Below are 144,179 nucleotides of genomic sequence, written 5' to 3'. Positions count from 1 at the left end.
TCCCTCCTAATGGTATCTGGACTATAGATTACTGAGTGTGCGGACTCACACTCACACATCATATTTCTGCTTTCTGCCAGCAGTACCAGGGTCGACAGTCGAAGACAGAGGCCACCTAGGGACTCGGGACTTGGCGGCTCCGGTGTTCTTCAGGCCGTTGGTGGTGGAAGCGGTGTGGGACGCGGCTTCTCTCTCGTCGGGCGTCTTCTATCTTCGAGTCTGCCCACACTTCACCTGGTGTTTATTGACTGTGAAATTAAGACACGTTTCGTTGTGTAATATCACAACATTAAATTGTTACCTTTTGGCTTACTCATTGTCCATTCATTTGCGCCCCCTGTTGTGGGTCCGTGCTACGACACCTTCCCAACAATAAAACTGAAGTTATTGTACTTGGCCCCACAAATCTTAGAAACATGGTGTCTAACCATATCCTTACTCTGGATGGCATTACCCTGACCTCTAGTAATACTGTGAGAAATCTTGGAGTCATTTTTGATCAGGATATGTCATTCAAAGCGCATATTAAACAAATATGTAGGACTGCTTTTTTTGCATTTACGCAATATCTCTAAAATTAGAAAGGTCTTGTCTCAGAGTGATGCTGAAAAACTAATTCATGCATTTATTTCCTCTAGGCTGGACTATTGTAATTCATTATTATCAGGTTGTCCTAAATGTTCCCTGAAAAGCCTTCAGTTAATTCAAAATGCTGCAGCTAGAGTACTAACGGGGACTAGAAGGAGAGAGCATATCTCACCCATATTGGCCTCTCTTCATTGGCTTCCTGTTAATTCTAGAATAGAATTTAAAATTCTTCTTCTTACTTATAAGGTTTTGAATAATCAGGTCCCATCTTATCTTAGGGACCTCGTAGTACCATATCACCCCAATAGAGCGCTTCGCTCTCAGACTGCAGGCTTACTTGTAGTTCCTAGGGTTTGTAAGAGTAGAATGGGAGGCAGAGCCTTCAGCTTTCAGGCTCCTCTCCTGTGGAACCAGCTCCCAATTCAGATCAGGGAGACAGACACCCTCTCTACTTTTAAGATTAGGCTTAAAACTTTCCTTTTTGCTAAAGCTTATAGTTAGGGCTGGATCAGGTGACCCTGAACCATCCCTTAGTTATGCTGCTATAGACGTAGACTGCTGGGGGTTCCCATGATGCACTGTTTCTTTCTCTTTTTGCTCTGTATGCACCACTCTGCATTTAATCATTAGTGATCGATCTCTGCTCCCCTCCACAGCATGTCTTTTTCCTGGTTCTCTCCCTCAGCCCCAACCTGTCCCAGCAGAAGACTGCCCCTCCCTGAGCCTGGTTCTGCTGGAGGTTTCTTCCTGTTAAAAGGGAGTTTTTCCTTCCCACTGTAGCCAAGTGCTTGCTCACAGGGGGTCGTTTTGACCGTTGGGGTTTTACATAATTATTGTATGGCCTTGCCTTACAATATAAAGCGCCTTGGGGCAACTGTTTGTTGTGATTTGGCGCTATATAAAAAAAAAACTGATTGATTGATTGAAATGACCATTAAAAAAAAAATTAATCATGAGGTTTATGTCACAGAAATCCTACTTTACAATCACACTGCAGTCATTGTTAAATTATTTCCTGTTGCATTTATAATAAACATTTGTTTATTTACAGTGTCTGTTTTTCTGGTTGAAATAAGATAGAAATAATCTACCAGACTTTAAAAAAAAATGTACAAATTTCCATGTTATTTTGTCTAAAAATAAATGTCCGAGGTTCCTTATGTTAAACAAGAAATTATCTAATCTGAAATAACAGGTGGTTTTAATTTACAGAGGAAAGGTTTCTAAAGAACCATTTATTGATTTATTTAGCTATTTTAATTACAAGTGTTCTAAACTTTTTTTTAACAGTAATCAGAAATTCTGAGGTAACAAACAACAACAAAAAACATTTCCAAGGATTTTTCTTCAGAAAACTGCTCTATAAATGAGCAGTCATGTGACATGATTCTGTTTTGTAGAGATCAGTGGTTTCTGCCACTAGTCTTCCGTGTTTTGGCCCGACGCATCGTTCCTACTGGACAACGCGAGGCTACGTCACAGCTCAGAGCGTCAAAAGTTGGATTGGGTTGAACTTTGACCGCGTCAGCCTGCCGACAAGCGGCAATGCGTACTCCTGTCAGAAGCATCACTTTAGCTTGGCTTTTGATGCAACGCTTCTGACGCCTCTAAAAACCGATGCGTCTTATTGAAAGTAATGCTTTTTTAGACCGATTTTGACGCTTTCAGTGTGAAAGGCCTATTATGAAGCTTTCAGTGTGAAAGGCCCATAAGGCTGTTGATGGTTCCCTTAAGAATACGATCGCAGACATGGGGGCACATATCATCTTGAGACCCAGCAATGTGTTTTTGTCCTCTGTAGAGACAAGAGTTTCACAGCTTTATTTCAAAATAATTATTCACACAGCATTCAATTCTGTTGTCCGCTGCAAAGGACAAGCCATAGATAATCAATCAATGTTTCTGACAATGATTCTTCTGGGCAGGTTGTAGTCAGGAGGCTGCCCAAGCAGCCATGTGGTAGCATGGTCCAAGCAGAGGGTCGCCCCTTTGAATCTGGTCTGCTTGAGGTTTCTCAAGCAGATCATCAGAGGGAGTTTTTCTTACCACTGTCACCTGTGTGCTTACTAGTTAGTAAGGTTAGAACTTGTGTGAAGCGCCTTGAGGCAGCTTCGTTGTGATGTGGTGCTATATAAATGAAATAAATTGAACTGAACTGAGGACAATCTAGGAAACAACCTCCAAAATCACATTTGTTAACATGTTTTGTTAAAAGCTGACAAACATTTTCATTTCATGGAAGGGGTCCGGGGGGGTGGCAATACAATTGAAATCACAATGTTTAGCATATGTTACATATGAGATTTTTCATTTGCATTGGTCTTTGGACATTAAAGAACACTGGTTAACTAACAAAACACTAAACAAACATACAGTGAAGAAAATAAGTATTTGAACACCCTGCGATTTTGCAAGTTCTCCCACTTAGAAATCATGGAGGGGTCTGAAATTTTCATCTTAGGTGCATGTCCACTGTGAGAGACATAATCTAAAAAAAAAAAATTCTGGAAATCACAATGTATGATTTTTTTTTAATAATTTATTTGTATGTTACTGCTGAAAATAAGTATTTGAACACCTGTGAAAATCAATGTTAATATTTGGTACAGCAGCCTTTGTTTGCAATTACAGAGGTCAAACATTTCCTGTAGTTCTTGACCAGGTTTTCACACACTGCAGCAGGGATTTTGGTTCACTCCTCCATATAGATCTTCTCCAAATCTTTCAGGTTTGGAGTTTCAGCTCCCTCCAAAGATTTTCTATTGAGTTCAGGTCTGGAGACTGGCCAGGCCACTCCAGGACCTTGAAATGCTTCTTACGGAGCCTCTCCTTAGTTGCCCTGGCTGTGTGTTTGGGGTCATTGTCATGCTGGAAGACCCAGCCATGACCCATCTTCAATGCTCTTACTGAGGGAAGGAGGTTGTTTGCCAAAATCTCGCAATACATGACCCCATCCATCCTCCCTTCAATACGGTGCAGTCGTCCTGTCCCCTTTGCAGAAGAGCACCCCCAGAGTATGATGTTTTCACCCCCATGCTTCACAGTTGGGATGGTTTTCTTGGGGTTGTTCTCATCCTCTTAACATGGTAAGTGGAGTTGATTCCAAAAAGCTCTATTCTGGTCTCATCTGACCACATGACCTTCTCCCATGCCTCCTCTGGATCATCCAGATGGTCACTCTTGAACTTCAGATGGACCTGGACATGTGCTGGCTTGAGCAGGGGCACCTTGCTGCCCTGCAGGATTTTAAACCATGACAGCATCATGTGTTACTAATGTAATCTTTGTGACTGTGGTCCCAGCTCTCTTCAGGTCACTGACCAGGTCCTCCTGTGTAGTTCTGAGCTTTCTCAGAATCATCCTTACCCCACAAAGTGAGCTCTTGCTTGGAATCCCAGACCAAGGGAGACTGAGTCATCTTGTGTTTCTTCTACTTTCTAATAAATAATCATAACAGTTGTTGTCTTCTACCAAGCTGCTTGCCTGTTGTCCTGTAGTCCATCCCAGCCTTGTGCAGGTCTACAGTTTTGTCCCTGGTGTCCTTAGACAAGTTCAAACAGGTGCAATTAATACAGGTAAAGAGTGCAGAATAAGAGGGCTTCTTAAAGAAAAATTAACAGGTCTGTGTGAGCCAGAATTCTTGCTGATTGGTAGGTGTTCAAATACTTATTTGCAGCAGTAACATACAAATAAATAAATTTAAAAAATCATAAATTGTGATTTCCGGATTTTTTTTTATTTTTTTTATTTTAGATTATGTCTGTCACAGTGGACATGCACCTAAGATGAAAATTTCAGACCCCTCCATGATTTCTAAGTGGGGGAACTTGCAAAACCGCAGGGTGTTCAAATACTTATTTTCTTCACTGTATTTGTAAAAGGTCAAACATCCCTTGTGTGTTCTGACCCTGACAGGATGGAAATAGATTTTGTTCTGTCTGACTTTAGCTGAATTTTAGAGGTTTCTTTGAAGGTCACACTTGGTCTAAAAGCAGCAGTCTGAGAAGTATGGAAAGTCTTTTCCTTCAACAGTTTCTTCATTGATGTCGGTGATGTAATTGGCTTACACAATGTTTCCAGGGACTTTAGCCCCTACAAAATTCAGTGGAACAAATACTTCCCCATTCTCAGAGTAATGCTTAATCGCTGTGTATGCTATGGTTGTGTACCTCTCAGAACTTATTCATAGTTTATGCTGTGTCCAGCTGCATGAAACAACTGCACCAAATCTTTCGAGCGGTACCCTGATGTACTGCAACTCTAATTACCTACCCCAAGGAGGTTATGTTTTCGGTCGTGTCTGTTTGTTTTTTGGTTGGTTGGTTGGTTGGTTGGATTGTTAGCAGGATTACTCAAAAAATCCCTAACGGAGTTCAATGAAATTTTTATCAGGGGTGTATCTTGGCCTAACTTAGAAGTCATTAAATTTTGGTAATGATCCGGAACATGATCCGGATCCAGTAATTTTTTTTAAGGATTCTTTATCATTGCAGGATAGGGCCAATTTCAACATTTTTGCATCTAACTTCATGAAGATGGGTCACAAAGGCTGAACAAAAATTAAGTTACGACACAACAGTAATTTAGCATTTGTTTCCCCTCATTGAATAAACTTATTAGAAAATAAAAAAACTTGTGTAGTTCATGCCATTTCTCTTTATAAATACATTTGCTGAAGATCTAAGGGTTTAACCCTCTGGGGCTGATGCCGTCATATACAACGGCTGAGACCAAACTTTACTAAATTATAAATAACTTTTTAATGATATGAGCTAGAAACATACTTTTTTTTTTGCTGAAAAGTTAACTCCGCGGACTTTCGAGCCACCGTCCACCATCTTTGTACTCCTCATAGAAGCTGTGTGATGACGTGAGCAATGTGAGTGTCCAATCAGAATTGGTTCACCATCACATGGTTTTCCAAAATCCAGTCATAGGGCAGATTCACCTCACATGACAAACCAAAGATTGTTTTTAGGACTCAACAAAAATATAAACGCAACACTTTTGGTTTTGCTCCCATTTTGTATGAGATGAACTCAAAGATCTAAAACTTTTTCCACATACACAATATCACCATTTCCCTCAAATATTGTTCACAAACCAGTCTAAATCTGTGATAGTGAGCACTTCTCCTTTGCTGAGATAATCCATCCCACCTCACAGGTGTGCCATATCAAGATGCTGATTAGACACCATGATTAGTGCACAGGTGTGCCTTAGACTGTCCACAATAAAAGGCCACTCTGAAAGGTGCAGTTTTGTTTTATTGGGGGGGGATACCAGTCAGTATCTGATGTGACCACCATTTGCCTCATGCAGTGCAACACATCTCTTTTGCATAGAGTTGATCAGGTTGTCAGTTGTGGCCTGTGGAATGTTGGTCCACTCCTCTTCAATGGCTGTGCGAAGTTGCTGGATATTGGTAGGAACTGGTACACGCTGTCGTATACGCCGGTCCAGAGCATCCCAAACATGCTCAATGGGTGACATGTCGGGTGAGTACGCCGGCCATGCAAGAACTGAGACATTTTCAGCTTCCAAGAATTGTGTACAGATCCTTGCAACATGGGGCTGTGCATTATCCTGCTGCAACATGAGGTGATGTTCTTGGATGTATGGCACAACAATGGACCTCAGGATCGCGTCACGGTATCTCTGTGCATTCAAAATGCCATCAATAAAATGCACCTGTGTTCTTCGTCCATAACAGACTCCTGCCCATACTATAACCCCACCGCCACCATGGGCCACTCGATCCACAACATTGACATCAGAAAACCGCTCACCCACACGACGCCACACACGCTGTCTGCCATCTGCCCTGAACAGTGTGAACCGGGATTCATCCATGAAGAGAACACCTCTCCAATGTGCCAAACACCAGCGAATGTGAGCATTTGCCCAATCAAGTCGGTTACGACGACGAACTGGAGTCAGGTCGAGACTGTTGGGAAGGTGTCGTAGCATGGACCCACAACAGGGGGCGCAAATGAACGGACAATGAGTAAGCCAAAAGGTAACAATTTAATGTTGTGATAATACACAACGAAAGGTGTCGTAATTTTCACAGTCAATAAACACCAGGTGACGTGTGGGCAGGCTCGAAGATAGAAGACGCCCGACGAGAGAGAAGCCGCGTCCCACACGGCTTCCACCACCAACGGTCTGAAGAACACCGGAGCCGCCAAGTCCCGAGTCCCCAGGTGGCCTCTGTCTTCGGCTGTCGACCCTGGTACTGCTGGCAGAAAGCAGAAATATGATGTGTGAGTGTGAGTCCGCACACTCAGTAATTCACAGTCCAGACACCGTTAGGAGGGAGCACCTCCACCTCCAAATCGCACACACTCGTGCAGCTCCTGATCAACCACTTATCTGGGATGGGGTGTGAGGTGAAGCCGTCACTGTCACACCAAACGCCAATCCTCCAGACAAGGCAACACTTCAGGAAAACGGCTGCAACAGAAGTTCAGATTGTTACACAATGTGTCAGTCAGCAGAGAAATTACCTTGGTACTGGTAGTCGATTTCTCGGCGGGGAGGTGGAGTTGCAGTCCGGCTTATATAGTGGTGTAGATGAGTGACAGCTGGAGTGATGAGTGACAGCTGTCACTTCCTCTGGGTCTGGCGCCCTCTCGTGCTTGGAGCCCGCACTCCAAGCAGGGCGCCCTCTGGTGGTAGTGGGCCAGCAGTACCTCCTCTTCAGCGGCCCACACAAAGGACCCCCCCCCCTCAACGGGCGCCTCCTGGCGCCCGACCTGGCTTGTCCGGGTGTCGTCTATAGAAATCGGCCAGGAGGGCCGGGTCCAGGATGAAGCTCCTCTTCACCCAGGAGCGTTCCTCAGGTCCATACCCCTCCCAGTCCACTAGATATTGGAACCCCCGGCCCTTACGACGGACGTCCAGGAGCCTGCGGACCGTCCAAGCAGGCTCCCTGTCGATGAGCCGGGCAGGAGGCGGCGTAGGTCCAGGTGCACAGAGGGGTGAGGTGTGGTGTGGCTTGATACGGGACACGTGGAAGACAGGGTGGATCCGCAGTGAAGCTGAGAGTCGGAGCTTCACTGCGGCCGGGTTGATGATCTTGAGGATCGTGAATGGTCCGATGTATCTGTCCTTTAACTTGGGAGAGTCCACACAGAGTGGGATGTCCTTTGTTGACAGCCACACCTCCTGCCCGGGCTGGTATGTGGGGGCCGGGGAACGTCGGCGGTCCGCATGGGTCTTGGCCCTCGTCCGGGCCTTTAACAGGGCAGAGCGGGCAGTCCGCCACACCCGGCGGCACCTCCTGAGGTGGGCCTGGACCGAGGGCACACCGACCTCTCCCTCCACCAGCGGGAACAATGGGGGCTGGAACCCCAAACATGCCTCAAAGGGGAGAGGCCGGTAGCAGACGAGACTTGGCTGTTATGGGCATACTCGATCCAGGCCAGATGGTGACTCCAGGCCGCCGAGTGCCCGGAGGTGACGCAGCGAAGGGCCTGTTCCAACTCCTGGTTAGCCCGCTCTGCCTGGCCGTTGGTCTGGGGGTGGTTCCCGGACGAGAGACTCACGGTGGCCCCCAGCTCCTTACAGAAACTCTTCCACACCTGCGAAGAGAACTGGGGACCACGATCTGATACAATGTCCGATGGTATCCCATGCAGCCGCATGACGTGGTGGACCAGGAGGTCTGCCGTCTCCTGGGCTGTCGGGAGCTTCGGGAGGGCCACGAAGTGGGCCGCCTTGGAGAACCGGTCCACTATCGTGAGAATAATGGTGTTGCCCTGGGACGGCGGGAGGCCCGTGATGAAGTCCAGGCCGATGTGAGACCAGGGGCGATGAGGCACTGGCAGGGGTTGGAGGAGTCCCGTCGTCCTCCGATGGTCTGCCTTGCCCCTGGCGCAGATGGTACAGGCCTGGACGTAGTCCCGGACGTCGGTTTCCAGGGACGCCCACCAGAAGCGCTGCTGGACTACTGCCACGGTCCTACGCACTCCAGGATGACAGGAGAGCTTGGACCCGTGACAGAAGTCCAATACGGCAGCTCTTGCCTCTGGTGGGACGTACAGTCTGTTCTTGGGGCCAGTCCCCGGGTCCGGGCTCCTTGTCAGGGCCTCCCGGACGGTCTTCTCCACGTCCCAGGTGAGGGTGGCCACGACAGTGGACTCGGGGATGATGGTCTCGGTGGGGTTCGACAGCCCCGCTTTGGCTTCTTCTTCGTGCACCCGGGACAATGCATCTGGTTTTTGGTTCTTGGTCCCGGGGCGATACGTGATCTGGAAGTCAAAGCGCCCGAAGAACAGAGACCAGCGGGCTTGCCTGGGGTTCAGCCGCTTGGCGGTCCGGATGTACTCCAGGTTCCGATGGTCTGTGAAAACCGTGAAGGGCAACGATGCCCCCTCCAGCAGGTGTCTCCACTCCTCAAGAGCCTCCTTCACCGCAAGAAGTTCCCGATTGCCGACGTCATAGTTCCGTTCAGCTGGGGTCAACCTGCGGGAATAAAAGGCACAAGGATGGAGGACTTTATCAGCCTCCACGCTCTGGGACAGCATGGCTCCTATCCCTGAGTCAGAGGCGTCCACTTCTACTATGTACTGGCGATCAGGATCAGGCTGCACCAGAACTGGTGCAGTCGAGAACCGGCGTTTCAACTCCTGGAACGCGGCTTCGCACCGATCCGACCAGGCGAAGGGGACCTTGGTGGAGGTCAGGGCAGTCAGGGGGCTAACTACCTGACTGTAACCTTTAATGAACCTCCTGTAGAAATTTGCAAAGCCTAGGAACTGCTGTAGTTTCCTGCGGCTTGTTGGTTGGGGCCAATCTCTCACCGCCGCAACCTTAGCCGGATCAGGGGCGACGGAGTTGGAGGAGATGATGAACCCCAGGAAGGACAAAGAAGTGCGGTGGAACTCGCACTTCTCGCCCTTCACAAACAGCCGGTTCTCCAACAACCGCTGTAGGACCTGACGTACATGCTGGACATGGGTCTCAGGGTCCGGGGAAAAGATGAGTATATCGTCCAGATATACGAAGACGAACCGATGCAGGAAGTCCCGCAAGACGTCATTTACCAAAGCTTGGAACGTCGCGGGGGCGTTAGTGAGGCCGAACGGCATGACCAGGTACTCAAAATGACCTAACGGGGTGTTGAATGCCGTCTTCCATTCGTCTCCCTTCCGGATCCGAACCAGGTGGTACGCGTTTCTAAGATCCAATTTAGTGAAAATTTGGGCTCCATGCAGGGGCGTGAACACTGAATCCAACAGAGGTAACGGGTATCGGTTGCGAACCGTGATCTCGTTCAGCTCTCTGTAATCAATGCATGGACGGAGTCCGCCGTCTTTCTTGCCCACAAAAAAGAAACCAGCACCCATCGGGGAGGTGGAGTTTCGGATCAGCCCGGCAGCTAAGGAGTCCCGGATGTAGGTCTCCATTGATTCGCGTTCCGGACGTGAGAGGTTGTACAACCTACTGGACGGGTACTCAGCGCCCGGGACCAAATCGATGGCACAATCATACGGTCGGTGCGGGGGAAGAGTGAGTGCCAGATCTTTGCTGAAAACGTCAGCAAGATCGTGGTACTCCTTTGGCACCGCCGATAGATTGGGGGGAACTTTGACCTCCTCATTAGCCGTAGTGCCGGGAGGAACCGAGGATCCTAAGCACTCCCGGTGGCAGGTTTCGCTCCACTGCGTCACAACCCCAGACGGCCAATCTATCCGGGGATTGTGCTTCACCATCCATGGAAAGCCCAAAATCACTCGGGAGGTAGAAGGTGTTACATGGAACACTATCTCCTCCCTGTGATTCCCAGACACAACCAAAGTCACTGGTTGTGTCTGATGTGTGATTAATGGAAGCAGGGTGCCATCTAGTGCTCGCACCTGCAATGGTGCCGGCAGAGCCACCAGAGGGAGCCCTACTTCCTTTACCCATCTGCTGTCCAGCAGATTCCCTTCAGACCCCGTGTCTATCAGTGCTGGGGCATGAAGGGTTAAATCCCCACAAAGGATTGTTACTGGGATTCGTGCAGATTTGCGGGGTTTTCCCGCGTGCGTGTTATGACCCACACTTAACCCAGTTTCTAAGGACGGGCGTTGTAGTTTGACCGTTTTAGGGCAGTCCTTCTGCATGTGCTCGCCAGAGCCGCAGACAAAACACTCCCCGCGGGCCAGCCTCCTTTGTCTGATGTTTGATTTTAATTTGGCCCTACTCGTGTCCCTAGCCTCCTCAGCAGGGGGAGCTGTAGCCACACGGAGCTCTCTGGCAGTGAAGCGTGGGGACGACGTCACCTTGTCGGAACCGGAAGGGGGAGGGACGACTCGTGCCCGGTCACGCCTCCCAGCCTGCTCCCGACGATGCTCGCTTAAACGGTTGTCTAAGCGTATAACCAAATCGATCAGCCCGTCAAGTTCCCGCGGTTCCTCCTTGGCCAGTAGGTGCTCCTTAAGGACCGGGGACAGTCCATTTACAAAGGCGGCGCGGAGCGCAACGTTATTCCAGCCGGACCTCGCTGCCGCGATGCGGAAGTCGACTGCATACTCGGCTGCGCTACGACGCCCCTGTCTCATCGACAGCAGCACGTTCGAAGCGGTCTCGCCTCTGTTGGGATGATCAAACACTTGTTTGAATTCCCGTACAAACCCAGTATAAGACGTTAGGAGCCGTGAATTCTGCTCCCAAAGCGCCGTAGCCCATGCGCGTGCCTTTCCTCGAAGCAAATTAATAACATAAGCCACCCGGCTAGTGTCTGATGCGTACATGACGGGGCGCTGTGAAAAGACGAGCGAACATTGCATGAGGAAATCCGCGCACGTCTCGACACAGCCCCCGTACGGTTCCGGGGGGCTTATGTATGCTTCAGGGGACGGTGGGGGGGTTCGTTGAATGACCAGTGGAACGTCTGATACAGGCCCAGGACCAGCCAGAGGAGTGGCTGCAGCAGCGCCCTGATCGCGCGCTTCCACCCTGGCGGTGAGAGCCTCCACCCTCCGATTAAGTAGGACACTCTGCTCGGTCACTAATTCTAACCGGGCCTTGAAGGCGGTTAAGATTTGCTTCAGCTCACTCAACCCGCCTCCCGCTGACGCCTGCGCTCCTGGCTCTTCCATTGGCCGTTCAAGCTTGAGTTGACGCCCCTCGGAGTCCATGACGATGGCCGAGAAATCCTGTTGGGAAGGTGTCGTAGCACGGACCCACAACAGGGGGCGCAAATGAACGGACAATGAGTAAGCCAAAAGGTAACAATTTAATGTTGTGATAATACACAACGAAAGGTGTCGTAATTTTCACAGTCAATAAACATCAGGTGAGGTGTGGGCAGGCTCGAAGATAGAAGACGCCCGACGAGAGAGAAGCCGCGTCCCACACGGCTTCCACCACCAACGGTCTGAAGAACACCGGAGCCGCCAAGTCCCGAGTCCCCAGGTGGCCTCTGTCTTCGGCTGTCGACCCTGGTACTGCTGGCAGAAAGCAGAAATATGATGTGTGAGTGTGAGTCCGCACACTCAGTAATTCACAGTCCAGACACCGTTAGGAGGGAGCACCTCCACCTCCAAATCGCACACACTCGTGCAGCTCCTGATCAACCACTTATCTGGGATGGGGTGTGAGGTGAAGCTGTCACTGTCACACCAAACGCCAATCCTCCAGACAAGGCAACACTTCAGGAAAACGGCTGCAACAGAAGTTCAGATTGTTACACAATGTGTCAGTCAGCAGAGAAATTACCTTGGTACTGGCAGTCGATTTCTCGGCGGGGAGGTGGAGTTGCAGTCCGGCTTATATAGTGGTGTAGATGAGTGACAGCTGGAGTGATGAGTGACAGCTGTCACTTCCTCTGGGTCTGGCGCCCTCTGGTGGTAGTGGGCCAGCAGTACCTCCTCTTCAGCGGCCCACACAACAGAGACCCCGATGAGGACGACGAGCATGCAGATGAGCTTCCCTGAGACGGTTTCTGACAGTTTGTGCAGAAATTCTTTGGTTATGCAAACCGATTGTTTCAGCTGGTCTCAGACGATCTTGGAGGTGAACATGCTGGATGTGGAGGTCCTGGGCTGGTGTGGTTACACATGGTCTGCGGTTGTGAGGCTGGTTGGATGTACTGCCAAATTCTCTGAAACGCCTTTGGAGACAGCTTATGGTAGAGAAATGAACATTCAATACACGAGCAACAGCTCTGGTTGACATTCCTGCTGTCAGCATGCCAATTGCACGCTCCCTCAAATCTTGCGACATCTGCAGCATTGTGCTGTGTGATAAAACTGCACCTTTCAGAGTGGCCTTTTATTGTGGGCAGTCTAAGGCACACCTGTGCATTAATCATGGTGTCTAATCAGCATCTTGATATGGCACACCTGTGAGGTGGGATGGATTATCTCAGCAAAGGAGAAGTGCTCACTATCACAGATTTAGACTGGTTTGTGAACAAGATTTGAGGGAAATGGTGATATTGCGTATGTGGAAAAAGTTTTAGATCTTTGAGTTCATCTCATACAAAATGGGAGCAAAAACAAAAGTGTTGTGTTTATATTTTTGTTGAGTGTAGTTTGCTGTGTGTTTTGAATAAATGAGTGTGGAAAATTATTTCCGCTTTACTTTTTCCTTTCTTATTTCTGATTGTAAACCTTTATTACACTTGTAAAACACAACTATAGCATACATATTTTGAAAGTACAGGTTGTCCTGAAAAAAGAGACATAAAACTTGATTGTGGGATGCAGGGAGAAAGGGTAACAGCAATCATAAAACATTTATGCCAGGCGAGTGAACTGTCCAAAAAAATGCTCTCAGACCCCAGAGGGTTAACCACTGAATCTGAAACATGACGGTAGATGCATGAAACGACGTGGAAAAAGTCTCTTTGCCAAAGGGAATTCCATATGATGTCAGTGACCCTATGGCCTTGGCGGAGGTTTGCGCTCTCCGAGTGCTTCTAGTTCCAAACTGTTTTGTTGCTAGAAACACAATATCTTAAGCAATGCTGACTCGCTTGGTGTTGAAGGTTTCATTGCATGTATCTTCAGGTTCACCATAACTGTCTCCTATGCAATGGAGCAGGTGAAGGGTGTGCATGTTGGGTGCATGAAGGGTGCATGTTGCTGGTCTATCCCACCAGCAATGTTATGGCCAAGACTGGAAAGTTTGTTGTCTGTGGAGAACTTGTTCCCCGTGCAGTTTTCCCCACAAAATCTGCATCTGCACAAACCTATTCTTCCAGGCAACTGAAAAATCTGTAACCAACACCCAGGCGGTAGAACACATCTCAACCAATTGGTTCCAATCTGTCACATCTTGCTTGTTTATTTGTTTTTGGCTGGCTGTGTCCGTTAATCTGCACACATGTAAGAATGGTCACTTTCACTTTGAAAAATATTATCCATATGCTACTTACTGCAATCCATACAAACAATCGTACAGTCAATGAAAACGTCTTCCCCACACACTGAACAAACCTTCCACTCTGGATTATGGGTTGTGGCCTTTCTGATGTCTACCTTGATCTTCAAGGCAACCCAGTAAAGCCAACTAAGTATCTTGGTGTCCACATTGTTTACTTCCACTTTTTATCACAGTATTTCTTGTTACATCATCAGCTATGGCTTTCTGGAGATGCTGAAGGTCTGTTTCAGATGTCATTTGAGGACAAATAAGCAGGAGGCTCAGTTGGATTTATGGAAGGGACAAAAAATGCCGTTCCTTGTTACAGGTCGTCAAGTTTAGTTTTCACATTCTGACACCTGGAAATATTTTCTTCTATGTACTAAGCGTGGAGGTCCCATTTTTTGTCCTCAATATTTTCTGGATCTGCTCACCTCACATATCATCATTGCCCTCTCTATCTTCCCATATCCTCTGTACTTATGGAAGCACATCATGTCTCTTTCACAAATCCCCTTAATTGCCCACATGTGACCCCCGAGTCACACTAACTGTCAGAATGCTCGTAGCACGGGCCGAGGAGGAGGATTAGCAGCAATCTTCCATTCCAGCTTATTAATTAATCAAAAACCCAGACAGAGCTTTAATTCATTTGAAAGCTTGTCTCTTAGTCTTGTCCATCCAAATTGGAAGTCCCAAAAACCAGTTTTATTTGTTATTATCTATCGTCCACCTGGTCGTTACTGTGAGTTTCTCTGTGAATTTTCAGACCTTTTGTCTGACTTAGTGCTTAGCTCAGATAAGATAATTATAGTGGGCGATTTTAACATCCACACAGATGCTGAGAATGACAGCCTCAACACTGCATTTAATCTATTATTAGACTCTATTGGCTTTGCTCAAAAAGTAAATGAGTCCACCCACCACTTTAATCATATCTTAGATCTTGTTCTGACTGTTGTGTGGGCCGCTGAAGAGGAGGTACTGCTGGCCCACCACCACCAGAGGGCGCCCTGCCTGGAGTGCGGGCTCCAGGCACCAGAGGGCGCTGCCGCCGACGAGAGCAGCCAGGGTGACAGCTGTCACCCATTACTGGACACAGCTGACTGCACTCAGCACGGAGGTATATCAGCAGGACAGCGTCTCCACCTCAGTGCCGAGATATCGCCTTGAGTTTAAGGTAATCACCTCTGCAGCATATTCTGTGTTTTTGACGATACTTGATAAACCTTTCAGGACAGCGGACTATTGGAGACCAAGTGTTTGGATAAGTACTCCCCTTTCCTGCTTCAGTGTAACAAGAGGTGGAGGCGGCTTCGCCCCTCTCCATCTACTGGGTGCGGTCGCATCCCTACCTGTGTGTTTGTGCTCTTTTCCGCCAGCAGTACCGGATCCGACGAGCGAAGGCAGTGGCCACCTGGGAATTCGGGACTTGGCGGTTCCAGTACTTCTGGGTTTCGGTGGCAGAGGAGATCTGGGTGGTTCCAGTTCGACTAGGACGGACGTCTCCTACCTTCGGGCCTGCCCACACGACACCAGCAGATTTCGGCTTACACCTCCAAATTGTTAATTGTTGTATTAGTTGTGCTCATCTCACAACAGTAAAACTTGTTCTTTACCTTTCTCCATTGTCCGTTCATTGCGCCCCCTGTTGTGGGTCCGTGTACCTACACTTTCACAACACTGACTTATGGTATGGAAATAGAAGACTTAACAGTATTCCCTGAAAACTCCCTTCTGTCTGATCATTTCTTAATAACATTTACATTTACTCTGATGGACTACCCAGCAGTGGGGAATAAGTTTCATTACACTAGAAGTCTTTCAGAAAGCGCTGTAACTAGGTTTAAGGATATGATTCCTTCTTTATGTTCTCTAATGCCATATACCAACACAGTGCAGAGTAGCTACCTAAACTCTGTAAGGGAGATAGAGTATCTCGTCAATAGTTTTACATCCTCATTGAAGACAACTTTGGATGCTGTAGCTCCTCTGAAAAAGAGAGCTTTAAATCAGAAGTGCCTGACTCCGTGGTATAACTCACAAACTCGCAGCTTAAAGCAGATAACCCGTAAGTTGGAGAGGAAATGGCGTCTCACTAATTTAGAAGATCTTCACTTAGCCTGGAAAAAGAGTCTGTTGCTCTATAAAAAAGCCCTCCGTAAAGCTAGGACATCTTTCTACTCATCACTAATTGAAGAAAATAAGAACAACCCCAGGTTTCTTTTCAGCACTGTAGCCAGGCTGACAAAGAGTCAGAGCTCTATTGAGCTGAGTATTCCATTAACTTTAACTAGTAATGACTTCATGACTTTCTTTGCTAACAAAATTTTAACTATTAGAGAAAAAATTACTCATAACCATCCCAAAGACGTATCGTTATCTTTGGCTGCTTTCAGTGATGCCGGTATTTGGTTAGACTCTTTCTCTCCAATTGTTCTGTCTGAGTTATTTTCATTAGTTACTTCATCCAAACCATCAACATGTTTATTAGACCCCATTCCTACCAGGCTGCTCAAGGAAGCCCTACCATTATTTAATGCTTCGATCTTAAATATGATCAATCTATCTTTGTTAGTTGGCTATGTACCACAGGCTTTTAAGGTGGCAGTAATTAAACCATTACTTAAAAAGCCATCACTTGACCCAGCTATCTTAGCTAATTATAGGCCAATCTCCAACCTTCCTTTTCTCTCAAAAATTCTTGAAAGGGTAGTTGTAAAACAGCTAACTGATCATCTGCAGAGGAATGGTCTATTTGAAGAGTTTCAGTCAGGTTTTAGAATTCATCATAGTACAGAAACAGCATTAGTGAAGGTTACAAATGATCTTCTTATGGCCTCGGACAGTGGACTCGTCTCTGTGCTTGTTCTGTTGGACCTCAGTGCTGCTTTTGATACTGTTGACCATAAAATTTTATTACAGAGATTAGAGCATGCCATAGGTATTAAAGGCACTGCGCTGCGGTGGTTTGAATCATATTTGTCTAATAGATTACAATTTGTTCATGTAAATGGGGAATCTTCTTCACAGACTAAAGTTAATTATGGAGTTCCACAAGGTTCTGTGCTAGGACCAATTTTATTCACTTTATACATGCTTCCCTTAGGCAGTATTATTAGACGGTATTGCTTAAATTTTCATTGTTACGCAGATGATACCCAGCTTTATCTATCCATGAAGCCAGAGGACACACACCAATTAGCTAAACTGCAGGATTGTCTTACAGACATAAAGACATGGATGACCTCTAATTTCCTGCTTTTAAACTCAGATAAAACTGAAGTTATTGTACTTGGCCCCACAAATCTTAGAAACATGGTGTCTAACCAGATCCTTACTCTGGATGGCATTACCCTGACCTCTAGTAATACTGTGAGAAATCTTGGAGTCATTTTTGATCAGGATATGTCATTCAAAGCGCATATTAAACAAATATGTAGGACTTCTTTTTTGCATTTACGCAATATCTCTAAAATCAGAATGGTCTTGTCTCAGAGTGATGCTGAAAAACTAATTCATGCATTTATTTCCTCTAGGCTGGACTATTGTAATTCATTATTATCAGGTTGTCCTAAAAGTTCCCTAAAAAGCCTTCAGTTAATTCAAAATGCTGCAGCTAGAGTACTGACGGGGACTAGAAGGAGAGAGCATATCTCACCCATATTGGCCTCTCTTCATTGGCTTCCTGTTAATTCTAGAATAGAATTTAAAATTCTTCTTCTTACTTATAAGGTTTTGAATAATCAGGTCCCATCTTATCTTAGGGACCTCGTAGTACCATATCACCCCAATAGAGCGCTTCGCTCTCAGACTGCAGGCTTACTTGTAGTTCCTAGGGTTTGTAAGAGTAGAATGGGAGGCAGAGCCTTCAGCTTTCAGGCTCCTCTCCTGTGGAACCAGCTCCCAATTCAGATCAGGGAGACAGACACCCTCTCTACTTTTAAGATTAGGCTTAAACTTTCCTTTTTGCTAAAGCTTATAGTTAGGGCTGGATCAGGTGACCCTGAACCATCCCTTAGTTATGCTGCTATAGACGTAGACTGCTGGGGGGTTCCCATGATGCACTGTTTCTTTCTCTTTTTGCTCTGTATGCACCACTCTGCATTTAATCATTAGTGATCGATCTCTGCTCCCCTCCACAGCATGTCTTTTTCCTGGTTCTCTCCCTCAGCCCCAACCAGTCCCAGCAGAAGACTGCCCCTCCCTGAGCCTGGTTCTGCTGGAGGTTTCTTCCTGTTAAAAGGGAGTTTTTCCTTCCCACTGTAGCCAAGTGCTTGCTCACAGGGGGTCGTTTTGACCGTTGGGGTTTTACATAATTATTGTATGGCCTTGCCTTACAATATAAAGCGCCTTGGGGCAACTGTTTGTTGTGATTTGGCGCTATATAAAAAAATTGATTGATTGATTGATTGATTGATCAGGGGCGTGCTGGGAACATTTTTCAGTCTGGGAGTTTCATATCCAACCGGCCCACAAACCACCAGCGCACAGAGATAATAAGAGTTCTGCTGTGACATTTAAATCCAGCATTTATGTGCTGACTGACTGTGAAAATTGGGTGGCTTATAATAGAAAGTAAAAGTTAGTTAGTTAAAACAAGAACGGTATTGTTAACTCACCAGTGCACCACCTAAGGCTGTGTGATTTTTGGCCCTTTTTCAGCTGATTTTTCACTCGTGCGAGAATTTTTTTGGATCGCGCGAGTTTCAGCTTAATCGTGCGTCCTGCATCCTGCAGTCTACATGGAGTAACGAGCTGCGTTTAACATCTCACAACCACCTCCCGAACGGGAATCATATGGTCGGATAAAAATCAAACCTGTTTGATATTTTGGTCAGCCATCGTGACTCGTGAGGGTTCTGCGCTGTTGAAGCAGTGCTGCAAGCGTCTACGTGCTGATTACCTCGCGCACTGTGCGTGTGCAAATACCAGAGAGAGGAAACAGTGATCTCATGTAAAGTCTTGTATTGTTTTTTTTTTTGTTTGTTTTTTAATTGCGTTCCCTCGCAATAACCTAATATATTAAAGTTCATGCCTATCAGTGCGCACAGTGAGTGGAATCAGGCGGGGAGAGACTGAACGTATATGCGCGCGCGCACACACACAGCAGACAACAACAGGATTTACGACAGATGAGCACAGCTGTAAGACTCCGTATGAAATATAGTTTATTTATACAACAGTGTAAGTACCAACACCTGTTATGAATGTTTATGTTTTCTTTTTTTACCGTCCTCTCGTGAATCATGTTGCTGTCTGCTGTGCGCGCGCACATATGCATTCAGGTTCCCCCACCTGATTTCACTCACTCTGTGCGTGCTGATCAGCATGAAATAAATAATTTAAAAAGAAAAAAAAGCTTCTGTTACGTTTTGCTTTTGGAAACACCAGTCCGACGTGTGGTTTTTGAACGTACAATGTGAGCAGTCAGATCTCATCAGAGCATCGGGCCGTACAGTGTGAGAACATGAATCGTGCGCTCTGAACTTTTAAACCCTGCGGTTTTGTCGCAGAATTTGAGCTGGAGCCAAGTACAATGATTGAAAATATCGTACAGTGTATCAAATCAAATCAAATCAATTTTATTTATATAGCGCCAAATCACAACAAACAGTTGCCCCAAGGCGCTTTATATTGTAAGGCAAAGCCATACAATAATTACAGAAAAACCCCAACTGTCAAAACGACCCCCTGTGAGCAAGCACTTGGCGATAGTGGCAAGGAAAAACTCCCTTTTAACAGGAAGAAACCTCCAGGAGAACCAGGCTCAAGGAGGGGCAGTCTTCTGCTGGGACTGGTTGTATGCCCGGCTTAAGTCAGTGAAGTCTGTAAGTAGCTGGAAGAGGTGGTACTGTACTACAAATGTTGATACGGCTGACATCCTATTTACCATTTCCCTCTTCGCTCTGTCTTCTTGAAAAAATATCTGTGAGCTTTGCACACTTGGCAGCATCTTCCTCCAAAGCTTTTCTTTTTCTTAATCTAGCTTTTTCAGCTCCACCTGGCTTTTTTCTGTCCATCTTTTCACTCACGGGTAGCGCAAGTCCCATCTGAGCGCACAGGGCTTGATTGGACTGAACTAACTGTAATGAATGCATAGGGGTGTTAAACATGTAATGGTATGTCCCTACCTGGAAAAGATAACAGCGTTGCAAAAGATGCAGTCTTAAGTTATTTTCTTGTGAATTTTCGTGATTGTAAAACATTTATAACACTTAATGTCTTCTCTTTAAGATACAGCAGCCCAAGTGTCTTGCTGTGTAGCCTAACAGTGGTGGTCATATATGTATGCATATATTAACACCCCCTCACAACGGCCCCAGGTTGGACCAGCCCACCGGGAAAACTCCCGACTCTCCCGATTACCCAACACGCGGTATGTCATGATGATGAAACCTAGCAAAATTCAATGAATTGTTACACAGCTTGTAAATGTGTAACAATTCGGCCTCACAAGCTGAATGTCTATTAAAAGACTGTGTGTGAGTTTATTTGGTAAGTTCCTTGTGAGTACACAATATAATTGTAAATATATTAAAAATACATGCATGACACAAGAAAGTGAAAACAGTTATGTCCATTGTGGTCCATTTAAGAATCAAATGACAAAATAGAAGCAATAATAAAAGAAAATAACAATATTAATAATACAGATAATAATAATAAAAATAATGATAATATTAACAGTGTATATATGATAACAAGAACCTAAACAATTTATAAATACATTAAGACAGTAAATTAACATGAAATACACTCAACAAAAATATAAACGCAACACTTTTGGTTTTGTTCCCATTTTGTATGAGATGAACTCAAAGATCTAAAACTTTTTCCACATACACAATATCACCATTTCCCTCAAATATTGTTCACAAACCAGTCTAAATCTGTGATGGTGAGCACTTCTCCTTTGCCGAGATAATCCATCCCACCTCACAGGTGTGCCATATCAAGATGCTGATTAGACACCATGATTAGTGTACAGGTGTGCCTTAGACTGCCCACAATAAAAGGCCACTCTGAAAGGTGCAGTTTTATCACACAGCACAATGCCACAGATGTTGCAAGATTTGAGGGAGCGTGCAATTGGCATGCTGACAGCAGGAATGTCAACCAGAGCTGTTGCTCATGTATTGAATGTTCATTTCTCTACCATAAGCCGTCTCCAAAGGCGTTTCAGAGAATTTGGCAGTACATCCAACCAGCCTCACAACCGCAGACCACGTGTAACCACACCAGCCCAGGACCTCCACATCCAGCATGTTCACCTCCAAGATCGTCTGAGACCAGCCACTCGGACAGCTGCTGAAACAATCGGTTTGCATAACCAAAGAATTTCTGCACAAACTGTCAGAAACCGTCTCAGGGAAGCTCATCTGCATGCTCATCATCCTCATCGGGGTCTCGACCTGACTCCAGTTCATCGTCGTAACCGACTTGAGTGGGCAAATGCTCACATTCGCTGGTGTTTGGCTTCTTCACAGATGAATCCCGGTTCAGACTGTCCAGGGCAGATGGCAGACAGCGTGTGTGGCGTCGTGTGGGTGAGCGGTTTTCTGATGTCAATGTTGTGGATCGAGTGGCCCATGGTGGCGGTGGGGTTATGGTATGGGCAGGCGTCTGTTATGGACGAAGAACACAGGTGCATTTTATTGATGGCATTTTGAATGCACAGAGATACCGTGATGAGATCCTGAGGCCCATTGTTGTGCCATACATCCAAGAACATCACCTCATGTTGCAGCAGGATAATGCACGGCCCCATGTTGCAAGGATCTGTACACAATTCTTGGAAGCTGAAAATGTCCCAGTTCTTGCATGGCCGGCATACTCACCGGACATGTCACCCATTGAGCATGTTTGGGATGCTCTGGACCGGCGTATATGACAGCGTGTACCAGTTCCTGCCAATATCCAGCAACTTCGCACAGCCATTGAAGAGGAGTGGACCAACATTCCACAGGCCACAATTGACAACCTGATTAACTCTATGCGAAGGAGATGTGTTGCACTGCATGAGGCAAATGGTGGTCACACCAGTTACTGACTGGTATCCCCCCCCAATAAAACAAAACTGCACCTTTCAGGGTGGCCTTTTATTGTGGGCAGTCTAAGGCACACCTGTGCACTAATCATGGTGTCTAATCAGCATCTTGATATGGCACACCTGTGAGGTGGGATGGATTATCTCAGCAAAGGAGAAGTGCTCACTATCACAGATTTAGACTGGTTTGTGAACAATATTTGAGGGAAATGGTGATATTGTGTATGTGGAAAAAGTTTTAGATCTTTGAGTTCATCTCATCCAAAATGGGAGCAAAACCAAAAGTGTTGCGTTTATATTTTTGTTGAGTATAATTACATAGATCAAGCGGGTAATGTGTTACTTTATCAAAGTCACCCTACATACGGAGAATACCTCTGCTTCCTCTGTGTCTTTTCCACCATCTCCTCTGCTTAAGACACTCTTAGGCTTCTTAAAAGTCCTCCTCCCTACTCTTACCAGTTTGGCACCTTAGGAACTCTCTTAAGGCCTAAGGTGCTTTGTGGACAACTTTCATCTTATCGAGGGAAAATTCTAAGAAATGTCTAAAAATTCGAGGAAGTTGAACAATTGAACATCTCTGGAGAGATCTGAAAATGGCTGTGCACCAACACTCCTCATCCAACCTGATGGAGCTTGAGAGGTGCTGCAAAGAGGAATGGACAAAACTGCCCAAAGATATGAGCTTGTGGCATCACATTCAAGAAGACTTGAGGCTGTAATTGCTGCCAAAGGTGCATCAACAAAGTACTGAGCAAAGGGTGTGAATACGTACATATGTACATGTAATTTTTTAGTTTTTTTTTTTAATGCAAAAAAATAAAAATAAAAAAGACTTTTTTCATGTTGTCATTATAGGGTGTTGTGAGAATTTGGAGGTTAAAAATTAATTTGCACAATTCTGTATTTTATCTGAGATTTTACAAAAAAAATTATTGTATCTACGTTGGACATATAATTTGAGTTCTGTTGGATTTGTACATATTTTAAATACAAGTTTGAACAGTGAACCAGAATGTTTTCAGTATGCAGCCAGCAGAGGTCGCTGTTTAGCAGCGAATGTCTGTAATGTATTGTAGATAGGCCTCATGCTGCCTTCAGGACTGACTCGTAATTGTTAAACCAAGATGTGAAGAAAACATCATATTATATTGAAGTCCTCTAAATATCAATTACAGTAAAATAGATCATTATGTAAACGTATATATTTTATTGATATTTTAAGATCCAGTTTTAAATTTTCCACCACACAGTTTGTAAGAAGAAAGAAAAAATGATGCTGTTCTACAGTTATAGAGGGGTGTATTCTGTTTAGGTAAACCCCCGTTACACGGAGGGGTGGGGGTCATTGACAGATGAAAGAATGGCCAGATCGTTTCACGATTTTTCAATGAGCACCCAGTGACCACGAAGATCTCTCATTGATCTTCCTGTGACCTCCAAGATCACCATGAGCTCCTCAAAGTTCTCCTCCAAAACAATCTCTCAATAACCTCCAAGGGAAGCGATCTCTGAAAGATCTCTCAACAATCTCTCAGTAATGCTCAACAGTCAAAAATCCCATCAATCTCCCAGTGATCCATTTTGGTTGCACCGGGTCTCTCAGCAGTCTCCGTAGATCTCTCAGTGATCTCACTTTGTCACATAGTGAGTCCTCTGCAAACTGTCAATGGTCACTGCAGGCAGGAGGCTTCAAAAATTGCATTTTTGATCATGCAATGAGCACACGTGGATCTCCCAAACATTTACACAGAAATGGTTTTTCAAGGCTTTAGTAGGTCGTTGAGAGATCGGGCCAATTTTTGATGACTCAGTGGTCACCCAACGATCTCCGTGTGGAAGGGGGACCTTACAGAAAGCAGCAAAGCATTTTCAAATCAACTGATCAGTGTAACTTTCTTGTTTTCTTAGGCATCTGGGTCCTTGGAAAATGTCATTTGCAGCCTGGTATACAGGAAAAACCTTAATATTAAGAGGTTTTAGAGGTACCTGTGTAAGTAAACCCTTTCACATTCTCCCTAGTTTCATTCTGGGTCACCACAGCAGATCCCACAGCAGATCCGAGGCGGACCTGCATGTTGATTTGGCACAGGTTTTACGCCAGATTCCTGCCTGATGGTTCTCCACATTACATTGGGAATGGTCCTGGGATGGTGTTGAAGCTGGATCTTCTGCACTGGAAACAAGCGCACTTAACTGCTTGCCACCACCCTTCTGAGTGACCTGTGTGATCTATGAAAAAAGAAATAAATAAAAGATAAACCATAGATTGTACCAACAAAATCAATTAAAGTTCCATATTTTCCTATTTTTTCAATAAAATGTAAGGACAGTGCACATAAAAAAATGCAACTTTAAATGTGAAGCATGACAACATAAAACTTTTTTTTCAGTTTGAAGTGGCTAAAGCAGTGGCTATCATAGCTATGTATTGCTACTACATTTAATTTTGCAAACATAAACTGTTGCAAAACAAGATTGATATTGTTGAAGTCATTTATTTGTAAGATAATACTAAACTAAGCCACTGGAAAATGTCCAGGACAGTACATTTGAGTGTTGTGCTCAAGAGTTTTGTACCAAACCATTCCAGGATAACTCCACTGGTGTTGCTGTCCAGCAGGGTACCAACAAAAAGCATACTACTGTTGAGCAATTGAGGAGAAATGGATGAGAAGGGTGTGTTCACAAACAGTGGAAGAGGATGAAGGATAGAAGAGTGGAGGTGAGATTCAAAACTTTGAATACTGGCACAATGACTGATAAACAAAGGGCTGCCTGATATGATGGAGAGGAGAAAGATAGACAATGGAGGTGGGTTCAAACTGGTCTATCATGTGTGGGTGGGAAAAACAATAGTGTAGGAGTAATCCTGAAAGAAGACTACATTAGAGTGTTTTGAAGCAACTATGGCTCGAAATTTAGGTGCTGTTGATAAATACCATCAGTGCATATGCCCTGCATGTGGAAAGTGAGATGAAGAAGGAAAAAAGAGAACACTTCTGAAATGTAATCAGTGAGGTGGTGCAGCAGAGTGTAACAAAAAAAAGAAGGAATGGATGAAGAGGAGAAAGGTAGACATTAGAGATAGATTCAAACTGGTCAATTGTGTGGGTGGGAAGATTAATAGTGTGTGAGTAATCCTGAAAGAAGACTATATTAAGAGTGTTTTGAAGCAGCTATTGCTGGAAATTGAAGTGCTGTTGATGAATATCATCAGTGCATATGCCCTTCATGTGGAAAGTGAGATAAAGAGAAAAAAAGAACATTTCTGAAATGGAATAGGTGAGGTGGTGCAGAAGGTATCGAAAAAATAAAGAATGGTTGGAGTGGACACTTATGGACAAAGATCATTCTTCTACATCTATACTAAGGTGTGGAATGATATCCCTCTGGGCACTAGAACTATCAGCTCAGAGATACTATTTAAAAAAACTTACAGAGATGATTTATTGAATAGTTATTTGTGTAACCACTGATCTACCTTTCTCACTTGTCTGATCTTTTTATCTTTTATTTATGTATTTATGATTTTATGAATGTGTGCTGTATATGTTAGGTTTATTGTCCACATGATTGAATGAAATGATTGTTTGTGTGTAGGTTTACGTGTAAAACAGGAACCTGCTGTAAAACAGTTTTAACTGAGTCAGGCCTGGGGTAATGTGCAATTGTGCTTTTAACCTTTTTCCTGTATAATAAATGAAATGAAATGAAGATAGGTGCACCAAGCTTGTGGCATTATATTCATGAAGACTTGAGGCTGTAATTGCGGGCAAAGGTGCATCAACAAAGTATTGAGCAAAGGGTGTGAATACTTATGTACATGCATTTTTTTTATTTTTTTTTTTTTAAGGTTTATTTATTGTTATTATAGGGTGTTGTGAGAATTTGGAGGGGAGAAACGAATTTACTCCATTTTGGAATGATGCTGTAACATAACAATATGTGGAAAATAAGTGTTGTGAATACATTCCGGATGCACTGTATGAATAGCACAAAGAATAGAAATGTGTTATTTCAGATGATACACCAGTGAAGGCATGGAGATGTTTAGCAGTGATGGCAGTGTTTTGTTTTGTTTTTTCATGATCTTTGTGAAAATCCTTATGGAACTCTTTTCATTCATTCATTTTCTAAGACCACTTACTCCAATCAATGGCCACAGAGGGGCTGGAGCCTATCCCAGTAGTCATAGGGTGAGAGGCAGGGTACACCCGAGAGAGGATGCCAGTCTGTCACGGGGACACACATAGACAAATTCATGTACACCTATGGTCAATTTAACCCTCATCAGCACACGTCATGAAACCGGCGTTCCAGGCAACCTGGGGTTCATGCAGATCCCAGGAAAAAACACAGGAATATTGCTTTAAAATGGGACTGAACTAACTTTTAGTTCCATTTTCACTGAAGAAGACTTTCTTACATGCATTCAGGCACTATGAAATGAAATATAACTCTTGGAGAATATGCTTTAAGAAACAACTGAATGTAGCATCAGGAAAATTAAGGCTTGTATCAACACATTCTGGTAACCATGATAAACCTTAACCTACAGAAGATCAATTATGACCATTACATCTAGAAAATGTTCATTACTGTCCTGTCAGTACACATGCAACCTGGTTACAAAACCCTGAACTTTACTTTCATCTTTATCAATAGAAGCTCATGTAATAATGCTTCCGTAATAATTATTTCTGGGTAACACAAATTAAAAATGTCCTTATAGCACACATGTGCCACATGTACAAGAAATGTTGTGTTATCTACTGTAAGAATGAGTCACCTTCTCTCTCTCTCACTCTATTTACATGCACTCATCACACGTGATGCTTGTCATTGATTGAGTTTTGCACACATGACCTCCACCTGTGCTGCACATTTCGTGTATTTTCTTAACAGCTTCTCGTCTACACAAGATGCAGCCTCTGAGAGGTGATCGTCCTCTCCAGAAAGTGATTCATTACCAAACAGAGGATCATTTTCACTAAGTTCATCATCATCATCATCATCATTTGAGGATTTTAGGATTCATTTTAGGGCTTCTGCAGCTGTGTATTTTGCTATTTTTACCCGAGGCCATCAAATATCGCCATCAGCTATTGCGAAGCCTTTTTTATCCGTCCATCCATCCATCCATCCATCTGTGCTCAGCGTAACTCCAGATATAACTGCTAGGGTCTTCAAATTCACAGGGAGCGTTCTTGGAACACGGACCTTGGACAAGTTAAAAAATGACTAATGACCTACTGTAAAAGGTATTTTAAGATGTTAAAAAGTTGCATTCTGTTTCATTCTGTTCAGTTTTTTGTTGTTGTTTTTGTTTTTTTGAGTGGCAGGGGTGACAGCCAATCAGAGCAGAGCGGCACCATGACGTCCATGGCTAAGTTGGTTCCACTCCTCCAGCCAAGGCAAATGAGTCGGTATCGGGTTATTTGGTCACGTGACTTTTAGTCAGGATTCTGACATTTGCTGATTGGCTGAGACACACCGCTCTCTGATTGGCTGCAGCCTTGTTTACACCGTAGCACTGATACCACAGTCTATGGAGGAGTGGAACCAACTTACAATTTCAGCAGTTACACCACAGCCAATCACAGAGCGTGGCGTGATAGCCAATAGCGGCCAACGTATCAGATGGACCAATCACAGCCATGTTTTCAAAAACATGCTACCAGTCTCTTTGTATAAGAGACTGTGGTACCAGTGCTAGTCCATGGCAGATGGCTCTAAAAATGCTTCATTTATGTGTTGATATACATGTTTCTCATATATTCTTCAAAAGCTAGAGAGAAATAAACACTTCTAAAACTGAATATGCTGTTTTTGGAACCTAATAACACCTCTAAAGTGATCCACAAGACATTTAGCCAACATTAACATGGTGACTGCTGCTATTTTTTATGGTATGATCTTGCTAGTACTGGTAGTGTGTTTTTGAAAACATGGCTGTGATTGGTCCATCTGATACGTCGGCCGCTATTGGCTATCACGCCATGCTCTGTGATTGGCTGTGGCGTAACCGACGAAAATGTAAGTTGGTTCCACTCCTTCAGAGACTGTGGTACCAGTGCTACGTTGTAAACAAAGGCTGCAGCCAATCAGAGAGTGGCGTGTCTCAGCCAATCAGCAAAATGTCAGAATCCCGACTAAAAGTCACGTGACCAAATAACCCGATACCGACTCCTTTGCATTGGCTGGAGGAGTGGAACCAACTTATGATCTCGCAGACGTTAGCGTGGCGACATCACTTCCGGGTGTCACTAGCTGCTAACTTTGCTTATTTTTTTGGCTAGAAATAACATCTTTCTCATATATTATGTAAAAGCTCACAAGAATAAATACTTCTAAACTGAAAACGCTATTTTTGTCACCTGATAACATGTCTGGCAGGATTTACAAAACATTCAGCGGACATTAGCGTGGTGACATCACAAGCTGGTAGCTAGCTGCAATCACCATTTTGTTTGTGTGTAAATATATAACCTCTTTGTCATATATTATGTAAATGCTAGTAAGAAATAAACACTTCTAAAACAGAAAACGCTGTTTTTGGAACCTTATAATGCCTCTGGAGTGGTTTATTAGACATTTAGCAGTCATTAGCATAATGTCCGCTAACTCAAACCTAACTTCCTATGGAGTTAAAATTGTCTCATTAATACCTGCAAATGCACAGAGCGTGACCTACAAATATTCCTTGATTTACACAACTTCCACTCTTGTCAAAAGCTCATATAAACGCACACGCAAAGCCCTAAAACTTAAATATTAATTTTGATGGATTAATTGATAGAGGGCTTTTATTGAACATGTACAAATTGTATGTAAGACAATAGGATCTCAATAATTAATTAAACAACTGCAAATTATGAAGAACACAATGTCATATGGCTGAGGGTATTTTAGCACTGCGTTATATTTATTCACTCATGCAATTTTTCACTCTAACCTGTAAATATAGGTAAGTAATAACAATGTTTGAATGTTGCAAAGACGAAATACTTACTTAGAACATCGTACACAGATTCAAAGCGTGTTTGCTTATGGTCAAGTATCAAATAATCCTGGGGTCCATGTGGACCCCAAAAGGAAAATTTAATTTTCAAAAATATTGCTTCATATTTTTCCAAAAACATAGTGGATTTATTAAGTGGGCATTTTGTGTGAGGAATACATAAAAAGATTTGGCAGGAAATCAATTAAAAATGCATTTTAACCCTCCGGGGTCCCCACGGACCCCGGGTGTGCTGATTAGAGTTAAAGTTTCCAATTCACTTAACCTGCATGTCTTTGGAAGTGGGAGGAAGCCAGACCACCCAGAGGGAACACACGCAAACTCCATGCAGAAAGGACCAGGTGGGACGTGAACCCACGCCCTTCTTGATGTGAGGCAACAGTGCTAAATATGAAGCCACAATGAATATGAACAATGTTTCAGAGTCACTCTACAAGGGTTACTGAATGAAGGAATGAATCATTGTGCTTTATGTATAATTAGTTTTGTATCAACTTTTACTAAAGCAGCATAATTAGACATTTTGAAGGCTGTTTGGTTGAAGTGTTCTTTCTATCCGTACATAATTTTTGCTCTTTGTCTTCATAAGGATCATATTTGTTGGCTTACATAACAAGACAAAAAAACAAATCCTGCCCTGGCAATTTGATAGATGTCAATAAGGCCATATTTCAAAGCTCATTATCCTTTGGGACACTATAATTGAAGTCGGTCACAGAGTGTAAAACCAAAGCGCACTGCTCTGGACAGGCTCGCAAATTATTATGATGCATGTTCACTGGATAAAATCATGGAAATGTTTATGAACATGATCACATGCAACCACCGATGTTTATGGAGAGATTATTTTCATTTCTCTTCATACAAACTGCGGCCACTTTTAGTTTGCATGTGTTTATCTTTAGCCAAAATGAAAGACGTGTGCAGATAGAAGAAATCCCAAAGACCTCCGTGAAAATGGCTAAAGCAATAATGTTAATACATGCAATTAGTTTAAATATGTTCACTTTATTACAGCTATTTTCTATTCACTTGTCCCTCGACTGACGTTAAAAGCAATTATTATTTTTTGTACACAGCCATGCAAATTATTTTTTAATATGTGCACACAACCTAACATTTTTAATTGTTGGGTTTCAACATCCGATGAGTTTTCCATTGCATCCAAACAATCACTACAAATTGTTGAAAGGTAACGTAAATAAACAATCATAATTATACTTGTCCTCACGAACTATCTCGTAAAGCTCAAGTTATCCTTAAAGTCCTTATTGACATGCACAACCTTTTCCTTGATGCTTGTAAATGTGGATCATATGGCTTCACTTTTGATTCAGAGCATTCACAGGGTACCAAATATAAGTCAAGCAGAGAAAGACGATGGGCTTTAAGAAACCATTTAGTGAACCATGCATGCACTTTTCCAGGTCCAGTGTGACACTTCAACAAAAGCTATGTGGTTTTACTTCAGTGAATGCCCCCTCTTTCTCTTTTTCATTTTTTTAAAGTGTTGTTTTGACCCAAGTGCGTTTATGCATTTCCAACTTCATATATAAAATTACATATTCGCGAAACAGCTAAATATTTTTTAAGCCTGCTATACCCACATATATATATATATATATATATATATATATATATATATATATATATATATATATATATATATATATATATATATAATTTTTACTCACGTAAAAGTAGCGTATGACATTTCTTAGAATCTGAGATTCAGGTGGTAGAGATCAGAGAATCTACTGGCAGAATCCCAGTAGAGAATCCGATCGGAAACTCTACTAGTAGAGTCTCCAATCAGAGAATCTACTGGCAGAATCAGACTAGAGACTCCACTAGAGACTCCAAGCCATTCATTATCATGACAAGATGATATCTAGACATAGTATGACAGCAATACCTTACTGTGGAAATTAGAAAAATATCTGTCATATCAACTTCACATTAGAGCCACACCATGCTCAAGTGATCACAGCAAGAAAATAAGAACTTATAATCAACGGAAACTCTCCTACTTGATTCTCCGATCAGAGAATCTAGTAGTAGAGTTTCCGATCGCAGTCTCTACTGAGATTCTGCCAGTGATTCTCCGATCTGAGTCTCTACTAGTAGAGTCTCTGATCGCTGTCTCTACTTCGACATACACACACGCACGCACACACGTGTGTGTGTGTGTATGACATAAATATATAAAACTAATGAAAACTGTTCAGCTTTACTACAGTAAAATGGGGTGATTATTGGTTAAACATTAAACATGTACTCTACAGTAAATATACATATGATCCGTGGATTTTGTTTTCTGATGTGTGCACAGGTCATGATTAGAGAGCCTGTTTGTTCTCCTCCTGACTGTGTGTGTTCCGTCTCCCAGTGTTGAATCAGGGGCCCATCTGGCTCCTGTGAGTGACGTTGCTTCACGGTGCCTCGGCCTGATTCAGTGTCAGCTGCTGTCTCACTTCTACTCTTTTACATTCTGCAGCTAAACCTCTGAATACCTCCGTCCTACCGCTGTCCCATGTGTGCCACCCCAACAGGCCTCCTACATTACACACAAACAACACACTCGCTGATCCTAGTGATGGTCAGTGCCCACATTTTTAAGGTTTAACTCTTTCTAACATTCCCTTATTGGAGGATTTGCATTTTAAAAAACAAAACAAATGTTTGCTTTTGAACCTTTGTTCTCTTAAATGACTGAATCCTTGTTTTGCTTCTCTTGTCTGTTCCACTTTCACATGCAGAAACATGACAAAACCAGAAATCCAGTCTGTCGACACACTTTGTGCATCAGATTCTGTTGGACAGTGTGGAGCCATGAGAAGTGAAGTCTCAAATGCACACTCGTGAGAGCTGCACAGGAACACCAGACAAGCATCAAAGACAAAAAGTAACTAAATAACATTTAACCTAAATGAATATTGACGCTTGGACAGTAATCGTACCCTCTCTGTTGGTGGGACAATATGGCACAGAGATACACATGCCTCGTGATTTGTGCTGCTCAACAGTAAATATTTACTGAAAGATACTTTTTTCTTATTTCCTTCCAATTCACTGTTCCAGTACCAACCTTAGCCCTCTTAAAGCAGTGTCAGCAGTCAAGCTTTGCAGTGTTCTTATTCACCTTTGACAACTGGGCTGTATTGAGGGAATTACATTTATCCATAAATTGCTGGAAAGTAGATGAGCACCTAAAATAGGGCTTCAAATGAACTCAAAACACATTTTTCTAAAACATAAAATTGCATAGTGTAGTTACAAAGACATTCTTTCATTCCCCAAGGCCATCAAACACGGCCATCGGGTATTGTGAAGACTTTGCATCCAGTCCTATTCTCAAGGTCGGCATCCAGGCAGTTTACCTCGAGTGGCGGGTTTTCTCGCTGAAAACATTGCTGATCTCAAAGTGACAAAGTTTTCAAAGTGACAAAGTTTTTTTTAATTCGGCACACAAAATATTCAAATAGAAAAAAAATGAACAATTCCACAAACAAACACAGACAAAACTAGTGAGTCCGAAAGGGTGTGGGCTGAAGCGAAGCTTATTAGCGCCCACCCCTGCTAGTACAAGTCCAACAATTCTAATCAGTCATATTTACATAAATATAAATTCACTACTACATGTCGACACACAGACATACACATCAATATACTATTCACTTATAATTATATTTATATAGTACCAGATCATAAGAAAGTCGAATCAAGGCACTTTACGCCAGTAAGGATCTCATGCAGTACATGTAATTTGGTCACTTTTCAAAGGGATCAAACTCGTCAATAAAGTCAATTTAATGTACAGCGGTTCATTTCAGGTCATCTTAGTGTATAAATGTCACAGTTTTGTTGGGAAAGTGTCGGTACACGGACTCACAACAGGGGGCGCAAAGGAACGCACAATGGAGTAGGTCAAATAACAACACTTTACTGTTGTGAATGTGCACAACAAATACAACAGATTACAACAATAGATCAGAATCAATTCACAAAGGTGTCGTGTGGGCAGGCTCGAAGATAGGAGACGCCTGTCCAAAGCAGAACCGGAACCACACGATTTCCTCCGCCACCAGACCCCGGGAATACTGGAGCCGCCAAGTCCCGAACTCCCAGGTGGCCACTGCCTCCGCGTGTCGGACCTGGTACTGCTGGCGAGGAACAAAAACACAATTAAAGGTGGGCGCGTTTGCACCCAGTAATCCGCACGGCAGGAAAGCTACCTCCACCTCTCGTTGGAAAAAAGGTCTGTTATCACTCACAAAAATCACAAAAGGTTACTGTCAAGCAGTCAGCTGAGAATATTACCTTCCAGGTAGAACGATATCTCAGCAAAGAGGTGGAGACGTCGTCCTGCTGATGTACCCCTGCTGATTGGTAACAGCTGTTGCAGGTGATGCGTGATAGCTGTCACCCTAGCTGCTCCTGTGAGGCGGCTGCGCCCTCTGGTGCCTGGAGCCCGCACTCCAGGCAGGGCGCCCTCTGGTGGTGGGCCAGCAGTACCTCCTCTTCTGGCGGCCCACACAACAGGACCCCCCCCTCAACGGGCGCCTCCTGGCGCCCGACCAGGCTTGTCCGGGTGGCGGCGGTAGAAATCGGCCAGGAGGGCCTGGTCCAGGATGAAGCTCCTCTTCACCCAGGAGCGTTCTTCGGGGCTGTACCCCTCCCAGTCCACCAAATACTGGAAGCCCCGGCCCATCCTACGGACATCCAAAAGCCGTCGTACAGTCCAAGCCGGCTCGCCATCGATGATCGGGGCAGGAGGCGGCGCCGGACCCGGAGTACAGAGGGGTGAGGAGTGATGAGGTTTAATCCGGGACACATGAAACACAGGATGGATCCGCAGTGAGGCTTCGGCTGCCGGCCTCACTGCGGCTGGACTGATGACCTTCAGGATCTTGAATGGGCCGATGTAACGGTCCTGTAACTTGGGGGAGTCCACTTGGAGGGGGATGTCCTTTGTGGATAACCACACCTCCTGCCCAGGCCGATACGCAGGGGCCGGGGTCCGCCGACGGTCTGTATGGGCTTTTGCCCTCGTCCGGGCCTTTAGCAAAGCAGAACGGTGCGGCACGCCACACCCGACGGCACTTCCGCAGGTGGGCCTGGACCGAGGGCACACCGACCTCTCCCTCAACCACCGGAAACAACGGGGGCTGATACCCCAGACATACCTCAAAAGGGGAGAGGCCGGTGGCTGAAGACACCTGGCTGTTATGGGCATACTCGATCCAGGCCAAATGGGTACTCCAGGCCGCCGGGTGTGCGGCAGTCACGCAGCGCAAGGCCTGCTCCACCTCCTGGTTTACCCGTTCTGCTTGTCCGTTGGTCTGAGGGTGGTACCCGGACGAGAGACTCACCGTGGCCCCCAGTTCCCGGCAGAAGCTCCTCCAGACTTGCGAGGAGAACTGGGGACCACGATCGGAGACGATGTCTGTTGGAATTCCATGCAGCCGGACGACGTGGTGGACCAGGAGGTCCGCTGTCTCCTGGGCTGTTGGGAGCTTCGGGAGGGCCACGAAGTGGGCCGCCTTGGAGAATCGGTCCACTATCGTGAGGATGGTGGTGTTACCCTGGGACGGTGGGAGGCCCGTGACAAAATCCAGGCCGATGTGGGACCAGGGGCGATGAGGCACAGGCAGCGGCTGGAGTAAACCTGATGCCCGGCGATGGTCAGCCTTGCCCCTGGCGCAGGTGGTGCAGGCCTGGATATAATCCCGGACGTCGGCCTCTAGGGACGCCCACCAGAAGCGCTGCCAGACAACTGCCACGGTTCTTCGCACCCCTGGATGACAGGAGAGCTTGGAGCCGTGACAGAAGTCCAGGACTGCAGCCCTAGCTTCTGGTGGGACGTATAGTTTGTTCTTCGGCCCAGTTCCGGGGTCCGGGCTTCGTGCCAGGGCCTCCCGGACGGTTCTCTCTACGTCCCAGGTGAGGGTGGCCACCATAGTGGACTCCGGGATGATGGGTTCTGGTGGATCCGACAACTCTGCTTTGACTTCATCTTCATGTACCCGGGACAAGGCATCCGATCTCTGGTTCTTGGTCCCGGGACGGTAGGTGATCCAGAAGTCAAAACGGCCGAAGAACAGTGACCAGCGGGCTTGCCTGGGGTTCAGCCTCTTCCAAACCTGCAGGAGTGTCAGATTTTGGTAGAAGCTCACTTTAACATTTTGTTTTAACAGTAATGAAAACCACACAACAAAACAAAACAAACTTTTTATGGAATCACATGAGAGAAAGAAGTAATGTGGAGGAAGGACAACAATCCGTGTAGCGCCTTCAGGGTTGAAAGTGTGTCGTTTTCTGCAGAGCAAGAAGACACGTCAGCAGACACAGTGACACAGATCAGAGCGAGACAGTGAAGTCACAAAGGAATTTCTATGACTACAGTAACACAAATGGTGTGTCCATAATGGCACTGGGAAACTCACGTGCGTTGCGAGCGAAGAACTGCTCTCATCTCTCAGAACAATGTTAAGGTCTTTATTAAATAAAATGCCATAAGTAATTACAGTGTGTCTAGGTGACGTTACTGAGGGGATGACTGCGAGCACAAACAGGAAAGAGCTGAAAACACTCAAATATAAACCAGACGTCCGACACCAACAAGAATTTCTTTGAAAGGAACAAAACAAGTTTGCAGCTAGCCTGTGACATCAACATGCTAACATCCGCTAAATGTCTTGTAAATCACTTCAGGGGTGTTATTAGATTCCAAAAGCAGTGTTTTCAGTTTTAGAAGTGTTTATTTCTCACTAGCTTTTACAGAATATATGAGAAATATGTTATAATATAATAAATGAAGCATTTGTAGAGGAGACACTTTACTGTTGTGAATGTGCACAACAAATACAACAGATTACAACAATAGATCAGAATCAATTCACAAAGGTGTCGTGTGGGCAGGCTCGAAGATAGGAGACACCTGTCCAAAGCAGAACCAGAACCACACGATTTCCTCCGCCACCAGACCCCGGGAATACTGGAGCCGCCAAGTCCCGAACTCCCAGGTGGCCACTGCCTCCGCGTGTCGGACCTGGTACTGCTGGCGAGGAACAAAAACACAATTAAAGGTGGGCGCGTTTGCTCCCAGTAATCCGCACGGCAGGAAAGCTACCTCCACCTCTCGTTGGAAAAAAGGTCTGTTATCACTCACAAAAATCACAAAAGGTTACTGTCAAGCAGTCAGCTGAGAATATACCTTCCAGGTAGAACGATATCTCGGCAAAGAGGTGGAGACGTCGTCCTGCTGATGTACCCCTGCTGATTGGTAACAGCTGTTGCAGGTGATGCGTGACAGCTGTCACCCTAGCTGCTCCTGTGAGGCGGCTGCGCCCTCTGGTGCCTGGAGCCCGCACTGCAGGCAGGGCGCCCTCTGGTGGTGGGCCAGCAGTACCTCCTCTTCTGGCGGCCCACACAACAAGTTTGAAGCAATGAGAGCTGTCAACTAGCCGTTAGAAGCAAGTTAGAGACAATAAAAACTGGCTGATTTCAATAAAGCAGCATACAGACCGAGCGTGTTGTCACCAAGCAGACAGTCACGAAAGCACGAATTCTCGCCTTCAGATTTGCCAATTTGCCTGGTGACATAGCGACGACCTTGAGAATTACTGTCAGACTGTTCAGATTCACAGGCAACATTCTTGAGACACAGACCTTAGCCAAGTGCAAAGATGGCGAACCTTGACCTATTTTAATGTGTATTTTAAGAGGTTAAAAAGTCACATTCTGTTCTATTCTGTTCCTTTTTTTTTTTCTTTTGAGCGGCAGGGGTGACAGCCAATCAGAGTCGAGTGACACCGTGACATCAGTGGCAGGTCTCTCCTCTACAAATGCTTCATTTATTATATTATAACATATTTCTCATATATTCTGTAAAAGCTAGTGAGAAATAAACACTTCTAAAACTGAAAACACTGCTTTTGGAATCTAATAACACCCCTGAAGTGATTTACAAGACATTTAGCGGATGTTAGCATGTTGATGTCACAGGCTAGCTGCAAACTTGTTTTGTTCCTTTCAAAGAAATTCTTGTTGGTGTCGGACGTCTGGTTTATATTTGAGTGTTTTCAGCTCTTTCCTGTTTGTGCTCGCAGTCATCCCCTCAGTAACGTCACCTAGACACACTGTAATTACTTATGGCATTTTATTTAATAAAGACCTTAACATTGTTCTGAGAGATGAGAGCAGTTCTTCGCTCGCAACGCACGTGAGTTTCCCAGTGCCATTATGGACACACCATTTGTGTTACTGTAGTCATAGAAATTCCTTTGTGACTTCACTGTCTCGCTCTGATCTGTGTCACTGTGTCTGCTGACGTGTCTTCTTGCTCTGCAGAAAACGACACACTTTCAACCCTGAAGGCGCTACACGGATTGTTGTCCTTCCTCCACATTACTTCTTTCTCTCATGTGATTCCATAAAAAGTTTGTTTTGTTTGTTGTGTGGTTTTCATTACTGTTAAAACAAAATGTTAAAGTGAGCTTCTACCAAAATCTGACACTCCTGCAGGTTTGGAAGAGGTAAAAGCTTAATAGTTTCATTTTGGTAAAGCAAAGCGACAACATTCGCTGACATACAGCCTGTAGATGGATGGATTCAAATTAGAATGGCATCCATAGGGCGCATACTATCGCCAAGGCCAAACAGTCATCTGCTTACATGCTCTCTGATATTTATTTTATTTGATCCTGACTTCAGAAGTTTAACTTTAATTGTTGCGCTTTGATCCTAATCACTAAACTTTGATCCAGATCCTACTTGCTGAAGTTTGATCATGATCTTTGGTACTGACCATTTGTCTTTCATGCTGAATTTTGATCTTGATCGCTGAATGTGATCCTAACCATTCATCTTTAATAATGTTCCTCAACTTTAATCCTGATTGTTGAATTTGATCATGATCATTTATCTTTCATCTTAAACCTTTCATCCAGGTCACTGAAATGTGATCCTAATCAGTGATCCCGATGAATCTTATTATATTCATTCATTCATTTTCAATGTCTGCTTATTCCAGTTAAGGATGTTGGGGGTGCTGGAGCCTGTCTCAGCAGTCACAGAGCGAGAAGCAGGGTACACCATGGTCAGGACACCAGTCTGTTGCAGGGCTTCATCTCATGTTCCTGAACTTTAAACTTATTGAGAGAATTTTCATCTTGATCTTTGACACAGATCTTACATCATTGATGCTAAACTTTGATCCTGATCACTGAACTTTGATCCTAATTTGTGATCCTGATTACACATCTTTAATCATGTTTCTGAACTTTAATCCTGAATGCTGAACTGTGATCAGGATCTTTGATACCAGTATTTGTTCTTTAATCTTGAACTTTGATCCTGATCACTGAACTTTGATAACATTCACTGGTAAGCCAACAAGACACCCATTACAACCCTGAAGGAGTTATAGGTTTCTGTGGTTGTGAATGGAGAAGCTGTGCATCCTGCAACTTTTGAGTGTTCCATCACAATTTATAGCTTAATGGTGGACTGGAACAGAGCAGGACTTCAGTACAGTAAAATACACTCAACAAAAATATAAACGCAACACTTTTGGTTTTGCTCCCATTTTGTATGAGATGAACTCAAAGATCTAAAACTTTTTCCACATACACAATATCACCATTTTCCTCAAATATTGTTCACAAACCAGTCTAAATCTGTGATAGTGAGCACTTCTCCTTTGCTGAGATAATCCATCCCACCTCACAGGTGTGCCATACCAAGATGCTGATTAGACACCATGATTTGGCAGTACATCCAACCAGCCTCACAACCGCAGACCACGTGTAACCACACCAGCCCAGGACCTCCACATCCAGCATGTTCACCTCCAAGATCGTCTGAGACCAGCCACTTGGACAGCTGCTGAAACAATCGGTTTGCATAACCAAAGAATTTCTGCACAAACTGTCAGAAACCGTCTCAGGGAAGCTCATCTGCATGCTCGTCGTCCTCATCGTGGTCTCGACCTGACTCCAGTTCGTCGTCGTAACCGACTTGAGTGGGCAAATGCTCACATTCGCTGGTGTTTGGCACGTTGGAGAGGTGTTCTCTTCACGGATGAATCCCGGTTCAGACTGTCCAGGGCAGATGGCAGACAGCGTGTGTGGCGTCGTGTGGGTGAGCGGTTTTCTGATGTCAATGTTGTGGATCGAGTGGCCCATGGTGGCGGTGGGGTTATGGTATGGGCAGGCGTCTGTTATGGACGAAGAACACAGGTGCATTTTATTGATGGCATTTTGAATGCACAGAGATACCGTGATGAGATCCTGAGGTCCATTGTTGTGCCATACATCCAAGAACATCACCTCATGTTGCAGCAGGATAATGCACGGCCCCATGTTGCAAGGATCTGTACACAATTCTTGGAAGCTGAAAATGTCCCAGTTCTTGCATGGCCGGCATACTCACCGGACATGTCACCCATTGAGCATGTTTGGGATGCTCTGGACCGGCGTATACGACAGCGTGTACCAGTTCCTGCCAATATCCAGCAACTTCGCACAGCCATTGAAGAGGAGGGACCAACATTCCACAGGCCACAATTGACAACCTGATCAACTGTATGCGAAGGAGATGTGTTGCACTGCATGAGGCAAATGGTGGTCACACCAGATACTGACTGGTATCCCCCCCCAATAAAACAAAACTGCACCTTTCAGAGTGGCCTTTTATTGTGGGCAGTCTAAGGCACACCTGTGCACTAATCATGGTGTCTAATCAGCACCTTGATAAGGCACACCTGTGAGGTGGGATGGATTATCTCAGCAAAGGAGAAGTGCTCACTATCACAGATTTAGACTGGTTTGTGAACAATATTTGAGGGAAATGGTGATATTGTGTATGTGGAAAAAGTTTTAGATCTTTGAGTTCATCTCATCAATGGGAGCAAAACCAAAAGTGTTGCATTTATATTTTTGTTGAGTGTAGATCAAATCTTGCCTCAAGTCTCCCGTGTGCTTTCTGGCAAACTGTAGCTAAAATATCACATTTACTGTTCAAGGCAATACTTTTCTTTTTTACTCCACCATGAACCTGCGACAGGTGATGCAACAAAGTTGCACTGTGCTCAGTTACTCCAGTCACAGTCAAAAGCCTCTAACTTCTTCAGAGTTGTCTTGGGGGCTTCCATCACTAGTCTGTTTTTTTTTTTTTTTTGCACTCTGTGTATCCAAGCAGATTAACCATAGAGTGCCATAGTGTTTGCATCATCACCATCATCATCATCATGTCTGGGAACATGTTCTGGTACCGTGGTTTGCCGTATCCACCCCACCACAGAATCGCCTTGGATCCTGGACCCATGCAGACCGCTGGGCCATCCCCAAATCTCAAAGAGACCCTCCATCTGTTGCAGCCAGGTGAAACATGGTCTTCCCCTTGGCCTTCTCCAGGTCTATAGCACTGAGTTCACACCCAGACAAACATGCAACATAGTTGAGGCTTCCTCACAATGCAATGCTGATTCTCCATCACTGACTGTTTCAGTGGTACCCAAGAATCCTCTGAAGAGACCCGGTAACAAAGGCCATTAGCCGTTGTGTTATGTTACTGGTTAGCATCCAAGTCTCACAACTGTTTAGCAAGACAGGAAGCACCTGGATTCTAAAGACTTGGACATTTGTTCTCACGGAGAGCAATGGCAATGCCAAACACCTTTGGACGTGACCTCGTGACTCCACAAGCTGAATGTCTCTAAAAGTCTATTTTCTCATGTCTGAGTCCAGGAAGTCATTAAAATCCTGGATCAAAGTCTGGATCTGGGACCATCACACATTCAGATATTCCTCACTCAACTTCTCAAATGCTGCTCTCAGGGTGTCCATTGATTTCACAAAGACCACAACATCATACACAAAGTCAAAGACAAGACATATTCAGCATCTTATAAATGTTTATTTATGAGTTTGCGAGAAAACTGACTATGAAAAAAATGATTTTTTTTTAAATCATCCTTTTACTTTGTTGAATTACTTATGAAAATGGACAACCTATGTATAAAACATCTGGAATACCTAAATGGTTAAAGCAGTATTTGTGTAAAACCCGTTAACACTGTCAATCTACACGATAAGCACATCTTGATTGTTTCATTTCATCTAACTGTAGTTTTATTACACAGATAACAACAAATAGAGCAATAAGAAGATGAAAAAAATACATTACACATGTGTGAAGGACTATTCATTTTGTCGTATACACACTTCCAGAATGATTCCTCTCTCCTGTTCCTGTCAGAACCCCTCAGCTGTGCCCCCCCACTCCCCGCACCCACTGATGTGTTTTTCCATCCAGAAGTTCAGAGGTTAAATTGTCCTCAGCATGTGTTCGTGCTCGGGTCAGCAGCAGCCGGGACCTGTGATGACAGAGTGTGTGAACACTGGGGAGTGTCAGGGGTTAAGTGTGTGTACAGGGGTTTGTACAGCTCAGACACCCCGAAATGCTTCTTTCCACCCACTTACCTCCTGTGAACTAACTACAAGATCCATCGGTTGTGAGCAGTAACATGCACTAAGCACTATTATACTAAATAGTCAAATTAGAAACGTACCTGCACAGCACCCCAGTACCCCTCAGCTTTGGGGGAGTTATATTATTATTACTGATTAAGCTGTGTTTGCAGCAAGATTTGACATTTGAATAAAATGTAATAAAAAATGCATACTTATTGGGAAAAAAAAATCATAGCATACACCTACTTTGCTAATTATGGTGTTGAATATTAAGATGAAATAGAATGTTTTGGACATATTTGTACTATAGGAATTAGTAGCTGTCATCAGTCGAAAACGATGAGCAATACATTTGTAAGGGAGAATATTATTTGAGGAGATAGGCCTTAATACAAAATAGTTCACATTTTATTTAATTTTATTTCTATATATTTACACAGCACCATCCTCAAGTGTTTTTATTATTATTATTATTATTATTATTATTATTATTTATTTATTTACTGTTTTTATTATAGGAAGAAACCTCAAGCAGACCAGATTCAAGGGGGTGGCTGCCTGCTTTGGATGTGCAGTCAAATAAAATAAAACAAAAGTACAACAAGGATTTGTCAAAAAAAAATTTAGACAGACAGTGATATGCACTTACAGTTTTATGCAAAGTTTTGGGTACATCTGAGCTAATAACACATTTAATTTTTAATTTTATATATATACATATATATATATGTATAGATAGATAGATAGATAGATAGATAGATAGATAGATAGATAGATAGATAGATAGATAGATAGATAGATACTTTTTTTAAAAGTCACTTTTGACTACTTTGTTGAGAGTTTTAAAGGGATGGGTGGCCAAGTGGTTAATGCACTTTCAGTGGAGAAGGTTTGTGGTTCAAACCCCACCCCTGCCATGTTTCTTGATGTAATGTGGAGTTGTGTCAGGAAGGGTATCCAGTGTAAAACTTGTGCCAATTCAACATGCAGATTCACCTTGGATTTGCTGTGACAACCCCACGTGCAAAACAAGGGAGCAGCTCAAATGACTTACTTTTTTTTTGAGAGAGAGACAGAGAGAGAGAGAGAGAGAGAGAGAGAGAGAGAGAGAGAGAGAGAGAGAGAGAGAGAGAGAGAGAGAGAGAGTTTCAAAACAAGATTCATATATAAAGCAAATGATTCATTGGGTACAAAATGACATAGAGCCTAATTTCTGCCAGTGTGGAATATTTTGGGTAAGGTTTAAACCTGATATCCACCCATCCTCTGGCTACACCTGTGGTTCAGACATTTCTCAGTCTGTGTTGAGTAGTTTTGAAAAGGTCATTTGGAACCTCACAACATAGTTCATTGTTTGGATAATTCATACTCAGGTTTTCCACTTCAGCATATTTCATTACCGTGAACGTGCGAGCAGTGAATTTCTCGGTTTGTCCAGTTTGTAGTCACCAGTTTAGCACAGGATTAGTGTGCTAAACTGTGTCTTGCAAAATTATTCAGCCCCTTGGTATTTCACACATTTTAATTTGTTTATGCTATTTCAAATACCATAAGTAAATCAGGCTTCTCAATATAAACAATTCTAAAATGATCTTCCTTAAACTCAAACTCAAAACAAACCTCTACAACTTGATATAAATTAATTAAAAATATTAAAGCCAAGATGATGGGTTGCATAAGTAATGGGCCCTTTTGGTATAATACCTGTAAATAATCAGTTTTATTTGCAGCATTTTTCAGACATTCCATTCCATTTCCAAGTCACTGAATATGTCTTTGCATCAATTATGAAGAAATACAAACAGTATGACACTCTATGGTAAATCTGTGTGGAGTCGACAGTTCTCAAAAACTGAGTGACTGTGCAAGAAGGAGAAGAGTGAGGAAAGCCACCAAGACACCCAGACAACCCAGAAGAAGTTATAGGCTTCTCTGGCTGTGATTGGAGAAATTGTGCATAGTGCATATTTTGCATTTTGTATCCGCTGTTATACAGCTTCATGATGAGCTGTATAGAGGAGGATTTTCTTAAAAAGAAGACCTGAAAGTTCAGCTACAATTTGCTAGAAGGTACATCTGAGTTGATGTTTTGGTGAAAGAAAATCTTCCTGATTTACTTTTTGTATGTGAAATGGCATAAATAAATTAAAATGTTTGAAATACCATATGGCTGAATATTTTTGCAAGACACTGTACATGAAACCAGAAAACACCACAGAAATTCAAACTTCATGTAGAAAAAATCCATCTGGTAGTTTCAAATCCAGCACAGTGTGTCAGACAACAGACGCTTTTGTCTGCAAATCTTTCTCTTTTTTTGAGTAATTAGTATTTCTCTTCGGCCGTGAGTGCGATTTGTCAAATGAACAAAATGGAAAACAATCAGCATTCCTGCGCACACACACATACACAGACACACACACATATATGTAGCATAGTGAGAATGACAGGAGCAGCTGTTGGCGTGATCTTGGGGTCATGTTAGATCACAACACTGTTGAAAAACAAATTCTTTAACCCGGAGGGGGGTTTTTACTGCATCACATGATTGCACAAGGCCTTCAGTGGGGGGTTTTCTCTTCCTGCATGACACACGGCATGAGACACACTCAGTGTGTTTTAGAAATGTTTGAATTTACATTTCATTGCATAAATTTCACCCAGATCCAAAAACAACAACAAAAAAAATACTATTTGTCTCAGCAGTGACATATTTTTTAAAATATATTGTTAGTTATTACTTCTGCTGAGGAACTTTTGTTTTCAAGGGGCTGTTTGTTTTTTGTTTGTTTGTTTGTTCGTCACAGCTTGAGTTTTGAGGATCATCCACTCACTTAACCATATGTCACCTACAGGGTTGGGTAGGATTACTTTGAAATGTAATCCAAAAGTAATCAGATTACAAGTAATCCAAATGTATGTACATACATACATGTAATCCACATGTATTCTTTCAAAGTAATCCTACCCAACCTTGGTCACCAAGTTCATCCATATTTACAGCCAGAAATCAGCTGACTTACAACATCCATGCATTTGACGTGGTCTATTTATTGCATCTTTACACTCACTACTGGTTGCGAGCACTGCAGTGGCAGCCATGGAATGTAGCACCGTCTCCACAAATCCTCCAATATGTAGTTCAACTGTTAGGGTGCTTGTTTGCAGGAGAGACTATTCATACGTCAAAGTGAAGGCTGAGGAACAAATGCAGCTGTGTGGACATTTGCCGAGACTGAGTGATAAGATCAGGGAGAGAGGCGTGAGATTTGATTGGCACTGGAGTACGAGTGAGGAGCTGGCATCCAAACCCATCCAACTGGAAGCCACACCATGGACACAGGAAGCCTGGTAGACCAAATTAGAGCTATGTGGACATCTTAATGAAAGATGCAGGACTGGAGGCAGCAGCACTAATGACAGCAATGCAAGACACAGCCCATTGGAGAGCCATTATACTGTAGTTCAGGGACACTACCTGAAATAAGCATTAGCACTCTGGACAGAGTGTTCAGTGTTACTCAGACTCTTCCAGTAGATCTCTTAAACACCACAGGCATATCCGCCAAAGCGAATTGCATATGTTTGCAATAAGTCAATACCTTCTTCCCAGTGAACTCTGCGGTCTGCCATGGATGTGTTCTGGCTGCTACTCTTTTCAGTGCTTGCTTGACCTGGTGAATTTGTGAAGGGTCATTGAGATCAATGATCTGGGTACATATACTCTGAATTTACAGACAATGCTGTGATCTTTGTGGAATAAAAGGATGTCCTGGTAGTGGATTTTGTAAAGCTGGGTGAGGAATGGAGGACTCCAAGACCAAGATTCAAGCTTTCAGCAACATCTTGGAATTGCCATCCATCAGCAGTGTGTCTGTTGGTGGGAAGAGTGTCAAATTTACTGACAGAGTAACTTCCTGCGGCAGTGAGATTCATATCTATGGAAGATCGACATGTGAAGTTGATAAATGCCTGGCAAAAGCTTGTGGACTCATGCGGTTGCTCGACCGAGGTGTCCAGCAAAGAAGAGGTCTTTGAAGAAAGACAAATTTCTTTAGGTCTTTGCAGGAAGATGGATTTCTTTGGGCATTACTGTATGGTTGTGAGATCTGGACATTAACCGGGGGCTAACACAAAGCATGAACCACTTGATAAATGGACTGAATTTATATAGCACTTTTCCAAGTGAATCAGAAGCTCAAAGTGCTTTACACTGATGCCTCACATTCACTCATTCACACATTGGTGTCAGGGTGCTGCCATGCAAGGTGCTCATGACACACTAGGGGTAAATAGGGGATTAAGGACCTTGCCCAAGGGCCCTTTGTGATTGTCTATTCTGGCTGGAGGATCCTCTGGTCTCTCTTAAGCCCAACACTTAACTACTAGACCATCACCTCCCCAATGCCCCAACCTAGCCTTCTTCCAGGCAAAGGAGATGGCCATGCAACTGTCTGATTGTGGCAGTTAAATGGTTCCAGGATTCAGGATCCAAGGGGGTTCTGTGATGTCATGGATGCAGCAATGGACAACACCAGCGCATGATCCCAGACTTGACTTGACTAAGATAAAGATGGGACATATTTAGTATGAGATCTCTGGTGCAGAGAAGAGCCCAACCGATATATCTGTTAGCTGATAATATTGGGCGATATGAGTCTACTCAGACATATCAGTATCTGTGTTATTTTTGTCAATATGAAAACTTTTCTTTTATCAAATAAAACACTTTGGCTGTTGGAAATGGTGTCAATGCATACAGTAGTTTGGCCAGCAGAAGGAGCTCTGATGGCATTGTTTACAATTCTGTTAAGCTTGGCTGGGACCCCATCCCCCCTTGGACCTATTACCTTTGCAACAGAGAAAAATTACCAGCTCCAATCCATTTTCAATCAGTGTGAATTTGACAGTGACAAAAGACAAGTGGTTGCTATGCCACCAGCTAGGCGGGGCCAAAATAGGTCATTTGTTTTATGTACATGCTGACCAGTTTGACACGGCGGCTGCCAATCTTTGTGAAGGCAGCATCAAGGACATCACGTACGTTGGTTGGTTGTTGGTTATATTTATAGTTATTTTTGTAATCAAGTTCATGTTTAAACTGTAAAACATCAAGCCTCAATTGTGTTTATGTGCCATAAGTGTTTGAGAACAAAATCATTGCGATTTTTTATGTAAATATATTAGAAGATATATAAGTATTGTAAAAAAAATTTACTCTCTAATACCAGTCTTGTTAGTAGCCCCCCCAAAAAAACCTATATTGGTCGACCTTTAGCACAGAGAATCTTTTGGTGCTGCTGGAATGACGTTCTGTCAAATGAGCTGTTACATAGAAAGACCAGGATGAGGGAGCCTGGACACGTCTACACTATGCACATGTGACCAGGTCACAAGTCCTCATTGTTGAGGATCCCAGTGACTCTACCAAGCCAAGGAGACACACATACTGTAACTCCTAGCTGTATCACATAGATGGTTACTTTCTGGACTGTCTACCTGGATGGTTTCGAGTTGCCAAACTAGAGGATGCAGCCAAACCTCAACCCAGTCTCAGGGCATGTCGTGATTCAGCAGCATGAAATATACATTAATTTATTAGTTTGTAATATTGTCATGAAAAGTGCAAAATGTTCATAATGGGAGCACGAATTTATTCTAATACGTGATGGCTGCACGAAATTAAAAGTGATGCAGGGGCACTGGGGGTTATGATTAGGTTTAGGGGAAGGAGTAGGGTTAGGTTGTGGTTAAGGTTAGGCTTGGGAGTAGGGGTAGTAATAGTGAGTTTAAAAAAAAGTCACGAAAATTGGAGTCATTTCGTCACAGGAGCACAAAAAAAAATAAAATGTGAGACTGGGCTGGATCTGACTAGTCAGTGGGTTGGCAGTGTGTCTGACTTGGTTGGAGTGTGAACTGAATGTGTTATTGACCTCAACCCTAAACACGGGTCCTATTCTAGACTAAATTCAGGTTGATTGGAGTTTATTTGAATACAGCTGAATGCACAGAGGCCGAGTATTTGTTGGCAGTCGTACTCCCAGGCATGAATCCAACAATCCAAAAATTTGTCATTATCTGCAACTACAAAATGCCATTAAAAATAGCTAAATGTAACTACACTCTGGGGCATACTGAAGAAATAATAGTGTTTTCAGCGCAGGGGGAGGGCTCATTAATTAATGCAATGCCTCCAATTTGGAATTTTGCAGGTGTGATTTGTCTTCATCTTTAATGGTAACGACAGATTAAGAAAGCAAACAGAGAGTCCGGCATAAATGCAGCATGCTCACATCTGCAATGTGTTCGCAGCTGGGTTTGTGCATGGCGCGGGTGATTACACCAAAGCTCCTCATGCGTTTTTTTTTTTTTTCCGGAGCGGGTGCGTTTATTGGCGTGTGTCCTCAACGTTTGGCTAAATGATTTGGGCTCAGCAAACAGAGCTGACAAGACTATGAGTGATCTTTAGAGTCGTTATTGGCTTTATTTATAGAGCGCGCGCCACGCTCCGAGGCCCACGAGCAGACACGATTAATCAGAAGAATGTTATAATTAGAGTTAATACCCTCGGGCTACGGGAACACACACAGAAACAACATTATATGTGGACGACGTGAACATAACGTATGAATGCATGTGGCGCACGAGTGCACAGTGGGGGCCCTGTGTGTCTAAGCATGGTGGACGGGGCTGCAGAAGGATTGGGTGCGCTGTTTGTAAAAAAAAAAAAAAAAATGCTTTAAGGCCTGTTCTCTTCATCAGAGAGGTTTAAAAACAAAAGTCAGTTTGTGACATTAACCGGGGGGGTGGGGGTATTAATACTCACCATATTTGAGTGTTCACAGCCATGCGTGAGAAAGGCCTGTTGTGTTCACTGTCAGATCTAATGTCTGGTGATCCCCTTTTGGCTCGTACTATTTTTGTTGGCGGCTTCACATGAGCTTTTTCAAAAGTACACATTTGTCTCCAAGTGCACTTTAATTCTTTCTTTGTCTTTCTGTCATATGGTGACAAAACAAAACAATAATAGATAAATAAATAAATGTATAAACACTCACTGACTCGAGGACCAAAAAAACTGACTGAAGCAGCAGATGTTTTCAGGAGTTTGTAGTTTTATTATAAATAGTTGTGATAATACACTTGTACATGTCATATTGCTTTTGTCAAATAATACAAAAAAATATAGCAAAGGAATGAAAGGGCTTTTCATTTTTAACACACAGATGTACAAAACAGCAGAGCACACGTATCAAGGTACTCCGTTATGGTCAATGGTAATTCGAAAGAAAAAGTTTCTTTATATGCCTCGCACAAGACTGAAAGGTGTACATTTAAATTGTCAGCATTCAGTACATTTATGAGAATAAATATAGCTAGAATGTATTAAAGGGGTCATATTGTGATAAACCGGTATTTTTAATCTGTCTTTTGTAAATACAGTTATGTGTTCATGGAAAACGTCTTCAACATCCCAGAGTTCTGTGCATGTAGAAACTACCCTACTATAGAACACCTTTCATTATAAATCAGCTCAGGTTTTGACGGCTGTGACATATGTCACAGAAATGCATATCTGGATTTCTGCTAGCTCTTTATGGCACACACAAAGGCCTGTTCAGGCATTAGAATCCATCCTCTTCTTTCAACTGCTCCTGAGGTTAGTGTTCATTCATTCATTTTCTGCTGCTGATTCAGGCCCAGGTCGTGGTGGCGGCCAACCAAACAGCTCATCCCCCACTTCCCTCACTGAGAAGATTGAAGTTAGTGTATGTTGCTTAAAATCGAAAACTAAGTTGATTACACACATCATAACATGGGCACACATTAAAAACGTATGCATACTTATTAAATTAATGCCTCATTACAAGATGTTGGTACAGAAGTCAGAAATAGGTTGACAATGGTTTTAAAATAAAGTTTGATCAATTTGAAACCTGCATCAACTGTGTGTAATTTATTCTGAGAAAAGTGAAATAAGTTATTTATCCTCAAAAAAAATTAAGTTATCGATTTATATGGATATTCCAGAGTAGAATGGAAGTAAAATAAAGAAGTTAGAATAACCAATGAAATTATTTGACTGCTTAATAACTCTAAAACCTTGTAATTAGGTTGGTCCAACTTAATTAACTTTGTAGAGGACAAAGCAAATTAACTGTACTAAACTACTGAAATAAATGCTTAACTAAACAAACTTGAATTAGTTTTACTTTCATGGCATTTACTCAACAATGGAATTACTTTAAATGAGCCAAGCAAATTGTTACCTTATACTTTTTTGTTGAGCCTGTGTTGTTTTTTGTTTGTTTGTTTGTTTGTTTTTAGTGTACTCCTGCTCCCCCTGCTTTCAGGAAGGAGGCGTAATAATCAGGTCCTTAGGGTTAAAGTTATATATAAAATGCAGCTTTTGTGACTAACAGTTGTTGACCTATATTTGATTGAATGAAATGTGTACAATATGACCCCTTTAAAAAAACTAATTTGTGTCCTGCTTTCTGCATCAAAACAATCCCAAACAATGCAACATTAAAATACAATTTTGGCTTTGTCATTCCTGGAAACTGGCTGTTGACCTTGGATTCATTTATTTTCTTCATACTACTGTTGTGATTACACACGTGTGGACATGGTTGTATTGGACCTCTAGGAACAAATTTACTGGAAAGTAACTGAACTCATTTTAGGCTCATTTCGGGCTGTCATTTTGAAATCCAAACTAAAAACCCATCCAGTTGCATTCAAGTAAACGTCTTTACCTTTAGGAGTATCTTTTATTTGGTCCCAAAAAAATTCAAAGTCACATATCTGAGCATGAAAGTATCCAGAGTGTGAAACCAAAATGTTTCTAAGGCTTTAGGAGGCACTTTTTTGTTTTTAAGCATTTAAATGGTGATGTTGACTGTCAGATATATGATATTGCACTTCGGTTCCGCAGTGAGAATGCCTGTGTGTAGTCTAAACTCTCTTAGTCTCTTGATTTCTCAAGTGTCTTTCGGTCGTGACTTGTGACCCGGAGTCTTTTTCAGGCTGGGAGAAGATCTTTAAAAGGTTTTCACCCTGTGATCGATCTTGCCTATCGGTCTCAAAGCCACGTCCCCGCTGCCCTCCTCTAATCTGCCACTTTCCCTAACGTCACCCCCTGACCTCCCCGAGTCCTCTCCAAAAACTACAAAAGACCGAGATCCCTGCCACACTCACTGTCAAAAGCATCAATGAGAGGGAAGACACAAGAAAAGACAAGAGGGAGCGGAGGGAAGGGGGTCTAAGGGGAATGCTTGAACTGACTTCCTCTGCAGTTTGGCCGTGTTGTACTTTTACAGCTGTTTCTGACAATAAAATCCACATTTGCTGGTGCGCTTGTTTTCATTATCGCTGAAATTTTTCCTTTGTGCGTGAGATACAGAAATCTCAAATACAAGCCGTGTCCAATAAAATGAAAAAAAAACACTTTCTTTTCTCCTTGAGGAGATCCCATTTGGAGATGAGACACGCGGACTGGTGGGGCCCTCGGGCATATAAACATGTTGCTTCAAGTATCAGCTCAAAGACTGACTGGCTGTGACCACAGACTGGCAAAAAGCACGTCAGCGGGTTTTGGTCACTGGGTTGGCTTAGAGCCTCTGCAACGAAACAGCAGGTGTCTGCAACTCAGAATGTGGTGAAAGAAGAACCACATTAATCATTAATGGATGTGACACACCTGTTGGGATCTCCGTCTTTTATTTTCAACACTGATGCAGGAATGTGCTTGGTAAATCAATAGTTTTTGGTCTGCTATTTCTTCTTGCGGTCCCTTCATTTTTTGTTTGTTAGCCGATTAAAAATTGTCATATGGAAACTGTTGTTTTGGTCCCAGTAAAACAGGTTTTCCAATGCTGTGATGTCATCGTATCAGGTGATTTCAGGCCTCAGATAAGGAAGGGCACCTGCAAAAAGAAGTGACATATATTGAATTGTTACCAGTGAAAAGAGATGGTAAAGGAGATGTATAACTGTAGTAAATGTGGGCATATCACGTTATTATATGGCTGCAACACTACACGAGCTCTGATTGGCAGATTTCTGGTCTGATATTTTCCCACATCCAAGCATTTACCATGACAATCAGCCCGAAAGACGTAACCCATTCATTACACACCGGAAAGCTGAAAACATGATTAGGAAAACCAAGTCGCCCTTACCAAAAAATAGTACTGATAAGTATATAAAAATTAAACTAGAAGTATACTTGAAACATACTTGCATATACTACTTTTTGGTAAGGGCGGACATGAACATACTCCATAAATATCTAAACAGCATCAGAAAAAACACAGATTGAAAGCTTATCAGCTAACAACCGGAACATTTGTTAGCAGTTAGCAAGTTGTTCACAGAGGTGAAGGAAACAGGTCTGACTACGAGGCTAAAACCAACAACAGCCTTCATATTCAGGCGATACCATAAGTGTGTATGTGTATATACGGTAGTGTTCAGAATAATAGTTGTGCTATGTGACTAAAAAGATTAATCCAGGTTTTGAGTATATTTGTTATTGTTACATGGGAAACAAAGTACCAGTAGATTCAGTAGATTCTCACAAATCCAACAAGACCAAGCATTCATGATATGCACACTCTTAAGGCTATGAAATTGGGCTATTAGTAAAAAAAAGTAGAAAAGGGGGTGTTCACAATAATAGTAATGTGGCATTCAGTCAGTGAGTTCATCAATTTTGTGGAACAAACAGGTGTGAATCAGGTGTCCCCTATTTAAGGATGAAGCCAGCACCTGTTGAACATGCTTTTCTCTTTGAAAGCCTGAGGAAAATGGGACGTTCAAGGCATTGTTCCGAAGAACAGCGTAGTTTGATTAAAAAGTTGATCGGAGAGGGGAAAACTTATATGCAGGTGCAAAAAATTATAGGCTCTCCAATGCTTTAAAATGGACAAAAAAAAAAAAAACACGCGTGGAAGAAAACGGAAAACAACCATCAAAATGGATAGAAGAATAACCAGAATGGCAAAGGCTCACCCACTGATCAGCTCCAGGATGATCAAAGACAGTCTGGAGTTACCTGTAAGTGCTGTGACAGAAGACGCCTGAGTGAAGCTAATTTATTTGCAAGAATCCCCGCAAAGTCCCTCTGTTAAATAAAAGACGTGCAGAAGAGGTTACAATTTGCCAAAGAGCACATCAACTGGCCTAAAGAGAAATGGAGGAATATTTTGTGGACGGATGAGAGTAAAATTGTTCTTTTTGGGTCGAAGGGCTGCAGACAGTTTGTGAGATGACAGCTTGAACAGCCAATGGGAGAACAAGGAGCGCAGGCGGCAGCAGGAGGCGTGGTAAGTGATCTGCAGCACATCCTTACTGCTTTCACTGCTCAGTTACAGCTGGTAACCGAGCAAAATGCAGTCCTCAATCGGAGGATGGAGGCTCTCACCGCCAGAGTGGAAGCACGCGAGTCAAGCGTCGCTGCAGTGTCTCCTCCTGCTGGCCCGGTGCCTGATAGAGATGTTCCACTGGCCGTTCAACTACCCCCCCCACCGTCCCCTGAAGCTTACATAAGTCCTCCCGAACCGTACGGAGGCTGTGTAGAAACGTGCGCAGACTTCCTAATGCAGTGTTCGCTCGTTTTTGCACAGCGTCCAGTTATGTACGCATCAGACGCCACCCGGGTGGCTTATGTAATTAATCTGCTTCGAGGTGAGGCACGCGCTTGGGCTACAGCGCTCTGGGAACAGGATTCATGGCTTCTGTCATCATATGCTGGGTTTATACGGGAATTCAAACAAGTGTTTGATCATCCCAACAGAGGCGAGACTGCCTCGACCGTGCTGCTGTCACTGAGACAGGGGCGTCGGAGCGCAGCTGAGTACGCTGTCGACTTCCGCATCGCGGCTGCGAGGTCTGGCTGGAACGACGTTGCGCTCCGCGCTGCCTTCATAAGCGGACTGTCTCCAGTACTGAAGGAGCATTTACTGGCTAAAGATGAACCGCAGGATTTCGACGGGCTTGTTAATCTGGTTATACGATTAGACAACCGCTTAAATGAACACCGTCGGGAGCAGGCCGGAGGGCGTGGCCGGGCACAAGCCGTCCCTCTCTCTTCCGGGTCAGAAAGGGTGACGTCGTCCCCACGCTCCGTTGCCAGTGGGCTCCGTGTGGCAACAGCTCCCCCTGCTGACGAAGCTATGGACACGAGCAGGGCCAAAGTAAGGTCTGATGTCAGACAAAGGAGGCTGGCCCGCGGGGAGTGTTTTTACTGTGGCTCATGTGAGCATTTGTTAAAAGACTGCCCCAAATGGTCAAACACCAACGCCCGCCCTTAGAAACTGGGCTAAGGGTGGGCCATAACATGTACACGGGGAAACCCCGCAAATCAGCACGAATCCCAGTGATAATCCTAAGTGGGGATTTAACCCTTCACGCCCCAGCACTGGTGGACACGGGGTCCGAAGGGAATCTGTTGGATAGCAGATGGGCAAAGGAAGTGGGGCTCCCTCTAGTGGCTCTGCCTTCGCCTTTGAAGGTACGGGCACTAGATGGCACCCTACTCCCGTTGATTACACACCGGACCCAGCCCGTGACTCTGGTTGTGTCTGGGAATCACAGGGAGGAGATCGTGTTTTACGTGACACCTTCTACCTCCCAAGTGATTTTGGGTTTTCCTTGGATGGTTAAGCACAATCCCCGGATCGATTGGCCGTCTGGGGCAGTGGTGCAGTGGAGCGAAACCTGCCACCGGGAGTGTTTAGGATCCTCGGTTCCTCCCGGGTTCACGGCTAAGGAGGAGGTTAAGAGCCCCCCCAATCTGACGGCGGTGCCAGGGGTGTACCATGATCTAGCTGACGTCTTCAGCAAAGATCTGGCACTCACTCTTCCACCGCACCGACCATACGATTGTGCCATTGATTTGATCCCGGACGTTGAGTACCCGTCCAGTAGACTGTACAACCTCTCATGCCCGGAACGCGAATCAATGGAGACCTACATCCGGGACTCCTTGGCTGCCGGGTTGATCCGGAACTCCACCTCCCCGATGGGTGCTGGTTTCTTTTTTGTGGGCAAGAAGGACGGCGGACTCCGTCCATGCATTGATTACAGGGGGTTGAACGAGATCACGGTTCGCAATCGATACCCATTGCCCCTCTTGGATTCGGTGTTCACACCCCTGCATGGAGCCCGGATATTCACCAAACTTGATCTTAGGAATGCGTATCACCTAGTTCGGATCCGGAAGGGAGACGAATGGAAGACGGCATTTAACACCCCTTTAGGTCATTTTGAGTACCTGGTCATGCCGTTTGGTCTCACCAACGCGCCCGCGACGTTCCAAGCATTGGTTAACGACGTCTTGCGGGACTTCCTGCATCGGTTTGTCTTCGTATATCTGGATGATATACTCATCTTTTCCCCGGACCCTGAGACCCATGTACGGCATGTACGTCAGGTCCTTCAGCGGTTGTTGGAAAACCGGTTGTTTGTGAAGGGCGAGAAGTGTGAGTTTCACTGCACTTCTTTGTCCTTCCTGGGGTTTATCATCTCCTCCAACTCCGTCGCCCCGGATCCGGCCAAGGTTGCGGCGGTGAGGGATTGGCCCCAACCAAAGAGCCGTAGGAAGCTGCAACAGTTCCTCGGCTTTGCAAGCTTCTACAGGAGGTTCATTAAGGGCTACAGTCAGGTTGTTAGCCCCCTGACCGCCCTGACCTCCACTAAAGTCCCCTTCACCTGGTCGGACCGGTGCGAGGCCGCATTTCAGGAGTTGAAACACCGGTTTTTGTCTGCACCAGTTCTGGTGCAGCCTGATCCTACTCGCCAGTTTGTAGTGGAGGTGGACGCCTCAGACTCAGGAATAGGAGCCGTCCTGTCCCAGAGCGGGGAGTCCGGTAAGGTTCTCCATCCTTGTGCCTACTTTTCCCGCAGGTTGACCCCCGCAGAGCGGAATTATGACGTGGGCAATCGAGAACTCCTCGCGGTGAAGGAGGCTCTGGAGGAGTGGAGACACCTGTTGGAGGGAGCTACGGAGCCTTTCACGGTTTTCACAGACCACCGGAACCTGGAGTACATCCGGACCGCCAAGCGGCTGAACCCCAGGCAAGCCCGCTGGTCCCTGTTCTTCGCTCGCTTCGACTTCCGGATCACCTACCGCCCCGGGACTAGGAATCAACGATCCGATGCACTGTCCCGGGTGCACGAAGAGGAGGCCAAGGCTGAGTTGTCGGACCCCATCGATACCATCCTTCCCGAGTCCACTGTCGTGGCTACCCTCACCTGGGACGTAGAGGAGACCGTCCGGGAGGCCCAGGCAAGGAACCCGGATCCGGGAGACGGTCCAAAGAACAAGCTTTACGTCCCACCAGAGGCCAGGGCTGCCGTCTTGGACTTCTGTCACGGCTCCAAGCTCTCCTGTCATCCTGGAGTGCGTAGGACCGTGGCAGTAGTCCAGCAGCGCTTCTGGTGGGCGTCACTGGACGCCGACGTCCGGGACTACGTCCAGGCCTGCACCACCTGTGCCAGGGGCAAGGCGGACCATCACAAGACCAGGGGTCTCCTCCAACCCCTGCCTGTGCCTCATCGCCCCTGGTCCCACATTGGCCTGGACTTCGTCACGGGCCTCCCGCCGTCCCAGGGCAACACCGCCATACTGACGATAGTGGACCGGTTCTCCAAGGCGGCCCACTTCGTGGCCCTCCCGAAGCTCCCGACGGCCCAGGAGACAGCAGACCTCCTGGTCCACCACGTCGTGCGTCTGCATGGGATACCATCGGACATCGTCTCGGATCGTGGTCCCCAGTTCTCCTCGCAGGCCTGGAGGAGTTTTTGTAAGGAGCTGGGGGCCACCGTACGTCTCTCGTCCGGGTATCACCCACAGACGAACGGCCAGGCAGAGCGGGCGAACCAGGACCTAGAACAGGCCCTTCGCTGTGTCACCTCCGCGCATCCGGCGGCCTGGAGCAACCATCTGGCCTGGATCGAGTACGCGCACAACAGCCAAGTGTCTTCCGCCACCGGCCTCTCCCCTTTCGAGGCGTGTCTGGGCTACCAGCCCCCATTATTCCCACTTGTGGAGGGAGAGGTCGGGGTACCCTCGGTCCAGGCCCACCTACGGAGGTGCCGCCGGGTGTGGCGAACCGCCCGTTCTGCCCTGTTGCGGGCCCGGACGAGGGCCAAGACCCATGCAGACCGCCGGCGTTCCCCGGCCCCTGCATACCAACCTGGGCAGGAGGTGTGGTTATCCACCAAAGACATCCCGCTTCAGGTGACATCTCAGAAGCTGAAGGACCGTTTCATTGGGCCGTTCCCTATCGCCAAGATCCTCAGTCCGGCCGCAGTGAAGCTGACACTCCCGGCTTCACTGCGGATCCATCCCATTTTTCATGTCTCTAGGCTTAAACCATGCCACACCTCACCACTCTGCACCCCTGGACCCGAGCCACCTCCTGCCCGAATCATCGACGGGGAGCCGGCATGGACTGTTCGTCGGCTCCTGGACGTCCGTCGGATGGGCCGGGGTTTTCAGTACTTGGTGGACTGGGAGGGTTATGGACCCGAAGAACGCTCCTGGGTGAAACGGAGCTTCATCCTGGACCCGGCCCTTCTGGTCGATTTCTACCGCCGACACCCGGACAAGCCTGGTCGGGCGCCAGGAGGCGCCCGTTGAGGGAGGGGTCCTGTTATGTGGGCCGCTGAAGAGGAGGTACTGCTGGCCCACCACCACCAGTCGGCGCCCTGCTTGGAGTGCGGGCTTCAAGCATGAGAGGGCGCCAGAGCTATTGGAAGTGACAGCTGTCACCTGTCAACCTCACCAGCTGTCTCTCATTAACCTCCTTACAAGAAGCGGATCACAACTCCACCTCCTCGCCGAGAAATCATCTACCACAAAGGTAATTTCTCTGCTGACTTATCGATTGTCTAAACTTTGTTCTGTGTGCAGCCGCATTCCTGTGGTGATCCAGAAGAGGGACCAACAGGAGCTGCACGAAAGAAACGTATCTGGAGGTGGAGGTTTTCCCTCCCAGAGACTTTGAGTGTAAAGGTTGCTGGGTGTGAGGACTCACACTCACCTCCTTCTGTTTCTTCTTTGCCAGCAGTACCAGGGCCGACAACGGAGGACAGAGACCACCTGGGGATTCAGGACTTGGCGGCTCCGGTGTTCTTCAGGCCGTTGGTGGTGGAAGCGGTGTGGGCCCCGGCTCCTCGTTCATCAGAGGTCTCCTATCTTCGAGCCTGCCCACTGTCCTCTTGTATACAATTGGCACTTGTTATTTCTGTTTGTATTCCGTTGTGTACTTTCGCAACATTAAATTGTTACTCCTTTTCTTATCCATTGTCCGTTCACTTGCGCCCCCTGTTGTGGGTCCGTGTTACGACACCTTCCCAACACTATTATTGTGAACAACCCCTTTTCTACTTTTTTTTTTTACTAATAACCGCAATTTCATAGCTTTAAGAGTGTGCATATCATGAATGCTAGGTCTTGTTGGATTTGTGAGAATCTACTGAACCTACTGGTACCTTGTTCCCCATGTAACAATAAGAAATATACTCAAAACCTGGATTAATGTTTTTAGTCACATAGCACTACTATTATTCTGAACACTACTGTATATATATATATATATATATATATATATATATATATATATATATATATATATATATATATATATATATATATATATACACATGTTCTCCACTCAGATTAGCCTTTCTGTCCATCATTTACCTGTATATTTCTGTATTTTCGCCAGAAAGTTATGTTGGATCCAAAGGGATCCAAAAAGGCTAGGACCAAAATTTATATTGGATTGGTTCCCACTGACCAGTAGCTCCTTACTGCCAACAGCTAGCCAATCAGAGCGCGGCATACAGTTATTCATGAGATGACATCACTAATGACGTAGCGGAGGTCAGGAACTTGCTGACAGACGCTGGTTGAGAAAATGGCAACAAAAATGTCAACAACAGCAGAAAATCGTCTGCCAGTGAGGTTGAGGTTTGCTGAGTTCACAGAGGAGGAACTGGTGGAAATATTGAACTCCAAGGATGCCAAAAACACTAAGAAGGTAGACAAGCTACGCCTCATCCAATATAACTTTTCTTCATCGGCCCGTACTTACACCTGAGTCTGATATTTTCCTGTGCAGACCTCACACTCGGGTAATGATCCTTTATTATAGTCTGCTATTCCCAATCTGATCACATGGCAAAAATGTGATAATGTCACGAAAAATGATTTAATTTAGTAGTTTGTGATAGTCACAAATTTGAGTACATGTTCGTGATGGTGTTATGAAAATATTTCGTGATGGCATCACAACATTTGGTGTGACACGGGTGGGGTTGGGGGGGGCGGTACGGTTGGGATTATGGTTAAGGATTACGATTCATGATGGTATCACGATAAAAAACAAAACCATGAGACTGAGCTGACTATTCCACTAACATGTGGCTATTATTGATGTAGTGTGAGAACAAAAGTGTCTGACATTTTCTCACACCCAGGAAGTAAAAATCAGTTCAACCTTTAATTAAAATTGAACTGGACTGGAATGTTTGAACAACAAGGATGCTTCAAGTGACTCTACAGGCCCCAGGAAAAAGAAACCTCAGGCCCCCCACCCCCACCCATACAACATCACCACCAACCCCCAAGGCAGCCATCACCATTCTAGTCTTTAACCAAGTATTAAAATCCAAATATTCCAAAGGATAAACCAAGCGTAAACACAGGAGTCCCACCCTGCTCCTAAAGGGCACCTGCCCCACGTTTTCATGTCTACCTGCTCTTCTCATACTTGATTTTTTTAAACCCTGATGTTTTCTAGCTCTTGATTAGTTGAGCACAATTGACTGAGTTAATTAAATGTGGAATAAGCCAGGAGGTTTAGAAAACATGTACATTAGAGCAGATGCTCTCCATGAACAGGGTTGGACAACTTCTTGTTGGTCTTCAGGACATTTAGCCACTCATTCCTACTGAAGTAATCCTTTGGATAGCTATCTAAATGTAAAAAATTCCAACAAGAAGACCAGTTGCTTAGAGTAAAAATGCTGTATTGTTTAAGGCTCCTAGTTTGTTTGGTTTTCAATAAGTGATGAGTGGAGGTCTTCACAGATCCACACTTAGAACTAAGAACCCAGCTCAAAACTGATATGCTCATAGAAGGTCACTATATGACAGATATGTACATCAAGCTTTTGGGAATGCAAACCAGCTCTCAAGCTTATCATTTGAGACAATAAGTGCATCATTTCATTTCACTGATCTGAATGAGACCAGGTTGGAGACATGCCCCGGAGGTCAAAATTCCTTACTGTCTGCTCGAGTCTGAATCAGTCCCAGTTCTGCTGCCTCAGCCTGCCGGTCTGTGTGTCAGTATGTCTAATAAAATACAAGTAGGTAATATATTTCAATAAGGTCTGATATATGGTGTATATAACAATCATCACAGCCAAAGATAAAGGGTTTTTTATTCTGGTTAGACCATTAAAAAACCAGTAGAGGCATTTGAATGTGGTCATCAGCTTGATGTTCACTCTCTGTACCTGTTTGTGTTTGCCATATTTTGAATTGGGTCTAGAGCCTCAGGTGTATTTCACAATAACTCTGCTATTTTGGGTCATTTTGGCGTCAGCTCTTGTTGTTTCTTTTGGATCGGGTTTGTGCTGAAAATTCTCTGAAGGGACATGAGGTCAACCGTAGCGGCCCCCTTGTTTATCTGTATCCCTCCACACAAACAAATGTTAATGGCTGTACAGTGAGGAAAATAAGTATTTGAACACCCTGCGGTTTTGCAAGTTCTCCCACTTAGAAATCATGGAGGGGTCTGAAATTTTCATCTTAGGTGCATGTCCACTGTGAGAGACATAATCTAAAAAAAAAATAATAATAAAAAAAATCCAGAAATCACAATTTATGATTTTTGTTAATCATTTATTTGTATGTTACTGCTGCAAATAAGTATTTGAACACCTACCAACCAGCAAGAATTCTGGCTCACACAGACCTGTTAATTTTTCTTTAAGAAGCCCTCTTATTCTGCACTCTTTACCTGTATTAATTGCACCTGTTTGAACTTGTTACCTGTATAAAAGACACTTGTTCACACATTCAATCAATCACACTCCAACCTGTCCACCATAGCCAAGACCAAAGAGCTGTGGTCAGATGAGACCAGAATAGAGCTTTTTGGAATCAACTCCACTTACCATGTTAAGAGGATGAGAACAACCCCAAGAAAACCATCCCAACTGTGAAGCATGGAGGTGGAAACATCATACTCTGGCTGTGCTCTTCTGCAAAGGGGACAGGACGACTGCACCGTATTGAAGGGAGGATGGATGGGGTCATGTATTGCGAGATTTTGGCAAACAACCTCCTTCCCTCAGTAAGCGCATTGAAGATGGGTCATTGGCTGGGTCTTCCAGCATGACAATGACCCCAAACACACAGCCAGGGCAACTAAGGAGGGGCTCCGTAAGAAGCATTTCAAGGTCCTGAAGTGGCCTGGCCAGTCTCCAGACCTGAACTCAATAGAAAATCTTTGGAGGGAGCTGAAACTCCTAACCTGAAAGATTTGGAGAAGATCTGTGTTGAGGAGTGAACCAAAATCCCTGCTGCAGTGTGTGAAAACTTGGTCAAGAACTACAGGAAACTTTTGACCTCTGTAATTGCAAACAAAGGCTACTGTACCAAATATTAACATTGATTTTCACAGGTGTTCAAATACTTATTTGCAGCAGTAACATACAAATAAATTATTTTAAAAAATCATACGTTGTGATTTCCAGAATTTTTTTTTTTTTGATTATGTCTCTCACAGTGGACATGCACCTAAGATGAAAATTTCAGACCCCTCCATGATTTCTAAGTGGGAGAACTTGCAAAATCACAGGGTGTTCAAATACTTATTTCCTCACTGTATCTGTTAGCTCACCTGTGCATCCTCTGCCATTGCCTTTGCCTCCCTTTGGGGAATTACATTTCTTGCTACGTTGTGTCTTTGCTATATGTGCCACAACTGACAAGCAACAACAAAATAGCATCAACCTTGTAGAAGTAAAAAAAAAAACAAGTCCAAGATGGCATAGGCTATCAGATCAACTTGCTATGATATGTCATCTAATTTCACACAAACTCCCTCTACACTCAGGTAAATGTTCTTTGCAGTGATACTGGCAATACTTGATAGTACAACTACACTTTGTGTACCTGTTCCTTTTTCCAGGCTAGCAGCACTGGCTGCTTTGTAGCTTTTAGTTGACTTAGAAAGGAACGTGTTAAATTCCTTCACAAGCAAATAATTTATTGTGCTAATATGTGTTCATCAGACTACAACCCAGTTAGAAAAGAAAAAGTAAGTCCTGTATAATCCCTGGAACTCATCATCTTCAGATGCAGCATCATGAAGCAAGTGAAGGTTGATGATTCTATGATTCCCCCTGGACAGAATGCCAGTCCTGACCAGGTTACTTCCTCAGCCAAAGTCGGTGTAACAAACCAAACGGTCCGCCCCTAAAGATCGGTCCGCCTTTGCATCTGCGTGGTGCGTCATTTCGGGACCACAGCAGCACGTCTGAGCGGAGTCTCTTCACCCAAAGCAATCATATGGATTAATGGGATTATTAACCATCAGATGATAAAGGTAAACCCCTTAAATCATTCTAAAGCCAGTTTTAAGCAGAAACAGGCCATTTAGCAGAAACAGGTGAAATTCCATGACGCTTTGAAATGTCCGACGCGCAGTGAACGCATCAGCTAGCAGCTTCGTTTTAGCCACTGTGCGTCTGATCGCTTCTGCCGCCTTTATGATGAAATAATGTACAAAAGCTTCAGATATCTGCTGCTGAGATAGATGACAACTGGAGTGGCAGTTTGAAGCAGAAACAAGGTGTTAATCCATGATCCGCGTCACCAGGGTGGATCGCTTTTTAGGGGTACCGTTCGGTACCCATTACATCTGGGTGACTGAGATAATGCTGATGAATTAATTGTCTTGTCTAACAACACAGACAGATAGTTTGACCAGGAATCAAACCCAGGTCTACATGCTGTATACTGGCTAACTCTTTATCCCGCTGAGCTACCTGCTTTGGCTACCCAGTTAATTATTTTAAGAAATAGTTAAATCTTCTGGTTTAAATGCCACTCATCAAAATTCTGCTTATGGGACTGACCCTAGAGAAAGTTCCAGTGACTGCAGGAAAGTACTGCTGTTGGCTGAGAAAGAGCACCAGCACGTAAGACCAAAAGGCCAATTATGAGCTTGGGCAGTGTCTGGGGTGGTATCTCTCTAGCTTACCATGGTTGTTTCCCAGTAGCTATGTCCCTTGTCAACTTAGTGGGGGGTGTCCTGTGTGTTTGCATCTGTGTAACACTTCAGGGTCCCTTAGGATGGTGCAGGGCTGCTGAAGTTGGTGGGTGAGCTGAGAGGGTGCTGCTCTGGATCCCACTGCACTGCAAGGTGCAAATATTTTAATAAATACCTTTTAGTCTCACTCGTGAACAAGACCCTGAGATACTTGAACTCCTTCACTTGGGGCAAAAACTCTCCCCTGACCCAGAGGGGACAACCAGAGGGGGCTGAGATAATTGGAGTGTAAATGTAATTGCTCTTTAAGGGATCAATAAAGTTGTCTGAATCTGAATCCACCCTTTTCTGACAGAGGACCATGGAGGTACTGATCCTCAAGGTCAGCAATACATACACCCTAAAGGTCCTCAAGGTCACAGATAGAAGGGAGAGAAATGACATTTTTCCATCGGGTATCTGGGATTACACCATGGTGAGCTTGCCCCCTGGCCATCTCCCTATGGAGGGCTTCCGGGTGCATCCAACTGGGAGGAGGACCCAGGATCCACTGTAGGGATTATATCCTCCATCTGGCTGTGGAGCTCCTTGGGATCCCTCAGGAAGAATTAGAGGACTTAGCAGGGATAGGGAAGTATGGGATAAAATGCTTGGTCTACCCGGATAAGCAGCAGAAAATTAATGAAGGAATGAATTTAACCACCTAGTTAAAAATGTACATTTGTTGTGGATTTGGTCCACATTGACAACACCATAGCTGCAGCACCAAGTTTCCACCACCATTTCCATTAACCCCTAATGTGACAGCAGCATTCATCAAATACTTTAAAGATTGAAGGATGATTGCTCTGAAATACAATTAAAGCAAATACACCTCATGAACTTATAGACTTGGGGAGGCTTTCATAGGATGAAAAGCCGGACAAATTTCTGATGTGATTTTTTGCTGGACTGAGGGAACTACACAAAGTCTTTTTTTTTTTTTTTTTTTTTGGAAGTACACAAAAGTCAGTGCACAGTATCACGGTCTACATCGTTACAATTATTTTTGAACTATCTAACTGTTTTTCCAAGTTGACTGAGAAAATTTTCGACTCCAATTTAAAGTTCATGTGGACTGTTGACATCAAAACACCAGTGAAACACCAAAATTGTAAGTCCCTTTTCTGTTGTTTATAAATGAATAAAATATCAAATGACAAGGATCTGTTTAGCCCATTATATAAAACAAATAATCAATGTTTTTTCATTCTTTCAATGGAACGAATATTTAATTCGGTGAAAGCTGGAACATACCATTCAACAAGGCAAAGCTGAGTTGAATGGTATGTTCCATCTTTCACCTCATGAAATATTCATACCATTGAACTCATAAACATTCATTATTTGTATAACACAAAATTTATAAAACATCGACATACAGATACAATAAGAAGTGCCAATGCTCATAGCAGGCAGAAAGTGCAAAAAGTGCAGTTTCCAAACCCTCAGTTCTCAAATTGCATGAATAAAACAAAATTATATGTAGATTTTGCAGAATCAAGGATTAAATTTTGAAGACAGTTAGAAAACTACTTTATATAGCTTCATATGTCCTTCATGATACAACTCCACATGTACGTACATGGAGACTGGGGCAGAGGCGACCTTATGACAGACTCAAAGTCCTACTTGTTGGGAGGGAGCAGCGTTACCACTGCTCCACTGTGCCCCCCCCCCCCCCCCTGAAAAATTAATGAATAAATAAATAAAAAGGCTGTAGTACTGGCATACTGAATGACAGGTATTCTACCACGAAAGCACATCACAATGCCGGCTGCTTAGAAACAGAAATTTTAACAAATACAGACAGGGATTACAGGTTTAATTTATGTGATGTGGTCCACTGAGAGCTACATTTAGTCAATATGTGCAATAGTCCGGATCATTCGAGAGTGTCTTGCACCACACTGGAACCAGCGGCACTGTTTGGAGCGGCTTCACCAGCTGACCTCAAGTTGTAGCACCTGTTTCTAATAGCTGCCCTGCCAAAGGCTATTAGGATCCGTCCACCCCCAGAAAGGACCTTTCCAAACCCAACCGCACACCGGTTATCCAGTCGCACTGATTAATCACATCAAGATGGCCCGCTGAGGCTTGTAACACTGTGGAGGTGGACATGAATGCGGTACTGGAGGTTGGATCCATGTGCGTGTGTGTGTGCACAATGCCACATGCTACACTTAATTCAACCCTTTCTCAATGCACAACGAGACATTTGCTGCTGTCGAACATTACCTTAGATATTCACCTGATACCTGTCACCCCACAGAGTCACATGCAGCCAGACTCACTGAATTGTTGCTACGGTCTTTGTAGGGCTTGTCACGAGGTTGCCACAAGGTCAGTGGATGAACCTGATTGGTCAACCCCCTACGGACTCAAATTGGACATGGCAACCGCTGTAATCACACTGTGACAGAATACGACATTGCCTTCCAAAGTTCGATGCCGATTTGCTTGAAGTTGATTTAGCCCTTCAAGTAACAGTAATGTGAAGTGAAAAGGCGTCCTCACCGCTGAACGCGTAGGTAATCTCCATGGACGAAGAAGGCTATCAGACTCTACGGAACCGGCACCAAAACCTGATGGGAGCTGACTGTAACAGTATACCAACCTAACCACAAATTTCAGTATCAGCAGCTTCACAGATGCAATCAGATGTGCACAATTAACTCCAACACTTGAGAATGCATGATTGGATGCAGAAAAGAAAGTGGTGTAGCTACCATCTCTGCTGTGAGCCACATGTGGGAGTGCACTCAGTGATTATGGACTGATTTAGTACAGATGTTTACATCTTAATGATTCACACTGGGGACACCAGGAATCTCCTAGACATCGAGTCAGCAGGAAATGGGAAGGGCTTCAAATGGATGGTCTTATGCGTTTAAAAATGCTCTGTAGCCACAGGATCACTCAGGCACAAATAGCATATTCTCAGATTTATTTCAATGTCACACTTTGCTACATCTTTAGCATAGGCATGCTAATCATCACAGACTCAAACTACTGCAGAAGTTACCGTTTTTACTACCACCAGCAGACAGAGTAGTGTAGTCAGGAATCAAACTTCTAATCTCGTATCGTATTGTTCTGTATTTTTTCATATTGTCTTCCATCATGTTGAGTATCTTGATAGAATGGCCAAAGCAGATGGTCACCCCACTGAGCCTGGTCTACTGGAGGTTTCTTCCTGTAAAAAGGGAGTTTTCCTTCCCCACTGTGTATTGCTTATGGGGTGGGTGAGGTCTAGGCCTTTGCTCTTTATATGTGTAGTGCTTTGAGATTACTTTAGGGTACAATAAAATAAATTTAAATGAATTCAAATAAACCTCTGTCAGACCACTGTGAAATCATAAATCAAGTATATAAAAGAAAGATATAAAACGAAAACCGTTCTTGCCATCTGAAATAAATTTGAGGGGATAGGAACAGAAATTTTGAAGCAGCTTCAAATCACAGTCGTTTGCTCACCTGCTGCTCAGCCCAATAAAACACCTTCGCAAACTGTCATTGTGGTCTTGAAACCACTTTTTGTGTTTTGGTCATGTCAGCTGGTGACGTTGAAAATATGGAGGTAAATTACACTTCTTCTTCTCCCTCCTCCTCATACTCTATTTGTAATGTTTTTCTCAATAGGTTTTTTGTTCTAATTTTGATTGAAATGACAAAAAATATAATTTTGTCATAGATAAAAATATGTTTTTGAAAAAGCATGCGACTGATCCCATTTATATCATCCTTCATTTTTTTTCAAACACAGACAATTTTAATTTAAGGACAACGACACTATATCTGGAATTTGGAAACATGTAATTGTGCAAAATTTTGGGGCACATTTAATGTACATAAAGTATTTCAAATTATTAAATATGATTTTTTTTTGTCAAAATAAAATATACTCAACAAAAATATAAACGCAACACTTTTGGTTTTGCTCCCATTTTGTATGAGATGAACTCAAAGATCTAAAACTTTTTCCACATACACAATATCACCATTTCCCTCAAATATTGTTCACAAACCAGTCTAAATCTGTGATAGTGAGCACTTCTCCTTTGCTGAGATAATCCAACCCACCTCACAGGTGTGCCATACCAAGATGCTGATTAGACACCATGATTAGTGCACAGGTGTGCCTTAGACTGCCCACAATAAAAGGCCACTCTGAAAGGTGCAGTTTTGTTTTATTGGGGGGATACCAGTCAGTATCTGGTGTGACCACCATTTGCCTCATGCAGTGCAACACATCTCCTTCGCATCATCCGTGAAGAGAACACCTCTCCAACGTGTCAAATGCCAGCGAATGTGAGCATTTGCCCACTCAAGTCGGTTACGACGACGAACTGGCGTCAGGTCGAAACCCCGATGAGGACGACGAGCATGCAGATGAGCTTCCCTGAGACGGTTTCTGACAGTTTGTGCAGAAATTCTTTGGTTATGCAAACCGATTGTTTCAGCAGCTGTCCGAGTGGCTGGTCTCAGACGATCTTGGAGGTGAACATGCTGGATGTCGAGGTCCTGGGCTGGTGTGGTTACACGTGGTCTGCAGTTGTGAGGCTGGTTGGATGTACTGCCAAATTCTCTGAAACACCTTTGGAGATGGCTTATGGTAGAGAAATGAACATTCAATACACGAGCAAACAGCTCTGGTTGACATTCCTGCTGTCAGCATGCCAATTGCACGCTCCCTCAAATCTTGCAACATCTGTGGCATTGTGCTGTGTGATAAAACTGCAACTTTCAGAGTGGCCTTTTATTGTGGACAGTCTAAGGCACACCTGTGCACTAATCATGGTGTCTAATCAGCATCTTGGTATGGCACACCTGTGAGGTGGGATGGATTATCTCAGCAAAGGAGAAGTGCTCACTATCACAGATTTAGACTGGTTTGTGAACAATATTTGAGGGAAATGGTGATATTGTGTATGTGGAAAAAGTTTTAGATCTTTGAGTTCATCTCATACAAAATGGGAGCAAAACCAAAAGTGTTGCGTTTATATTTTTGTTGAGTGTATGTAAAATGTGTGAGAACTTTAAATATACTCAATTGTTTTGGTGATTAAACTAATACATTTCTTTTATGATGTTTTTTGCAGTTTATTAAGCAATCAGGTACTTAATCAGAGTATTACAAATGTTTTTGAGCGATTTGAAAGCTGTCTTGGTCTTGTCATGTACCAGTCAGTACACATACAAACAACAAATATATGTATTTGTTCATTTGATTTTACATGTTCATTCTTTAATATATGTATTTATTTTGTTTGTTTGTTTTTTGTTTAATTATTAAGAATTACAATTGTAACTTCATAAGTAATTCTTTGACAACAAACAAAAAAATAAACAAATTTGTATTTCTTGAAATAATTAGATTTTAAATGAGATTTTCTGCAAATGCATAGATTTAGAAATAAAACAAACTACTTTCCCTAAATCACAGTTCTAGGGTTGTTAGAGCATTTACACTCTTGTCATGATTGGGTCTGTTGTGTATTGTGTTGGTTGTGTATTTTCATGCTTGGGTTTTTGTGGAGGGATTTCTCTTGTCTATTAATTGGTGTTGGGCTTGTCTCTCTTTTCCCTCCCTTCCTGTTTGCCACGCCCTATTCCTGAACCTTCCTCACACACCTGTCTTGTATTTCCTCATAATCACTCCTCCTATATTAGTCACTCCTTTTTGCTCTTCCTGTTGCGAGATTGTTGTGTCTTGTGCCTCTTTCAAGCGTTTGTCCTCAGAGTCTCCTAGTCCTGTTTTGCTTTACTGTGTATGGACGTGTCTACCTGTTTTTTGGATCCTGTCTCTGTCTCATGTTTCAGCTATTGTTGCTGTTTTTGGACTGCCTTTTGTGTACCGAACCCCGCTTGGTCTGACATTAAACTCTGTTAAGCTGACTCCTGAATCCTGCATTTGTGTTCAACCTCTTGGTGCCATTGAGCGTGTCACACTTTATTGTGAACTGAAAATGACCAGATACTCTGTGAGGGGAATCCTGAAGGGCCAACATTAAACTCTGATATTTCCAAGAAGGTTTACAAGAAACAGAAATTTAGGATGCTGTTGTATGCAGCATCTTTTGAAACACTTCATTTTTGGCTCAATTTGTTTTGGCTTTTGTCACAGATCTAAAGCTGAGAGTAAAAAGGTGAAATGTATTGACCTTACTTTGTCCATATTGGTTGTACTGGTAAGAAGCCACGTGGTCAACGGTGTAGCCTGGTGAGCTGTAGGAGGGCGAGCAGTAAGACTGGGAGCTGGGCAGGGAGGGCAAAGCTGACATGGAGGGGACACTGGTCAGACCCTCCAGACCCTTAATGTGATCCATGCGCTGGCTGCAGCTGGTGGTTATTCCAGCAGGGGGCTCAAGACCACCCGTCAACGGTGAGATGGCATAGTCACTTTGGGGTTGATGTGGAACTCCGCCGGGATTCAACAGGCCCATCACCTGAGTGGAAGGAAGTGAAGAAGGAATGTGAAATTGGTTTTATGTAGCAGTTTCTATTAGTGATTCTGTGGACAGCCTGATGTGTGGTCCAGTACATCAGTCAGTTAACTCAAGTTACAACCACATTGTAGGACTGGAATTTGCATTGGAGCAACGGCAGGGAATACAGGTATCTAGGTATCTAATTTTTGTACTGAAAAGTCATCAAAGTGGTTTATCAGCCAGATACTCAAACCTTTTCTCAAAATAGTTGCAAAGGGACCCCATTTAGTTATATTGGAGATATCTGCAGGAAATAAAAACATGTAAATAATATAAAACAACAAGTTCTCGAGGGATCTGCATGGACCCTAAATGTACAGATTATTAAATTTCACAACATGAACTGATGAGTTTCTTTACATTTATGAGGTAAACATGTACATTTCCATTCTACCGCACACCTATAATGACATCTGTGCCTATTCACTGGTAAAAAGACATAGTTTACTGTGAATGAGTTGAGCCTGCTCTGTGTCATAATTCTTTGTGTACCAAATCTGTATGTCTGTTATGTTAGTCTCCCCATCTAACCTGATGGACCTTAAGAGCTGCTGCAAAAGGATTGGGCAAAACTGCCCAACGATAGGTCACCAAGCTGTGGCATCATATTCAAGAAGACTTGAGGCTGTAATTGTTGCCAAAGGTGCATCAATAAAGTATGAGCAAAGGGTTTTTATTTTTAATAATTTGCCAAAAAATAAATAAATAACTTTTTCATGTTATCATTATGGGGTGTTGTGAGTAGAATTTGAGGGAAAAAATGAATTTACTCCATTTTGGAATAACGCTGTAACAAAATGTGGAAAAAGTGAAGCCCTGTGAATACTTTCCAATGGACTCAATGTAAAATTGCCTGAAGATGTGCATTAAGACTTTTCTAAGCAAAATTATGTGCCTAAAATATGTTTTTTAAAGTACATTATAAATCCTGTTGCTCTTAATGGAGGCTTTCAGCTCAAGCTAACATTTAGCCCATTACCATCGCGTTATGTGACGCTAGTGAGCATTCATGCTAACATTAGCCCATTTATATGGCATTATGTGATGCTAGCAACCTAGCAACAAGACACATGTACAATGCTGCCCTTGCTCACATCCACAACCACCACAAGTATTTTTTTTTTTTTGCACATTATAACAGAGCTCTCAAGTCTCATTCATTCAGAGTGAGACTTTAAAAGGGTTCTGTAAGGTGTCACGCACTTGGCGTGAGACTCAATATGTTGTCACGCTGTCATGCTAATTCATGACATTCCACCAAAATGACCTGCAAGACAACATTTGGTGGTAAATAACGCCCTAAGCGTATCTCCACTTGAGAGCTCTGTTATAAATCCAACACTCACAATGGAGGCACTGATCTCATGTTAACATTAGGTGCAATGTCAATGCCATAGACTGTCGGTCAGCGCCATGACGTTGCATTTAACGCCAAGCTAGCGCCAAGTGAATTATACAATATATTACATAAAGGCTGCAACTTTGCAAAATTTACAAATCTGGATTACATTTATATAATTTAGAATGATCTTGGAACATATATTCCAATAATTGCTCAAAAGAAAGACGACAACAGATCAGCAGATTACAACAAAATTTATTGGCTGTGGTCATAATAAAGTTTGTTATCAACTCATAATAGACACCCTCTCTACTTTTAAGATTAGGCTTAAAACTTTCCTTTTTGGTAAAGCTTATAGTTAGGGCTGGATCAGGTGACCCTGAACCATCCCTTAGTTATGCTGCTATAGACGTAGACTGCTGGGGGGTTCCCATGATGCACTGTTTCTTTCTCTTTGAATGAATGAAAACTGTTTATTTCGAACATTTGATACAACAACAATTACAAGATAGATCAGTAAAGACAACAACAAAAAAGTTCCTACTGTGTACCCAAAATGTCCGAAAAGGGGTAGGGTGAAGCATCAGCTTATTTATCCCTACCCCTTCTTCCCCACAACCAGTAATACCCTTTGCCACATATACACATAGATTCCTACACACCTAAACCGATATCAATATATATATATATATATATATATATACGAGGGCTGTCCGTAAAGTATAGGTCCTTTTTATTTTTTTCAAAAACTATATGGATTTCATTCATATGTTTTTACGTCAGACATGCTTGAACCCTCGTGCGCATGCGTGAGTTTTTCCACGCCTGTCGGTGACGTCATTCGCCTGTGAGCACTCCTTGTGGGAGGAGTCGTCCAGCCCCTCGTCGGAATTCCTTTGTCTGAGAAGTTGCTGAGAGACTGGCGCTTTGTTTGATCAAAATTTTTTCTTAACCTGTGAGACACATCGAAGTGGACATGGTTCGAAAAATTAAGCTGGTCTTCAGTGAAAATTTTAACAGCTGATGAGAGATTTTGAGGTGATTCTGTCGCTTTAAGGACTTTTCACAGTGCCAGACGTCGCGCAGCGCTCTCAGGCAGCGTCATCAGCCTGTTTCAAGCTTAAAACCTCCACATTTCAGGCTCTGTTGATCCAGGACGTCGTGAGAGAACAGAGAAGTTTCAGAAGAAGTCGGTTTCAGCATTTTATCCGGATATTCCACTGTTAAAGGAGATTTTTTTAATGAAAGACGTGCGGGCGGATTACAGCGTCGGCTCGCAGCCGCCGCGACGCTCCGTCACAGGAAAAACACCTCTGTTGGAAGCCTTAAGGACAAGTTGGAACATCTCCAGCTGATAAACAATTTCTCATATACTCACTCCACTGAAAGCCATCAAAAGCCAACTGGATTTTAACAAATGGTTATCAACACGGAGGTGTTTTTCCTGTGCCGCCGCGCCGCGTCGGGCGGACCCGTCCGCACGTCTTTCATTAAAAAAATCTCCTTTAACAGTGGAATATCCGGATAAAATGCTGAAACCGACTTCTTCTGAAACGTCTCTGTTCTCTCACGACGTCCTGGATCAATAGAGCCTGAAATGTGGAGGTTTTAAGCTTGAAACAGGCTGATGACGCTGCCTGAGAGCGCTGCAAGACGTCTCGCACCGTGAAAAGTCCTTAAAGCGACAGAATCACCTCAAAATCTCTCATCAGCTGTTAAAATTTTCACTGAAAACCAGCTTAATTTTTCGAACCATGTCCACTTCGATGTGTCTCACAGGTTTAGAAAAAATTTTGATCAAACAAAGCGCCCGTCTCTCAGCAACTTCTCAGACAAAGGAATTCCGACGAGGGGCTGGACGACTCCTCCCACAAGGAGTGCTCAAAGGCGAATGACGTCACCGACAGGCGTGGAAAAACTCACGCATGCGCACGAGGGTTCAAGCATGTCTGACGTAAAAACATATGAATGAAATCCATATAGTTTTTGAAAAAATAAGAAGGACCTATACTTTACGGACAGCCCTCGTATACATACATATATATATATATATATATATACATACATATACACAAACATAAATATACACCTACACATACCTACTTACATACAAAATACTATATATTTACAAGCCGAAGCAAAAAACAAAAACACCCTAACCCTCATTACCCTTCCTCCTCCCTATACCTAGAAAAAAACATATTTTTGTACCGCTGTTTGAACTGGTTCATGCTTGGACATTGCTTGAGCCCCACTCCCAATCTGTTCCACATCCTCACCCCACAGACAGAAATACAGAAACCTTTTAATGTTGTTCGTGCCCACTGATGCTTTAAATTAAATTTCCCCCTCAGACTGTAATCCCCTGATCTGTTAAAAAACATATTTTAATATTGCTGGAAGTAAATTGTTTATTGCTTTATACACAATTTGTACTGTTTGAAAATGAACCAAGTCTGTGAATTTTAAGAATTTGGATTGTAAAAATAGTGGATTTGTATGATCTATAGCCAGTATTATGAATAATTCTTATAGCTCTTTTCTGCATTACTGATAGTGATTGTGTTGTACCCTTTATAAGTATTACCCCATACCTCTGCACAGTACTGTAAATATGGTAAAACCAGTGAGCAGTAAGAATGCGGAGTGAGTTGTGGTCCAGAATATGTTTTGCTTTGTTTAGAACTGAAATGCTCTTGACAGTTTACTTTGTATATGTTTTATATGAGTCTTCCAGTTTATCTTATCATCTATTATCACCCCCAGAAACTTATTTTCATGTACCCTTTCAATATCTACCCCCTCGACTTGTAACTGAACCTGTATGTCTGTATTACAATAGCCAAATAACATGTATTTTGTTTTACTTAAGTTTAATGATAATTTGTTTCTGTCAAACCATATTTTCAATTTTCCCATTTCTATACTGATCCTCCTCAGTAACTCCTGCAAATCCCCCCCTGAACAAAAATGCTTGTGTCATCTGCAAATAATACTAATTTTAATATTTTGGAAACATTGACAATATCATTTATATAAATTAGAAACAGTTTTGGACCCAATACTGACCCCTGTGGGACGCCACAAGCATTGTCCAAGCATGATGATGTATATTCCCCCAACTTCACAAACTGTTTTCTGTTAAGTAGCTTCTCACCCAGTGCAACACCAACCCCCTAATCCCATACTGTTCAAGTTTACTGATTAATATGTCATGATTGATTGTATCAAAAGCCTTTTTAAGGTCTATAAATATTCCAACTGAATGTAATTTGTGGTCTATGGCGTTTTGTAATCTCCTCAACTGATTCTATTAATGCAAGTGATGTTGAACTATGTGCTCTGAATCCATATTGACTATCAGTAAGTAATTTATGTTTATTTATGAATTTGTCTAATCTATTATTGAATAACTTTTCTAATAATTTGGAAAATTGTGGAAGCAAAGAAACAGGTCTATAATTTGTGAAGTGGTGTCTATCCCCAGTCTTATACAGCGGCACAACCTTAGCTATTTTCATTTGATTGGGAAATTTACCGGTTGAAATGATAAGTTACAGATGTATGTTAATGGTTCTACAATCCATTCAATGACCTGTTTTACCACCACCATATCAATTTCATTTAAATCGGTAGATGTTTTATATTTACAATTATTCACAATGTCTATAATTTCTTTTCCATCCACTGCTGTGAGGAACATTGAACAGGGATTTCTTTCTATGAGATTATTATCCCAATCCTCAGGTTGGGAATCAGGAATTTTTTCTGCCAAGCTTGGTCCAATATTTACAAAAAATTATTAAAACCGTTGACTACCTCATCCTTATTTTCCTTCTTGACATTATTATCAATGAAATACTGAGGGTAACTCTGTTTTTTATTACCATTTTTGATAATGCTATTTAATATATCCCATATTCCTTTAATATTGTTTTTGTTATTATATAATATGTTACTATAATATTCCTTCCTACATACCCGTATAATATTAGTTAATCTATTTTTGTATTTCTTATATCTATTTTCTGCCTCTTTAGTCTTTAGTTTATGAATTCTCTATACAGTGTATTTTTCTTATTACATGCATTTCGTAACCCTTTCGTCATCCATGGTCGAGCTTGGATTTTTGTTTTCTGTAGTCTTGTTTAATTGGACAATTTTTATCATATAATGATGTAAATATTTGTAAAAAAGTTTCATATGCACTATCAACATCACTTTCACTGTATACCTTTTCCCAGTTTTGCTCCTGTAAATCCTTCTTTAGTGTGTTCATGTTTTCCTCTGTCCGCACTCGCCTGTATTTTATTTTCTCCTCTGGCTGATTCCGCCGATGGTTTCTATTATAAACGATGAAAACTGGTAGATGATCACTAATGTCATTGATTAATAATCCACTCACAGTGTTATTCTCAATATCATTGCTGAATATATTATCAATTAAGGTAGCACTATGGGATGTAATTCTGCTTGGCCTGGTGATTTTTGGATATAAACTCATACTGTACATTATACTGATAAATTCATCTGTTATTTTATGCTTATTTGGATTGAGCAGATCAATATTTAAGTCACCACAAATGAACACAGTTTTTTGATTAGTTTTTGAGAACATTTTTCCCATACAGTCAGTGAATGTTTCAATACTAGATCCTGGTGCTCTATATATAGTAGCACATGCTGCTCCCCTCCACAGCATGTCTTTTTCCTGGTTCTCTCCCTCAGCCCCAACCAGTCCCCAGCAGAAGACTGCCCCTCCCTGAGCCTGGTTCTGCTGGAGGTTTCTTCCTGTTAAAAGGGAGTTTTTCCTTCCCACTGTAGCCAAGTGCTTGCTCACAGGGGGTCGTTTTGACTGTTGGGGTTTGGGCAACTGTTTGTTGTGATTTGGCGCTATATAAAAAAAAAATTGATTGATTGAATTGACTCATATCATAGAAAGACTATGATTTAAAGTAATCTAATAAAATAGTAAGCTATTGTTATTTGGGAGATTTTGTATAATTCATTCATTTTTCTTTATACCCCCTTATTCCAATTAAGGGTCACGGGGGGGCTGGAGCCTATCCCATCAGTCACAGGGTGTTTGGTGGGGGGTACACCCTGTACGGGACACTAGTCTATCACAGCAGAATTTTATTAATTTCATTTCAAATTTTAATAAAATATTGTATTTTAAGCTTTTTTTTTATTTTGAGGAATTTCTGCTAGGTTAGAGTTGATTTAACCACAGGGATTGCACTAGTCACATTACGTCCATTAGCCTGTGAATGTGTACTGCACTGCTAAAATTCATTTTTGGCCCAACACAAAAGATGAACCCCAATATTTAAAAAAAAAAAATAGAACCCAGATTGAAACATATCAAACTACTTGTTTAACATTTTGAGCACCTGTATCCAGCTGTATTTTTTTTCATTTCTGACAAGACTTTTAACTTGCTCTCTGCATTGAATCTCTCTCACAATGCTATTCAATGCCAATGCCGAGTCGTGTGCATACTCAGGCACAGAAAGGGAATCTCTCCCCATCGCAAACATCAAACGAAGCGAGCCTGTCCCAGACAAAGATGGCAACAGAAAGGCAGAATTAAGCAATTTGTCTCAGATCCATGGCTCCACTTATTCTGAAATTCCTTTTTGCCACTAAGGCTCCAGATCAAATCCATGACGCAAGATAGTGACTTATCTCTGAGCGAGATAACAGAAGAAGAAATCTGTGTGAGCTCAGCCGCAGCCTCTCAATAGATCTGCAGTTTGAGGAATTTGTTAGCTCTTGACCTGGTCTTTATTAGCAACCAGATAATCAAATTTGGCCCAAATATTCTTTAGCCAGCATCTGATGGAAAAAAGCTTTGGGGCCAAAAGTTTTGACTGGTCTTCAAACTCGGTTCGGTGTCACCGCCCTGTTCCAGCATCAAATGAATTTAGCTGTCTGTTAGGAAACCGTTAATAAAGAATGGAGATTGTCTTCATCACTGATGAAAGTACCTGCAGCTTAACCTGATACCTTCAAATGTATCACGTCCCGCCTCCTCCTCCTCACCAGTGCAAAGGCCTCAGGGCCCAGTTAGCTGTCCTAACAAGAAGCAGGTACGCCGCTCTTTGGGTCCCGTCGGCCCTCAAAGTGACATATTATTCTATATCCACACACACACATGGTCCTGCTTAAATCATTTCCCAAGTAGGGGAGGTGAATGGAGGGATCCATGTTGATTTGGAGAGGGGAGTTGTGTTTCCTCTCATGCCCAGGAACATTTTCCTTAAAAATAAGTCTGTGTTTGGAAAATTTGGTTTAAGGGAACAGGGATATGGCAATGAGTGAATGAGCCAAAAAGACCAGAGATACTTGCTATTAAATTGATGGACTCAACCTTGCATCTATCTGCCTTATATCCCTTTCTGCCTGTAGCCTTTCCCTCCTTCATGAGTTTGCTGCTGGTCAGGCTGTCCAGTGTTCTTCATGTTGGAATGCTACAGTTGCCAGCAGCCTAAGTCAGCGCATCTGAGAGTTAGCGGTGAAGAATGTCCGGGAAACATCCGAGACAGGACATTCCTTCAATGCTGTATGAAATATATACAAATAAATTAAAGTCTTTGCTTTCACCAGCTGGAACAGAGAGGAAACTATTTTAAGAATGCAATCACAAAAAAAGCCTCCCTGGAGGCACACAGATACTCTTGGAATGCTGATGGTACATGTTTTTAATGCATGTAATCGCAAACCTGTACATGAGTGATACTACGCTAAAACACAAACAAATGTGTGCACTACAGAACAATGTCTGGAGGTAAAATGTAGCGGAGCGGTGGATTTAGTGTGAGCAGTTCAGAACAACTCAAATGGCAAAGACGGTAAGCACAGTAAGGCAAGAGTTGTGCGCACGGTTGACCAGCCAATAGAGGGCGATAGCTGGTATTGTGGGAAAAGTGAGCAACATTACTCAAAGCTCAGGTTTTTGAAAACTTCCTTGAAAATCCATTTATGGAGAAAAAGTTTTGAGAAAATACACGACAGTCGTTCAAATCGATCTGAAATCAGCGTGCAAGCGAGCAAATAGGTGGTGTATTAGAAGTCCTGCTAGCAAGAGGCAGTCATGCAAATGACTGTTTAGTTCATGTAGCATAACTTTCAAAATGGCATGTAATAATACATCTTGAAATTGAGGATATCAAACTCTTATTGTATCTGAATTATTAAAGAATATGGACTATTATTGTCTCCCCCATAGCAGTATCATTAAGATGTGAATTTTAAAAAATAAAATATCAGGTGTCCCTCACACTTAGTTAGGCTAATTAAATTGTCAAATAAGTGAAAAGTATATGAATTATAACACGTTTTATGATGTTTAATCTGTCAAATGTATTTGGATGCTGAACTGTGACGCTATAGTCATTAATAATGACTTGAATCATTATTCACTTATTTCATTGATAGTCCATTAACCAACTACAAGCTGTGCTGTAATTTATATACTATTCACATCCTTTAAATTAAAGTTGACAGTCTGGACTGTAAGATTATATTCACTGTAAAAACATAAAATAACATAAAATTTGTCATAATCCAAATACTTGTGGACTAAACTGTCAGTTTTGCACATAATTTATATTTTCACAGTATATCATGATGAAATATTTGAGATTCTGTTCAAATTAACAAATATCACATTGCTGCACAGATGAGAGGTTTGCTCTCAGTATTTTAACTTAAGATATTAGTTACACCTCTTCATACATTATCGTACCAACTGCAAGTGTGATAGTTTGTCCTTGGCATGAGTTATGTTTCATTCATGTTTTAGTCACAGATGTAGAAATATACTCTAAAAATGAAATGCAGTCATTCCTTAATTTTGCTCTGTCAGCCATACCTGCAAAGTGTGGTTGTTCACATGGGGAAATAAATATAATTGTAAAATTTGTTACAATTTGCTTCACCCATTTATACAGCATACAAGTTCTGAGACTGGTTGCCTTAAGTAAATATAGACTTTTTCATTTAAGTCTTTATCCTTTATATAATTCAGCAGATAATTGAAGTTAATCAAATTCAGTTGAATTAAAAGAAAATCTTACAGTGAAACATTCAACAAAGTTGTTTTTTTATTATTACTTGTTAAACTGGTAAACTAAAATAAATCAAATTAAAAATATCTAATAGTGTGGTGTGATTTTATGATGTGTACACTCTACATATTTTGCATTGAATATTTCATTTTAAATGAAATTTTTAATCAGATTCACAAAAAGTAATAGCAAATAGATTTGATGTGTACAATAAAAGGTGTGTAAAAAAAAATGTGTTAAATGGAACAAAATGCTGCTGGTACCTATTTGCATTTAATCACATTTCATTACAGAAATGGTTGATGATTTAAATTTTAAGTGTGTCAACTACTACCGACTACTAAAAACACAAATTTGCTTTATTGCATCTATGTTGCAATTGAAACATTCACGAGAAGGTGAAAAGTTCAGAAGTTGATGCAGGCTGTTGTGTAATATGTTGTACGATCTGAGCGGTGATGTCCCAGTGTTGCTGTTGTCGCCCCAGCTGGTGCATGTGTGCCTGTAATTGCATGAGCTGGTCTGCATGGCAAGGGCGTAGGTTTGGTCTCAGCTTTGGTAGGGACAATATCACCACCCCGCCCCCTTGCCCACCACCACCACCCCCTAACCCACTCATACCATTAGATGCACAAGTACAGCATAATACATAACATATGATGACATAATGCTGAATAATTTAACACTTTATTTACATTATTAAGTGTGTAGGCAAACAAACAAATAGCTTAAATAACAAAATTGCACCCAAAATCACGAATCTATTCTATAGGCCTACACCTGAGAGAACAAGACAACAAAAAAAATACTTGTGGAGCTAACAAAAAAAAAAAAGTTTTTGCAACCAAGATGTATAATCTATTCTCTTCATCAATAATGCAGTTGTAGGTATCTGGCAACCTAATTTGCCAAAAAAAAAAAAAGGGGGCTTTACAATGATATATGGTGTATTACGGTAAACGTAAGCCTGTGGCGTCATAACGCAGAGGAAAAACACAGACGTTTCAAACTAGTGCGCCGCTGATTCTCATTACCGTAAGTTCTCATGTAAGCCCTCACTCTGAAAAATTTCAACACTGACAGCAAGCTAAGAACCCGTGCTTTCCAACAGTATGCTATATGTTGCATATATTACAGTAAAGTGCATTCGGTGACTTTTGAAACGAGGGAAAAGTATGAAAAAGAGCGCAAAAGTGACAGAAAAGTACAGAGACAGACAGCAAACATAAATGTAGTAATTTTTGAGGAAAAGGCAGGGTGTCATTTGTGAAGGTGTGTGTGCGTGTTTGTGTGAGTGTGCAGTTTATTTTAAGTGTGGCGCACAGCACTGTTCGCAAGCCCCCCCCGCCCTTCTTGTTTTTCTGCACCGGAGCAGTGTTGCCAGATATGAAATATGAAACTATCGTTCCAAAACCTCAAAATTATCGTATTTTGGGAGAAATTATTGTACACAAACAAAACGCATACAACGTAGCTATTTTAGCGGTTTTTTTTTAATTTACAAAGAATTTTATGTCACATTTTTAAACAGTAATTATAGTAATGGGGAAACTATGGCACAAAAAGAATGCAAATGCACTACCAGACTAGAAAGATTTTTTTTTTTTTCTTGTCAAGTCTTGGAGGAGTCAGACTGTGTGAGCCTGAAATCTCATTTTCTGCCTGTTAAGCCCTTTGCTGTGTGTTGGGACTGCCGCCCTGGATAATTAGCTGGAATTGTCTTTTCACTTCTCATTTGTCACAAACTCAATTGCCCCGTGTCCTTCTCCACTCATGTCTCTTTTCTCCTCCATATGTGCCAAAGAGTGATGATGTAGAAAATCTCTGTCACTCATGTCTGCATACTGAAATATAACTTGAATGTACTGGGGAGTTTCGTGAGGGAAGCAGAGAAGATTATGAGGGTCAAACTGCCAACCATTGGTGAACTGGCAGAACCGCGCTGCTTGTCCAGGGCAAGAAGGATAATCAGAGACACTTCACATCCCTTTAACAATCTGTTTTCCCTCCTGCCCTCAGGTAGACTGTACCACAGCCTGAGGTGCAAAACATGCAGATTCAGGAGCAGCTTTTAACCAGTCGCCATAAGATAGATAAAAAGAACTGTGCAATGTAGAATATACTGTAGCATCGGGTAGCAACTTTATCCTTGTAGCATCTTCATATATGCAATATCCCATGTCCTTTATTTATTTATTGCATGTTGTGTATACACAGATACAGAAACAGTTAAGATAGGTTAAGATAAACAGATAGTTTTTTTTTTAACCTATCACACACCTTGGACTGGTATTCTGTGTTTTTATCTTTTGGTGTAGTGCATCAATATTTTGTTCTGTGACAACATCTGTGATTTTTTTTTTTTTTTTTTTTTTTTTTACTGAATGACAATAAAAACGAGCCTAAGTCTAATGTATTAAAAAAAAAACTGTAATTAAGTTTGCTAAGCTTGTGCAGCTACTGTACGCTTCTGAAAATCATGCAAATTCAATCTGCAGCTCTCAAATTGCTGTGCGTGCTCAGGAGTGTTTCCCAGCCTGAGATCTCAGTGGTGCTCATGCAATGTTCAGGTACAGCTTGATACACTAAAATGACCTTCAGATATAAAAAATCATTGAAACTACAAAAGTGATATAAAGTGTTTTTAAAAAGTGAACATGTTGGTAATAAGTCCATCATTTGCACATCTTCGAGAAACAATCTGTGAAATTTAATAAATATGCTATTTGAGAAAAAAAAATTACTTGTACAGCAATTCCAAAATGTGATTTAATTATTATTTTATTTTCATTTTTCAAAATAATTAATTGAAAATAAAACATGTCTGTGATAATTTAGTGGGTAAAGGCTCATATTTGGATTATAATCAGACATCTATAAAATGACTAACATCTATTTAAACAATCTGCAAGTTTGAACTTGTAGAAAAGAACACAGTTGTGAAGTTGTACATAGATATGTAACACTACAACTCTTAAACACCTGCGGTTTCCTATTTGTGTCTGCTGTCTAAATTGAATAGAGTTTTTTTCACTCTTGTCGCACCTGTGGAGGGAGTCCGTTTCCTATGGCGGGGTTCATGGGATTGTTGGGCCCCCCGGGGCCCACAAAGCTGTCTGAGTATCCTGAGAAAGAGTGTCTTCCGGAGGCGAGGCAGTACGCAGAGCCTCCTTCCCCCTGTCCTCCTGCAGCAGACACCTGGTGGCCAGAGGATGGAGGGAGCGGTTGAGGCCGATGCACCGTGTTGGGAGACTCCGATACTACCAAAGAATGAACAGAGAAAGAAAAAATTTAAAGTGGAAAAGATCAATCGTGGAATTGTTGGTGGAAGACTGAAAAAAAAATCATCAAATGTATTCAATTAGAACTGCTGTTGAAGTGCTGAAATTTCAGACAAACAGAAATAAAGCTGCTTGTATGAATTTACAGAGTAAATAGATGTGCAGTGAGTAAATAAATAGTTTTTGTGTTTCCTAATGGATGACAACACTATGAAATCATATGCTGAACAATAACATCTATTAACACAAATAAATAAATTAACATATTTAAAAATCAAAACCATTAATTTAAAGAAAACATTGAAAATATCATATTATTTGCTTTTTTTTTTTTTTTTTTTTTGGCCATTTTGTAACTGGGAAAGTTGTGGTCATAGGTTTAGTCCTTGGACCAGACGTGAGACATGGGTGGAGAAGGCCTTTAAAACTCAATCTGCATGGCTGACACCTGTGTGTGTGTGTGTGTGTGTGTGTGTGTGTGTGTGTGTGTGTGTGTGTGTGTGTGTGTGTGTGTGTGTGTGTGTGTGTGTGTGTGTGTGTGTGTGTGTGTGTAACTACCAAAAAAACTTGATTGTCTGCCTCAGATGGAATGGTGCAGTTTAAATTCATTTTTTTCCTGTTTCAGGCAGTTTTGTAACATCAAATAATGACTACAGTGTTGTTTGTTTTGTTTGTTTTTTGTTGTTTTTTGTTGTTGTTTGTTTATTTGTTTTAAATACTTAAGATCCAACCAAATATTTTTTAAAGGAGTCAACAAGCTACAAAACCCTCAAACTAAACTCATAGATATGATTGAAACAGTATTTGTTGGAACTGCAAAGCACCTTGTGCTACAGATGAGGGGGGGTAGGTGCTTTCGGAGAGCTGGTAGGGGGCGATACCAGGCATGGCTGAGGGTGGGAAGCCTCCTGGGATCAGGTGATTAAATGCCATCAGCTGATTGGCTCCTGCTTGCTTTCTCCACCTCGCTCGACGGTTGCTGAACCATACCTAAAAAGGACGACTGAACAGTTAGCGTGTGTTACATGTGTCTCTTTTCAAAGCATCACAATCATTGTCATTATGTCGGTGATGGTGTATAACCCTACGCAAAATAGAGCATCACGCTCATAGAGCACAAACCTCCACCAGCATTAGTTTCCAATTCCACAAATTTATACCTTGGAAAAAATTTTCAAGGACAAAGTCCTGTTAGAAGTGACTTTTAATAAGATAAATTAGATTGATCAAATGTCAGGAGTATGTATTTAGTTCTTGAATCAAAGGTTGTTGTTGTTGTTGACAGGGGTTTTTTTTTTTTTCAACTTTTTAGTTTCTGAATTCTTTTTCAGATCATTTTCACAGAACTTTGGTTATCTCTGTTATGCACAATTTGTCATTGCTTTTTGCCATTTGGTTTCCAACTGATAACTAGAAGACAGACAAAAAGACAAAAAATTGGAACCTCCATGGTGTATGTAAATCCATAACAGAAAAATGACACTTTTTATTGAGATATAATGCAAAATGTACATCAAATGGGCTTTTCAATATTGAATTCACATGTCCACAAAATCTACAATCCGATTCAGATCAAGATCAAACTTTGTCAGGCGATAGTGAATGCCAGTCAGCACCTCATGTTCAAATATGAGAGTGATTGGAGCACGTTTGATGAAGATATAATGTAAAATATACATTAAATGGGGTTTTTAATGTTAAATTTAAATGGCTACAAAATCTGTAATCTGGATCAGATCCGGATCAAACTCAGACATCCTACATAACACTCTCAAATGTGAAAGAAATTTGATCTTTTTTCACACAGTTAAGAATTTTTGAAAATTCATTCAATGTTGAAGATAGGGATTTTTCAAATTTTCCAAGATTTGTCCCGACTTTGACCTTTCACCTTGAAAATTGAATCAGTTCTTGCCTATCAGGATATGAATCTTCAGTAAAAATTTCATAATGATATATGAAAAATTGTGGGCTCCAGGCGGTTCACAATCAGACAAACAAACAAACCGGGTTGATAACATAACCTCCTCCAACTTTGTTGGCGGAAGTAAAAAAGAATTTTAGCTTAATGTACAGCTAAACAACAGCAACTCAAAAAGCTCAAGTAGTGGTGATGGAAAAATCTGTGTGAATTAATTTTATTTTAAACCTCAAATTCTAATAATAGTAAGAGCGAGACAATGAAAAAGAACCACAATAGTTCACTTTGCTGATTCTTTCAATAATGACGCATACGTAATGGAAAATGCTGCCATTCTAAAATTGTATGTTTATGTAGTTACATTTTAAAGTTAAACTCTCCTGTGATCACAGTTCATCATTGCTTGCACAGAACTCAGACTGGGATGTCAGGTATCTAAAAAGTCACTCTGTTTCAACAGTGAGGTATCCTGGGAATTCAGATATCAAGACCTTATAACCAAGCAGCCTTGGTGACCTCCAGACTTTAGCTCTGGAAATAAAAAAAAAACCTGGCAAACAAGCTAATTTCCATCTACATTTAACTTCATCCACACAAGTTGATAAAATAAAATCAGCACCTGCTCCTAATTTCCATCATGCATTGGTTGATGACATAACTTCCTGCAGCAACAAGCCTGACATGTCCAGGAAAGTTATATGATATGTTGTTCTTGTCCATTCGGCTGCTCCCGTTGTGTTTGGGGTCGCCACAGCGGATACAGATCCGCATTGGCATTTGGCACAAGTTTTACGCCAGATGCCCTTCCTGACGCAACTCAACTGTAACCTGGAGAAACACACACAGCCGCTGGTGTTCCAAAGAGGTCTCCCATCCAAGTACTAACCAGGGCCCGCACTGCTTAGCTTCTGAGATCTGACTTGCTTTTTTCTGATTATCTGATGCATCAAAGATAGTTTTACTCCATTTATCCCCATTCCATGCCATTTTACTTCAGACATTTACAAGATGACTGCATGTATTGCCTTTGAGTTATCACTTTAAAAATCTGGTGGGGTCTGATTCATTTATTTGTCAAGCTATGCATTCTGTCATTACATTTAACAGGGTACATGACTAGGCTTTTGCCAAAATGCATTCATTTGTATAGGCCCTGACATATATATATATATATATATATATATATATATATATATATATATATATATATATATATATATATATATATATATATATATATATATATATGTGTGTGTGTGTGTGTGTGTGTGTGTGTATGTATATGTCAGGCCCTATACCCAGTAAATTTTGCTGAGTAAAATGTACTCTGCTGGGATAACATTTGGTTCCAGTCCAAATAGAGTTAAATATACTCTATCGCATTGCTAAATCAACTCTATCACAGGGTAATATCAACTCTTATTGGAGTAGAACCACTTGATTTGACCAGACAGTAGAGCTGATTTCACTCGATACTAGTGTATTTTACTCTATTTAGACTGGGACTAAATGTTATCCCAGCCGAATATATTTTAATCAGCAAAATGTACAAATGAATGTTTAAAACTTGATTTTAATTCAACAGAATTGACCTGCTAATTCTACAGTTTTATCACCTAAAACAGTTTTTTAATGGTCATATTTTCTTTATATGTATTTATAAAAATGTAATTGCAGGGTTTCACTGGTTTGCAAAACTTTTAGGCATATTAGAGTAAATGTTTTAAAAATATTGCATAATATTTCACATTAGTCTTGTCCTCGTTTAGAGCATGGGAATTGGAAATATTAACAGCACAGCATCTTGTGACATGACAAGCAAAGCTACAGACATTAACATTTCACACACAAGTTCAGAGTGAGAGAGAAAAGTGGGACAAATTCCTGTGTGTGTGTGTGTTTGTGTGTGTGTGTGCGCGGTTGGCTTCGGTGAGTGTGTGAGTGACATGCTGTGTCTATATGCACGGTGATCATGCTGAGCCTACTTACACTTCTCATATGGGGCCTGTTGAAATGTAATGAATTTAATGAGGCAACAATGTCCAGATTGGGCCTCTGGGAGAAGAGGATGAGGTGTGTGTGTTTGTTTGGTTCTTTTTATTATTATTATTATGTTTAAATTTCATTCAGGGAGTGATAACTGCCTTCTCACTGCTTCACACGTTGATGCCGAGACAGGTCAGATGAAGATGAAAATAAGTGACTGCAGCTGATGTTTTGGTAGAGACAGAATGATTATTTTTCCTTGCAGTTTTCTCCCCGTCCCAACAGCGTGGGACGGGGAGAAACATACATACATGACGTGGATGTCTCACCTGCACCCTGGCTTCAGTCAGTTTGGCCCGCTGTGCAAGCTCCTCCCTGGTGTAGATGTCGGGGTAGTGTGTTCTCTCAAACGCCCGCTCCAGCTCCTCCAGCTGCTCCACTGTGAAGGTGGTCCGACTGCGCCGCTGCTTCCTTTTCAATGGCAGGTTGAGCTCAGACTCCATGTCGGAACCCTCGTCTGAGTGACTCGCTGCTCCAACACAGGAGACACAACATGAAGGACAGGGTTACTTTGTTTTGTTATTTTTTCTCCTGAAAGAAATCTCATCTATCCACAGATACACTCTCATCTACTCGGTGCTACCGTATCCAGTGGTAAGCACCGACACCAGCGGACCTCAGGGCCTACGCAGGACGCACTTCTCTCTATAATTTGCCTCTTGTCAATTAGTCAATTGGATATCTTGTCAGCAGATGATATCGTAGGTAAGGTGAGGTAAAGATCTCTATTTTAACATGGGTGGTCAACACAAGCATGACGTACGTGTCTCCCCACCGCCCCAGTTCAAAATTCACACTGCAGGGTTTCAGAGCTGAAAGTGCCAGCTAACTGGGTTGTGATCAGGAAACAAATCCATTTCACCGGTTTTGTAGTCCAACGTACAAACAATTACACCACCACCTCCCTCACATCATACAACCCCAATGGGCGACAGGTCTGGACTGCAGGCAGGCCAGTCTAGTACCTGCACTCTTACTACGAAGCCACACTGTTGTAACACGTGCAGAATGTGGCTTGGCATTGTCTTACTGAAATAAGCAGGGGTGTCGCTGAAAAAAACATTGCTTGGATGACAGCATGTGTTGCTCTAAAACCTGGATGTACCTTTCAGCATTGATGCACCATCACAGATGTGTAAGTTGTCCATGCCATGGGCACTAACACACCAAATACCATCACAGATGCTGGCTTTTGAACTTTGCACTGGTAACAGTCTGGATGGTCTTTTTCCTCTTTTGTCCAGAGGACACGACGTCCATGATTTGAAATGTGGACTCATCAGACCACAGCACACTTTTCCACTTTGTGTCTGTCCATTCCAAATGAGCTCGGGCCCAGAGAAGGCGGCGGCATTTCTGGATGTTGTTGATGTATGGCTTTCGCTTTGCATGGTAGAGTTTTAACTTGCACTTGTAGACGTAGCGACGAACTGTGTTAACTGACAATGGTTTTCTGAATGGTTTTCCACGCAGTAAGATCTTACACAATGATGTCGGTTTTAATGCAGTGCTGCCTGAGGGATCGAAGGTCATGGGCATTCAATGTTGGTTTTCGGCCTTGCTTATGTGTAGAAAGTTCTCTAGATTCTCTGAATTTTCTGATTATATTATGGACTGTAGATGATGGAATCCCTAAATTCCTTGCAATTTTTAAACTGTTGGACTATTTTTTCACTCAGTTGTTCACAAAGTGGTAATCCTCACCCCATCTTTGCTTGTGAACGGCTGAGCCTTCTGGGGATGCTCCTTTTATAACCAATCACTAACTCACAGTTAGTGTCCTCAGTTCCCAAATGCTTATTGAGTGTTGTTAGAAGAAAATATTATGTAAAACAGTGGTAAACATACCACTGTCCCAGCTTTTTTGAAACGTGTTGCAGGCATCCATTTCAAAATGAGCAAATATTTGCACAAAAACAATAAAGTTTATCAGTTTGAACACTAAATATCATGTCTTTTGGTGTATTCAATTGTATATAGGTTGAAGAAGATTTACAAATCATTGCATTCTGTTTTTATTTACATTTTTCACAATTTTTCACAATGTCCCAACTTCAGTGGAATTGGGGTTGTATATCATATCATATCATATCATATCATGCCTTGGGGCAACTGTTTGTTGTGATTTGGCGCTATATAAAAAAATTGATTGATTGATTGATATCATATTGAAACAAGTCACCTTTGAGATTTTAGGTCCACGTTTCAAACCAAAACAAATCTCGAACAGGAGAATGTACAGAAAGTGTCAATCTAAATTAACCAAATTGAGGGCCAACATTCTTTCTCATTTATATCTAAACTAGCACATTGCACATGGCGATCCACAGGTTCTAGATTGGGTAGTGTTTATAAAATAGGTAGCTGAGATTTTTCAAGGGTGGTAATAAATTATGCAGTTTCTATAATGGTTTTAACTGAAAGTGCAAGAAATTAAAATGAGAAAGTTTTGTGAATAATTGTATTTATAATTTGTCACATTTAGTTGATGTCACATTTTACAACTGGCAAGGTTGAGACATTTCACTGTTATTACCTAATATACCTAATTTCCTCAAAAATATTAGTCCTGTCAATGTTCCGTTTTCGCAGCGTTCTTCTTTGACCCAAAATACATATGCATACCAATCGGCATATGTCAGCTCTCCCCAGTTTGTCCATGATCGAAGTTACACACACATAGACAAAGACTAAGTAGACTGAGCAAAAATCCATTTGTGGTGAATCCTTCAGGCTGCACACTTGTCCTTTTTAATTCAGTTTTAAAATCAAGGTATGTGCCTTTTATGAGTTATTGGCAAAGTTGTTGAAAGCAATAAATCTGACAGCTTTCAGGAAGGTTATAAGTCTCAATGTGGAGCAGCGCCATCGAGTCGACGCAGTCTCACACCCATCTTGTCACATTTTGCTATACCCTAACCGTAAAAATAATCATAGCCCGAACTCAGCAATAGATGAATGCTCCCCGATTTCACAGAGGTAAGCAGATAGTTTCTGTCTGTCATAAGAAATGATGCTGCTGTGTGTTTCCCCGCATATGTGATGTGAAGGGGCTGCCAATCTAGTCACGTAGTTACACAAAGGGTCGCTGACCATGTGTCAAAATGTGATGTGTTTGAAGCAACCAACATTTAAAATTTCATATAAATCTATAGATCTGTTTTGATAAATGAGGATAGAAATAGAATGTACAGAATCACAGTTGAATACTTTCAATGTTTGATGAGGCAACACAGAAGGGAAACGTTTTTGTATGTTGGGAATGATGACATTAAAATCATGACTGCAGAACCCGTTTGTGATCTGTGACATAGTAGGCTGTATATTTTAGGAAAAACTTACTTGATTTAAAACATAAATACTCCCGTAAATGACAAAGCAGATTAAAACAAATGTGTAATTTTGAATAAGTATCAATGTTTTTTTGACATTTCATCTACAGTGACAATATGTGTCCAACAGCCTTTGCAGGTCTGCCTTTGATCCCTCTTTCAGTTCAGCACTAATACCCCTGTGCGCGCCGGGCTGCTTCAAAAGGTCCATTGGCTCCTTATGAAATCCACAACACTTTTTGTGTTACACTTAATTAATTCCCCTCAGCATCGGACAAGTTGGTGTGCGACACTGTATTAGTTCCCCTTGCAAGCAACAATAAAATACCAGAGAACCCAAATAGCTCGGAGCCTCTCATGTGAAACTGATCCACGTCCGTCTTTGGGGAGTCCTCTGCTCAGGGTGGGGGTCAAGTTAACATGCTAACTGGTAAAGATACGTTTAAGCATGAAGGGAAGCAGCCAGTCTGATATTGTGAGACAGGATGCAGTGATCCTCTGGTAGATTCTGCACCGGGGGTGCGCGCTCTGTGACGTACAGCATGAGCGGTTCGGAGCCAGATCCGGTGGAAACAAATGGTGGGAGTTTCGGTGTTGGGTTTTGGGAGGGCTGTGGACTTTGGGTAGAGACGAGGCCTTTTGAAGCCTTCCCCCTCTAGTTCCTGAAGGAGGGCTGTTCAGGAATGCTGCTCCCCCTCACTCCCCTCGCCCCCCGACCTGAGCAGCGCACACGTTCCTTCGCATTTCACAGGGATTTGGGCCATGGGAACGCTGAGGCAGCCTGGAAAATCCTTAATCACTTTGGAATTACCTATCGATTATGACTGCTACCGGGGTTTCGAAAACCTTTCTAAAGAAGCGACACAGCGGCACCTCTGAGGTCGTCTCGTTGGGATCAGATCCTGAATCGGACCCTTTGTAGAGGACTCAAGCTGGCTCGTTGGCTTCGTGGCGCCATTAAATTGATGTATTACTTGTTACACGAAACATCTAAAAAGTAAAACAAATTAAAGTTTTTTTTTTAAATGGTGAAACATTGGCGACAATAGAATTATCGAGCGACAAATTTGTGAAAGGTTGTTTTTTTAAACCTCTTTTGCAACCACCTTCCTTAAACAAGCACGACCTACTCCTCCCGTCCTCTCCGCTCCTCGCCCCCGACCAACCAACACATCTCCTTTGTCTCCTTTCTCCCCATCTCTCGCTTTTCCACCCATATTTCTCTTAGTGACTCGCTGGCTCTTTGTTGCTCCATGGAGTCGAGGTCTTTGCCGGCGATTTGCACGCTCCATCTGTGGAATCCGTCATGGCTCCCTTGGCCCTTCACAGCGGAGGGCTGTCACCTGCCCCACGGGGGAGCCGGGGGTGGGAGGGCATAAAGAGGCTCCACAGAGGGCTTGGGGGTGAGGGGGCGATTGGATAGAGGCACAGCCAGGGGCACTGTAGCCCTTCCTAACCACCCCCCCCCCCCCCCCCCCCCCCGCACACACACACACACACACACACACACTCCCAAACCCCACCTCATTCCTCTAACTGTAAGAGCACCTGAGGGGGTGAGAAGGGCAGCGGAGGGGGACAGAGGGATCTGTTTTGGTGATTGTAAGCGTACCCACGGGTTCAGTCTTCCTGGGCATGTTACACCATCTGTAACCCCCCCACCCCCACCCAATGACAGACACATACTGAGGTTTCCCACACTGACTGTCCCACTGAGCTCTGCTTCCACACTGAAAAAAACTGGAACTTTAATCTACATTTTTAATTGACTGTAATTTGGTACTTCTAAATTTATTTATTTATTTATTTTCACAAAGTATAATCTAGTTGAAACCTTACTTTGAGAGAAACAAATTTTAGGTGTAAGAAATTTGTTTTGTTTTGTTTTTATGTTGGACCAAGTTTCAGTTTTTTTCAGTGTACATTGTTTTAGCGCTTGCATGGATGTCGGAAATATTTTTTTCCTTATTCCAGTTTCTCAAATTTGGCTAAATGGGTGGGTCTAAACCTGGGAGGGGGAGGGATTATTTATATATATATATATATATATATATATATATATATATATATATATATATATATATATATACACACACACACACAGTTGTATGCAAAGGTTTGGGCACCCCTAATAATTTTCCTTTATAAATCATTGGTTGTCTGGATCAGAAATTTCAGTTAAATATATAGCAGACGAACACACTGATATTTGAGAAGTGCAATGAAGTTTCTAGTATTTACAGAAAGTGTGCACTAATTATTTAAACAAAATTGGGCAGGTGTATAAATTTGGGCACCCTTGTCATTTTATTGATTTGAATACATTTAGCACTAATTATTGGAACACAGAATTGGTTTGGTAAGCTCAATGACCTTTGACCTCCTTACACAGGTGAATCCAATCATGAGAAAGGGTATTTAAGGTGGCCGTTTGCAAATGTTTCCCCTCTTTGCATCTCTTCTAATTAGTGGCAACATGGGAGCCTCTAAACAACTCTCAAATGACCTGAAAACAACAATTGTTCAACATCATGGTTTAGGGGAAGGATACAAAAAGCTGTCTCAGAGATTTCAGCTGTCAGTTTCCACTGTGTGGAACATAGTGAGGAAATTGAAGACTACAGGTACAGTACTAGTTAAGGCCCGAAGTGGCAGGCCAAGAAAAATCTCAGATAAGCTGAAGCGAAGGATGGTGAGAACAGTCATAGTCACCCACAGACCTGCTCCAAAGACCTACAACATGATCTTGCTGCAGATAGTGTCTCTGTGCATCGTTCAACTATACATCGCACTTTGCACAAAGAGATGCTGTATGATGCTGTAATGCAGAGGAAGCCTTTTCTGTGTACATGCCACAAACAGTCACTTGAGGTATGCTAAAGCACATTTGGACTAGCCAGCTTCATTTTGGAATAAGGTGCTGTGTACTGATAAAACTAAAATTGAGTTATTTGGACATAACAAGGGGCGGTATGCATGGCGGAAAAAGAACACAGCATTCCAAGAAAAATACTTACTACCTACAGTAAAATTTGGAGGTGGATCCAACATGCTGTGTGGCTGTGTGGCCAGTGCAGGTACTGGGAATCTTGGGTCACATGGATTCCAGTCAATATCAGCAGATTCTTGAGAACAATGTTCATGAATCAGTGACAAAGTTGAAGTTGCACCGCAGCTGGATCTTTCAACAAGACAATGATCCTAAACACTGCCCAAATCTACTAAGGAATTCATGCAGAGGAACAAGTACAATGTTCTGGAATGGCCATCTCAGTCCCAAGACCTGAATATTATTGAAACTCTGTGGTGTGATTTTAAGTGGGCCTCCATGCTCAGAAACCAACAAACCTGAGATGTTTTTGTAAAGAAGAATGGTCCAAAATACCTTCATCCAGAATCCAGACTGTCATTGGAAGCTATAGGAAGCATTTAGGGGCTGTTATTTCTGCAAAAGGAGGATCTACTAAATATTGATGTATTTTTCTGTTGGGGTGCCCAAATTTATGTGCCTGCCTAATTTAGTTTAAAGAATTATAGCACACTTTCTGTAAATTCTATAAACTTCATTTTACTTCTCAAATATCACTGTTTGTCTGCTATATGATATATTTAACTGAAATTGCTGATCCAAACAACCAATGATTTATAAAGGAAAATCATGGAAATCACCAGGGGTGCCCAAACTTTTGCATACAACTGTATTTTCTGGCTACTTAATCATAGGAGAGATTTGTTTTCTCTTGTTTTCAGCAGCCTTTATGCTTCTCGTGGACATGTCCAAATTCTGGGATAATTTCATCGGCAGGTTTTCAAACAGTCCAAGAGTTGGGTTGACCATTCCATTCAATATTTATGTCAAAACCACCATGTACAAAGCACAAGGACATTGTCATACAGCTTGCATCTCTATGTGGTGAACATGACATTCATAACTTTACATGATAGACATTTGATACTTACACCACAGATACCTCCTGTGATGTGGATTAGGTACATTACATTTTAGGGTTGTTTGGTTCATATTTTTTTATATTACTGAAGATGATGAGATTTCTCCTGTGAATGTCATAGGTACTCCCCTAAGATGTAGAACAGGTAATTAGGAGATAATTACATATTAGGGATGTTTTTGAACATTAATGAAGATTAACAGATTTTCATGTGAGCAATTAACTCATTAACAACACACAGTAGAAACTTGATACTTACACTATGTATACTTCCTGTGTTGTAGAATAAGTAATTATGAGAATTATATTTTAGCAATGCTTGGTGCATATTTTTGCATATTAATGAAGGGTGAAGATATTTCTCTTGTGAACACTGTAACTATTAAGAACATGTGGTGGGCACTTGATACTTACACCGTAGGTAGCCCCTGAGTAATTATGAAGTAATTACATTTTAGGGTTGTTTTGTGCATGTTTTTGAATATTAATGAGGATGGATAGATTTTTTTGTGATTATAATAACTCATTAACAACATGTGGTAGAGACTTGGTACTTGCACCATAAGTATACCCTAAGATGTAGAAGAGATAATTATGAGGTAATTACATTTTAAGGTAATTTTCTGCATGTTTTTGAATATTAATGGTGAGGAAGACATTTTTCTTGTAAAAACCACGACTCATGAACAACATATACGCCTGTGGAAATAAGGATGGAAACAGCTCCCCCCCCCCCCCGCCCCCCCCAAGGTTAAATTACTTTATTTTCCTTGACAGCATTTACCCAAGAGATACAACACGCTTCATTTTGTTAACAGAGAAATCTCTTTCCATCCAGCTTTCTTCTTTTAATACATTTTCTGGTACAATACTCAGCACTGACCCCGAGTGGTGGCACCGAACTGTGAACGCAAACAGCGGACAATCACTCTGACATACAGCAGCCACATAAAGACACGACATCTTCCAGTCCTTACTGGGAAATATTTTTCAACTTGGTTTAGGAGGAAAATGCCGTTGGTTTAGATAATCTGTTTTTCCCTCATTATCAAGTGAAGGGAATGAGAACGTTTTAGTGTAACAAATTTAAATTTGCCACATAAATTCCCAAGCACTTAGTCAATTAGTTTACGTTTTTTTTGCAGAGGATATTGCAAAGTTTGTTTTGATGTAAAACAATCCATAAATGCTTATTGCGTCTCTTTTCTGATGTTTTTGTTTGATGAGAAATTGAGCTGCTGCTGCGCAAACATCTGTGCAGTCTGTTTAGAATGACTGACCTGTGCATTCCGTCATTTTGTTAGCCTCAATTTGTTGAGGGTTGAGTCATGAACTTGAGTTTATTTTGCTGCACTGCACAGCTTTTACTCGCATCCCATCCAGGGACGGCCCTAAACTCTTATCTGCTTCACACGGTGGAAATTGGGGATAATACGCGCAGGGATCAATGGGCCAGTATAAGCCTATGTAGGACTTTGTTATAAGATAAGATAAACTTTATTGATCCCACAGCGGGGAAAATCACTTGTCGCAGCAGCAAGAGTTGTACAGTAGTAAAGAAAAAGAACAATATTTACATTAAAGAAAGGTGACTAACATATATTGCAATGTTTGCTGACGGGGTGCATAAATAGTAACGTGAACAAATTATGTGATAAATAGAATATAATGAGTATACGTATGTATAGATATGGTCAAATTATTGCACAGTTGTGCATGTAATAAAGCACTAAAAAGTGACGATAGACGTAGCTATAAAATAATAAGCCCCTTTGGCTGCTCCCTTGTTTTCACCAGAGCAGATCCAAGGTTGATCTGCATGTGGATTTGGCACAAGTTTTATGCCGGCTTCCCTTCCTAACGCAACTCCACATTACATGGAGACATGTGGCAGGGGTAGGGTTTCAACTATGAACCTTCCGCACTGAAACCAAGCCTACTAACCATTTTGCCACCACCCCTACGATGGTAGACGTAGTTCATGGTGCAAAATCAGCAGGTGATTATGTTGCTAGAAACATTTTTGAATAAACAGTTGAAATAAGTTCTGTTTTCCTCCAAGGTTGTAGCAGTCTATTACTGAAGGAGCTGCTTAAGGCTCCCACAGTCTCATGTAAGGGGTGAGAGGGGTTGTCCATAATTGATGTCAGCTTATCTAACATCCTCCTCTCGCCCACCACCTCTATGGGGTCCAGAGTACATTCCAGGACAGAGCCCTTCTGACTAATCTGTTGAGTCTCCTCCTGTCTCTCTCTGAACTTCCAGAGCCCCAGCAGATCACAGCATAAAGTATGGCTGATGCCACCACCGAGCCATAAAAGGTTTTATAGAACAGTTAGCTCAGTGGGATCTGAACTGGGCTACCAATATGTAGACCTGGGTTCAATTCCTGGTCATGTCTTTGGACAAGCCACTTCATGTGCACTGTCTCAGTCCACCCAGCTGTACATAATTACCGTTTTTGTTTATCGTGTTAGCTTGCTGGGTACGTTTGGCTTATTAACGGCTAATTTAGCTTTTCTACTATAACTAGCTTATTTTCATTATTTACGATTTTATTTTACATGGTGTAGATTTTTAATGATTCATCAGTTTATGTGTTCTTTTAAAGATATCAACATATAGTACCTAAGTTCTTAGGTTTCCATTTGATAGCATAATGATTATACCTTTTATTTTCCTATAGTATGCTAGCAGAGTTACTTTAGATAGATATCAATACACTCATAGCTTCTGTTTCTATAATAAAATACCAGATTTATAGCTTAGCCTACTAACTATATTTAATTTTACTACTAGTCTACATACTAAATTACCTATACTACAATCTTCTCCTGTGATGTCTTATCTTTCTTATGTCTTATTATTTATTATATTATATATACTTTTTTCTGGAGCCGCTTGAGTGGGTAGGGAGAGTTTCCATGGGATAAAAAAGCTTTTTAACCTACCATCCCTGGTTCTCAAGACTATGCACCTAAGTGGCTCTACTCTTTTCTACTCTCCTATTTTACTCTCCCTTTTAGATATTTAGATATACCCTTATATACTAGCATAGTTCCACCTTAGAATTGGAATATAATATATAAGATATACCTTACTGAATTTTCATGGGTACCAGCCATGCCTGGGGAAGTAACCTGTGAATGACTGGTGTCCTTTCATTGAGTCTCATCTGCTTCACACTATGGAATCCAGTAAAAAACACCAACATAGGCTTCGGGGCTGAGTCCTATATAGACCCTGGGGCCTATAATAGGATATAGAGCAGAGCAGGTGGATAAAAGTTGGGCTACCAATATGTAGACTTTGGGTTTGATTTCTAGTCGTGCTGTAAAAAGTCCACCCAGCTGTAAATGGGCAAATGAGAAGAAATCTATAATGGATTGGTGTTCCATCCATGGGAAGTCATACAGACTCATTTGCTTTATCCTATGGAATTGTGAGATGAGCACCAGCACCAATGGGCCACAGAGTCTATAAAGGACTTACTATAGGACTTTGTAATATAAAGCAACGCATGGACTAGTGATGTTTTTGGTTGCAAAGTTTACTGAAGGCGAGAACTTTTGTTTTTTACTTGGGGTTTGAGAAAAGCACACAAACACTGATGTGGTCTCCTTTCGGTTCTTCATGCATTTTAAGACTACTTCAAAGGAGCTTGTCAGCGCAGAGGTGTCTCCGTATTAGTGCTCCCTGTGTGTTTTCACAACAGTCAAGCATTAAAAACATTAGTGTGATCTTTGTCTCAATGAATCACACTGAATCAGCGTCAGCGCGCATCTCTTACCGACACAAAAAGGAAGAGACCAAAAAAATAGATGTGGTGAAAACAGCTTGAAACTTTTCCCCTGCTGTTCGGCATTTTTCCAGCCCTGTAAGCCTGTGGTTTGAGAGTGCCTCGTCGATCGTCATCGCCTCACTGTGCCTGAGATCTGATCGCATCGATCTGGCACTGTCAAATAGCCTTAGCCAATCAAATTATCCACTCAAGCCTTCATATCGTCCCCTTTCTGTACACATGTGCTATATCTTAAAATGCTGTGTATATAACCCTCATAAACACATAAGTTCTCTCTGTGTACTTTTCTTCCACCTCAGCGTAAAGGAGCGGCGGGGCGCTGGCTCTCATCAGCTTGTCGAAATACAAGGAAATACAAGCCTTAAAAGGGTTAAATTATCTGAGCGGATAAGGAAAAGCAGCCTTGGTGAAAAATCACCCGGGAGCCGGGCGACATTAAGCCGCAAAATAAGAGAGAACTTGGACACAGGGGGTGAGGGGGGGGCTAATGGAGAAAAGAAAACTGTTTAATTTAACCAAACTGAGGCCCTGAGAGGCATACTAGTGCAGGGGACTCCAAGCCAAAACAACCTCTCTGGAGCCAAGAAGGTCTAAAATGGCCCCTGCTGTGCAACGCCATCCCAGGAAAGAGAGAGAGAGAGAGAGAGAGAGAGAGAAACAAGCTGCAGAATGGAGGATTTAGCTGAAACAGACTGTTGGAGTGACTACAGTGCTGCTGGATGCATGTGGGAGCCGGTACAAGCCCGGTCGGATCTGCACACAAAGGCTTAAATATGTCCGCAGAGACGCGTGACGCTGTGCTTTGAGCGTGTGTCAAAGTTAGACTTTGGGCACTTGAGGGAATTGCCTGACCATATGTGGGCTATTTACACAATGCCCTGGACATCCCGCCAACTCTTGCACAGCTTTGGTTAATAGCGAGAGGAAACTGAACCTGTGACACATTGCTACCCCCCCACCCCTTTTCCCCACATACCCTACTCAAAAAAACACAAAACAAAAGGCAGAGGAGACAAATGCGCCATTTATTTGGGCGGACCGACCGCACTGCTCCTATTCAGGGCCTGTGGAACTAAGTGACTGGCCGACTGCATTAAACAGTATATAGAAGTCAAGGCAGGCAGATGCTGCGCCAGATAATGGCTTTCCTGACAGCTTATGGACCCATCTGTGACGCTTTCTGGTGGGTTAAAAAGCAGGGGGGGGGGAGTGCTCGCGTGCATGTAGATTTGTGTGCATTTGTGTGTGGAGGGTGGAGGTGCGACCGAGGAGGTCGGCGAACTAACTTGACTCGTTAAGGAGGAGCTCCAACCTTTGCAGCTGCTCTGTAAATGAGAGTGTGCCAGCGCGGCGTTTATGCCATCACGTACACGCTCACATGCACGGTAGATGAGCATGAAGCCGCAAATACACATCAAGTAACGTCTGCAGACAGACAATGGCGAACCTTTTGTCAAGAACAATCCAGTTGCCCAATGCATAATGGCGTGACACAAGGCGCAAAAGTGTCCGACGCTGACAGCAAAGAGTTATGGGAGTCACGGCAGGGGCAAAGGTGACGGCACCAGGAAAAGGTTACCTGTCATTTGTATCTAAATATGTTTCTAACCCTGTTTCCTGTGTTGATCCGTGGGAGGCTGCCCTGTGACTGAGTGGTTTTTCATTCTTTAAACGCTGAAAATTACTCAAAATTCTTGTCAGCATGAAGGCTGAAATTCAACAAAATGAGCGACATGCAAGCTAACAGCTGCTCTTTGTTTCTGGAGTGATGCCGGGGTTGTTTGACAGTTGCGTCTCTCTTCATCCTACTCATGTAACGCCTCAGCTGACTACTGCAGCCAGGTTGTGTAAATTAATCTCACCATCCTAAAAAAAAAAACTGAAAAACAAATGTAATGTTGTTATTTACTATAGTGCTAAAGACAGTTTTTAGCACAACCTTTAGGACCGTACATATCTTACACCCAGAGCTAAGTGTCTCATTGCTAGCTTCCAGTGGTGGGTAAAATTCAGCTAACAGCTAATTAGCGATGCTCACCTTTTCATTCACAGATTAGCTCTTCAGCTAACTTTGAAAACTCCTAGTGGAGCAGTTCCCACTAAATTTATCCCCACCAGCTTCAAGTTAGCTAACATTTTTTTTTTTTAATTTAAAGCTCAATAGTCATGAACGTTATATTTTTTCTGTTAGAGTGTATACACTAATCCTATAAATGAAAATGGTGCATTGTGCAACGGCAACAAGCATCACCTTGAGGAAGAGCAGGAAGTCAAACCAGATTAAATAAATTAGATTATTCAAATTATTTTCCAAGTGCATTTATATTTCTTCATTTCACTTTACCAGTTTAGCAGTAGCACAATTTTCAGTAAGAGGATTAGCAGTTATCAAAGCTAACTTTTAGTTCTGCTAAGCCCGCCACAGCTAGTTTTCACCCAGTCATCATAACACTATAATATATACAATTAGTTTGAAATGTTCACACAAGCAGTACAAGAGAAAACAGGTTTTCTTGTCATGTTCCACTGGTAGAACAGCTTTCTTTTTATAGTGATATTTTACTGTGGAATAGTTGATCATTGTACAGTAAAACTTGCCTAACCGTCATCGTATAACAGGGGTGTTACCGGGGGAGCACCCAATGAAAACTCAAGATAAACTGATGTACTACTATTTGACAGCAAACATGCGATATCCCATGTGATTCACAGCTGGAGATAGACAGCCATTCACAGAGAGATCTTTACATATGCTTCATCTACTGTATCTAGCACTATGTGTGACTGGTGGATTCCTTTGCCAGTCTAAACTACCCAATGGGCACTCTCAAATTACTAGGGACCCTCCCATTCTTAGTTCAACTGCCATCTTCTCACTCGTGTTGTTGCAACAATAATTCTGAATCATAAGCACATTTCAATATTTCAAACAGCTGTATCATAAGCACTTCGAACATTTGTCAAATTATGCCAATAAAAATACATAGGTGGTTCATTAAAAAACAAGCAGCTCCCACTCCTGCAAGTGTTGTCTCTGTGTCTGAGTGTTACATCCATGCTGGGGCCTGGGACTGCCTGTGAATCACCAGCAGATGCACAGTACTCCAGCACCTCTGCACCCATGCTGGGGGCTCAAAACATCTGTGCTTCCCATGTTCAGGTCCCCGGCTCTGCTGTGTCCACTCTTCCAGACTTAAATATGGATCGCCCATCTGAGCCCATTTTAAGCAGTTAATCTAAGCGGCCGTTTGGTTACATTCAGAGGTGTTTTAACAGCATGGTATCAAACTCTACCATGGCTTGAATATTCAGTACTGCGTGATGCCACCTTCTGCTTCGCTTGTCGCAAATTTAGTTCTAATTGTTATCGTGAGGACAAATTTACTAAACGTGGCTACACTAATTGGGAAAAAAGCACACTATACAGTGGCTTTTACAAACATGCAGCAAGCATCTCAAAGACGGGAAAATACTGTCCATCTGCTGGGTCATACCCAAGTAGAAAAGAACAGATACTACATTAAAAGCATGGGTGAAGTCATTCAGTTTCTCACTGTTAGTGAACTCGCTCTGCATGGGCATAATCACAAGGATATGGATGAGGAGGGAGCCTTTACTCAGCTCACTGATTATACTCTCAAAAAAGATTCTAAACTCACAGATATCACAAAATTCATCCCAGAAAATGTCAAATATGCTCATTTTCCACATTGACCCGCATGCTCAACCCTCTCTGCTGATCAATGCTGCATCCAGTGAAGAGAGATGTAGTCATTTTGTCCCATGAAAAAGACATAACAAACTAGAGACATTCATCAGGAAATGCCCCGGGTGCAGTATTATTTTCCATGCAAAGTGCAGTAATATGTACTTGTATGGGGTGGGTATGAAGCCTTATGTGTTTGATGTAAACTGGGATATACAATGAAAAAATTGGAGATTGGCATAATATTTATTTAGAGGATGTGGCAAACAGTGACCATAAAAAGCCGGTCACGGTCGCCAGCCTTCAAAACAAATGCAACCACTGGTGACCTTGAAAAGTAGGTCAAGGTCACTGGCTTTTGAACCAATGCGAAGTACTCCTCCAAGGCATGTACCCACCAAATATGAAGTTTCTGCAAGCAATAGGTGCCGAGCTACGTTGCGTGCAAAGCTACATTGCGGCGAAGGATTTGACAGTTGTGACCACTGGTGATCTTGAAAAGTAGGTCAAGGTCACTGGCCTTCGAACCCATGTGAATTACTCCTCCAAGGCATGTACCCACCAAATATGAAGTTTCTCCAAGCAATAGATATGAAGCTACGTTGAGGCAAAGGATTTGACAGTTGTGACCACTGGTGACCTTCAAAAGTAGGTCAAGGTCACTGGCCTTCGAACCCATGCGAATTACTCCTCCAAGGCATGTAGTAATCAAATATGAAGTTTCTCCAAGCAATAGGTGCCGAGCTACGTTGCAGCGAACGAATTGCAGCCGGACAGACAGACAGACAGACGAACTGACAGAGGACAGACAACCCGGTCTGTCCTGATTATATGCCCCGCCTCGTGGCGCATAAAAATGTTGGCATGAATCAATTTGTGTCAGAATTTGCCAAGGCTAGCTACAGACTATCCCTGTAGATATTGTCTGGGTTACTGTAAATATCTAGTTTCTTCCCTAATGACTGCACATCTCCTATTGTTATATGTTCTATGTTCTACATTATTAATGTTTACCTTAGTTTGTTAGCTGTCACCTGCAGTCTGTTAGTCTGTTAGAGAGGGAAACAAATATTTCAAGATGTTGTGCATGGTTTATTTTATGCCAATTTAGAGGTCCTCCCCCAAAAAAGGACAAATCCCACCCAAGCTTGGCATCCTGGCAATGCCTCTGTTGTATAAACCGGACAGCGGTGGGCACAGCTAACCGAAAAGTTAGCTTCGATAACAGCTAATCGGCTAACTGAAAAGTTATCTTTTATAAAGCTAAACCGATAAACCACCCAAAAATTTATCAGAAGCTACAGCTAACCGATAACACCACAGTCACAAACCCAAACAATGAATCCCCACTTCTGTCTTTGTGCGCTCTGCCCCCTGCTGGAATCAGACTTCAAAAATGTTTATTAATTGTTAAAACTTTATTCATTAAGCCTGCAATATGTTAGCGGCCTAAAAATGATTAGACCAAAATTTAACGGGAGATAATTGGTCCATTGATGGTTTTCAAAGTTATCTGAAAAGCGGTTAGCAGATTGGCGGAACTGTGCCCACCACCGAAACCGGATACTCACACTCACTGGACAAAAGCAAAAGTCCCAATGCTTTTGTATGGTTTTCCATGTAATAAACACCATTTATACTGGATTATGTATAACGGATTTTCACTCACATTGGACAAGACGTCCTGCCCCATTGCAATGTATTTCCATTAAAAACTCACATGTACTGGACAGAGCAGTCTGGACATGCCCAGTAACAGAGGTACAAAATGAAGTTCAGCACTGACACTCGCTGATTTGAGGAAAGCGGGCACTGTATTTCTGTGATTAAAAGACCGGGCATTTATTTTTTTCAAAATGCGCTCAGACACGGTGCCTAAACAAGGCCTTTATTCAAAGCTGGTGATTATTAACAAAATGCTGCTTGCTGTCTGCACTGTAATATGGTGTTAAGTTTCACACATATCCCTGGGTGTGACGAACCAGACCACTTTAGATCACAGCCCTCTGCCTGGCTGCGAACCCTCCCCATAGACTGACACCTGCTAAACGATTGAGACCGCAAAGGCTGTGATTTGTCACTTTTATGTTTTCACTCCTTCCTCTCCTGTCATATTTTAAAAGTTTTTGCAGTGCATATGCTGATTACATTTCGATTATGGATCAAATACGTTTGGCAGAAAAGTCCATAAACTTCACAACACAGAGTTGGAAAAAGACGTTCAAATGACCTGCAATTAATGGAGGGAAATTGTACGTATGTATCGTTGGTGTGGAGGTTAATGATTGGATAAAGAAGTGGAGGTCGTTGAGGGACAAATGAATCCAGAAAAAGCCAGTGTTCCTGTGGCAAATTGCATAAAGACGTGACAGAACAGTTTAAAAGGGTCATGTGCACGTCAGCGTCATTGCATGGCCATGAGTTATAGAGTTGCGGAAGGATAAATCAGGCTTTAGGATTTTAAGGTACCACTCCACAGCTGACTTAGGAGGAGGTGATGGTCTAGTGGTTAAGTGTTCAGCTTGAGACCAGATGATCATCGGTTCAAATCCCAGCCTGACTGGAAAATCACTAAGGGCCCTTGGGCAAGGTCTTTAATCCCCTACTTGCTCACGGTGTTTAATGAGCACCTTGCATGGCAGCAGCCTCAAATCGCGGTAAATGGGAAGCATTGATGTGTAAAGCACTTTGAGCGTCTGATGCAGATGGAAAAGCACTATATAATTGCTGTTCCATCATGGTACATATTTAAGCAAACTGGTAAACAGTTATGCTGTGCTGCTGGTAGAACACACACACACAACTGTGCACACAGTTCTCTGCATTTCAAGCCTGCATCACATTTCAACAAAAGTTGTAACTGGTACAATTTAGGGTTAGTAATGAGGTAGTTAAATAATGAATTAATTAATAGTTCAAGTTCAAGTTTATTTGGCACTTTGCAATAAAATAAAACAAAACAAAATAAAACAAAACAAAACTGATTTCTCAGCCAGTCAATCCATGCAACCGAAAGGGTGTAGGTAGAAGCAAAGCTTACATACACCTTCCCCTTTTACCTCAGCAACTTTTACTTATTACAGCAAAACCAAAACAAAACAAAACAAAGTGAGCAGAACAGCAAACACAGACATCTTAAAATAATCAATAAACTCAAATTCCTCATCATATCCACACCAATAACAAGGCCGTATATAGAATGTGAAAGGGGGGGTTCAAATCCTTGAGCTGGGGTCCAGGTTGAGGGGCAACACCCTTGTGGGGGGCTCAGGGGGGCGAAGCCCCCCGTAGCAGAAGCTTTTTGAGGATTTCGAGGGGTAAAAAGCTACATAAATTTCATTTGAAACCCAAAATGTATCATTTTAGAAAATACATTTTTATATACAAATAGTCCTTGCTTGGGATTGGATCAGTTGCCATAAGAACCACCCAGGAAGAACCAAGATAACATTAATGCAAACTTTATACACAAACACCTTAACAATTACATAAAATATACCTGTAAAATACATAAGCATTTTTAAACAGGCACCTACAACAAATATCATCATATACATAATAATAATTGGGAGCGAATTTTCGCAGCAAAAGTCCACCCAAGCAGAGCGACACACCGGGTGAAGGAGGCGCATCCATCGCCTGGCGAACCACGCGAATTTGTAGGCACTTTTATACAAAAGAACAAAATTAATTAGTACTGTAAAGGTACAAATATTCGCTGGGATTATATTTCGTGTTTTTTGTTTTCAATCATATTTAGCGGTATTAATATTCGCGTTTACATTATGAATATGTACATATATGTACGTTATGTATTAAAATAGCGGTATTTAATTTGGCAACCTTGTTTAACTCGTGAAATTCGCATAATAAATCCCTCTCGGGGGGGATTCAGGGGGTTCGGTTGAACCCCCTGAACCCCCGCTATATACGGGCATGAATAACAGCACACATCGCACAATCCCCAAAAATATACAAATGAATCACTTAATTGTCCATACTTTAACCAACAGCTATATAGTCTTTCAACCATGACTTGAATTTTCAGAGATTTTAGACAATTTTCACATATTCAAAAAACATCAGTTCCTTATGTTGGCGTTTAAACTGATTGACATTTGGACATCGCTTGAGTTCCTTTGCCAGATTATTCCATATTTTAGGGCCACAAGCAGAAACACAAAAGCCTTTCTTGGTCGTTCTAATGCCAGCAATTTTAAAATGATACAAGCCCCTTAAATCATATTTTCCCTCTCCCTCCTTAAAAATGTCTTGAATTTTGAGGGGCAGTTGGTTATTTTTCACTTTATACATTAATTGCACAGTTTTAAACTTAATCATATCATGACGTTTTAATATTTTAGATTTAATAAACAGTGAATTGGTGTGACCTCGATAACCTACATTGTGAATTATTGTTAATGCTCTTTTTTGAAGAATGAATAATGATTGCAATGTGGTTTTATAATTATTGCCCCAAACTTCAGCACAGTAAGCCAAGTAGGGCAATGATTATAAAACCACATTGCAATCATTATATATAATAGGCCTTTCTGTGTGGAGTTTGCATGTTCTCCCCATGTTTGCATGGGTTCCCTCTGGGTGCACCGTCTTCCTCCCACATCCAAGGACATGCAGGTTAGGTGAATTGGAAACTTGTCCATAGGTGTGTGTGCAGGTGTGAATGTGTCTGTCTGTCTATGTATGTGGCCCTGCAACAATCTGGCGTCCTGTCCAGGGTGTACCTCACTCATGCCCTGTGACTGGTGGGATAGACTCCAGCCCCCAAAGCCCTCCTCCCCGACCCTTAATTAGAATACGCGGGTATGGAAGATGGACGGATGATTTGAACATGGAAGCATTTTATCGATGTACACACCAAAAACAAAACAAAGTGAAAACTAACCTTAAAAGACAACTGAAGCTCCACAACACTGAGGTTTGCATGAAGATAAGCTTATCTGGCTGTAATGTTAGGTTAGCTCATTTGTTTGCCTTTTATGATGAAACATTTGAATTTATGGAACATATCTGTTTAAGATGTTGCCAAATGTTTCTCACAAGTAAATTTAAGTTCAAACTGACAGTTTCTTGGTACCCAATGAAGTATCAGTTTGAAAATTCAACAACAATCACAAATCAACAAAACTTTTTGGTTTTAGAAGCAAACAAAACACCACAAATGTTTGCATGAAATGTAAATGAAACAAGAGCAATCCCAGATTTCAGACGTCCACCAATCCAGATCTGGATCACCTCCAAAATTCAGTGGAGTCTTCAATGGCCAAATATCTATCTGTGGTGCAAATGTGGTGAGAATCCGTGAAGTAGTTTTGAAGTAATCCTTCAAAATCTATTTAAAGGGAAATCTTAATCCAGAATCTGGATCTGGATCTGGATCACCTCCAAAATTCAGTGGAGTCTTCCATGGCCTAATAATTTTCATCTAAAATACAAAACATTATTTTTGACTAAAATTAAATAAATTAAAATTGTGTGCCAACATTTTACAGTGATCTGGGAGAGGGTCCATTGCAGAATCTGAGAAAACACTTTTTTTGACCCAAAACCAACCACTCTGACAAATATCAGTTAAAAAAAAAATCACCTTTCTTTTCTACAGACACACAAACCAAAAACGTAAAGCTTAAAGGTCACCCAGATATTCCCACATGGTTCAAACACATATTATTTACACCTCCGTGTCTTAATGAGACACAAAGGCCAAATTAGTTTACAAAGCTCTGAGCAGAAGTCAGGCTTCATCAGTCATGTGACTGACAGCTGCCTGTCCCCCACCGGCGCCACAGACGCTGCATTTACTGGCCTTTGCAGACTTTGACACCGGAGCCTAACCCCAAATCCGTTCACACATATTCGCGCACATGAAACCGGCCGTGCTCGCAAACAGGGGCAGATGCACAGACAGCATGCACGCACTCACACTTACATTCTTCCATGCTTTCTCAGAAACGTACACATGCAAAAAACAACACGCCCCCCTCCAAACACCACCTACAACCCCCACCCTGGCTGTTGTGCCTATAGTGCATACTTGCACCAGATAAAAAGGGGGCCTTATTCTAAGGCGGCCCATTCTACTTGACCTTCGCCAGGCCTTTTCACTCTTTCACTCTCTTCAAACCGTCTTTGGGGCGCGTTCACTTGCAGCTCAATGTGGCTAGTCCATCACATAGCAGGGGGAATACCCCAAATACCCTCCCCTGCACCCCTCCCACCTCCAAAAAAAAAAAATTCACTCTGACTTCAAAGTTGGTGTGCATTCATTAATTGCCCTTTGAATTGATATCAGAGGGTCACAATAAAAGTGTGAAAGGAAAAAGAGGCTTTAATGAAGCATAGAGCGGCCATTCATTTGCAGATAACCATGTTTTCATGCATGGATAGTTATCGTGCATGAGCTTATTAGAAAAAAAACTCCCGACAGAGGGCGGAGAGTGCAAGACGGGGCTATAGGGACAGAGAGAGCCGCAGGGTAGAGGAGAGCTATTTGGTGCTCACCACTTGGCCCTCGTGGCCCCTTTTGCCCTCGTGTCCAATGATTCACTGAGCGATACATTCATTCTTTCGACAGACAGACAGAGCCCTCTTCACCAGACGCTGGGTCAGAGCAGTGATAGCCAATAGTTGTTTCAAGATTCATCAAGAGGAAATCGCTTTCATCTCCGCCGGTTTGGATGAGACAAGTCATTAAAGTGAAATAAATAAGTCAATATTGTAAAGTGATGACTTTATTCTTCGTTATTCTTGTCCATGTTCTGGACAAGAAAAAAAAAAAAGAGAAAATATGTGAAACAACTTTACCCAAGCTACCGTAACCTGGTAGGCCTTGAACATCTATGAATTGTACAACATATTTGTAGAGTATGAACGATACATTTTTACACTTGGATCCAAAATTTCACAAGTTTATTGAAACAAGTTCTGAACACAACAAAAACATAGTCTTAAAATTGACACTAGTCTCAGGCTGTTGCTTTACAGTTACATTTTCGCCCTTTGAGATTGACAGAGACTTGGGAAGAATTAATGGGGTCATCAGGTCACTGGACAGCGGTGTTTGGTGATGCAGTTATCTTTGCAGAATCAAGGGGCCACATATTTTCCATCTGACTAGGTTTTGAGACTTGGATGTTAATCTGTGACTTAAGATGATGATTAGGTGTCTTTGGTACCCAGTCTCATCAGAGGATCCTTTGGTACCGCTGGAATGATTCTGTATCAAACAAGCAGTTACTTCAGGACACTAAAATGAGAAGTATCACTTAGATTGTGTGGAAGCATCGGCTTCAACATTTTGTCCATGCGGTGACTGGCGAGTTACTCTGTGCATGATCCAGCACACAGGTGCCTGAGTGTTAAGGACCCCAGTGACTGGGCAAGGCCAAGGAGACACTCATGTTTCATCAGGCTGCAGCAGATACATAGACAGTTACTTTCGAAAAAAAGTGGGGTTGGATGGACCAGTTGGCTGCCTAGGTGGTTTCCATCCACAACCCAAGGTGGTTCTGTTGTGTCATGGATGCAGTAAGCACAACATCAGCACGTGCTCCCAGACTTGACTTGACTTGATCATCTCTGGAGACCTATTGGTTGCGGAGATACTGGATCTTGGAAAATGTGTTTTCTAGACTGCATTATTCATGGTCTTGACCTTTGGCAGAGGTGGTTCAGTAGTTGATGTCTGAACACACTTACCCAAGAAATATTCCTACCAAATTTAGTGAACATCTGCTGTACTGTTTCTGAGTTATTTTGAACAGAACCACACATTAGTGAATACAATACCCTGCACTACCAGTGGTTCCAACACCATCTCACGGCATTCGGCTGCAACCCTATCTCATGGCGTTTTGTGATACCATTATGAAATGTACATTAATCTATTGGTTTGTGATACCATCACAAAAATGTGGCACTTTTCATGACGGGAGCACAAATTAATTTTGTGACAGGAGCACAGACTATGAGGCGATCCGGTGGGAGGGGCCTGGGGGAGTTATGGTTAGAGTTAGAGGACGGGAGAGGGTTAGGTGGTAATTCACGGTAATGACTGTAATCATCACTTTCCCTTTCCAAGCAGGCATCTGGGATCGGGTCGCAAGGACCCAAAGACCACTTATTGTGTATTTAGAATGCAGAAGGAATTCATGAAAACTGCCAGTGGTGATTGGCCACCAGGGAGCCAGTGGTGTTTATTCTTTTTAAACTTAAAATGTTTTCTTCATATTTTACTGCTTGAGTGTTTTAATGGGGTCAATAATATGCATTTATCAGAACAATAATTATCCTTACTTTCAAGAAGAAAATCCACAATAGGACAACAGGTTAATTCTTGATAACTACACTACTTCCTTTCCTATCCAATTTGAACAGTGGTCTGAAAGGTAAGTGCAACTGCCTCACTGAAAGTAGGCAATTGCAAATTGAAACGTACACCTAGCAACATAAATTTAAAGACCTGACCGTGTTATAAGCACAGTCACAGCTGACTCAGCTGGACTGATAATCTGTTCACCGGATGTCAGAATTTTAAATATTCATAGAAAACTGTAGCAACACTTTCTTTAGTTTTCTATTACAGTAAAACTCACATACAATGGATTCAGGTGGACAAGTGAATTGTTCATTAAAATCGAAATCTGTTGTACGAGGGCTGTCCGTAAAGTATAGGTCCTTTTTATTTTTTTCAAAAACTATATGGATTTCATTCATATGTTTTTACGTCAGACATGCTTGAACCCTCGTGCGCATGCGTGAGTTTTTCCACGCCTGTCGGTGACGTCATTCGCCTGTGAGCACTCCTTGTGGGAGGAGTCGTCCAGCCCCTCGTCGGAATTCCTTTCTCTGAGAAGTTGCTGAGAGACTGGCGCTTTGTTTGATCAAAAATTTTTCTAAACCTGTGAGACACATTGAAGTGGACATGGTTCGAAAAATTAAGCTGGTTTTCAGTGAAAATTTTAACAGCTGATGAGAGATTTTGAGGTGATTCTGTCGCTTTAAGGACTTTTCACGGTGCGAGACGTCGCTCAGCGCTCTCAGGCAGCGTCATCAGCCTGTTTCAAGCTTAAAACCTCCACATTTCAGGCTCTATTGATCCAGGACGTCGTGAGAGAACAGAGAAGTTTCAGAAGAAGTCGGTTTCAGCATTTTATCCGGATATTCCACTGTTAAAGGAGATTTTTTTAATGAAAGACGTGCGGACGGGTCCGCGCATCAGGACGCAGCCGACGCGGCGCGGCGGCACAGGAAAAACACCTCCGTGTTGATAACCATTTGTTAAAATCCAGTTGGCTTTTGATGGCTTTCAGTGGAGTGAGTATATGAGAAATTGTTTATCAGCTGGAGATGTTCCAACTTGTCCTCAAGGCTTCCAACAGAGGTGTTTTTCCTGTGGCGGAGCGTCGCGGCGGCTGCGAGCCGACGCTGCAATCCGCCCGCACGTCTTTCATTAAAAAAATCTCCTTTAACAGTGGAATATCCGGATAAAATGCTGAAACCGACTTCTTCTGAAACTTCTCTGTTCTCTCACGACGTCCTGGATCAATAGAGCCTGAAATGTGGAGGTTTTAAGCTTGAAACAGGCTGATGACGCCGCCTGAGAGCGCTGCGCGACGTCTCGCACCGTGAAAAGTCCTTAAAGCGACAGAATCACCTCAAAATCTCTCATCAGCTGTTAAAATTTTCACTGAAGACCAGCTTAATTTTTCGAACCATGTCCACTTCGATGTGTCTCACAGGTTTAGAAAAAATTTTGATCAAACAAAGCGCCAGTCTCTCAGCAACCTCTCAGACAAAGGAATTCCGACGAGGGGCTGGACGACTCCTCCCACAAGGAGTGCTCACAGGCGAATGACGTCACCGACAGGCGTGGAAAAACTCACGCATGCGCACGAGGGTTCAAGCATGTCTGACGTAAAAACATATGAATGAAATCCATATAGTTTTTGAAAAAAAATAAAAAGGACCTATACTTTACGGACAGACCTCGTATGTATAATACAGACAAAATCCGCTATGTATAAAATGGACAAAATCTGTTATATGTATGTAATAGATTAGTTCAGAGGCACCTAATGATCTATGGGGAATCTGCAGCACCAATTAAGCTTATATATTTTCTTGATTTAATGCCTGACCTTGAATCAGGGCCTGGCCTCATTTAATGATCGGGACAAAACTTCGTCTGAAAAAATAAACGCCTGCTTGAAATAAGCGCCAGACATTATGTGCATTAAAAAGGCTACATTTGGTTGAGTCACTTTTTTTAAGTCCACTGCAGAGTGGTATCTTAAGCTCCTAATGCCTGATTTATGCTTCTTCAACTCCGAAACTCTATTGCCAGGCAATGATGTCGACGTGTGCGTGACCCTTTTAAAGTTGTCCATCACATCTTTTTTGCAATTTACCATAGGAACAGTGGCTTTTCTGGATTAATTTGTCCCTCAATCGGTTCCACTTCTTTATACAATTATCAACCTCCAAACCTGTGGTACGTACAATTTCTCTCCATGAATTACAGGACATTTGAGCATCTTTTTCTAACTCTGTGCTGTACAGTTGGTCATATTTGTGAACTTTTCTGCCAAACATATTTGATTCATGGTCAAAATGTAATTGTCGTGCGCACTGCAAAACCTTTTAAAATATAACAGGAGAGGAATGAGTGAAACCGGAAAAGAGACAAATCACAGCCCTTTGTGGTGTCCATCATTTAGCAGGTGTGCGGGTTTGCCATGCGTGATCTAAAGCGGTTGCCTTTGGTTTGCCACACTCAGGGATATGTGTGAAACTTAACACCATATTACAGCACAGGCAGCAAGAAGCATTTTGTTAATCGCCGGCCTTGAATAAAGGCCTGCCTCGTTTAGGTGCTGTGTCTTGAAAAAATAAATGCCCTGCCCTGCCCCATTATACAAAATCTGTTATATAAAATCCGGTACATACTGTGTTTATTACATGGAAAACCATTGGTGCTTTTATCCGGTGAGTGCGAGTATCCAGTTTATATGATGATGGTTTAGGCAAGTTTTACTGTACAACCATAGTGACATTAAACATTCATAGATATTGCAGATATGGTATGTGGTAAAGATACCATAATTTATCATTTTAGTAAAGTGTTGTGCCTCTTCCTCAGTCCATCTTCCTACCAGTCAAAACTGACTACACCTGCTTGATGTAGGCTGGGGACTGTTACAAATTATGTATTTTTCATGCTAGATCAACAATTTTTTACTATTATTACAAGTCATGTACTTACCAAAGAAGATGATTGTACATTAAATGCATTCAACAAGTTTAAGGATTAGACATCTTCCAGCATTCAGTGAAATAACTGTTTACATCAAAAACCATCAAGTTGATTGTTACCTAAATCATCACTTTTTTAAAGCCAGTTTTCTTGAGATGAATTAGGCAATGGATGCATGAACATTTCCATCTCAGTGGACTTCATTTACATCAGAAGAAATACAAACAGTATGGTAAAATCTGTCTAATGTAGGCAGTTCTGAAAAACTGATTGACCATGCAAGAAGGAGACTAGTGAGGGAAGCCACCAAGACACCCCTATCAACTCTGAAAAAATTTTAATCTAATGTGGCTGTATAGAAACTGCATCATGCAACTTTTGTCTCTTATACAGCTTCATAGTCCAGAGACAGAGAGAATTGTCTTATAATTGTCTTTGCAGAACCACAGAATTTCTGCATAAACTGTCAGAAACCGCCACAGGGAAGCTCATCTACAATGCTCATCATCCTCATCGGGGTCTTGACCTGACTACCGTTTGCTGTCGTAACCTCCTTGAGTGGGCAAATGTTCACATTTGATGTGCTGTCGTAACCTCCTTGAGTGGGCAAATGTTCACATTTGATGCTGTCTAATCAGCATCTTGATATGCCACACCTGTGAGGTGGGATGGATTATCTCAGCAAAGGAGGAGTGCTCACTAAACACAGATTTAGACAGATTTGTGAACTTTTTGTTAAAAGGTAAATATAACTTCCTGTTTGTCATTCTTTCACTCCCAAACCAGAGTAATTTCTAAGCAGGGACCATGGCAACCTCAAAGAGAATGAGATATTGTGAATAATGTTTTGGGGTTTTTTTTTTTTGTTGTTGTTGTTTTTTGTTTGTTTGTTTTTTTTTGGTTTGTTATTTTTTTAACAAACGTGAGTTCCTTTAATGACTTCCTTGTGACTTCAATCTGACACCGCTTATACGGATCAATCAGAAATATTTTGCTGATCAATACAAACTTCAGGGCAGCATGGTGGCTTAGTGTCCACCACTGTTACCTCACAGCGAAAAGGTCCTGGAATCACTTCCCGCCTGGTTCTTTCTACGGGGAGTTTGTCTGGGTTCCCTCTGGGTGCTCCCACTTCCAAAGACATGCAGGTTAGGTGAATTTGAAGTTTTATATTGACTATGAATGTGATTGTGTCTCTGTATTTGGCCCTGCAACAGACTGGAGGCCTGCCCAGGGTATACTCTGCCTCTTGCCCAATGATGGCTGGGATAGCCTCCAGCTCCCCAGAGGCCATTATTGGAATAAGTGGGTATAGAAAATGAATAGAAACTTTTACTTTGCCCAAGAAATAGTCTCACTAAATTTGGTGAAAATCCATCCTGCCATTTTTCTTTCATTATCTTGTTCACAGACGGACACACACAGGACTAATTACAACACCCTACTTCACCACTTCAAATCATAGCATGAGTGCGGGGCAAGTACATGAAAACTGCATCAGTGGAAAACTGGCAATAACACTTGCGCTGTTCATTGCTCTTCATCAGGTGTAAGATAGAATATGTTCCCTCATGTCAGTTTTATCTATTTTATATTACATGCATGAAATAATAATTGGATGTACAGTAGTATGGACTTGCAGTTTACTTTAAAATGTAAATTAGGGGATCCTCAGGTTGAATCCCCATCAAACAGGAACATCACGAAGGACCTTTGGGAAAGATCCTTTACCCTTGTATGGTGTTTGGGTCTGCAGGAAGTGTTTTCATTTTTTATAAAAAAAAAGAATATATATATATATATATATATATATATATATATATATATATATATATATACATATAATATGATTCATTATTTAATTGGATTAAAGTAAACATCTGTTAACACTAAAATTGTTGATTGTGTTGAATTAAAAACACAAAAATGCAGCAGATCCACAAGACCCATGAACACTGGCTGAATAACAAACATATGAACACCACACAAAAATTAATCCACAAGGTGCTCTGGGTGTGCAGTTGAGAGTCTGATATCAGTGTGTGAGTGTGTGTTTGTGTGTAAAGCACTTTGAGTATCTGCATCAGATGTGAAATCGCAAATAAATGCAGTAAATATTCACAAATTTCCTACTAATTCCACGGCCCCACCACCACTAATTAAAAACCTCTAGAGCTGCCACTAACACACTATTTGATAGCTTGTTTCTAATCACCGTAATGTGATTATTCTAAACCATGTGAATGTGATATAGCCCTACTTTTTTTGTCACCGTCCACCGCTCTTAACAGGCATGTGTAGAGTGTGTTTGTGCTTGCAAACAATTTTATCAATAAGCACAAACTATTCTGCGAGTAATTCCACTGATCTGACAAATTGACTGCAAACACAATGCACAAATGTTCATGTTAAAAGTCAGTCAAAGCGTAAATGTCTCTGCAAACTCCATCAGCACACACTACACACACTGCCCCTCTGTGCTCGGAGCCCGTTCGCTCTCTCGCGCCCTCCCTCATCTGCTGGCACCCATCCAGCGTGCACCCACATGTTACAGTTGCAGCACACCAACATTCACCCCAAAGTGGCAGAGAAACCCAAGTTCCTCATTCACCCACATTATTTACACAAACAAAGTCCTGCTCGGTTTCTGGGACAAAGCAGCCTAAACCTTCATGGCTCTTTCATGTATTGTCTGCTCTCGGATCCCTTTTGTCCCCCCGCCACTGGCCTGAGCCCTGGACACAATGACGTCGAGAGAATAGAGGCAGATTGAAGGAATGCGCCTCAATAAACCTAATTATGACATGATGACTGCGCTCACCATGGTAGGGGTTTTTCAAAGGTCCCGGGTTTATTCAATTAGCCTTTTCCAGGATCCCCTTTCACCAAATAAAGTTATCCCTTTGACTGTTTGCATTGCAGAGTGGAATGCATGTGTGTGTGTGTGTGTGTGTGTGTGTGTGTGTGTGTGTGTGTGTGTGTGTGTGTGTGTGTGTGTGTGTGTGTGTGTGTGTGTGTGTGTGTGTGTGTGTGTGTGTGTGTGCGCGCACGTGTGCACGACAGGCCTCTGTGGAAATGTATCGGCCTTCAACAAGCCTTCACTGTATTATCTGGCTAATTTCACATAATGAAGTATGGGCTCCAAAAGATACACTGTGAAAATGTGAAGCAGCAGGAGGGCGGGGTCGAGACCCCTGCGACTGTTTGGATCGTTAACTTTATTTTAACTGTCTCCACTGTTAATCATAATAGAGCCGGAACATTTGGCTCAGCCCACTGACAAACCCTGCATGTCAATATTTCTAAATATTTTACAGACAATGCAGAGATGTGTCCATTTATTTCTATTGAAAATAATCTTTTCATTACATTTTACTTATTACATCATCTATTCATGCCTCAGTTCTCATATGATGTCACAGAAAGACCCAAACACTTTCACTTATATCAGATGCTGACCAAAGTAGTCCATTTAGATTACACATTATCATCTAATTACCTTTGGAGATATTATTAATAATTATTTAGCACAGGTGCATCATGGTGGGAGATGCACAGTGCTGTGCAAAAGTCAGGCAACACAGCAAAAAAAAAAAAAAATTGCAGAGTTGCACCACACTTTTGAAATTAAATTAAAACAATTCAAAGAGCTGTTCAGTCAGCACTGCCAGAATCCACATTTTAACTGCCACTCCTGTAAGAACTCTTTAATATTTCTCTGATTAAAAAAAAAAAGTTCAGGCATTGTTTATACAAGTATATACAAAGGTCTCTCTTTTTTGTAAGTTAAATTATAGACTACAACACTAATTCATAAGGTTAATGACAGGGGAAAACAACACTTTAAAATTGGCAGAGTAAAATAGACTCTGCTCATGAGTACACATGTTCCCACTCCTCAGTGTATTAAATCAACTCTTTCACAGTGTTAAATCAGTTTTTTATGGATCCATTAATAAATAAATGGTAAATGGACTGCACTAATATCACAATTTTCCATCTGCATCAGAAGCTCAAAGCACTTTACAATGATGCCTCACATTCACCCATTCACACAGACACACTCACACTCCAGTGTCAGGGTGCTGCCAATCAAGGTGCTCACTACACACCGGGAGCAACTTGGGGATTAAGGACCTTGCCCAAGGGCCCTTTTTTTCTGGACTGGCTGGGCTTTTGAACTGAGGATCCTTTGGGCTGAAGCCCAACACAACCACTTGACCATCACCTCCTCCGTCTATCCTATGATAGTTTATTTAACTCTGGACAGAGATAACTTAACACTATTACAGAGTTAATTTAACTCAAGATAGAGTTGATTTAACTTGAGATAAAATTGATTCATTTTACCGCAAAATATTGTAAAATATTGAAGAAGTCTTGGAAATCTAAAATATATTAAATAATTTACCTTAAAGCATGCAAAGCTTTAAAGATGAAACAAAACTAATTTCGTGCAACTGCCCTTTAACCGAATTGTTTTCCTAGTTTTCGTTTTGATCAACATTATGTTGATCAAAACCTTTTATGAATTTGTAAAAGTGTGGTGTGTTCTGAAATAAATTAGACTAAAAAATATTTGTAACATTTGTTTCTTTTTGGAAATTGAAAATTACATTTGTCAATTTTAAATTTGATATTTTATTGACTTGATAATGAAGGAAAATATTTTAAAACCCACATTTCACTAAGACTTTAAATAAATAAATAAAAGTATTTATTTATTTTTTAGCCTGTGTGCAAGAGAAGTAACAAAGCAGGTATTATATAATAGGTAGTGTGTGTGTGTGTGTGTGTGTGTGTGTGTGTGTGTGTGTGTGTGTGTGTGTGTGTGTGTGTGTGTGTGTGGTGTGTGTGTGTGTGTGTGTGTGTGTGTGTGTGTGTGTGTGTGTGTGTGTGTGTGTGAAGAAGATAACTAAAATAATAAGAAGAACAACTGATGGATTTTCACCAAGTTGGTGTAATTATGAATATGTTTTCAAGAAGATCTGGGCAAAGGTCAAGGTCAACACAAACATGTGGAAAAACATATTTTCTGCCATATGATTTCAAGTTTATTTTGATCAGCAAAATTTCTGTGATTGAGTGGTAACATGAGCTATAACTCATTGTGTGCAGAGCGCCCCTGATGCATTTCATTACTTGTGACTCTTGTAAATAAATCCTGTTATTATTTTTCACTGTCACTCAAGTTAATTTTTTTGCAAACAGATGCTTTTATCAAAATAATCACAAGCATGCAGAAAATCAAAGTGTTGGGGAAACTTCAGAAAAGCACGTTGTTCAAATTAGCCACACTTTAAACAGAAATACTGTTTTAAAGAAGTAATTAGCCCAGGAAAAAAAAGAGGCTAAAATAGAAGTTCATTGTGAAGCTTGTGGACTCGGTGCTTTTGTTGGCCCGCGCGCCGCAGGGAGGAAGGAGCTGTGCGCCACAGGCTGAGACACCGAGAAGAGCCGCGGCCGAAACGCAGGCAGAGGGGCGGTGTGCGCGCCACATGAAAGAGGGATGAAATAAAAGAGTCAGTTTAATCTGCTTGAAGAGATTTGTGGAGGAGGATGGGGAGCAGGAGCAGGAGGGTGAGTTTGGGGGTTTTGCGCGGCGCAGGAAAAGGTGACCGGGAGAGGCCCCCATTGTGGCGCTGGGTGCGCTCCGGGCCAAATCGGGGGCTCTCCGGGGACAACATCGCTCCCTTTCAACAAAAGCTCTCTTTAATACACTCCCTCCGCCATTAAATGTGACATAACACAATATGGACATCATTTAGAAGACATTATGAAGATTCCAGGGGGGCCGAGGCCGACACCCACCGCACAATCAGAATCAAAGATTTATGATTCATCACTTAAGGCAAATAAATAAATAAATAAAATGTTACAAGCTTTTAAAATCCAGCAAGTGGACGGAGCTGCAAAGCTTAAAACATCCTTCATCAATCTGCGTGCATTTAAGTGTGATGTGCGCGTGCGAGCGTGCAGTGGGTCTCTGAGTGGTAACCGACCCCCAAAAGGAAACATTTTGTAGGCGAAAAATGGCCATTTTTCTCCTTCCTGAATAATTCATCCTTCATTGCGGCCTGATAAAGTGTTGTGAAACGCTCCTCTCTCTCTCTCTCTCTCTCTCTCTCTCTCTCTCTCTCTCTCTCCTCTTCTTTTTATATATTTTTTCCTCTGGTTGAATAATAAACAGGTTCTCCTTCTCCTTTCCAAATAAAGCTGCGTGGCCCTTTTTGTCCACGCGCAGCCTCAAACAGACTCTCGCGCTTTTGTCTCACAAGTTCATCCTAGTGCGTCCCGTTGTGCGCGCGCGGCGCGTCTTTGTGCGGATGTGGAAACTGTTGAACAAATGATTGAACAACTTAACTGACGCGCATTTTGCCTCTTATCACCGCACTCCTTCAAACACAGATGACTATTTTTAAAAATCAACTATCAGATTTTCAGATTTTGATGCTGACCCCCCCCCCCCCCCACTAATGCAAAAAAAGTTAAAATAAAAAATAATAGTTATTTGTTCAATCTAAAAACTGCACTCTTCTCTTCAACAGGTATTGAATTCAAATTTTGCAGTGTTAAAATAAAAATCGACCGCACATCATGGATGTTTCATTTCTTACAAAAAAAATGTTAAAAGACATATCTTCTAAATTTAAAAGTATAGACCTAAAAAATGTTGAAAAGCCGACGAACCTCAGAGAAAACTTAAAATCGGGCTTTTAAATTGCTCCAGGTGGGTAAATATTACAATTTATTCCTGCAGAACACTTTCCTCACCTGATTTATGGCACCAGGCTTTTCACGTCACACCAACTATCTATTAATGTCAAAACCAATCCAGTACCATTTTCCTTCTACAGTTAATTTCTTAATAAATATATAACATAATCATCTAACAAAGCATCAAGTGAAACTGTGAAACACGTGTTCTTGGGAAACACGCAGCATGGCTCATTGTGCAATAGTTGGGATGGGTCAGATTTATTATTATTATTATTATTATTATTATTATTATTATTATTATTATTATTATTATTATTATTATTATTATTATTATTATTATCTATTTTAATGTTTAGCAGCGGTGGTGGCCAAGTGGTTAAGGCACTTGGTTTCAGTGCGGAAGGTTCCCGGTTCCAATCCCATCCCTGCCACATTTCTCCATGCGATGTGGAGATGCATCAGAAAGGGCATCCTTTTATACCTGGCTAAAGTGTGTGTTCTCCTCTGTGCCCCTGTGGTTTTCTACAGAGCCAAAAGTTTGTCAAATGTAGCATTAGTCAACTTTAAATTACTGAATAAATTTAGGTTAAAACAGCTCAGAATTCTTTGAGGGGAAAAAGTGTATATATCTCAACTCTCAACAAAGTTGAAAAATAAAACTGATCCAAAACTCTTAAACGTCAGAACAATCCAACATGTGTGCATTTGCTGTTAAACAATTTGCTCCACATTGCCTTTTAATCCACGCCGTAACATATTCGGTGAATTATAACTGTCCGTTTCCTGCAGGGCCATCACCTGCTGCGTGATTTACGCGTGGGTTCATGGGAAACGCATTAGCCGCAGAGATATGGCCGATAAAAATTCCTAACAAACGACGACACGCATTCTCCAACCTCATCCAACAACTTTACAACACGCTCAGGACTTCACACATGGGTTAATTATGCGAACCAATAACTTCGCACCCTCATCCAAAGCGCTCAACAGGTTGCAGAGGCGAGGCTTCAAAATCTCTGTCGTTTTATTCACTTATAGCAGCGTATTTTTTATTACATTTATTTTACATATATATAAAATCTACTCACTCTCATCACTTTTACGCTTTCACAATTCACAGACCAGTTCCACACAAAATTAAGTACACACCTGCCGGAGACAGTTCTCTAATTAAATTCTACTAATCACTGATACTAAACACATAAAACAGCAAGAATATGAAGAGTTACTCACATCTGTCTCCTAGGATGCCTTCAATACTGTGTTTGGCCCTCCGATCGTTCTCCTCCAGCTCTTTCTTCTCCATTTCATCTTCATCTTCATCATCGGCTTTTCCCCCGAATTTACTCCGCATGATGCGACTGATGGAGCTCACTGTTAAGAATTTAAAAAATAAAATGGAAAATCGTTTGCAAAATGCTTTAATGAATAATTTAGCCATTTTCAAAAATATACAACCCATTTAGCACATTTAATTGAGCGTCTAAAATGTGTGAATGCCCTAAAAATAAAAAGAACAATTGATTAAACAGCAGAAAATGTACTCTTTATTGTTAATATAATAATAATAATAATAATAATAATAATAATAATAATAATAATAATAATAATAATAATAATAATAACTGTGTTATTTTGTCTTTTTTACCTGAAGGGACGTTGCTGCGGTCACATATTCCGTCCTTTAGTAATTTATCCCGGATTTCCCAGCTAAACATTCCCGGGTTTTCCCGCTTGTATTCCTCGATTCTCTTCTCTACATCCGGCGTCGTTCCCTGCTTCAGAGAGGAAGAAAAGTCCAGATGTTATTTTATTGATGTTGTTCTTGGAGGTAAAGGCAGAAGTTCTGAACAACATCTTAGTATTTTATTTGTTTATTTGTTGGTAAAGTGGCGCGCGGTCCTTAAATACAGTAATAACATGTTATTAAAGTATAGATTTTAAGTTTAAACACAATAAAATAATAATAATCAGTGAGCATCCGCGTGTCCTAACCTTTGGTTTGCTGCCCCCGATGGCCCCGGGTCTGATGGAACCCGTCTCCTGGTACCGGCACAGGATTTTGGACACGCAGCCGTGGGAGACGCGGAGCTGTCGGGAGATGACGCACGGCCTGATGCCGTGATGCGCCATCTCCACGATCTTGTGTCGGATGTGGTTGGCAAAGGTCTGCCGTTGATGAAAACTCCTCCGAGCTGGTTGACTCGGCCTTGACCCAGCGGCGTGGACACTGCGTCAAAACACGACAGGAAGTGAGGAGATCCCGCAGGAGCTCAGTGCGCCGAACACGAAAGGCCTCTCATATAAATTTGGTGTTTTACCTTCCAGTGGGAAGCCGCCTCGTGGGTAGTTCTGAGCCAGCGTGGGTCGCATCATCCTCGGGATCGACCCCGCCAGCGCAGTCATATCTCCTCCGCCTCCCGGCTGACTCCGGACACCTCCTCCTCCTGCTGCTGCTCCTCCACGGCCCGCCGTGCAGCAGGACGACTCCTCTGAAATGGTACTGGGGAGGTGATGCACCCAAACTCCGTCCCGGGACAGCCACGGGAGTCACGGAGAGGTTTCGCGTGTTCACGCGCTGTCCGCGTGAGCTTCGTGAAAAAGTTGTTTTGACCGGACGAAGCTGTTGTTGTTGTTGTTATTGTTGTTGTTGTTGTTGTTGTCACCGGTTCAAAGTGAGCCGGACCGTCAAAAGCAGAGGAGCTCGTCTCCTCACCGGACAGCGCACTGGATACAGATTGGTCCAAACGGTGACGGCGCCGCGTCACGATTGGCTGACGGTGAAAACTTTAGTCCAATCAGAGAGCGGAGTCAGAGCACGAGCGCTCAGTCGTTTCAACCAAATCTGCAGCAAAAAATCTGAAAAAAAATGTGTTCAAAATCAATTTAAAGGTAAAGGAGCTAAAGTCTTATCTTATCTTAACAGTTTGCAACAGTTGCTATATCTTGTGTTTTCAGTATTTCAGTAGAACCATTTTCTGAATCAGCTATTACACATTTAAAAGTTCTGAATGGTTTCATTTGGTGATTCAAAGAAATGAATTTTCATAATTTATTGCTTTGAGCATTTTAAAAAATCTGATAGTTCCCTTGAGTGTTTTGAGCATTTAAAAACAAACAATGAAATGTTTCATTTTGTATGTTGAGCATTTTGACAGAACCATTTTGAGGGAGATTTTTGTTTTGTTTTGCAAGAGTCAAACATTTTCTTCAGTAATGGTTCCATTATATGCTTTGATGATTTTAAAATAACATTTCTGAAAAAAAAAATTGGGGCTGCATAAATATTTTTAACACTACCACCGTCTGAAAAAGTTGTTCTTTATACACTTTCAAACATCTCGACAAAATAAATACTTTTCTTAATCGTCTATTTCATCCAGTGTCTGGAGTATGTCAGTCCCAAAGTGAATGACTTTCTGAAGCATTTATCTTGTTTAGTGTTTTAACAATTTCCATCAACTTAAATATTATGTGAAACAGTTGTGCCATTTAGAATCTTGAGACTTTCAATAGACCCAGTGTGTTAAGCAGTTTTGTTTGTTTGGATTTTAATAGGCATTTTGAAAAAGTAACTACTTTTCAGAAGTAATTGATTAATTCACTGTTTTAAGTGTTCAAAAGCAATTAATCGTTTTCTGAAGCAGTTAGTGTTTCATGCATCCCGTATGAAGGAATTAGTTTGTGAAGCAGTTGTTTTGAGCTGGGCAGCACTGTGACTTAGTGGTTGTTGTCTCACAGCAAGAAGGTCATGGGATCGATTCCCACCCTGTGGCCTTTCTGTGTGGAGTTTCCCATCCAAAGACAACCTAGATGGACTGGAAACTTTAAATTGTCCATAGCTGTGTGTGTGACTGTGTTTGTTTGTCTATATGTGGCCCTGTGACAGATTGGCATCCTGTCCAGGGTGTATCTCACCTCACGCCGACTGTTGTAACAGGCTGCAGCCCCCTGTGACCCTTAGTTGGAGTAAGCAAATGAAGATGAGTGAGTGAGCAATTGTTTGATTTGTTTTCAGCATTTTAAACAGCAGTTTCTTATCCACCCTCCTCAACCCTTCATTCCAATGCAACAGACTGTTGGTCTCAACACAAACAATAAAAGTTTACAAAATTTAGTATTTTTTGTTAATCCTCAGAGATCAAACTTAAATCAGTTCCTTTCAAAGCTGGATGGTGACATCACATTGATTCTTATTGTCACATGCTGACAGCTGGCTCACACTGTAATCTGATTACATGACATAAACTATGTTCTGTGATATGGCCTTGCCTTGCAATGTGGAGCGCCTTGGGGCAACTGTTTGTTGTGATTTGGCGCTATATAAAAAAAAAGTTGATTGATTGATTGATTGATATGCCAAGTGAGCTTTTATTGTGTATCTATTGTCATTTTTGGGGCAAAAAGCGCACAACATTGTATGCATTGTTACATGATTTATGTTATTTTTATTTAGTTACTTTGAGTTCCTGGGGATAAAACCCAATATCTGGTCTCTCTCAGTGTTTGGAGGCCTTGTGTCATGAGAACGAACCTAAAACAAACTTGGATTCTGTTACACATATCGCATAAAAAGGGATGAAATTTCTTTTTTGTAACCAAACTGCCGTGTACGCTCTCAGTGCAATTGGTTTCTCCCCCGTGGACACAAATGGCACTAAAATGTGTGCGCTTTGAAGAATTTATTGTGGTTGAGAACGTGCACACAGCAGGATAAGACTCCAGAGTGGCCCAATCCGGATAACATGAGAGGTTAAAAACAAAAAATCAGTCATCAAGTGTCTAAGTATATTCCATCAAGCCTGTGGGTGTGACATACGTCACAGCATCAATCCAAAAATTTTGCTCACTTTAAAGCAAACACCTTAGAATGAATAGAATAGAATGCTTTTTATTGTCATTATACACAAGGTACAACAAAATTAAAAGTCATCCTGTCATCCTTTGTTCCCCTGCACAATCTTGGTGGAACATTCACATTATTTATTTCTTGATTTATTTTCATTAAATCTGCTTTTTTGCCAGGCTTATAAAGTCAAACTGAATCCTCATTTTAAAGCTACAGTATGTAGCATTTAGTGTCATCTAGTGGTGAGGTTGCAGATTCCATTATCCCGTTGCCAGTAAGAATTGTTTCTCTTCTTTTTTTTTCTAACAGGGATTCATTCTCTCATGATAAGCCAGCCCAGTCTCACATTTTTTTCCATCCTCCTGTCACAATTTTTTTAACTCTCTATTACTAATCCTACTCCTACCCCCAACCCTAACCTTTACCATAACCTAACCCTACTCCTTGCCTTAACCCTAACCATAACTACCCCTGACCCCCTCGCTGCACTTGTAATTACAGTACGTGCACCCATCACGGAATGAATTAGAATAAATTTGTGCTGCCATGATGAAAATTTTGCAGTTTTTGTGACAATATGACAAACCAATAGATTAATGTATATTTCATGCTGCTGAATCACGACACCCCGTGAGACTGGGTTGCAGTACAGGTGAGCCCCGTTAACTCACGCGAATTGGGGTCCACAAAATCGGGTCGCAAGTTATCTGAAACCGCCAGTTAAATAGGCTGACCAAAAAAAAAAAACAAACTTAAAATCAGCTTACCTTGCCATGTCACAGTAGTTTCGACCATTTGAAGCGTGATGATTTCTTCATCTGGAGTGAGTTTGAGATCTTTTTCTTCTTCCTCCGGCTGCTGCATGTCAGCGATGAAGGCTTCATCAGTGCGGACGATTCAGGACGATTCAAAGACTTTGGATGCGACTCTTTAGATCCTTACTGATGGCCGCCAAAGCACTATTAATTAAGATTAAGACCTTACCACTGGAATAAGCAAACACAATGAAAAAAAAAATCCCTAACTGTTACACATCCATTCATTCATTCATTGTTATTTCACAGGTAGAAACCTTAAGCAGACAAGACTTAGTGGGGTGGGCATCTCCTGTACAACAGAAGGCAGAATACACAAATTGACAGACAGGAAAGTTGCAAGTGAACAACCAACATAGCTCACTGCGCACAACCACCTCATGTGAGCCAACAAAGGTTTTGGGGATATTTGAGAGTTTTTTTGTTTGTTTGTTTGTTTCTTTGTTTGTGTTTGTTTGTTGTTGTTTTTGTTTTGTTTTTCAAAATATGCATTTCCATTAAGTGTATTTCCAATTCATTATTTCAAACTGTACAAATTGAAGGGTACTATAGAAACCTGCCAAGTGGCTTAAACGGTGAAGCTGTGCCTGGTGGATTACCAGGTAAAGTTGTCTTTCCTGTCACTTTGAAGTGCATCACAGTTGTTGTGTGTTTCTTTAATAACTCATCCCATTAGTTTCCTTCATGTGCAGACACAAGATTAAAAAAAAACCACAACTTAAGGTAGATTTGCAATCTTGACAGTATTTCTTTTTTTTTTTCTTTTTTATCAAGAACTGATTTTGCTGACTTCCCAAAGATTCTGTATATAACACAAACTCAACTCTCCTGAAGACATAAGGCACAGCTGCAGCCAACTGTTCAACTTTCAATCCCCTGTAATCTCTATACCATTTGCTGAATGTGGATTTAATATCACCCAAATGAAAACCGACAGTCTGCATTATAAGTCATATTCACGATTTGCTTTCAAATCCAAGGATGTGATCAACAGCTTTGTCAGAATCAAAAGATAGATGGTCCAAATGATTATTTTGAATGTTACAAAAACTTTATTAAGTGAATAAGGATTAATAAACTGTAAATGGCATTTATGTTTTACTGTATTTAAAAAAAGTGAGACACAACATTGCCATAAAGAAAGAGAAGAGACACATTTCCAGATAAATAATTAGATGAGGGCATAATAAAATTCAGTTTCTTTACAGTGCACCCAGAAAGTATTCACAGCGCTTCACTTTTTTTAAACGTTACAGCCTTATTCCAAAATGGATGAAATTCATTTTTTTCCCTCAAAATTCTACACACAAGACCCCATAATGACAATGTGAAAAGTGTTTTTTTTTTTTAGAGTGAGAGATTTTTGCAAATTTATTAAAAGTAATAAAACAACGAAATCACACAAGTACCGTATTCACAGCCTTTGCCCACGATCCAGATTTATCCTCTTATTTTATTTTTATTGAGGACCACAATGTAAATAACTTTAATGCTTTAATGTCTTATCCTCAGCAATTTTATAGACTGTATTGTTTATTTTACATGCATGTATGTTATTGCTGAATAAATTAACTCACATCAAAAGACACATACCCCGAAGCACCTCTGGATATCGTGCCACAATGCATCACGGAGATGTGGCCATTCCAGCGCATTGAGGAGTGCTTCAAGTATTCCTGAATCCCAAGGAGAGGAGAGTGGATAGTGGGGACAATAATGATGAAATGCAGCTGCTTTTCTAGAGGGGTCACTCTGCTGGACATTGTGGTGCACCACATCATGGAGACGTGGCTGTTCCAGCAAGTTGAGGAGCACACTGAGTGTATCCAGGAGCCTGTGCGCACGTCGATGAGTGCTTCCAGAGGATCCCGGAGCCCGATAAGAGGAGGATTGTATAAGTGGGTGATTGTACAGTGGTCATTCTCAGGAGGACTGGATAGTGGAACCAGTGGAATCAGTGATATTGAAGAGAAGCAGCTCCTAGACATCATTCTGCAAGTTGGTGAGTGTGCTGTCCACTTTCTGTTTTTAGTTTCTCCACCTTAGAGCCACACTAGACTTTTTTTTCATTATTATTATTACTATTTATTTTATTATTTATAGGGTTGTGCCTTCCGTGGGTACAGTCTGGAGTATTTTCACAGCCTCTTTTCACATAATAGCAGCCTACAGCCATACTAAGCACCTTGTTTGCAAACGTCACCATGAGTGGTGCTCAAGATCCATGAGAGTGCCGTGTGGCATCCGCACACGAATCCTTGCACCTGCAAAGGCCGTGCAAGTGGTGCTTGAGATTCACGAGAGTGCCCCACGGCATTCGCACTACATATGCAGACTCATGATTTTGGGCCCTATTTTTGCTGCCAGTCCATATTCAGGCAACATGCACAGAAGTTTCATAAGCACCAATTCAGTGAAATTCCAACTTAAAAACTGCCTCTAATTCATGTGTTGTTTCACAAATTTGTGCCTCCAACTACTCCCCAACAGTGGCAGCCCAATGAGATACCCTAAGCTTCCAGATAACAAAAAGCAGTGGGTATTGTGATCTATATCCTTTGCTCACACTGACAGCCCTTAAACTTTTCTTGTAGCCAGAAACATCTTGCCATTCTAGGTTTACTACCTCCATCGATAAAGTTGGAGGAGGTTCTGTTTTTGCCCGTGTTTGTTTATTTGTCTGTTTCTTTGTTTGTGAACAGCGTGGAGTCCACAATTTTTCATGTATCGTTATGAAATTTTTACTGAAGATTCATATCCTGATAAGCAAGAAGTCATTCAATTTTCAAGGTCATAGGTCAAAGTCAGGAAAACCTCGGAAAATTGGACCAATCCTTATCTTTAACATTGAACGAATTTTCAAAAATTTATACCCCTGTCAAAAAAAGATCAAATGTCTTTCATATTTGAGAGCTTTATGTAGGATGGTAACCTTTATCAACTGACAAAGTTTGATCCTGATCTGATTCAGATTACAGATTTTGTGGGCATTTAAATTTACCATTGAAAACCCCATTTAATGTATATTTTACATTATATCTTAATCAAACATACCCCAGTCACTCTCATATTTGAACGGTGCAGAATGGCACTCATTATCGCCTGACAGAGTTTGATCCGCATCTGATCCGGATTGTGGATTTTGTGGATATTTGAATTTAATATTGAAAAGCCCATTTGGTGTACATTTAGCATTTTATCTCAATCAAAAGTGCCTCAATCACTCTCATTTTTCTGTTATGGATTTACCTATACCACCAAAATTGGACGGATGTTCCAATTTTATGCCCATTTGTCTATGTTCCAATTATCAGTAAGAAACCAAGTGCCAAAAAGCAAAGACAAAGCAGATATAACCAATGTTCTGTGAAAATTATCTGAAAAGGTATTCAGAAACCAAAAACACTGAAAAAAAAACCTGACACCACAAAAAAAAAACTTTGATTCATGTGCATGAACGAAATACATACTCCTGACATTACAACCCCAATTCCAAAGTTGGGACATTGTGTATAATGTAAATAAAAACAGAATACAATGATTTGCAAATCCCCTTTAACCTATATTCAATTGAATACACCACAAAGACAAGATATTTAATGTTAAACTGATCAACTTTATTGTTTTTGTGCAAATATTTAATCAATTAATTTTGAAATGGATGGCTGCAACACATTTCAAAAAAGCTGGGACAGTGGTATGTTTAAAACTGTGTTACATCACCTTTCCTTCTAACAACACTCAATAAGCGTTTGGGAACTGAGGACACTAATTGTTGAAGCTTTGTAGGTGGAATTCTTTCCCATTCTTGCTTGATGTACAACTTCAACAGTCAACAGTTCAACAGTCCAGGGTCTCCATTGTCATATTTTGCGCTTCATAATGCGCCACACATTTTCAGTGCGCGACAGGTCTGGAGTGCAGGCAGGCCAGGCTAGTACCCGCACTCTTCTACTACGAAGTCACGCTGTTGTAACACGTGCAGAATGTGGCTTGGCATTGTCTTGCTGAAATAAGCAGGGACGTCCCTGAAAAAAACGTTGCTTGGATGGCAGCATGTGTTGCTCCAAAACCTGGATGTACCTTTCAGCATTGATGGTGCCATCACAGATGTGTAAGTTGCCCATGCCATGGGCACTAACACACCCCCATACCATCACAGATGCTGGCTTTTGAACTTTGCACTGGTAACAGTCTGGATGGTCTTTTTCCTCTTTTGTCCAGAGGACACGACGTCCATGATTTCCAAAAACAATTTGAAATGTGGACTCATCAGACCACAGCACACTTTTTCCACTTTGCGTCTATCCATTTCAAATGAGCTTGGGCCCAAAGAAGGTGGCGGCATTTCTGGATGTTGTTGATGTATGGCTTTCACTTTGCATAGTCGAGTTTTAACTTGTAGATGTAGCACCGAACAGTGTTAACTGACAATGGTTTTCTGCTTACGTGTAGAAAGTTCTCCAGATTCTCTGAATCTTCTGATTATATTATGGACTGTAGATGATGGAATCCCTAAATTCCTTACAATTGAACATTGAGAAACATTGTTCTTAAACTGTTGGACTATTTTTTTCATGCTGTTGTTCACAAAGTGGTGATCCTCACCCCATTTTTGCTTGTGAATGTCTGAGCCTTTTGGGGATGCTCCTTTTATACCCAATCATGACACTCACAATTAGTGTCCTCAGTTCCCAAATGCTTATTGAGTGTTGTTAGAAGGAAAGGTGATGTAACACAGTGCTAAACATACCACTGTCCCAGCTTTTTTGAAATGTGTTGCAGGCATCCATTTCAAAATGAGCAAATATTTGCACAAAAACAATAAAGTTTATCAGTTTGAATATTAAATATTTTGTCTTTGTGGTGTATTCAATTGAATACAGGTTGAAGAGGATTTGCAAATCATTGTATTCTGTTTTTATTTACATTTTATACAATGTCCCAACTTCATTGGAATTGGGGTTGTACATCACATCTAATTTAGATCATGAAAAGCCACTTCTAACAGGACTTTGACCTTGAAATTGTTTTTTCAAGGTCAAATTTTTGTGTAATTGGAAACTAGTGCTGGCAGAGGTTTGCACTCTATAAGCGCAATGCTCTAGTTGTTTGTTTGTTGTTTTAAATTTTCAGGAGTGTTTTTTTTTTTTTTTTTTTTTTGCAGTGGCTTATTTCACCTCACTTCAAAGATTTCCAATAGCATTTAGGTCAGTACTCATTGTTGGCCACTTTTAAACAGTCTGTTATTTATTTTTCAAACATTCTTCACAGTTCATCACGAGTGGCAAAGTTTATTGTCATATGACTTGGGTCCAGACAGCACCGGCTCAGACACAGGGCCATCATCCTCCTCTAACACACAGCAATCAGCAATGTAGATCCCACAGTAGCTCCTTGGACCACAGCACCTCGGACAAAGAGAGCAAAAATCAGTCAGCCAAAGCGTACAACTCACAGCAACAATAATTCACAGCAGCAGGAAAAAACTAACAGGATGCCAAGGTGAATGCAGACAGTGTAGCCCTAAGAGGAAACTTTCCATTCATTCTTGATTTGCTCCCTCACTAGATGTTAAAAAGAAAATGAAAAAAACAATTTAGAGTCACATTTTTATTACAGAGTAGTCAAACACAATATGTACAAGAAAGAATAATAAAACAACCTTTGAGAAACTACAAAGACCGGTGCAAATGATCACAAAGTATTAAATTTACTGTTGGAAAAAAAAAAAAGATTAAATACAGCCACATTTTCATTCAAATGGAAGAGACCCACTATAAACAATGATCTTGTTTCATCACCAAAAAATAATGTATTTAGTTAAAAGGAGACATTTTTTTTAACTTGTTTTACTTTTTTACTTGTGCACATTGTGCAGGCAATGATGTCCCTGGGACTTTGTATGCTCTGCAGGGAATGACATTCCCAGGGCTTTGTGCACCCCAGAATACTGTGCAAGGAATTGTGGAAGGAACATCTCTCAGGCACCTTGCATTTTACACAGGGAACAACATCCCGAGACCACCGTGCAAGAAACTTCTGCAGACATTACGCCGTGAACAACATTCTGCAGAGCTGCATACAGAAGGTGTCCAGAACTTACCATATTGCACAGCAGGGAGCAGCCGCCCGGAGAAGCTGTGCAGAGAACGTCTCTGTAATGATTGATGCACGAGGAATAATGTCAGTGAAATGCTGTGCACTGGAAAGACAACCAAACCGTCTCGCAGGGAATGTCATATCAGCAGAGTGCTGCACAGGGACTAACATCCCCATGTTGCTGCACAAGAAGTCCACAGGGAATATCCCTGGTTGTCACACAACAAACATTCCACACGTGAATCCTGACTATGAGCTCCTGAACATGTGAAAAGTTTATCTCATGAATCACAACGTACTCATAAACCCCATCACCACAAAGAGGTGCATCACATTTTGTTTTTGCTTTATAACACTACTAACACAGTCCCAGTGGATTAATCCACTCCAATCTCACCAAATTAGGCTAGATTGGCTAAATAGGATAGATTAAATCTAGCGGGCAGGAGCGCGCAGGCCCCTCCTGCTGCGGCTTTCACCCACTTTGACTCAATCTGGATGACAGACTGCTTCAAGTTTAGTGCACATAAACAATGTCAAATGTATATGTGTTGTCTTTAATTCTGAAGTGTGCCATTATTACGGTAAACTAGTAATATTTGTGGATTAATTGCTGTATTTTGTCTGAGGTAATTGGAGTGAAAATGTAATTTTGTTGTTGTTGCACTCGTGTAATGACAATGACAATAAATCTCATCTCATCTCAAATTATCCCAAAATAAAAATACTTAAAAATATACATTTTAGTGAATTTATGAAATTAAGTGAATGAAGTATATAATATCTACCAAAAACAATAGTTAATTATTTTAGTAGGTTTCCTTAGTCATAGTATTTTTGAAATCTGATTTGATAAATAAAATATACTTTATCAAAGCCAATATAGTTGGCTATAATCTGTTGAATCATTAGTTTTTTCTTCAAGTGATTATTGGAAAAATACTAAGAAACATGTTCTGAGGTCCTTCAAAATTATACATATATTTATTCCAGTTGCAGGTCATAATTGGTAAATGTTGTCATTATGTGGTTTTTGAGGTTTTTAACCAGACAGACTAACTAACTTACTGTATAGATTCTGGAGAACATACGATACATTGCTGAAATTCACCAAAATCTGGTATATGAAATATTAAACTTCAAACTAGCGTTTTCTTCTTCTTCTTCTTCTTTAGAGCAACCATTATGCTCCTGCCACTATCTGGCAGGTGGTGTTACTGCAGGATTTCTCCAAAGCTCCTCCACACAGAGAGAAACCAGGAGCCTTTTCACATTGGCCAGTTCTTCAAAAAGGTCTGTTATGAGCTGTGAAAAACAACAGATTAGTGGGGATGTGAGTAAAAATGCAAAGATAATGGTTCGTTTTTGTACATCTCCAGGTTAGTGTGGGCGGTGCCTCCAATAAGAAGGACAAGCAGAGCTGTAAAGCATTGCTTCAGAGCCCAAAGTAGAATTTTGTGCTCCATGTGTCAGGTGCATCACAATAAATAAATAAATACATAAGAGCAGCATTGTGCTGTTGTTGAACTGTTAAATATGGTTGATGAGTTGTGACGTTGTGATGTCTATGTGTCATTGTTGAAGGGTGTCGGTGAACTTACTGAAACTGGATATCAAAAGCCCATGGAGGGGTAAATGAAAAACAGAGTTAAAGGCAGGATGCATTGCCTCAGCCTACTTTTTAATGTGATACTGAATCTCCATGTCCAATCCATTATATGGGGGATGGTTAGAAATCTAACTTGTTGAGAAATAGATTTGTTGCAAATGTAAGATTTTCTTAAAATCAAGAAAACACTGTTAATTATTGGAAATTTTTGGAGCAGATCCAGATAAAGAAGTGACTCCAGAATCCCCCCCACTCTCTCCTTAATAAATTTGTGAGACAGGACAGAAATGCACAACAGTGAACATGTTAGTGTTCATTGCTTTGGATCATCATCATGTTTCTCAAAATATGAAGTATGATGTGATGTGTTCAATGACCACCACTGCCTGATGCTGTTTCATACCTCAAAACCCCCAAGACTCCTCTTTGCTGTACCTCCTGCTTTTTTCCCCTTTACCACATACATATTTTCATGAAAAGAATATGCTGTAGAAAAAAAAAACATCTCTTCTGCGTATTCAGTTCCAAATAAAACATTAAAATGACTAAATCAAGTAGACACACAACAATCACCAAATGTTTCCAGTTTCATGGTGGAGTAGCACAGAAAATTATTTATTTATTTATTTGAAAGGAGAGAGAAGCAGTCAGGACACAGATTTATCATACAGTACCATACTGTTTGCATTTCTTATTGTTTGATGCAAATGAAGTACAAGACAGATTCAGTGATTTGGGAATGTTCATGTAGCCATCCCCATACTTGTCTCAGGAAAATGAGTGTAAAAGTGATGATTTGTGCTGCAAATAATCCTTGATAGTGGACTTCAGGAGGAACTCTCCACAATTGCCCCAACACAATACACTCAATACACTGTGTCCATGGTGGAAACATCAACCCAGTCCCAGGACCTGAAGTGGACAGCAAACACACACACTCATCAAGAAGGCCCAGCAGAGGATGTACTTCCTGGGGCAGCTCAGGAAGTTCAATCTACCCCAGGAGCTGCTGGTCCAGTTTTACACAGCAACAATCCAGTCTGTTCTATGTACATCCATCATTGTCTGGTTTGGTTCAGCAAACAAACAGGACATGAACAGTTTGCAACAGACAATCAGGTATGCAGAAAGGATCACTGGTGCCAAGCTGCCCTCCATCCAGGACTTTTCTGACCCATTACACCCTGGTCATAACCTCCCTCAACTTCTTCCCTCTGGAAGGTGCTACAGGACACTGTATGCCAAAACAACCAGACACAGGAACAGTTTCTTCACCCAGGCCATCACTCTAATGAATAGTTAAATATACTGTTCATGAATCATAAACCTCTGCCTCCATCCTCCATCCACCTACTTTGCACTATAGTCAGTGCATAGACATCAAGTTGAACAGCTAATACTAAACCTAGATTCCTGTGGTATACATCATAGTGATAAAGTAAGGGACCTTGGGGTGATTTTCAATCCCATGCTGTCCTTTGACCTACACGTTAGCGAAATCACCAAGACTACATTTTCCATCTTTGTAATATAGTGAGGACTCATCCCGTCCTGTCTATGGCTGGTGCAGAGACTTTGATTCATGCCTTTATCTCTTATAGGCTGGATTATTTCAACGTCTTCTTCTTTGGCTTAAAACAGTCCAGCATTGGAAGTCTCCAACTGATTCAAAATGCTGCTGCTAGAATCTTGACTAGAAGCAGAACCTTTGACAACATTACCCCGATTTTGGCCTCGGTTCAGTGCCTTTGTTTCTGTGAGGTCTCATTTTAAGATTTTATTACTAACCTATAAAATCATTCACAGGTTAGGGCCACCGTACCCCAGCTGGCCTAAGTAAGCCTTACACACCAGCCTGAGCTTTGCATTCTCAAGTTACAGGATTACTATGTGTCCCTAAGGTTAAAAAGAAGTCAGCAGGCCACAGAACATCCTCTTGTCGTGCACCTGTTTTATGGAACAATCTGCTGAGATAAAATGGTCAGATTCTGTGGAGTCACTCCAATCCAGATTAAAGACTCATCTGTTTTCCCTTTCATATGGCTAACATACTTGCATAATGTCAAACCATTTTTCCTCTCCTCTTAAACTGTTACTAAAAATGGACCAGGTCTCACTTTCATTATAGCAAAATTTGGGGTTTGATAGTGAAGCATAGGGTTAGCTGCTGGTGACCACGTTAGTGGTGTGCTTCTCTGTTGATTTATTGCTAACAAAGCTAATGCCCTAGAGGCTGTTAGTTCTGGCCAAATAAAGGCCATAATCATTTCAGTCAAACAATTTGGAGCCAATATGGCTTAAAAATTGTAGAAAATAGAAACCAAAGGAACCGCACAACCACAGCGCTCCGATACAAAAAAACGCTTTATTTAACAAAACATAACATTTCGGGCAAACTACCCTTCATCAGACAGCATACAAGGTGTGAAACACCTGTCTAAATACTGACAAGATTAGTAATTGCCCTCATGTGAAGACTAATCAAGCCAAAATTAAAAACAATTTTTCTTGATCCAGCACGCCTTTTACATGTTTTGGATGTGCATCTTCATTGCATCACTTAAAAATTGTAGAAAGCATGTGTGTTAGTCAAAAACAATGTGTTTAAAGGGGAACATTTTTCATGTTGGGCTCTGTTTTTAGACGTTTTCTCTTTGAGGCAAAGCCCCGCATCAGGGTTCAACTTGCAATGACTTAGTGAAGCACACCTCCACCGAATGGACCAGAACCTAAATTTGTGATGTTTCATTCTCTCAATTGATCAATCATTTATTTCTATAGCCCTCTACAGCAGCCAGACAGTGTCCAACATGCTTTACAGAAAAATCAAAGATCAAGAATTCCCAAAAATAAAACAAACATACAATAGAGTTAAAACAGCACATAAAAACAAGACATGTCACAGCACCACTAGGTATTAAAAGCCAGTTTAAATAAATAACTCTTGAGCTGTGATTTAAAATGTTGTAGGTCAAAAAATGTGCATAAATCAGAAGGTAACTTGTTCCACGGTCTGGGCCCAGCTACCACAAAAGCACAATCACCCCATAGTTTGTATTTTGACCTCGGAAAATCTGAACAGATGTAATGTGATGTGGAATTGCGTCAGGAATGGTATCCGGTTGTGCCAAATCAACATGCAGACTCCAAGTGAAAACAAGGGAGCAGCCAAAGGGACTAACTAAGAAGGTGCAAGGCGATTAATAGCTTTAAACACAAACATTAAAATTTTTTAATCAATTCTAAAATGAACTGGAAGCCAGTGGAGGGAGTAAAGTACAGGTGTTATATGCTCACTTCTGGAAGTGTTCATTAAAAGACGAGCAGCAGCATTTTGCACAAGTTGGAGGGGTGCAAGAGAAGACTGGTTAACGCCAGTATAAACTGCATTACAATAATCAAGTCTGGAGATTACGTCTACTAAGTAAGGACATTACTTTAGCCAAAAGACGTAGCTGGAAAAACTTGCTTTGACAACAGTTTATCTGTTGGTCAAACCTCAAACAGCTGTCAAATATCACTCCCAAATTCTTGACAGTTGGTTTTAAATAATTAGCCAGAAAACCAATGTTTGACAGGACAACATTCAGTATGTCAGAATGTCCAAACACAATTGTCTCTGTTTTTACCATCATTCAGGTAAAGGAAATTTTGGGACAGCCACTGCTTCACATCATGAATACAATTAAATAATGACGACAAAGCATCACTTCTATTATTCCTCATAAGCAGATAGATTTGCAGATCATCTGCATAATAATGAAAGGATAGGTTGTGCTCAGCTATAACTGACCTCAACTGCAACATGTACATAGAAAATAAAATAGGGCCAAGAATAGGACCGTGTAGCACTCCACAACAAAGAGGAGCAAGTAATGAGGTCACCAATCATAATGGAAAAACTCCTCTCAGCCAAATACATTCGAAGCCACTTAAGTACAGTACCCTGAATGCCAACAAGATGTTCTAACCGAGAAACAAATACTAAGTGATCCACAGTGTCAAAGGCTGCAGTGAGGTCCAACAGAACCAGCACAACAGGATTCCCTTATAAATAATTACTAGAACAACTACATACACAACTACATAACAAATAACTAAAATAATTAATCACAGCACAGGAGAGTGACACTTTGGACTGTGCACTGAAGGGACAGGGGGCGTGTCTGCCAACAGCAGCAGCTGTTGAGATCTCTGGTCCTAAACATCAAAGCAGTAGAACACGTACCGTGTTTTGAAGGACATGACCTTACAACTGTCCACCGTGAGGCACGTGTCTGTGCCTGCTGTCCTCACATGGAAATACATAAAACATATATCGCCTTTGCACCAGCTTGCACCAGCCTGCATCAGCCACACAGCGCACACCTCAATAGGCTGTGCCTGGAGAAATGTACCGTCAGTTCATGTGTACACTCAGCTGTCGATCTGTATGTCACGTCACCTGAGCTTGACATTCATATCGCCAGCTGGGTGAATGCAGACAGCAGGCCACATACAACGGTGCCATCTAGCTACTCCCTCAAAGTCCACAGAAGACGCGTGAAGAGAGGAGGAGTCCATGTTCTGCTCAGACCACAGCTCATCTTTAGGACGGATTGCTCTGGTGTTAGTTTTCTGATGTCTGGTTTTCTATTCCTTCGAGTGTTGTCTCGCATGTGTTATACAAGTATGTACCCTGTGGTTAGTCTCCCAGTTATATCTCATCTGCATTATGGTTCTCCTCATGTGTTTTGCTACTAGTTCATGCTGTTCATGCATGTTTTACCTCCTGAGCACTGGAGTTTCCTGTTTCACATGCATACTCACTTCCCCATTGATTTGAGTTATACATACACTGTTTAACAGTCATAATTCCTTCACTCCAGTGCCAGATTGTCTTGCGTGTATACCAGCTTTCTCTGCCTCAGTTTCAACTAGCAGCAAATAAAGACGATTTGAACTCTCCACTGGTGTTGTTTTCTACTCAGGGGTCTCCAGTTGTGCAACAACCATTACAAAGTTAAGTGGCTATCTGCATAATCTGTCTTCTTATTTAATTTACATTCACGCCTCGATAGGGATCCTCTCCATGCTGTCAGATGCTCCTCATGACATTTCTCAAAATTTTAACTTGGCATATACAATAACGTTAAATGGTCAATAAGCACATGACAGTGTTTGCGTCCTGAATTAATATTACATTCATTTTTGCCCCAAATATACACATAAACTCGCAAAACATAAAAAAAAAAAAAAAACATAACCCAGGTTGAAAAATGTCAGTGTAATATAGCACCTTCAATTGCACCACAGACTAAAACAGTTAAATGTGGTCTATTAAACATTAGGTCTCTCTCTTCTAAGTCCCTGTTGGTAAATGATATAATAATTGATCAACGTATTGATTTATTCTGCCTAACAGAAACCTGGTTACAGCAGGATGAATATGTTAGTTTAAATGAGTCAACACCCCTGAGTCACACTAACTGTCAGAATGCTCGTAGCACGGGCCGGGGCGGAGGATTAGCAGCAATCTTCCATTCCAGCTTATTAATTAATCAAAAACCTAGACAGAGCTTTAATTCATTTGAAAGCTTGTCTCTTAGTCTTGTCCATCCAAATTGGAAGTCCCAAAAACCAGTTTTATTTGTTATTATCTATCGTCCACCAGGTCGTTACTGTGAGTTTCTCTGTGAATTTTCAGACCTTTTGTCTGACTTAGTGCTTAGCTCAGATAAGATAATTATAGTGGGCGATTTTAACATCCACACAGATGCTGAGAATGACAGCCTCAACACTGCATTTAATCTATTATTAGACTCTATCGGCTTTGCTCAAAAAGTAAATGAGTCCACCCACCACTTTAATCATATTTTAGATCTTGTTCTGACTTATGGTATGGAAATAGAAGACTTAACAGTATTCCCTGAAAACTCCCTTCTGTCTGATCATTTTTTAATAACATTTACATTTACCCTGATGGACTACCCAGCAGTGGGGAATAAGTTTCATTACACTAGAAGTCTTTCAGAAAGCGCTGTAACTAGGTTTAAGGATATAATTCCTTCTTTATGTTCTCTAATGTCATATACCAACACAGAGCAGAGTAGCTACCTAAACTCTGTAAGGGAGTTAGAGTATCTCGTCAATAGTTTTACATCCTCATTGAAGACAACTTTGGATGCTGTAGCTCCTCTGAAAAAGAGAGCTTTAAATCAGAAGTGTCTGACTCCGTGGTATAACTCACAAACTCGTAGCTTAAAGCAGATAACCCGTAAGTTGGAGAGGAAATGGCGTCTCACTAATTTAGAAGATCTTCACTTAGCCTGGAAAAAGAGTTTGTTGCTCTATAAAAAAGCCCTCCGTAAAGCTAGGACATCTTTCTACTCATCACTAATTGAAGAAAATAAGAACAACCCCAGGTTTCTTTTCAGCACTGTAGCCAGGCTGACAAAGAGTCAGAGCTCTATTGAGCTGAGTATTCCATTAACTTTAACTAGTAATGACTTCATGACTTTCTTTGCTAACAAAATTTTGACTATTAGAGAAAAAATGACTCATAACCATCCCAAAGATGTATCGTTATCTTTGGCTGCTTTCAGTGATGCCGGTATTTGGTTAGACTCTTTCTCTCCGATTGTTCTGTCTGAGTTATTTTCATTAGTTACTTCATCCAAACCATCAACATGTTTATTAGACCCCATTCCTGCCAGGCTGCTCAAGGAAGTCCTACCATTATTTAATGCTTCAATCTTAAATATGATCAATCTATCTTTGTTAGTTGGTTATGTACCACAGGCCTTTAAGGTGGCAGTAATTAAACCATTACTTAAAAAGCCATCACTTGACCCAGCTATCTTAGCTAATTATAGGCCAATCTCCAACCTTCCTTTTCTCTCAAAGATTCTTGAGAGGGTAGTTGTAAAACAGCTAACTGATCACCTGCAGAGGAATGGTCTATTTGAAGAGTTTCAGTCAGGTTTTAGAATTCATCATAGTACAGAAACAGCATTAGTGAAGGTTACAAATGATCTTCTTATGGCTTCGGACAGTGGACTTATCTCTGTGCTTGTTCTGTTGGACCTCAGTGCTGCTTTTGATACTGTTGACCATAAAATTTTATTACAGAGATTAGAGCATGTCATAGGTATTAAAGGCACTGCGCTGCGGTGGTTTGAATCATATTTGTCTAATAGATTACAGTTTGTTCATGTAAATGGGGAATCTTCTTCACAGACTAAAGTTAATTATGGAGTTCCACAAGGTTCTGTGCTAGGACCAATTTTATTCACTTTATACATGCTTCCCTTAGGCAGTATTATTAGACGGTATTGCTTAAATTTTCATTGTTACGCAGATGATACCCAGCTTTATCTATCCATGAAGCCAGAGGATACACACCAATTAGCTAAACTGCAGGATTGTCTTACAGACATAAAGACATGGATGACCTCTAATTTCCTGCTTTTAAACTCAGATAAAACTGAAGTTATTGTACTTGGCCCCACAAATCTTAGAAGCATGGTGTCTAACCAGATCGTTACTCTGGATGGCATTTCCCTGATCTCTAGTAATACTGTGAGAAATCTTGGAGTCATTTTTGATCAGGATATGTCATTCAAAGCGCATATTAAACAAATATGTAGGACTGCCTTTTTGCATTTACGCAATATCTCTAAAATCAGAAAGGTCTTGTCTCAGAGTGATGCTGAAAAACTAATTCATGCATTTATTTCCTCTAGGCTGGACTATTGTAATTCATTATTATCAGGTTGTCCTAAAAGTTCCCTAAAAAGCCTTCAGTTGGTTCAGAATGCTGCAGCTAGAGTACTGACGGGGACTAGCAGGAGAGAGCATATCTCACCCGTGTTGGCCTCTCTTCATTGGCTTCCTGTTAATTCTAGAATAGAATTTAAAATTCTTCTTCTTACTTATAAGGTTTTGAATAATCAGGTCCCATCTTATCTTAGGGACCTCGTAGTACCATATTACCCCATTAGAGCGCTTTGCTCTCAGACTGCGGGCTTACTTGTAGTTCCTAGGGTTTGTAAGAGTAGAATGGGAGGCAGAGCCTTCAGCTTTCAGGCTCCTCTCCTGTGGAACCAGCTCCCAATTCAGATCAGGGAGACAGATACCCTCTCTACTTTTAAGATTAGGCTTAAAACTTTCCTTTTCGCTAAGGCTTATAGTTAGGGCTGGATCGGGTGACCCTGGACCATCCCTTGGTTATGTTGCTTTAGACGTAGACTGTGGGGGGGTTCCCATGATGCACTGTTTCTTTCTCTTTTTGCTCCGTATGCATCACTCTGCATTTAATCATTAGTGATCGATCTCTGCCCCCCTTCTCGGCATGTCTTTTTCCTGGTTCTTTCCCTCAGCCCCAACCAGTCTCAGCAGAAGACTGCCCCTCCCTGAGCCTGGTTCTGCTGGAGGTTTCTTCCTGTTAAAAGGGAGTTTTTCCTTCCCACTGTGGCCAAGTGCTTGCTCATAGGGGGTCGTTTTGACCGTTGGGGTTTTTCATAATTATTGTATGGCCTTGCCTTACAATATGGAGCGCCTTGGGGCAACTGTTTGTTGTGATTTGGCGCTATATAAGAAAAAAAGTTGATTGATTGATTGATTCTCTTTTAATTTTGGGCACAATTGATGAAACATGAAGAACAAACAGAACCATATATAATAGCATCTCTGACTCGAAGGATTAATTTGCATGAATCTGTGTCAGACACAGATAAAGTGCAAGTGTTGTGCTCTCTATGGGCCCATTTGTGTTGGTTTTAAGATGACTAACAACCTACACTAGCTTCATGGGAATGTATATGATACCCCTTTTAATTGTTGTGTGTTGGAGGGTGTGGCTGGATGTTTTGGTGTTCTTTTCTTTTCTTTGCTCCTCAGGTGGCATGGAAGCTGATTTGTCTGTGGAGAGGGTGCTGGCTGGGGAGTCCTCGCCCTCGTCGGCATCATGTGTAGCGCCTGTGACTGGTGCTCACGTGCAGCCTTGGAGACTTTCAGCTGGGGCGGATGGTTGGATGGCGTTCTGCTTTTGGGGCATGTGTGATTCAAGCAGAACTGCCGGGAACTCGACTTTGTGATGTTCGTTTGTGAGACGCTGAGGACCGCGCCTGGGTTTGACACATCGAGCCCGTGAAGCAAGGAAGGGTGAGGACACATGCTGTCAGCACACATTAAAGGTAATTAAGTATTTGACTAATTGTTGATAGTAACTTGGTGTTTTGTTACGCAGTATACTTGAATTGTGATGAGAATTGTGCATTTGCTTCTCACTGCTGTGGCGTGCAGGATAAGTGATCCTCCACTTGTTGTGAGAAGCTGCTCATTTGCATAAAGATAAAAAGTACAGACCTGAATGTGTTGCTGATAGCGTGTGTCTTTTGAAAGATATTGTTGTAACTGCTGACTTACCTCACATCTTCTTTGCTTCACAGAGAGTCAGTTTGTCGTGTCCACCTGGGGGGTGTTTGTCTGGTGGTAGTGGGTCCAGGAGCGCCGGACTTCTCTCCTTGCGGGCGCTGGAGAGCGTGCCAGCAGTCACTCCTCCAGAAGGACGTTGGTTTTGGTTTTGTACATTTTATTTAGGCACAGGGGAAAAATAAATTGTTTTTGTTGTTGGAACCGCTTTCTGGTTATTTTTAGCGCTGGGTTCTGTCTGACGCAGGTTTGCTCCTCAATCCGCGTCAACACATAACAGTAGTTCTCTGGGGGGGTTGTTTGTTATTTTTCTTTTATGCATTTCTGTTTGTATTGTGTTTGTGGGGCTGTGTTGGGTTTTGGCGTTTGGGAGTTTTTCTTTTCTTCCCGGGGTTTGATGGGACGGTCCCCTGGGGAGGTTTTGGGTGGGTTTTATGTTTTTTTCTGTGTTGGAGTGTATTGGGGTATGTTTTGGGGCTTTTGTTGATTCCAGCCGGCCTTCCAGCTGCGGTGCCTGTCCTGCTGTATGTGGTGGACCTTGGGAGCGTGGTGCTGTCTACTTCCTGACGTGGACCCCGGAGGGAGGTGCTGTTCTCGGGCCTGGTCTGTTCGGTCGCCGGGAGGCTTCCCGTTGATGGGGGGGTACTGTTGTGTGTTGGGGGGTGTGGCTGGATGTTTTGGTGTTCTTTTCTTTTCTTTGCTCCTCAGGTGGCATGGAAGCTGATTTGTCTGTGGAGAGGGTGCTGGCTGGGGAGTCCTCGCCCTCGTCGGCATCATGTGTAGCGCCTGTGACTGGTGCTCACGTGCAGCCTTGGAGACTTTCAGCTGGGGCGGATGGTTGGATGGCGTTCTGCTTTTGGGGCATGTGTGATTCAAGCAGAACTGCCGGGAACTCGACTTTGTGATGTTCGTTTGTGAGACGCTGAGGACCGCGCCTGGGTTTGACACATCGAGCCCGTGAAGCAAGGAAGGGTGAGGACACATGCTGTCAGCACACATTAAAGGTAATTAAGTATTTGACTAATTGTTGATAGTAACTTGGTGTTTTGTTACGCAGTATACTTGAATTGTGATGAGAATTGTGCATTTGCTTCTCACTGCTGTGGCGTGCAGGATAAGTGATCCTCCACTTGTTGTGAGAAGCTGCTCATTTGCATAAAGATAAAAAGTACAGACCTGAATGTGTTGCTGATAGCGTGTGTCTTTTGAAAGATATTGTTGTAACTGCTGACTTACCTCACATCTTCTTTGCTTCACAGAGAGTCAGTTTGTCGTGTCCACCTGGGGGTGTTTGTCTGGTGGTAGTGGGTCCAGGAGCGCCGGACTTCTCTCCTTGCGGGCGCTGGAGAGCGTGCCAGCAGTCACTCCTCCAGAAGGACGTTGGTTTTGGTTTTGTACATTTTATTTAGGCACAGGGGAAAAATAAATTGTTTTTGTTGTTGGAACCGCTTTCTGGTTATTTTTAGCGCTGGGTTCTGTCTGACGCAGGTTCGCTCCTCAATCCGCGTCAACACATAACAGTAGTTCTCTGGGGGGGTTGTTTGTTATTTTTCTTTTATGCATTTCTGTTTGTATTGTGTTTGTGGGGCTGTGTTGGGTTTTGGCGTTTGGGAGTTTTTCTTTTCTTCCCGGGGTTTGATGGGACGGTCCCCTGGGGAGGTTTTGGGTGGGTTTTATGTTTTTTCTGTGTTGGAGTGTATTGGGGTATGTTTTGGGGCTTTTGTTGATTCCAGCCGGCCTTCCAGCTGCGGTGCCTGTCCTGCTGTCTGTGGTGGACCTTGGGAGCGTGGTGCTGTCTACTTCCTGACGTGGACCCCGGAGGGAGGTGCTGTTCTCGGGCCTGGTCTGTTCGGTCGCCGGGAGGCTTCCCGTTGATGGGGGGGTACTGTTGTGTGTTGGGGGGTGTGGCTGGATGTTTTGGTGTTCTTTTCTTTTCTTTGCTCCTCAGGTGGCATGGAAGCTGATTTGTCTGTGGAGAGGGTGCTGGCTGGGGAGTCCTCGCCCTCGTCGGCATCATGTGTAGCGCCTGTGACTGGTGCTCACGTGCAGCCTTGGAGACTTTCAGCTGGGGCGGATGGTTGGATGGCGTTCTGCTTTTGGGGCATGTGTGATTCAAGCAGAACTGCCGGGAACTCGACTTTGTGATGTTCGTTTGTGAGACACTGAGGACCGCGCCTGGGTTTGACACATCGAGCCCGTGAAGCAAGGAAGGGTGAGGACACATGCTGTCAGCACACATTAAAGGTAATTAAGTATTTGACTAATTGTTGATAGTAACTTGGTGTTTTGTTACGCAGTATACTTGAATTGTGATGAGAATTGTGCATTTGCTTCTCACTGCTGTGGCGTGCAGGATAAGTGATCCTCCACTTGTTGTGAGAAGCTGCTCATTTGCATAAAGATAAAAAGTACAGACCTGAATGTGTTGCTGATAGCGTGTGTCTTTTGAAAGATATTGTTGTAACTGCTGACTTACCTCACATCTTCTTTGCTTCACAGAGAGTCAGTTTGTCGTGTCCACCTGGGGGGTGTTTGTCTGGTGGTAGTGGGTCCAGGAGCGCCGGACTTCTCTCCTTGCGGGCGCTGGAGAGCGTGCCAGCAGTCACTCCTCCAG

General features: G+C 42.0%; 1 protein-coding gene across 1 annotated transcript; it reads right to left on the bottom strand.

The window, feature by feature from the left end:
• Window positions 1-49,501: 49,501 nt before the first annotated feature.
• Window positions 49,502-121,228, bottom strand: pax3b (paired box 3b). The gene is given in 10 exon segments (XM_034167830.1): window positions 49,502-51,426; window positions 69,008-69,287; window positions 81,789-82,003; window positions 82,849-83,014; window positions 86,261-86,460; window positions 120,010-120,150; window positions 120,425-120,554; window positions 120,772-120,935; window positions 120,938-121,006; window positions 121,098-121,228. Coding segments are annotated over 10 exon segments (1,485 nt in total). The 5' UTR covers window positions 121,183-121,228; the 3' UTR covers window positions 49,502-51,391.
• Between the last annotated feature and the right edge of the window lie 22,951 nt (window positions 121,229-144,179).

The sequence above is a fragment of the Thalassophryne amazonica genome, chromosome 4, assembly GCF_902500255.1.
Source record: "Thalassophryne amazonica chromosome 4, fThaAma1.1, whole genome shotgun sequence".
Lineage (NCBI taxonomy): Eukaryota > Metazoa > Chordata > Actinopteri > Batrachoidiformes > Batrachoididae > Thalassophryne > Thalassophryne amazonica.
The sequence above is the reverse complement of the archived record's forward strand: the minus strand, read 5'-3'. Positions and strand labels throughout refer to the sequence as shown.